This window comes from Papio anubis, chromosome 8, assembly GCF_008728515.1.
Source record: "Papio anubis isolate 15944 chromosome 8, Panubis1.0, whole genome shotgun sequence".
In the NCBI taxonomy this organism is placed as follows: Eukaryota; Metazoa; Chordata; class Mammalia; order Primates; family Cercopithecidae; genus Papio; species Papio anubis.
The window spans coordinates 133319811-133463989 of record NC_044983.1 but is presented as its reverse complement, the minus strand read 5'-3'; the positions used below and the strand labels follow the sequence as shown (position 1 = coordinate 133463989).

General features: G+C 43.0%; 2 protein-coding genes and 1 long non-coding RNA gene across 5 annotated transcripts in view; 1 reads left to right on the top strand and 2 right to left on the bottom strand.

Moving 5' to 3' along the window:
- LOC108587394 overlaps positions 1–10647 on the bottom strand; it is a 15848-nt gene extending 5201 nt beyond the window's left edge. The window contains exon 1 of the long non-coding RNA XR_001905965.2: positions 7851–10647. This is a non-coding gene — a long non-coding RNA (uncharacterized LOC108587394). The remainder of the gene's footprint in view (positions 1–7850) is intronic.
- Positions 1–27618, bottom strand: part of LOC116276313 (protein FAM135B-like) — a 77271-nt gene extending 49653 nt beyond the window's left edge. The window contains exons 1-2 of the mRNA XM_031669320.1: positions 27541–27618; positions 11610–11754 (exon numbers count right to left, since the gene is read on the bottom strand). Coding sequence (XP_031525180.1) covers positions 11610–11754; positions 27541–27618 — 223 coding nt within the window. The remainder of the gene's footprint in view (positions 1–11609; positions 11755–27540) is intronic.
- A 4196-nt stretch (positions 27619–31814) lies between these two features.
- Positions 31815–142751, top strand: FAM135B (family with sequence similarity 135 member B). Of its 3 annotated transcripts, XM_031669781.1 has the most exons (14): positions 31816–33237; positions 77669–77822; positions 80345–80394; positions 97741–97896; positions 99024–99097; positions 107768–107922; positions 121283–123308; positions 125463–125629; positions 128416–128507; positions 131635–131732; positions 133359–133510; positions 135619–135729; positions 137448–137561; positions 142230–142751. In XM_031669781.1, the coding sequence occupies exons 2-14, from the start codon at positions 77699–77701 to the stop codon at positions 142433–142435; spliced, it is 3525 nt and encodes a 1174-aa protein (XP_031525641.1). In that variant the 5' UTR covers positions 31816–33237; positions 77669–77698; the 3' UTR covers positions 142436–142751. The 3 variants fall into 3 exon arrangements, with proteins under 3 accessions (XP_031525642.1, XP_031525643.1, XP_031525641.1); XM_031669782.1 differs by lacking the exon at positions 137448–137561 and having other exon boundaries at positions 31815–33237; XM_031669783.1 differs by lacking the exon at positions 142230–142751 and having other exon boundaries at positions 31815–33237; positions 135619–135726; positions 137444–137555.
- Positions 142752–144179: the final 1428 nt, after the last annotated feature.

Genomic DNA, 144179 nt, shown 5'->3' with positions numbered 1-144179 from the left:
GATCCTAAATATTTTCCATGGGGATAACCCAAATGTCAGGCATCATACTTGAGTCTTAGTCTATCAGAGACCTTCTGACCAAAACAGAAAGCGGTTGTCTTGCCTCTTTTGGTTACTTTATTTTCTCCAAATAATCAGGATATTTTTTTCTTTCAGTAACAGTTTAATGACTATGAGAACTCCAAACGGCATAGTTTTCCACTGATATTCTTTCTTCCAAAACAGCCTATTTTGCCTAGCCTTCGAGAGCTCAATTTTCTTTTTTTTCTAATCGCATGAAATTCAGCTTTCCACTTCCTTTTGTTCTTTGTTCTGAGCTCTGTCTTCAGATGTGGCTTTTTATCCACTCATTCAACAAACACGCATGAGATGCCTACTCTGCCCCAGGCCCTCTGCTAGGCACCAGCCGGCCAGCATTGAAGAAAGCAACATGGTTCCAGCAACTTGGAGTGTGCATTTTAGCATCGCCTTCCTCATGAAAGATTAACTTATATCCCTAAGTATCAAAAGATAAGAAAAGCTTTCTCATGTTAAAAAGACCTGGATGACTCCAAACAGATGCACACAATTTTATAATGCCCTTTTCATTGTGCATGGCCTCATATCATGATGGACCCCCGCTTGAAACCTTCAGTACAAGAAAAGTTCCGTGCTGTGGAAGACAACATCGCAGCTGGGCATCTCAGGGTTCAGAGAGAGCTCTGGACCAGTGCCTGGCACACAGGAGGCCCTCAAGAAACTCTGAACAAGTAAAACTCCGTCAGGGCTAACTATTCTAGTCCGTGCAACTTCCCCCACTTTCTGTTATAAAACTAAAATAACCAAGGTTGATGAGGGTTCATCACATCGGACTCCTTTTTCAGTGCGACATTTTTAATTCTCACAAAAACCACATGAAGGAATTGTTATTATTATTATTATCATCATTATTATTCTTCCCATTTTACAGAGAAGAAAAATGAATTCCAGGGAGGTGAGTGAGGAGTCCGAGGTCATCCAGTGTGAGTGCGGGCCCAGGCTTCTGATTCTAGAATCTGTGTAAGTGGTACTCTAGAGACAGAGGTTGTCCTTTCTTCTACCCACAAGGTAAGCCACTCTGAAGCCTTGAGCTACATCTCTGGATGCATGCTTTCCGGCCCTCCACTTGTCCCTCATCCCTAGGTTTGTTTGCTTAAAACTCATTGTACTGGGTGAAATTTCCCAGGCAGCAGCTGTTAATGCCGCTGCCTGAGCAAGGAAAAGGTAGCTAAGCTAACCAGGGGACCCTGGAGCCTTACCCACTAGAGAACGAATGCAGGGCAGGGCTGCTGACTCCAAGTGAGCCGAAGTCATAAAGACCTGCTAGGGGGACCCTCCTCATTTCTGAGCAGATGAAGATTTGCCTTGATAACCTGCACCAGAAATCAGGACACCAGAAGTCAGGTGTGCCTCACAAAAGAGGGCAGCCTTGTCAAGGAGGCCCCCCTGAGCCCTGAGCCCCCAGGGCCAACCCTCCCAAGCCCACATCACTCACGTTGTGATTGCCAGACAATCTCTCTGTTCCACACCCTGGTCTTGGGGCCCCATGAGAATAGCGCCAGCCACCAAGCTCACTGTCAAGAGCGCCTCATACACAGCAAACTTTCAAAAGTAGAATTTTATGCTGGGTAAGTATCTTAACAGAAATCACAACACACACCAGTTAGAATGGCAATTATTAAAAAGTTAGGAAACAACAGATGCTGGAGAGGATGTGGAGAAATAGGAACGCTTTTACACTGTTGATACGAATGTAAATTAGTTCAACCATTGCGGAAGACAGTGTGGCAATTCCTCAAGGATCTCGAACCAGAAATACCATTTGACCCAGCAATCCCATTACTGGGTATATACCCAAAGGATTATAAATCATTCTACTATAAAGACACATGCACATGTATGTTTATCGCAGCACTATTTAGAATAGCAAAGACTTGGAACCAACCCAAATGCCCATCAATGATAGACTGGATAAAGAAAATGAGGCACATATACACCATGGAATATTATGCAGTCATAAAAAAGAATGAGTTCATGTCCTTTGCAGGGTCATGGATGAAGCTGGAAGTCATTATTCTCAGGAAACTGACACAGGAACAGAAAACCAAACACCGCATGTTCTCACTCATAAGTGGGAGTTGAACAATGAGAACACATGGACAGAGGGAGGGGAACATCACACACCGGGGCCTCTCTGGGGGCAGTGGGCAAGGGGAGGGAGAGCATTAGGATAAATACCTAATGCATGCAGGGCTTAAAACCTGACGATGAGTTGGTAGGTGCGGCAAACCACCATGGCACATGTATGCCTATATAACAAACCTGCACGTTCTGCACATGTATCCCAGAACTTAAAGTAAAATAAAAAAAAAATAAAGAGGCCGGGCGCGGTGGCTCACGCCTGTAATCCCAGCACTTTGGGAGGCCGAGGCGGGCGGATCACAAGGTCAGGAGATCGAGACCACAGTGAAACCCCGTCTCTACTAAAAATACAAAAAATTAGCCGGGCGCGGTGGTGGGCGCCTGTAGTCCTAGCTACTCAGGAGGCTGAGGCAGGAGAATGGCGTGAACCCGGGAGGCGGAGCTTGCAGTGAGCCGAGATCGCGCCACTGCACTCCAGCCTGGGCGACAGCGCGAGACTCCGTCTCAAAAAAAATAAATAAATAAAATAAAGAAGTAGCCGCCATGCTAATCCCAATTTAAAAAAAAATCACAACAAATGTGGGGTGGACTAAGAGATTATTCCCACCAGATGTGGCAAGGGGTGGTGCAAGGTTGTGGTGTCCTGGTGCGTGTGCCTGCGCATGAGAATCTATGCATATGTGTGCTCCCAACGGGACAGGAAATCTACCAAGTACCCACATATGTTACCTACACTGATCCTTCAAACCTCTCTACAGGGTCATTCCTATCGTTGCTATTCCCATTTATAGAGAGCTAAAGAGCGGCACAGAAGCTACTGGTTCAGGGTCACAAGAACCTGGGTGGACTCAGGTTTGGCCAACTTCAAACCCTACTTCCTAACTGCTATACAATTTCTAGCAGCTTCTGGACACAGATGCTAAAGCAGCAGACAACGATGTGTTGTCAAATAACTTATGACGGGTATGCCCTCAGTGAGACCCAGACAGGGAGTGGGGAACCAGGGTAGGGAAAGAGAGGAAGACAGGCCTGGGCACATTTCAGAGGTCCTGAGAAAGGCGCTTCAGCCTGATTGTCAGACAACTTGGGAGTGAGCCTTACTTTCCATCCTGAGACAAGGGAGCTGGGTTTCCATGACCCTGTGTTAGTAGCCATTTGTTCATAGCAAGGGTTGGGGTGAGGATGGGGGATGATGGAATTCAAACTCCCAGGAAAGTTTAATTATTGGACGAAATGCTTCCTGTTGTCTGGGAGTGGTCCTCCACAGGGAAGCCACAGGTTCTGGGGACTGGAAACACACTAAAATAGGGTAGAAGAAGCACAGAAATGCAGGTGGAGTGTGGAAGTGGCTACGTGCTGCATGCCTATAGCTTGAGCAAAGGACGTTCAGTTGCGTAACTATTAATAGTCGCATAACTATTAAGTCTCCTGGGGGCAGGAGACTGCCCTTAGACCACCTGGTTGTTGAAGGCTGCATGCATTCTTTCTGTAAGTCCACTGGGAGGAGAGGCGGGAAAGAAAGAAAAAGGGGTAGGCATTCGAAGTTGAAGGAACTACAAAAGCAGGAGCTGAGATGAGTCAAGGCACATGACTGCACAGAGATTGATGGAAGCTCCTGAAGGAGGGCCCTAGATGGCCAGCAGGTATCATGACACAACCTCAAGGACAAAGGATAGAGCAACAATGCTGGCTTGGCCCAAAGGAAGTGGGGTGGTCACCCACTCCCCTGGCTCGGAGTGCAAGGAAAGGGTCCCTGGGCTTGGCGTTTCTGAGTTGACTGGTGTGACCTGCCTGGAAGCTGAAAAGATGGAAGAGCCCCCTTTAAGTGCTTTGTTTAATCAGGAAGCCCACCCTGCTGCCCACCCTGCTGGCCCCAGGTAGGCTCTTCTGTGGCCCCAGGCTGGTACTTAGAGCCTGGGAGCTGCAGTGTTTTACCTGCTTAGAATTCTCCATGAAAAACAGACATATTTGATAGTTAGGTGCTTTAATGGACCCTGAAAAGAAATTAGATTGATTCATTTGAAGAATAAATGTCTGTCCCCCGCCCTCTACATGGTAAAACTCTTAAATGCTTCTACTTAATGGAAATGGAAATTACCTCTCAAAACATTACGAAAACTAATCATGGCAATTTTTATACATTTCCACAATTTACTGTGCTATCTTTTCTCTTGCTTTGATGAGCAGTGACTAGCAGATGCCTGTTTTGTGCCTAATCATTTAGCAGCCTCACTCGACTTGAACAGACCCCTCTCCCAAGTATGATTCAGCTGATCAGCCCCCTAAGGGAAAAAAATAACATCTCTAGGTAGAAAGAGACTGCAGAATCTATGAAACAGCAACATTTTGGTGGAAGAAAAGAGCCAAGGCTAAGTATATTTAACATCTGTTCACACAGACATGGACATACCAATTACTTTGTAACCCTGAACTCAAAAGAAAAAAACAAATCTGAGACCCGCAAAACATAAGCAAGCCTTTGAAGTAAGCATAATCACATTTTAAAATGTCTTACGTCTGTTTTATCCTCCTGGAATACCTGAACTCTCACATTCAATTCATTATCATTCATCTTTGTATTTCTCAGGGCATAGTACACATTCTGGCTTGTAGGAGGCATCTGAAAAATTTGTTGAACTCAGATAAATATCAATTTTGATCCAAATGTCATAGGCTTGACTGACAAGTATAATAAGTGAGTATGTTAGAAATAAGATAGACCAAATCAATTATACATACATATATATATATATATGCATATATTTATATGTATAGACATTTATATTTATAGGCGGACCACTTGAAATTAATTATATACACACATGCATATATATGTATACATATGCATGTATGTTCGTGTGTGTATATGTCTTATGATTACTACAAAGAATAGTGAAAGTAGCATTCAATTTGAGTACTGAGACACACAATGAAGTTTCTGAAAATCCCCATCACACTTTTACTAAGAAAAATCTATGTTCTGTTCTATTTGCATAACTAGCTGTTGGCAAGCCACATCCTATTGGCAGGCCTCCTCTTAGAAACTATTAGATGAGGCCAGGCGCAGTGGCTCATGCCTGTAATACTAGCACTTTGGGTGGCTGAGGTGGGCGACCACTTGAGGTCAGGAGTGCAAGACCAGCCTGGCCAACATGGTAAAACCCAATCTCTACTAAAAATACAAAAATTAGCCAGGCATGGTGGCGCACACCTGTAATCCCAGCCACTCGGGAGGCTGAGGCAGGAGAATTGTTTGAACCCGAAAGGTGGAGGTTGCGGTGAGCTGAGATCGCACCACTACACTCCAGGCTGGGAGACCGAGCAAGACTCCGTCTCAAAAAAAAAGAAACTATCAGATGAGACTGTACAACCTGGCTCGGCTCTCCCTTGAATGTTTAGACCTCATCTCGCTAAGGGTCCACAGGAATGCAACAATAATACAAAAATCCCGTTACAGTCTATCACCTTTTTTTTTTTTTGAGACAGAGTCTCACTCTGTCACCCAGGCTGGAGAGTAGTGGCACGATCTCTGCTCACTGAAACCTCCGCCTCCCACGCTCAAGCAATTCTCCTGTCTCAGTCCCCTGAGTAGCCGGGACTAAAGGTGCATGTCACCACGCCTTGCTAATTTTTTGTATTTTTAGTAGAGACGGGGTTTTTCCATGTTGGCCAGGCTGGTCCTAAACTCCTGAGTTCAGGTGATCTGCCTGCCTCGGCCTCCCAAAGTGCTGGGATTACAAGTGTGGGCCACCACACCCGGCCACAGGCTGTATCATTCTTTAAGGCCATTGTGAACACAGAGATTAGCAAATGCTGCTGGTTACAGTCTTGGTTCTGAGCTGGTTGTCCCAGCCATTCCTGTACCCCACTCTCTAAAGTCCATCAATGTCCATCTTCCCATCTTGCCTTCACACTGAATGTTCAGCAACATCCCTCCTGTTTAACCTTGGCACCTGATGTGGTTTTGCTATGTCCCCACCCAAATCCCATCTTGAATTCCTACATGTTGTGGGAGGGACCCAGTGGGAGGTAATTGAATCATGGTATTCGTTCTCGTGATAGTGAATAAGTCTCATGAGATTTGACAGTTTTAAAAAGAGGAGTTCTCCTATACAAACCCTGTCTCTCTTTGCCTGCTGCCATCCATGTAAGATGTGACTTGTTCCTCCTTGCCTTCCCTGGTGATTGTGAGGCTTCCCCACCCATGCAGAACTGTAAGTCCAATTAAACCTTTTTGTTATGCAAATTGCCCAGTCTTGGGTATGTCTTTATCAGTAGCATGAAAAGGGACTAATACACCCATGCTGTGAGGGCCCTCTGTCTCACTTACATCCAATCACCCTGTCACCTTCGCCTTAGGAACACTTCTGCTGACTCCATCTGCAAGCTTCCCTTGAATGCATGGTAAGACTTTTTATTAACTGATAATATTAATAATAACAGCTGCTTTTTATTTTTCCCATTTTGTATCAGGCACTGTGCTAGGGGCTTTGCCATCATGCTCTCAAACCCTCTCTGAAACCCTAGGCAAAAGGTATGACTATCCCCATTGTGGTAAAAATAAATAAATAAATAAATAAATAAATAAATAAATTGAAGGCTCAGTGGTTGAAAGGCTTCCCTTGGCACACATAGTTCTGAAGTGAGTGAGTGGGATGTTAACATGACTATCTGAGTTCAAGTCTTTTCTGCTGCAGGCCCTCCCTCCCTAATAAATAGATTCTTTTATCAAACAGTTTTCATGAAATCTTCCTAATTTTCAATGAATTTTCTTAATTTTCACTGAAGGTCAAGGAGAACAACAGGAAGATATTGCAATGATTTTTTTTTTCTTTTTTGTTCTTGAACAGTCAAGGGGTATCTTGGTCAGTGAATCATTAGTCACCTGTAATTTGCACTTTTCTATTTCTGGTAATGATAAAGACCTGCGTCCTTCATATTCATACCCAACACTAAGGCCAAACCCCCAATGTTCTCACATCTACAGAGAAGGGGCCCCAGGTCCACAAGCACATCTGACAGTATTACAGTTGCTGTCACCATTCGTGTGCCTGTCCCTTCTCAAATGCTAGGATCTTTCTCACATGTCCAATAAAACGATTATTCCTAACTGGTGTGAGCTCCATGCCTGTCATGTTCTATGGAATAAGACATGCAGCTAACTCAGAAAAGAGCAAACCTTCAGTTTTCCAGAGAAATCTTCCCCAAATCACCTCTTAAAAAAGAATTGAAAGGAAAAGGCAATGGCATGCAGGCTGTGCACATGGGGAATTACTATTATATTTTAACACACAGGATCTAATCATAAACATCTAGCTTGTACAAGTCAATGCAATATTTATTTCATATCAAGACGATCTGGACCTAAATCATCTACATAATGGAAACATGCTTCCATATAATGAGGCTATTAGAGAACTGACATATTTAAAAAGAGAATAAAAATGCAGAATCCTGTCCCTCGATTTATGAGAGAGCACCACGTGTTTGAACAGCACTGGGCTGGACAAGGTGCTTTCATTTCACCTGGCTGTGTCTCTGAAACAAAACCAGTCTCTTCCGTGTGGCACAAATGGGCTCCAAACCTGACCACAGCTTGTTTCTCTACTCATGTTGGTGCTGTTCTTATCAGCAGTCACATCTCTCCTCATCCTGTGAACACCTTTGCTCTGTACAGGTCATTGTATTACCTCGCCTGGATCAACCTTCCCTACTTTTGTCTGTGGAACCAACGTCTGCTTGTTCTTCAAGCCCAATCTGAGAGGTCCTTTCTCAGTCAAGCCACTGGCTCCTCGCATAGGCAGTCCTGCATGGCCCCACAGTCCGTCCGATGGTCACCGCACTCTCCACCCCTACTGTATCATCTGATCACTTCTGTCTCCCTGAGGTGACTTTGAGCATCTCTAGAGCTGGAAGGCAGCCTCTCGTTCCCCTGGATGAACAGCACAGGTCAGAAGGCTGCTAAATAAAAAGTGACTCTTGTACCTAATAGCAACACTTATTCTAAGTAACAGTTATTATGAGCTCACCATGTGCCAGGCAACAGTCTAATCACTTTACATACATGATTTATATGTAAACCATGTAATGTATGTAATCATTTTACATGCATGAATTTGCATAATTCATTCAATCTTTACCATAAACCTATAAGTACCAACTGCCATCCCTGTTTTATAGATGAGGAACCTGAGAAACAAATTGGTTAAAGAACTTTTCTAAAGTCAAGCAGCTTAGAAGTGGGAGAAGTAGAAATTATACCTGGAAAGCCCAAGCTTGTGGCCCTCATAACTGCTAAATTCTGCCTCCTTGGATATGGCAAGCTGTTTCTATTTCCATTTAGAGATACATGGAACTAAAAAGCCAAATGAAATCATTTATTCCAACAAGATCGTTTAAGTACTGAGTATCAAAGACATCATTAAAGTCCAAATGTTTTCACTCCTCCTGGTTCTCTTCCAATATGTTATATTTTGTTGCCTAAAGATACATTTTTCTCTTTTCTCCTCAGAAATGCATATAGGTAATGGAAAATATGTTTGGATAGTTGGCCAGATATAGGACTGCCAGAGCTTCCTCCCATCACTGTACATGCAGATGGTGCTTCCAATGAAAGGCGAAAGTCTATTTCCATTCCCCTGGGGCTGGCCTTGTCACCTGCCCTGACCAATGAACTGTGGAGGAAGCGACCCTGGGCCAGTCTCCATCTAGCCCTTAAGTGGCCTGGAATCTTCCTCATTTTCTCTCTGGGGAACTCAGCTTTCATGTAAGAAGTCTGACCACCCAACTGGAGACAGAAGCCCAGCTGTCCCTCTTCTGGTGCAGCCAGTCCAACCAAGGGGTCAGACACAGATGAGTGACGGCATCTTGGCTGCTCCATCCTCAGCCAAGATCTCAGCTGAAGGTAGTACATAAATGTCCCCAGCCTAGGCTGGCTAACTCAAAACATTACAAAAGAATAAGCCATTGTTAAAAGTCAGACGTTTTGGAGTGCTTCATAATGCAGCGGTCTCTAACCAAAAATAGTATAATTGGAAAATTCACCTTGAAGAAGAAATACAAATTCTGCACATCCCACACCTGGGGCACAATCTCATTGTAAATTATTGCTGACCACTGTGTTTGTATTCTGTTCTAAACAGTGTGCTACTGTAAAGCTCAAGGCATACCAACTTCATCATAATTATTCTTCTGTTAAACTCTACTAGAAAAGAAAATAGTTTTTTCATTTTTATTTTCTTTGTCTCTGTGCAGCACTATCTCAAGCCCTTCTCAACCCCCGTTACTCGCTAGGCTCTGCCAACCACTGAGCATCCTGCAGCCCTCTGGTCCTCACAGCTGGGGCCTGCCAGCTCCCAAAGATGGCTCATCCGGTGACAGGACCCAAGCTCCGGTCGTCCACAGTCACAAGAAAGAAGCAGAGTCCTTAACGGGGAGCCTGGGGATGGCTTTCATCAGGTCGGCTGCAGTGTTATTTCTGCTTCACTTTTAGGTCTCTCTCCAAGGCTTTTACCTTGACCCTGAGATCGGGTTCCTCAAATCCCTGATGATATGACCACAGGTAGGACTAACTGGTTACTTACCTTGTGCTAGTTCATAACCTCTATGAAATATAAAGTGTCCTTTTTAATTATAATTTCTAAGACAATATCTATGAAGAATGCATTTTATTCTCATATTTCAGGAAACTAAAGTTAAAACTGCTAGTAACATATCTGGGGTCACAGATATGTTATTATCCAATGTACACATACGGACACTGGTTCACGCAGGGTCAGGGTCCAAATCCCCTGCTCTCTCTGTGGACATCATGGACCTTCTTCTGTTGGAAGGTGGGGTGGGGAAGGGGTGAAGCACAGGATGATAGGAAAGGAGGGAACTGCTGGATTCTTAAATCACTCTGGATCTACACTGGACCTACGGGGATGGATAGCCTACTTATCAGATGCCTGATTCCTTCCCAGGAGAGAGGAGTGGAGAGAAATAGGAGGAACACCTTGGAAATATGGCAACTTGACTATTATTTAATGTTTTACTCTACTCAGAGGCAAGGGGGAAGCCTGTGGCCATCAGTGTCTTTCCTTCTGTAGATCACAGGCTTGAGTTATCCTATTGCTCTGAAACCACAGGTCTCTTCTCATGTTTTATCATGTGGCCTCAGGAACCAGGTCCCCCTCCAGACGTCTTCTAAGGTAAATTTAAACAGACCACCACATCTACATTCCTGACTTGTGGATATTCAATTGCATGTGATTCCACTCACCATAACATGTTGCAAATTCCAAATGAATTTTATCAAGTGTAGCTACGACCAGTACTCTTGGCTTTACTGGATTGGATTTCTACAACATTCTTGGCTACTTGTACTTTATAATTAATGTTAAACAGATTTTGCACAGCTCTGTCTTAATGTTCCCTACCCTCTACCCTACCCTTTAAGTATTTCTCCTTTTTCTTTTTCTTTTCTTTTCTTTTCTTTTTTTTTTTTTTTTTTTTTTTTTCCCCACTTTGTCACCCAGGCTGGAACGCAGCGGCACAATCCCGGCTCACTGCAACCTCCGCCTCCCAGGTTTAAGTGATTCTCCTGCCTCAGTCTCCTGGGTAGCTGGGATTACAGGCACCCACCACCACGCCTGGCTAATTCTTTTGTATTTTTAGTATAGGCAGGGTTTCACCTTGTTGACCAGGCTGGTCTCAAACCCCTGACCTCAGGTGATCTGCCCACCTTGGCCTCCCAAAGTGCTGGGATTACAGGTATGAGTCACCGTGCCTGGCCTCTCCTTCTTCTTAAGGTCTAGCTAGTCTATACAGTTCTCCCAAATTTACTAATGCAAACTCCTAATAGTTCTACTGGTTAATATTATGTCTGTCTTTATTTCTGGCACAGTAAGTTCTCTTTTTCTGACTCAATACTCTGTGGTAAACTACCTGCTCAGAGCCCTGGTTACCAACTTTGTACTCCAGCCTTCTCAAGATCAGGATCCGAGTTGTCCTTGGCAATCCTTCTCCTCAAGCTGGGACCACTGCTCTTTGTCCCCTCACTGTGTATGGAAAGTGCCAGCAACACCGCCTACTCACTCTGTCCTCTGTACCTAGTTGATTCCCAGGTTCCCTTTAACAGGTTTCTCTTTACCCACTTGCTGGATGTCATTTCCCACCGACGTCCTCCCTGACTTGACTTTAACCAACCTCCCACAGCCAGTTTATCTCTAAATACTGGCTGTTCCTGGGAAAGTATATTTGTCTTAAGCCAGGTTCCCCTTGCCACAATGTACACATATGGACACCTCCAACTGTTGGTTTCCATTTCCAAAATTTGCTCATCCAACATTCACCACAGATTGGCTGAGTGCGTCTACACGCCTTGCGCTCGGCTGTGCCCTGGCGAGCAGGGACAAAGGGAGGTTCGCCATTAGGGGCAAGCGCCCCATTGCCATTCTTCTGCTCACCTGTCTGCCCAGCGATGGAGGCACTCAGTCTGTGGGGGATCCTTGAGGACACCTTCAAGGTCACTCGGATCTGGTAATACCTAAGAAAAGAGAAGAGGAGAGGATGCTGAAGATCAGGCTTCTTAACGTTGACTTCTAAAAATACCTAGAATGAGTCCTGAAAGCCACAGGAAATCAGGGAAGTTTCTTGGCAGCATGCACAATCATCTGGCATCAAAGAGAAACGCATTTTATCAGCAGAGCTGGAGAGGGAAGCAACGGGGCAGTGTTGGAGACAGGAAGTTAAGTTCACTTGAGATCACACAAGACTGAACAAGGTTGGAGGTGATTGGAATAGAGAAAAGAAAGAGATGGGTCATGAGACACAGTTTCATTAAGGGGTGTGGGTTTTACGTAGTCAAGAAAGGTTATCGTTATAGGAAAGTAGGTTATTTATGCACGGTGGATAATCCATCTATAAACTGAGTTTCTATCATGTTGCAACACAAAAACCACTTCTTTTAGTAACACAGCCGCTGTGTTATTCTTCTTGGGGGTATTGCCAAATGCACTTTTCCCTGTGTATTTCATCTTCCTTAATTTTAACATAGCACTCCCATTTTCAAATTCCACCATTTCAGGACAATGTGCAGCTTCTCCTGCTATCCGTTAACTCTCTAATGTGCCCTCTTTCGCCCCAAGTACAGAAGCATCTTTTGAAGTTCTGTGCTTTGCAATTAATGACTTTTTGCTTGTAAGCACTTGAGGACATTCCTGGCATCATCACTGTTCTCTTCTTTTACTGATTTGAAACCCATTGTGAACTGAAATGTGAATAAACCAAAGCGAAATATAAGGAAAATGGACCATGAACCATCAGTCTCCCGTGGCTCATTGAGCTCATAGCTGGGCAAGCACCCTGCTATTGACGTCCTTGCACTGCACATACACTCATAGAATGTTTCCTTGGCAGTCTCCTGCTTGTTTTTAATGTATAAATGATGAGCAAAAATGAAGAGAAAAGGGCACTAGCACTGAATTCATAGCTGCAGCATGAGTGACACATTTCCAGCTGCATGACTTTAAGTACATCACATAACTTCTCTGAACTTGTTTCTGTATCTGTAAAATGAATATATATATATATATATTGAGATGGCGTCTTGCTGTGTAGCCCAGGCAGGTATACAGTGGTACAATCTCAGCTTACTACAACATCCACCTCCTGGGTTCAAGCAATTCTTCTGCCTCAGCCTCCCATGTAGCTGGGACTACAGGCGCGCACCACCATGCCTGGCTAATTTTTGTATTTTTAGTAGAGATGGGTTTCACCATGTTGGTCAGGCTGGTCTTGAACTTCTAACCTCATGATCCACCTGCCTCAGCCTCCCAAAGTGCTGGGATTACAGGCGTGAGCCACCATGCCCAGCCAAAATGAATATTTTTAAAAAGTACCTGCCATGACTTCTGTTTCCAGAAAGGTGAAGTAGAGAGACATACTTTACCCTATTTTTCGCACTAAGCACAACAAAAACTCTAACAGTATATAGAAAACAAGCAAATGCAGATTCTTCAAGGTGGAGAAGAAAGCAGACAGGTTGGGGACCTCAGGACCCAAGGAGAGACATGCTGGTGAGGCTTCTGCATTTTCTGTTGCCTCATATATCCAGACTGGATACTGGAGAAGCCAAGAAGCCAGAAAAGCTAATAGCCACGAACAAGAAAATTATCCAAAGAAAGTCCTCTCCCTCCAGCCGAAGGACCAGGAAGAGAACAGCCTAGCAAGACAGAAAACTTTCAGGCAACAGCTGTCTACTCCAGCCAAAAAACAGAAAATACTGTGGGCCCACCTCCACCCACACCAGCAAAGGCAAAGTGGGAAGTCTAGACACCCGCCATCCCCAGACTGCATGAAAACACTGCATCCCCACCCAACCTGCCAAGAGAAGGACTTCAGCAGGGAGCCAGGCTTCCATCCCTAACAGATGGTGAAGAGAACCCCACCTGTTCAGTTTAAGTGGAGACCATGTGGGGAGCCTGGACCTGCACCCAGCACCCCGCAGTAATGAGGGCATACGTATGCCCATGTGATTTTTCACAAAGGTGCAAAAGCAATTCAATGGAGCAGAGATCACCTTTTAAAATAAGTTGTCCTGAAGCAATTGGCTATCCATAGACAAGATAACAGCCACAACCAAACACACAAACCTCAACTTTAATTTCATATCTTATAAAGAAACTATTAATAATGTAGATTGTGGATGTAAATGAAAAATATGAAACTATAAAACTATTAGGAAACAGAGAAAAGTTTTAAAATTATTCCTTTTTTCTTTCTTTGAGGCAGAGTCTCACTTTGTTGCCCAGGCTGGAGTGCAATGGTGTGATCTCGACTCACTGCAACCTCCACCTCCCCGGTTCAAGTGATTCTCCTGCCTCAGCCTCCCAAGTAGCTGGGATCACAGGTACCCACCACCATGCCCAGCTAATTTTTTTATTTTTAGTAGAGACGGGGTTTCACCATGTTAGCCAGGCTGGTCTCGAACTCCTGACCTCAGGCAATCCACCTGCCTTGGCCTTCCAAAGTGCTGGAATTACAGGTGTGAGCCACCACATCTGGCCTAAAACATATTCTAAATATAGAATTAAGCAAAGAGTTTTTAGACTTGGTACAGAAAACATGAATCATAAAAGAAAAACATATATTTTGTTTGTTTGTTTGCTTGTTTATTTTGAGAGATGAGGTCTTGCTATGTTACCCAGGCTGGCATCAAACTCCTGGTCTCAAGTGATTCTCCCACCTCGGCCCCCCAAAGTACTGGGATTACAGGTGTGAGCCACTGAACCCCGCAGATAAATTTTAATTCATTAAAACTAAACAGTTTTGTGCTATAAAAGACCCTGTTAAGATACAAGCTACAATGTGGGAAAAAATAGTTGCAAATCACATGCAGTGGCCCTCAGTATCTGTGAATTCTGTATTTGGGAATTTGTTTACTTGATAAAATATGTTTTAGCCCCAAATGCAACACTCACAGCACCTTTGTGGTCATTCACAGACACGAACACAGTGGTAAAAAGTTGGAATCTTCTGACACTCAGGTGCCCAACTGAGGTTAAGCAATACTACAAACAAGGATCCCTTTTGCAATTTATTTAGTCCCACATATTTTTCTACTCTGTGCTTTTTGTTGGTGATTCCACTGTTTGAGATAGACCCCAGGCATAGTACTAAAGGGCTGTCTAGTGTTCCTAAGGGCAGGAATGCTGTGATGTGCCCCATGGAGAAAGGATGTGTGTTATTAGATGAGCTTTACTCAGCTATGAGTTCTAGTGCTGCTGACTGAGATCAATGGTAATGAATCAACAGTACATATTAACTGTGAGGTATCTTTAAACAGAAACACATAAAACAAGATTATGTATTGGTAAGTCTGGCAGAAATGTGACCAGAGGCTCACAGGAACCTAACCCTGTATTTCCCCCAGGAACAGCGGTTCAGCATTTGCTAATTCAGTATTCATGGTGACTTTACAGAACATACTACTGTAACTATTGAGAATTGACTATCTGACAAAGGACTATTGCCTAGGATATATAAAGGACTCTTGGAACTGAGTAGTAAAAACAAACACACCAATTAAAAAGTGGTCAAACACAAGAAAAATTTCACCAAAGGGAACACACAGAGGGCAAATAAGCTCATGAAAAGATGTTCAAATGTTCATACACCCGAAGCAAAACAGAGTATCAGTGCAGTCTCTATTAAAATGCCAGGTCAGGTGTGGTGGCTCATGCCTCTAATCCCAGCCCTTTCGGAGGCCAAGGCTGGAGGATTTCTTGAGCCCGGCCTAGGCAATATATGGAGATGCCATCCCTACAGAAAATAAATAAATAAATTAGCCGGGTGTGGTGGCATATACCTGTAGTCTGTAGTCTCAGTTACTGGAAGGGTTGAGGTAGGGAAAATCACTTGAGCACAGGAGGTTGAAGAGGAGGTGGGCTGAAATCACAACACTGTACTCCAGCCTGGGTGTCAGGTGGAGACCTCACCTCAAAAAAAAAAAAAAATCCCAAGGGCGTTTTTTATACAAATAGAGAAAATAGTTCTAAAATATGTATGGAACCACAAAAGATGTTAAACAGCTATAACACAATCTTGAGAAACAAGAAAAATGAACAAGGTAAAATGGCCACTTACAAAAGAACGAAAATATTTGCAAACAGTATGTCTGATAAGGGATTAGTGTTCAAAATGTGTAAGAAAATCATGCAACTCAATAGCAGTCATAATAATAATAATAATCCAATTTAAAGGACAAAGGACCTGAATACACATTTTTCCAAAGAAAACATTGAAATTACCAACACATTTGTGAAAAAGTACCCAATGTTACTAATCATCAGGGAAACACAAATCAAAACCACAACATATCACCTCATATATTTCAGGACAGTTACCATGAAAAAGACAAGAAATAACCAGTGTTGGTGAGAATGTGGAGAAAAGAAAACCCTTGTATTCTTTTCTGGTGGGAATGTAAATTGGTACAGCCATTATGAAAAATAACATGGAGGTTCCTCAAAAAACTAAAAATAAAACTTCCATATGACCCAGAAACCCCTCTGCTTGTGTACACCAACAAGACATCAAAGTCAGCACCTCGTGGAGAGATCTGCACCTCCACCTTCATTGCGGCATTTGTCACAATAGCCCGGATACAGAAACAACCTAAGCGCCCAGCAATGAATCAGTGGATAAACTGTGGAATACATATCAATGTACACACACACATACACACACACACAAACAATAGAATGTTATTCAGCCTCAAAAAAAAGAAGCTACTGCCATTTTCAATAACATGGATGAAACTGAAGAACATTATGCTTAAATGAAATAAGCCAGATACAGAAAATATATATATACAAGATCTCACTTACACGTAGAACTTTTTTAAAAAAAGGAAGTCAAACACATAGAAAGAGAGAATAGGATGATAGTTACCAAGAATGGAGAGGGGAAAGAAGAATTGGGGAAACGTAGGTCAAAGAGTATAAACTTGCAGTTCTATAGTATAAATAAGTTTAGAGATCTAATGTACAGCCAGAGGATTATAGTTAATAATATTGTATTATATACTGAAAATTTGCTAAGAGAACAGATTTTAGATGTACTTACTACGGAAAAGTTTAAAATAAAAAAAGAAGGCCACTTTGGAAGACAGTAGATGTGCTACTTTGCTCACATATAATGATCATTTCACTGCATATTTTTTATCAAAACATCATGTTGTATACTTCAAATATATACGATAAAATAAATGTTTAAAAAAGATATTCAACATCATCAGACAAAATACTAATTAAAACCGCAATTAGATGCTACAACGCACTCATCAAAATGACTAAAATAAAAAACATTGACAACACCAGATACTGGCAATTATGCAGGCAAATTGGATCACTCACACATTGCTGGTGGAAATGTAAAATGGAACAGCCACTCTGGAAAATGTTAGCTAGCTTCTTTAAAAATTAAACATACAACTGTCAAACAACCCAACAACTGCCCTCCTAGGCATTTCTCTTAGAGAAATGAAAACTTATTTATGTAAGAACTTGTTCAAAATGTTGAGAGAAGCTTTATCCACAATACTTAAAACTGAAACAACCCAGATGTCCTTTAGTAAATGAATAAACTGTGGAAACTACTCTGCAATAAATAAGAATGAACAATTCATCCACAGACAGTCTGGATGGAGCTCCAGACAGTTATGCTCAGCAAAAGAAGCTAATTTGAAAAAGGTGTATATTTCCATTTATATGGCATGTTTAAAGTTGCAAAATTATAAAAATAGAATACAGATTAGTGGCTCCAGGGGTTGGAGAGAGGATGGGAGTGGGAGACGAGTGGGTGTGGAGCAACATAAAATGTGAGATCCATGTGGTGATGAAAATAATTTGTACCCTGACTGTCCATATCAATATCCTGACTGTGAAATTGCACCACAGCATTACAAGATACTACCATTAAGGAAACTAGATAAACATTATATGAGATGTCTCTGTACTACTTCTTAAAACTGCATGTGATGCTACAACTAATTCAAAATAAAACATTTAACTGAAAAACATAAAAGGCATCTGTCCTGTTCAACAGGCAAATCACAGTGATGGATCTATTGGAAAGGATGAGGCTCCATACCAACTGGAGAAAACACAAATGCCTGCAGGGGCCAGGCAAACTACAAAAATGAAATTGTAAGAAAACCTTGGGTTCCACCTAATCTATCTTTTTATTTTCTGCTTTTGATGGATATACGGGTCCAAAAATAATCAACTACCATTAGAAAATCCCAGTGGAAGCACATTTACAAATGATCATGACACTTGCCTCTGTGTGAGGGCAGCGGTGGCCGCCTTGGCCACAGGAGCAGCTGCTACTTAGCAGTGGCTTATTACGACCCTGCAGAAATGTTGACTGCATGTTGGGAGATCTTTCAGTTTTTCAGGGGAAGACAGAAATTTAATTTTGTAATAAAACATCTTTAAAATGCTAAATATTGGTTCACAAATCAATGGCAATGACAACAGCAACATCAGCAACAGCAAAAACAATTAGCAGCGGTAGCCATGGCCACGTTAGCAATAAAGCACTGTGTCAACAAGATAAAACACATTTGCAGGCTCAATCCTCAAGGGCCAATAATTGGCAAACCCTGACTGACACAAATGCAAGATGTTACTTTTAGTGTTTCTTTAATAAAAGATCTATGTATTTCAGTAATTTCATGAAGAAGGAAAGGGACACAAATCCCATCAGCACGGCCACCAACTGTCACATTGTAACGGCGCCTTCTCTGAACATATTAATACGATGTGTCAGTCATTGCCAGGGGCTATGCATCCCTCTCCCATCCCACTGCACTTGCCGTGGTTACAGCTATGCTCAAGATTTATTGAGCATTTCTGTGGCAGGACCTGTACTAGCAACTTCCATGTATGCAATCTTGGTTGATCCCCCATGAATCCTTTGTGAAAGCAAGCAGCAGCTCAAGGGTAAACCAAGGAAGGCATTGAGCCATTGGAAAGATCTAACCAGTTATCCAAAGCCACAGAGCTAGCAAAGGGCAACCAGGATTCCAATTCCAGAGATGGGTGTCTCCTTTTCCCTGATACACCTCATAGGAGGCACATTTTGTTGTGCAGCTAAGTCCCTTTTATAGATGATTCCAAAGTGCTCTCGAATTGTTTCTTAAAAGCACTTGATGCTACTGAATCTTACTTCAATAAGTTAATTATGTTGAACTTCAGATGCTTTATAGGAATAGGGTGAACGTTTATGTTTCAATTAGGTTGACCCATTCAGGCTCTGTCCGGATTAAACAGAATGCTAAAACTGCTTTAGTAATTCCCTTTTATCTCATGGGAAATTTCTATCAGGTCATAAATCCATAAACCACATACTCATGTATGACATGCATGATACTGTTTGATCCCCATAGGATGTCTTTAATGTACTTACCATGATTTCTCTCTTAAAGATGGGAAAATTTACATTTAGTGATAAAGATTGGTGCAAGTTCACAGACTCAGTAAGTAAACCTACAAGTTTTTTGGTTTTTTTGTTTTTTTGGGTTTTTTTGGTTTTGTTTTGTTTGAGACAGAGTATTGCTCTGTCACTCAGGCTGGAGTGCAGTGGCGCAATCTTGGCTCACTGCAACCTCCACCTCCCAGGTTCAAGCAATTCTCCTGCTTCAGCCTCCCAAGTGACTAGGATAACAAGCATGTGTCACCACACCAGGCTAATTTTTGTATTTTTAGTAGAGATGGGGTTTCACCATGTTGGTCAGACTGGTCTTGAACTCCTGACCTCAGGTGATCTCCCCGTCTTGGCCTCCCAAAGTGCTAGGATTACAGACGTGAGCCACTACACCCGGCCTCCAAGTATCTTTTAACCATCTTAGAGCCATCTCCTTCCACCTGGGGTCAAAGAAGTTATCATAAAGAAGGGAGCAGTTCACTTAAATTGCTGCAGAATGATCAAATGGCAAAAGAAGATGGGCCATGAGTTTCCTCAGAATGGGGAAAGAAGCTAGGAGGTGGAAAACTTCAGACAGTATGCTGATGTGTTTCGGTAGCCTAGATTTGCACTGGACTCCTTCTGGGAAACAGTAACAAAAATAGTCACCCTTTATTGATTTCCATCTGTATGACTGGCACTAAACTATGCCCTTTGGATAATGTGGTAAGCATAATAATATGCCCCAACCCCTGACATATACCTCCTAATTTTCAGAACCTGTAAATATGTTGGGCAAAAGAGAATTAAGGTTGCAGATGAAATTAAGGCTGTTAATCAGCTGGCCTTGAAATCTGGATATTATTCTAAACTTCATGGGTATACTCAATGCAACACAAGAGTCTTTTCCTTATAAGAGAAAGAAGGAGGCAAGAGACAGAGAGAGAGGGACAGAGTAGTGCAATGTGAGAAAGACTTGACCAGCCATCGCTGATCACCAGCCAAGGGATGCAGGCAGCCTCTATAAACTGGAAAAGATAAAGAAACAGACTCTAGAGCCTCCATACAGTAATACAATCATGCAAGAATACTGACTTTAGCCCACATTTCAGAATTCTAACCTGCGGAATTCTAAGATAATAATGTTATGTTGTTTTAAGCCACTTAGGTTATGGCACTATGTCACAGCAGTAATTGTAAACTAATGAATACAGGTTTTCAAACTTCCTCCTCATGACAAAACCAATAGAGGAGAATAAATATTCTCATGTCAACAACACACACTTTGTGACTCAGAGAAGTTAGGCGATTTGCCCACAGTCACATAGCTAGGCAATGAATAGTTTAGGGATTAAAATGCAGGGCCATTTGGCTAGCACCCAGCTTATTTTAGGGAAGGCAAAGCCAGGTGCTTTAACGTTATAAGCTCACCTCAATTTCCTCATCACTGTTTTTACAGGAGCCTAAGTGGATTCTCGCTCTGATTACTAATTTTCTAGTAACACCTCTCGTTTCATGTATTTCATTCTGGTTTCTCAAAAGCAACTTGAGAATAGGAATGCTACTATTTACTTCTTTTGTATTCCTTAGAGGTCTCACAGCTGTGCCAAACAGAGAAAAGCACCTAATGAACATCTGTTCTCAGTTGATTAGAGAAATATCCATTACCACCAGCCACTGAAGGAGACCAGCCAGGCCCCATTCATCTCTGTATCCCCAGAAACTAACAGAGGCTGACATGGTTCGCATTCAATAAATGCCAGGTGAAGGAATGAATAAGTGAAAATTCTAAAAACAAAGATTCCCCCAAACAGTGGTTTTCTACAATCCAATCCTAATACACAATTCTGTGCGTGATAAAGAATCCACATGCAATTTTTGTAAAATGAGGGGTAATATTCTATAATGGGAATACAGAAATCTGTGACATTTTGTCGAAATCATTTTTCAGATCAGTATAGCACGAAACAACTGCTCTGACTCAGGGGCATCTGACATGACCTAAAATACACATCATTATCATGAAAAATCAAACACCAATACTCTGGAATCTGAACACCTAGGTTCCCAAAGCCAGGTTGGAAAACTTAAAGCTAGTAACTTTCCCTCCCTGAGCCTCTCTTTCCTCCTGGGCGAGGAAAGCCATGCTGGTGCCAGCCTTGCAGACTTATTGTGAGGCAGGAACGGGAGCATCCATGGCAAGCACAGCACGATGCTCAACCCCATATTCCATTAAAGGTACAATGTCTTCATTGCTATTCCCTAAGACATGTGTGAGACACAGCCTCCCACCTCCATGATCCCAGTCTACCCTCCGGCATCACAGTTGGGATGAAGCTGGGAGAAGGCATGATGCTTTTGGTGGGTCACATTTCAGGGATGCCTGCGGGATACAGTATATGATTACACCAAACAGTGCACTCAAGATGTAAATAGTCGGCTATGATATGGGTGTGCCTACACGGCTGGGCGAAAATTATCTTTGAGTCTTGTGAAGCAATATAACATTTTGATTAAGAGGGTAAGCTCTGAAAATCTGCCCGTTTCTGACTGTGTGACCTTGAATAAATCACTCTCACAGTGTCCCTGTGCTCAAGGTCCTCATGTATAAATGGGGATGGTAATGACAGTAATGTTCCTCATAGTGCCATTACGAGGATTAAATGATTTGTAATATGCAAAGTGCATATCATGCTTGGCAAGTATTGAGTCTAAATGAGTGCTTTTTAATAATAGGTATAATAAAAATGATGATGATGAAGATGGCTTTATGAAGGCACCTTAGGCCCCCAGCATCACACTTGTCACATGATAATGGAATGACTCCCCTCTGTCTGTCTGTTCACCCAGGTGTTGAGGTCCCTGTGAAGAGGAGTGAAGTGTCCTTGCTTGCACCTCAGGAATTACAAGAGAATCGCACATGCTGTGACTGCCAACAAAGGTCATTGGAAAGTGTGAGCATGACTCTCTCACAACCGGTCTTGTCTACATGAGCCTCAGGAGGGAACCACTGGAGACAGGCAGACATGGATTCAAATTCCCAAGGATTCAAAACTTGCAGAGGCTCAGTTCCCTTATGTTTAAAGTATACATTGTAATATGAACATGCAGGGGAACTTTGTTTTTAAAGGACAGTTAAAACATTGTATATGGCAGAGACTCTGTAAATGGTAGCCATGATCACAACTTCCCATAAAGCATGTACACATTTCTATCAGCAGTGTTAGTGGAAACTCAAAACAGCTCCTCTGCCCACACCTGAGAAGCGTGGTGCCTACTTAAGGGCAAGCTGGCAGAGGATTCAGGACATGAGCTAAGCTTCCTCTGGTCTGGCTAGGGGAGGAGACCCTCTCCTGTGCTATGTTGTTCCCCAAAAGGCTGAGTCAATTTAGAGTCAAAGCTAACTCCAGATTGCTTGATACTGTAGGGTTTTTTCCAGTGAGTTCTGAAAAGCCTGATTAAATACTGGCAATCCTGTCCTCGGTCTTGTCCTAACAGTGGGACACCATGACAGAATCAGCAATAATGCAGTCAGTGGATTTCTCTCCTTTAAAAAAGCTAATGCTCCACAATCTAATGATAGTCAGCTATGGGGAAACTGCATGAGGATTTATAAATAACTAGAGAGGTGAAATATTTTCTCGTATGGCCAGGTATAATAAACATAACCTGCCCTACCTCCATCTTTATAAAGAACTGCCATTTGCCTAGACCTCACCTAATGAGCTGTCACACTACTCTTCCCAGTCTCTTTGCCAGCAGGACACCTGGCGCCATCTGGAATCCCAGCCTCACATAGCTGGCCCCCACCTGACGGTGGAAGACACTGTGATGCGGAGGTGAAACTCTGCCCTGGCAGGAAGGTCTGCAAAGTCCTGCCAATAAAAGAGGCCTTGGTGTTCCAAAAGATAAGAAACAAAAAACCAATGAAATGACTAATATATTTTTACTATACAGTACACACTAACAGGTTGACAGTATGTACTCACCACTGTAGGACTACGAACCATTCTGTTGCATTTTATTGGCTTCAATGGCAATTATCGAAATACTTTTCCAAGGAAAGTCCACTCTAATATTTCAGCAGAACTCATCTGGATACTTTGATATAGTCACAATATAATAACTCATTCAGATTCCACCAATGTTTACTGTGATGATCCTCTGCAATTTCTCTACCCGCATTCTCCTTGCTGACCCGGAAGGTTCTATGTGGCTCAGGCTGTGAATTGCTGGCTGACTATCCATAAACTCCTCTTTCCTTACAAAGCAAAGCCAGGTTTTCTCAGGGGAATTACTATACCTACCTGAAAATATCCACCCTTTGCTGACTCCCTTGCAGCTAGGAGAAATCTCATGACCCCCACTTGGCTAATGAAATAAAAGTGCACATTGGCAGGTAAAGCAGACAGGAAAGCTTTTAAAGGAGAAACCTGTTTCATGACCCTTGGGCTGTTTGTCTCTTCTCTTAATTTGTTAATATATCCAAAAATATAATAGGGGTTGTAAAGGCAGTCTTTCTCCAGCTATGAGTATTAAAAAGCCTTTTGCTATGCATGGAAGAGCAGAAAGAGAAGTCTAAGTCCTTACTGTCCCTGGTGACATGGTTGTGCTGTCTACTTCTGTGTTTCTTGTGGTATCTTGTGCTAGTTAAGCCAGCGTAAGTTATATGCTTGATTATTTGAAGCCAAATACACCTCTTACTGTGGGATCTGATTGCAGGACTCTCCTGGGCCATACTTTGTGTAGGTGAAAATTCAGAAGAATTGACACAGACAGCCTGACTTCTCTCACTGCTTTTTTTTCCCTGAAAATGGAAAACTCTGCTTTGCCTTGCATAAGAGCCATTAAAATCTAAGAATCTAGGTTGGACTTTCGTGTAGACATAAAGCAGATATTTTTTATATACCGTAATTCAAGGTTATTTAATGGAAGACAAGGGCTGTCTTCATGTGACTGAACCTAACTCGTTGGCATTCTGCAACAGGGTTTGGGGCTAAAGCCACAGATGACAGGAAAACACTTCTTTCTTAATTCTCTGTGCTCATATCTGTCCAGGAAACTTGAGGGTAGTAAGTGGTCAAAAGCAGAAATTGCGAATCCCCGTGTCCCAGCCAACTATAAACTAATTGCATTTTCTGTCATGTTTCGATCCTTTTTGTCTAGCACTATGTGGCATCCACACTACCAGAGATCACATTTAATTCTCATGAAAATTCTATGAATTGTACATTGTCATACACGGGTAAGGAAGTAAAGTTTTTCAAATTCCTGCAGTCACATGACTCCTAAGTCAGGTAGGAGATCTATATAGTATTAGATAGCATTTATTCTTCAATTTCTTCTAAAAAGTAGTAATGACAAAGGGTAAAGCCATTTGCCATTTTTGCAGAATCTTAAAAGTCCAAACAAAATTCTTTCTTCTTGCCACAGAAAACGTTTAAAAATATCAAACCGGTGATTTCCCTGAATTACCAAAACCACAAAAATTCAGAATGGAAAGAATAATGAGCAATTATCACTTTGATACCTGACAATGTTCCAACCACTATGCTCACCACTCCTAGATCATCTCATGTAATCATCAAAAGCAGCCGTGTATGGTGGAAACAAATATTAATATCCATTCAGAAAAACGATGTAGGATTGAGAGAAGGTAAACTATTTTTCCAAGTTCCTGCAACTTGTAAATTGGAGAGCTGAGACTCAAGCCCAAGAAATCTGATTTGTGAGTGTGTGCTCGTAACCACTATACAATACAGCATATCCTGACCAGGGGAAGAACTAATTAAAAGTCCTGGTTTTATCTACAGGAAGCTGAAAAGCAACTTACATGTAATCACTTAGTTAATGCATACGAATTCTCTTTGCGTTAAGTACTGTTCAATCATTTTACATAAAAGAAAATTCAAGCAAAAATGAATTAGATAACTTTCCCAGGATAAGTAGCAGAGTCGGGATTCAAACAACACAGTCTGATTTCAAAGCCCATATTCTTATCTCTTTCTTATTTTTGACACTGTGTCTCCTCTGAGGGCTAGAGGATTCCCTAGAAATCATTAACTCCCTTAGATTAAAAAAAAATAAGAAAATTTAAGTTACATAACAAATATCAAAGCTATTAATGAGAATACTGAGTTGTAGGCACTTAACAAACATTTGTCCAATCAAATTGTGTTTAAATGGAGCCTCCGCAGAAGCCCGAAAATAGTTGCTGCATGCTGATTGTGCATGCCTTCAGCTCCTTTAACTTCACATTGGTATCTTGAAATTGGCCTTGGTGGAAGTATTCATAGCATGTAAATGGACAAATACCATAAATCTTTGTTTTGAAGTGCCAGTTTTTACACATCAGCACCACTGCTCCACCTCCTTCCATCACCACCACCGCTCTATCCTGTTAACCAAAGGAAGTCTGAAACCCAAACAGAGGAAATAAATGGGCGATCTGGAAAAATTTCAAGAAAATCACTGCTGGGTGGAACTCAAACTGTTGAGCCTTCAGGAAATAATACATATATTGCTCAGAGAATCCTCATTGAATAAAGCTAGCTCATTAAGCTCTTACAAGCTGCAGGGAAGAATGACCTCTGTAAAATGTACGCCTTTTGTACACAAACTTGGAAGTCTGAACGGAATGGCTATAACTTCTCCCACTGCCTCCTCTTCTCATTCATATTAAAACAAAACAAAGCAAATGAACAGCATTAGCAACACTACAATGGTGCTTTTTGTGTCAACTTAAAGCTACTAACTCTCTGAGCTTCACTTTTGTCATTTGCAAATGAAGATTTCAGTTACCTTCTGGAGTTGACGTAGAAATCAAAATCAATGTGTATAGCAAAACTGAGCTTCAATGAATGGTGGGTATCATTACTGCTATGGTTATCTTTGCATATCTACCCCAAATACATTCATCAGCAAATGTCTGTACTCCTAGAAGGAGGCCCCTTAAGGAACTCAAACCAGCAACACAAGTAGCTTAGTTGGAGTGACTGTATATAAAAAAATACGAGATTGCTGAGCTGCTGGGAAACTGAAAGGTGCTTCCCCATCCCTGCATCTCCCTTTGCTGCTTTTATTCATACGGGCTGATGGACCTGTTGTTCCTATCTGATGAGTCAACCCAGATGGAGTTCTAGTTTGCATGAGTGGCCATGTGTCAATGTTGTGCTCAGGGAAGTTGCTGCTGCTGGTCTGTCATCCAGGGAGTTACCACTTGCAGGTAAAATGAACGTTCCTGCTAGAGAGCCAATATGAAACATTATTACAAGATGCCAGACATACAGTGGATGCTCAACAGGAGTCAGTCCTCTTCCCTCTGGATTCAAGGCAGTATTTGATTTTCTTTGCATGTGTGTGGCTTGATTAAATGAGCTTGGTTGAGGCAGGCCTTCAAGCGACTTGCACAGCTTGAAATGTCACGAGTAATTTAAAAGCTCAGACCAGAAAATGTGTCGTGCAGTATCACACTGTGACAGGAGCTTCTGCAGAAAGAAGTTTTCTGATTGGCAAAACCAGAAACCCGCCACCAGTTCCAAGCAGTCAGGAGTTGGGAGCAGAGTTGAAAAGCAAAACAACTCACAAGTGTTTCATGCAGAAGGATCAAAGGCATGAAGTGAAAACACATGATAGAATCCAGGTGCTCAGAAAGACCAGGCTTTAAATGCCGGATTTGCAGTTTACTAATGGTGCGTTACCCTGAACAGTTCATTTTACCTCTCTGAGCATTTGGTTTCTCATGTTAACATTTTTTATGGGAAACAAATGAGATCACACACGCGCAACACCTGGGACCGTGTAGGAGACACAGTCAGCACCAACTCCTTCTAAAAGCCGTAATTTAATTATTATTATAATTATGACATTCATATGTTGCTAATGGAATGTAGACACAGAAATGGGGAAGAAGTCTTCCAAAGATTAGCAAAGTCTATGCTAGACCTCAGGACTGCTAATGTTGGCCCATCCTCCAATTCATTATACCCATATAATTGAACACGATTTAATTCTAGGATATACATTAATATTAAGTGATAAGAAAATACTTTCTATAAGTAGGCTGTTTACCTTATTGTTCCTGTTACCTTATTGTTCCTTTCAGGTACTCTATAAATATCAATAATAAGCAGAATACCAGAGTGAAAACAAAGGAAGCCACCAGCTCTTGCAAGTCAACCGTGTGCCAGGCAAAGACTCTTGGTGATTTACATTCATTGTCACATTCTACCTGGACGATATTCAAAACAGATCCTTCCAATATTCCTCCTCCAGTATTCCTATGAGGAACCTGAAGTTTGGAACAAAAAGTATCTTGCTTATAGACTGTAGCTCACAAGAAAACCTGGGATGCAAGGTCATGGCTATGAAACTCCAAAGACAAAAATATTCTCAAAATGTATCAAGTCATACCTAATGGCTACCCACGGAAATGTCACCAGGGTACAGGAATGACCCATAATAGCAGGAGGAGTGCAAACATTCACAAGTCGTGTCAGTAACCATGACGGAAACAGTCATTGCAAGCTTTGTGTCCACATCATTCAAGTTCTTGCTGCTCAGCTATGCTCATCTGAAAATTGAACATTGCTGAGAACAAGGCACCAGAACAGTGGCTGAGAACACAAGAAGGAAGGATGGAAGCTCCCCCTGACTTGGGGGAGCTTACAGTCTAACAGAGAACAAAACCAATTTCACAAATTATAATCACAATCACAGGAAACCCCTCAGGACTTCCAAGGGGGTAAGAAAAAGAGTGAGGTTAACTCAGAGTGGGAACAGATTGCCTTTAGTAGAAGACAGGAGTTGATTTAAGGAAGAAGTAAATTTAAAACTCAAAGTCCCTACGAGGTAGTAGAACATATGAGAGAGACTTCACATTGCAAGAAATAGCCAAGAGTACAAAGCCAATAAAAACAGCAAACTGGTTGGAGCAAAAATTGATATCTTTGATGTCAGTAATTTTCATCAGGGCCTTATTATCATTCTTGTCTTGGGGAACAAGCCTAAAACTGCATTCAGTGTTTCTGTATTCCCCGGAGAACCCCAGCATGCTTCTTCAGTTTTAGAATGTAGGCCACAACCCAGAATGATTGAGATGCTGGTAGACAGAGATGCCCTGTAAAGAAATTTTGTGCATGTTGCATATATCTACACATGAGCTCACCTGACTTATTCAGGTTTGACCCATTTTACAACTCTAATTGAATGCTGATGGAGCTTACGTGTCATTTTGGCTCACCCCCAAGAACAGGTAGGTCTTGATCAGGCTGGGGAAGATGGGACGGCATTTAACCTATTTATGCCTGAGGTTGCAATTTTTTGAAATTTTGTGATCAGACCTTGGCGATGACCTTGAGCAGTGGATATAAATAACTCCCACATGCTTAGCTTTCCAATAATGGAACATTAGGCATAAATGGCTAAGGTGGAGGAACAACTTGGAGAAATGCAGGAGGGTAAGTCCTAGAGAGCATTGTAGGAACCCTGAGGAGTTGACTTTGGCCAGAGTATGGGATGGGTAATGAGGAAGTGCAAATAGATATTTCCTTCCCAACCATTTATTCTAATAAGTGTTACTATAAAAATAGATGGCCCGAGCTACCTTCCACCAGAGGATATAAGTGTAGTGGTTAAGGTAATCAACTGTGAAATCAAACAGAGCTAGGTTTGAGTCATCGCCTCCCAGCTTAGGAAAGTTACTTAACCTCTGTGAGCTACTATTCCCTCCTTTGTAACATGCAGATGAACAAAGATCCAATTCATAAGGTTGAGTGAGGGAGACATAAGAAAGTTTGGCACAGCCCAGATAAAGTCTTCAATAGTTATGAGACTATTTGATGAAAGGTGCATGTATATACTGTACGTACTCAGAAAATGCATGATGCCTCACTTATCCTTTTGGATGATGTCATGTTCTCCTCTGTTTCCTTTGGAAACAAACAAAACACCCAAAAATAATACAGTACAAGCAACAGTTTATGCATGGGCTACAATGACAGGTAAAATAGGCCACCGCAAACTCCATAAACAAACAGCCACATAGATGATCGATTGAAAAGCAGACAGTGAGGGACAGAGGTAAGTAGATGTTGGGTAGATAAATAGATATAGATGGATGGATGGGCAGATGGAAAGATGGAGACGGAGAGAGAGAGATGATAGAGGAACAAACACACGCACCAACTGTTGTGTCACAGAAAAGATCTCTGACCAATTTCCAGCTCCTTCCACCAGCATGTGTCTCTTTTGAGAAGAAACCATCATAACCCTGAATCGTGACTCCCTCCCTTGGCTCCCTGTGTCTCTTAATTGCTTTTTGATATGAAAACTCCCAGGTGTCTGAAGTCATTCTGGAGATTTCAAGGGATTTCATTATGTGTGTAGGAATTTCCATTTCCTCATCCATCAAATCTTTATTTCTACAAAACTGTTCAGACAGAACAACAACAAAAAATCCCCTTGGCTCCATTTGACTAGGAGATGTATTCTGTAATTACAATGGGGGAGTGTGTTTTAACCAAAAGATCATACATGAGGCAAATTGTCTTTGCAGAACTCCTCACTGGCTGAAGTGAGGAGCAGGTAGAGTGAGGATTCTGGGGTCAGACAGACATGGAGAAGCTGTAAACTCACCTCAGAGCTTTGTCGTGAGGGTTCACGAGGCAGTAGGTGGGAGAACTCAGCCCCACGTCTGGTAAGCTACTGCAACTTTGGTCATCGTTGTTAATATTAATTTGAACATGATTATCGCTCCAGAAAAAGCCCTGGGTTCCATGTAAGAAGATCTAGGTCAGGAAGTTTGACAGATGTCACTATATAAATATTAATGAATTGAATAGAAGGAAGAAAGGGAGAGAGTCCCAATGTTTAAGACAAGAATGCAGAGACTGCTTGATAAAGTTATGTTGAACAGAACCTAAGAATGCTGGCTTGTATCCGGGCATGTTCTCAACCAGCTGGTTAGTGGCAAGCTGTCTGATGGGCTTGCTCCTGCCCAGTCTCTCCAGTCTCCTCTTCCCACCCCAACTCAATCCTCACTCATACCTTTTCCTAACAATAATGCCCAGGCAGCTGCTCTTATTTTTGCAGCAAAACACCGGTTGCTTATTTTTACCATCAGTTGCCTTTTCTTATATGTCTCCCTTAACCTGTAATCAAAGTGCCGTGAGTTCAAAGTGTGGCTGCTGCTTTATGTGGTTCAGGGCAATGTCAGTCTCTGGTGGACAGAAAGCCACCACTTCCCTGGGCTTTCTTTGTCTTTGAGTACCAGGAAAAGCAAACACCCAAGTTCTGCAAGAGCAGAGCCTAGAAAAGTCCAGACACCTCTGAATCCACAGGCACACGGCAGGCCCACAGAAAACACTCATCTCACAATAACAACCTTGCAGAAGCTTTTCTTGCTCAAAGGCACTGCCCCTTTCAAATAAAAATAGTACAACTGCTGGCTACCAAGCATGGAATCACTGCTCTGTGCTGTCACCCAGTCCAGGAGGACACCTTATCTCTAGACTTCAGCAAACCCCCTAAGCATGCTCATTCTCAGATTATTAATGAAGGAAGTTAACTCATAGAGGTTAAGTGGCTTTTCCCAAGGCTGTGATACTGATAATTAGCCAAGCAGGATCCAGGGCAGCTCCATCCACTCTTTTTTTTTTTTTTTTTCTTTTTTTAAATTTATTTATTATTATTATACTTTAAGTTGTAGGGTACATGTGCATAACATGCAGGTTTGTTACATATGTATACTTGTGCCATGTTAGTCTGCTGCACCCATCAACTCGTCATTTACATCAGGTATAACTCCCAATGCAATCCCTCCCCCCTCCCCCCTCCCCATGATAGGCCCCGGTGTGTGATGTTCCCCTTCCTGAGTCCAAGTGATCTCGTTGTTCAGTTCCCACCTATGAGTGAGAACATGTGGTGTTTGGTTTTCTGTTCTTGTGATAGTTTGCTAAGAATGATGGTTTCCAGCTGCATCCATGTCCCTACAAAGGACGCAAACTCATCCTTTTTTATGGCTGCATAGTATTCCATGGTGTATATGTGCCACATTTTCTTAATCCAATCTGTCACTGATGGACAATTGGGTTGATTCCAAGTCTTTGCTATTGTGAATAGTGCTGCAATAAACATACGTGTGCATGTGTCTTTATAGCAGCATAATTTATAATCCTTTGGGTATATCCCCAGTAATGGGATGGCTGGGTCATATGGTACATCTAGTTCTAGATCCTTGAGGAATCGCCATACTGTTTTCCATAATGGTTGAACTAGTTTACAATCCCACCAACAGTGTAAAAGTGTTCCTATTTCTCCACATCCTCTCCAGCACCTGTTGTTTCCTGACTTTTTAATGATCGCCATTCTAACTGGTGTGAGATGGTATCTCATTGTGGTTTTGATTTGCATTTCTCTGATGGCCAGTGATGATGAGCATTTTTTCATGTGTCTGTTGGCTGTATGAATGTCTTCTTTTGAGAAATGTCTGTTCATATCCTTTGCCCACTTTTTGATGGGGTTGTTTGTTTTTTTCTTGTAAATTTGTTTGAGTTCTTTGTAGGTTCTGGATATTAGCCCTTTGTCAGATGAGTAGATTGCAAAAATTTTCTTGCATTCTGTAGGTTGCCTGTTCACTCTGATGGTAGTTTCTTTTGCTGTGCAGAAGCTCTTTAGTTTAATTAGATCCCATTTGTCAATTTTGGCTTTTGTTGCCATTTTTAGACATGAAGTCCTTGCCCATGCCTATGTCCTGAATGGTATTCTTTTTACCTCGTTTGCCTCGGAAATTGCTCTCCTGCACACACTGGCCTGAATTTTCCTGCATTGTATTACATCTGTTGGTTTCCTTTGCTCTCTAGACAAATGTCTTAAGGTGAAGGCTGTGCCTTAATCATCTTATCATCCTAGTACCTAACCCACTGCCTGGCGTATGGTATGGGCCTAATACATATTTGAATAAATGAATTAAACAGAAATATAATTCTAAATTTATTTTCCTGTCAATATTTTAAGCAGGAACCTGGATCTCTTGGATTAAGCCCTTCCACAAATGTTTCTTAAGCACCCATAGTGAAGATGGTGAAGATGTCACCTGGGGCTATTTATTGTCAAGACTCTCTTTGCCATCAGAGACTTTAAATTTTACTGAGGAACTAAAACATGCCTAGAATATAGTATCCACAATATGACAAAACATCCATTGGAAAAGAAATTGAATAGAAGAGATCTAAAAAAGAATACGAGAATGAGTAAACATTACTGGTATATCAATTGATGAAAACCAAACAGGTAAAGATAGAGGAAGATGATCATAAACTCAAATATGATAAATTTGAATAATCACACATCTTTTCCTAATCTCCTTTGATCCTGACATTGATCATTGCCATCACATGTCCATTAATCTTTGGATTGCAGAGCTGGGCAGGAACTGCGCATTTGTGAGCTGAGTAGGTTATGGTCTTCCCAATTAGTGTTGACACAGCGAGTGCTTTCTGGCTTATGACAGTCTTTGACATCGTATTAGACTCTTGTGTGGATCATGGAGGAAGATGGTTTATGCTTTTCCACAGAAGAAAAGAGGTCCAGGGAGTGGGACGAGGGGGTGGAAGGAGCAGTGACAGGACTCAGACCTTGTCCAGTCAGAGTTGCCCCTGAAACTTCCGGAGCCCATGCCACCTTCCCCTCTAGTGATATAAGCTTGGAGCTCTGCTTCAGTGTTTCTTACAGGTATGTTGTTGGTATTCAGGGTGGGCATTTACATGCACACGTTGTAGGATGTGTATCATCTTTGACTTTCAAGCTTACATGCCAGTTATACCCTCTTTATTATCAAGACATCCACAAATGTCACATGCAAACACCTCCTGGGGGTGAACTACTCCTAAATGACTTATCCCAAAGGCTTCACAGGAACACCCCTCAAAGGGGCTGAGTTAATGGCACCATCACTTTCTTTACCTCCTTTTTCACCCTTTCAATTATCTTTCATTTAGTTTTACTCGTCCAGGAAGAGGCTCCTGGCTTGGTAAAGGTGGCCCAGACACCGGACAAGAACAGTCTATCATTTCTCTGGAAAACTTGGTCTTTGGAGCTGGATACTGCAAGCCGACTTCCTCAGAGGTAAGGCCTGCGTGGGGCAGTTGCTTCAAAACTTTCAAACTTTACTTTGCAGAGTGTATGTTCTATGAGATTCATGCTTCTTTGAAACATCCCCTTCAGAGATTTTTGCTAATTTAACCCTTCCTTTCACCATCTTCCCACCTCTTCTTTTTATCACTACAAGCTCTATCAGAAATATTTCTAAGGCCAAGCCCTGGGATAGATACAAGGAATATGGTCTTCATATGATACTTCTTATATGTGGTCTCTTGGAAGAATACGGTTCTTTGTAGGTCAGGAGGCTGTGCTGTGAGGGGGCCACTCAGACTGTGTGATAACATTGAAAGCCATGCCTGCTTTCAAAACCTGGCTCCCACTTTCATTTGTGCACTCTCTGAACATCAGTTTTCCCACCTGTAGAAATTCCCCAATAGCTAATAATCTCATGAAGTGTTATATGTACCCAAATGTTGTAATGAATGTAAAGTTCCTAGCCCGGTATCCAATACTCACTAGCTGCTGACTATACATAGCCTGTCCTTCTCCTTGTTCTTTTATCCCAAGAAACATCCCTTACTCTTCTGTGATGTGCAGGGCTTTAACTACACAGGGTATGATTCTGCTCATTTCTCCTGAGCCAGTGTGTGCTGTGTTTTTATTAGTGGTCTACTCATAAATAACCAGCCTGTATTGTTCAGGATTCTCCAGAGAAACAGGACCAATACAGCCAATAGGATACACACACACACACACACACACACACACACACACACACACACACAGATTTATCATAAGTAATTGATTCACATGATTTTGGAGGCTGAGAAGCCCCCAAATCTTCATCCAGCAAGCTGGAGACCCAAGAGTACAGATGGTATCATTCCAGTCCAAGGCTAAAGGCCTCAGAACCAGGAAAGCTAGTGTTATAAGGCCCATTCCAAGTCCAAGTCCAAAGGCAGGAGAAAACTGATGTCCTAGATCAAAGACAATAAATAAGAGACAGTTTTCTCTCACTCAGTCTTTTTGTCCTATTCAGGCCCTCAGTGGATTGGGTGAGGCCCATTCATGTTAGAGAGGGTTATCTGCTTTATTCAATTGACCAGTTCATCCAGACATACCCTCACAGGCTTACCCAGAATAATGTTTGACCAAACATCTGGGTGCCTTGTGGCCCAAGTAAATTGATACATAAAAGTAACCATCACACTAATAGTAACCATCACTACTAATTTCTGAGTAGCCCACATTATGTGTTAAACTGTCCATGCCCAGTCAGCCCCACAAAAGAGGTGCTCTATCCTCATGTACAGTCAGGCTCTGTGCACAAACTGTTCAGAATATTAGGTAATGCATTCAGCTGGCTCTCCCGTGATGTCATCTTTGCTAGCTCTGAGACCCAGCCAGGAGGTCTGGTGGCAAAAACTGCCCAAGTCGTGTCTTCATCTGGTCCAAGCTGCTGTGTCACGCGATTTTATGGTCCTGAGAAGCAAAGAAAAGAGTTGTCAAGAGCCTGCCGAGAGGACCTGAAGCCAGAAAGGGGCTCTATGTGATGGAAGGAGCAGATTTTAGAGCCAAATAAGACCAGTTCCAGGGTAGACTCCAATGACTTGTAGATGCAGACCTTCAGTCAACCACTGAGCTTCTCAGAACCTGACATCCTTAGCACTGATGTAGGGCCCAGAAGATAGGAACTGAATGAGTAAGAAAGCGAGTGGAAAGCAGTGAGCCCTGTAGCATGTCGTTGGACTATCCCTGCTGCGGGTCTTTTGCACCAGGACCATCACTGAGGCAGAGCTCCCCATGGTCAGCTGAAGCCTTTGCAGTGACTAAATCACAGTTCAGCTTCTCCCTGTGTCCAGCCTTCCTTCCTTCAGCCCCCATGTGGGCTGGCACCTAGAGTTTCAGTAGACCCCGTGTGGAGACTGAAGAGCCTCAGAACCAGGGCTGGCCCTCAGAACCTCAGTAATCTACTGCCTGAAAATCTTCTACTCAAACTCTGTTTTCCAGGGAATGTGGCCTGGGGCGTTAGGGGATGTCATTGGTCACAGATCAATTCAGAACACTTTCAACACTCATCTCCCAAGCCAAGGGCCTTTGCCGAGGCTGCCACAGGAGCTTATGAAGATGATTACAAGAAGGTTTCTGTCCTGAAGGACTCTGATGTGCAACTCCCCGCACACCCTCCAAGACCTTGTTAGATGCCACCGCTAATGTGAAAGTACTCTCTGATTTTTTAAAAAGAAATACTTCCTCTTCAATTCTCTAGGCATTTCTGTCCCTCCTCCACTGGACTCTGAGTGGCTGGGAATAGAAACCTCATTCAGCTCCCCATCCCTAGGGCCAACACCATGCCCGCCATACTCAGTGCTCAATAAAAGTATGGGGAATGAATGATACAAATGTGTGAATCATGTTCATGTAGGAAGCTGAGCAGCAAGACACTGAGGCCACACGGACCATCCGTTGCTTCACACGGCAGGAGCCAGCAACAGGCTGCAGGAGGCAGCTGTGGAACGAGGGGCATCTCCGCTGACGTGTGCGTGCCCAGCTCAGAACATTAGACCTGGTGTGGGGTGGGATGGAATGGGACACATGATAGACCATTTCAGTCCACCAGACTCTATTACAGATGACACATCTGAGCATGGCCCAGCCAAATTTCTATCTCTGAGACTGTCACGATGTGGTAGAAAGCAGACTCTGGTTACAAATGCCCGCTATGGTAAATGCTGTGTGACTTGGGGAAACTCATTCACTCTTGTGGAAACTTAGTTTTCTTAACTGTGAAATGGGATCACATCTACCTTCTAGGGAGGGTTTCAGAAGTTAATGTGTGTAAAAACACCACAGAAATAGACTTAGGCCCATGATACAGTATAGCATTTCTTTTTATTTCTCTTCTTGGCTATTTTTGGGGATGTGTGTCAAAGCAGACATCCCTGTCTTTTACCAGAGTCAGATAAAATGGTTTATTTGTGAGTGCTTAGCTTTGAACTTGCTCACGGAGTTGAGCTCAATGGGTTATTTTCAGGACTTGATTCTTTTCCTGTGCATTTTCTATTTGATTCGCATCCAATTATGCAGATTCAGTGCTGTGCACCCACCCTGTGCCTTCCCACCAGAGAAGTGCTGCCAAGCAAAGAATAAAATCCACTCCTTCCACCTCCCCTGGGAGCTATGTATCCAAATCCCTGAGAAGCCCAGCGCATTAACAAATAACACTGGAATCCGCACAGATTGCAGCATCAGCTGGAAGGATTAGAGAACAGGTGCTCCCTTCAAAATAAGCCTTTCCTTGCAGAGACATTTGCAAAACTGGAGTTTCATAGCAAAACGAGCTGATTGGCATAAAAAATCACAGGGAGGTGAGGGTTGCTGCGACAGGCCATGTCTTTTTCTCATTAGCCCCGGCCCCTCTCCCCTCGTGGCCTCTGTTCTTTCCTGCAGCACCTTTGACATCTAGACATTCCACATTTAGAGTTGGTGGAACAAGTACTTATATTCCCTCTGCATCTGAAACCAGCAGCTTCACGCTAGGGGAATTATTTACCCTCTTTGACTCATGGCTTATCTGTCAAAGGAGATACTAATGCCTGGCTCACAGGGTGCTGAGAAGATTAAATGAAATAAGCTTCTAAAGGCCTTGCGCATAGAGCCTGACACAAACATGCCCAATAAAAACCTCCTGCTGATATTATTTTTTCTGTTATTTATCCACATAATTAAATCAAATGTTACTCCACGAGCTCCAATGCAGCCTTGTGGTGAGACATTGAGTGAAGGGTCTGCCATGTGGTTTTCCTCAGTGCCAACCTGCTGTGTGACATTGAGCCAGGCACCTACCCTTTCTGGGTCTCAGTTTCTCAAGGTATAGAGAGACAATTGGATATGGTCATCCCGGAGGCCTCCTTTAGCCCTTTGTGTGCTGTTTTTAATTGTGATATCCCTGACACTGCCTGGTCCAGTTGGGGGCAGTTGGCACATGCGTGATGTGTTACTTTCTCCCAAGTAACAGAACCAATAAGTTGTACGTGTGTGTGTGAATGTGTTTGCACGTGTATATTTTAAGATTTTAAGAAATTGGGTCACGCACTTGTGGAGGCTGGCACGTCTAGTCTACAGGGTAGGCTGGCAGGCTGGAGACCCAGGGAAGAGTTGCCATCCAAGTCTGAATGCCGTCTGCTGGCAGAATTTCTTTTTCTTTGGGGAAAGTCAGTCTTTTTCTACTGAAAGGTCTTCAACTGACTGAACAGGGCCCACCCATACGACGGAGGGTTATCTGCTGTACTCAGAGTCTAATGATTTAAATATTAATTTCCTCTAAAAGATACCTTCACAGAAACATCTGTAATGTTGAACCAAATACCTGGGTTTTGTGACCTGACCAGGTTGAGACATAAATAGCCATCACACCTGATGAATACTCAGGCTCTGACAGACTGTCATTAAAGATCAAGGATTCAGGCTGGGTGTGGTGGCTCACGCCTGTAGTCCCAGCACTTTGGGAGGCCGAGGCAGGCAGATCACCTAAGGCCAGGAGTTCAAGACTAGCCTGGCCAACATGGAGAAACCCTGTCTCTACTAAAAATACAAAAATTAGCTGGGTGTGTTGGTGGGCACTTGTAATCCCAGCTATTCAGGAGGCTGAGGCAGGAGAATCACTTGAACCCTGGAGGCGGAGGTTGCAGTGAGCCGAGATCGTACCACTGAACTCCAGCCTGGGTGACAGAGTGAAACTCTGTCTCCAAAAAAAAATCAAGGATCCAGTTACTCAGAGTGAGGTGCAACCTGTTTTTCCCCAATAAAGTCTGCACACTCCTTTTCTTTTCGCTGACATAAGGAGGGCTGTTCCTTCATCCAGGGGAGGAATGGCAGCCTAGTGGGGAGACATGGACTTTAGGAAGATTTCTTTGTCTTCAGACCTCCATTTCCTTGGGCAGGAGCTTTAGTACACGCGCTCATTTATTCATCAGCCATTTATTTCGCGCCTACTGTGTGCTAGGATCTGTGAGCTGCAGGGGCTAAGACAATGTATAAAAACTCAGTGCCAACCCTTAATGGATCCTGTGAGTCATTCACCATGTTGTACATGAAACAATTGTTGTACATGAAATAATTGAAAATTACACATTTCACAACAGTGTGAAAAGTGTGTTACTGATCATTTCAAATCATATTTTTGAGCATCTACTTTACATCAAATATGCTGGTAAGCCACTTATGTGCACGGACTCCTTCAATTCACAGAATGGCCCTTTCATATTTTCTTTTACAAATGAAAACATTGAAACTGGGAGAGGTTAAGTATGTCACTGCAGCCACACAGCTGAGCAGGGACCAAGCTGGAGTTTTAAATCAGTGAGCCTGATGCCATCTCCTCATCCCCATCATTAACCATGATGTGAATGTTTAACCAAAGAAGGTTGTGATACCTTTTGTCCTTCTTTGGAAGGACGTGATAATATTCTAGTGTGTATGTGGGGTTGTGTGTGTGTGTGTGTGTGTTCTTTATCCATTTATTCATTGATGAGCATTTAAGTTGTTTGCGTATTTTGGCTTTTATGAATAATGTGCCAGTGAACATGGGAGTGCCGATTTCTCTTGGAAATCCTGATTTCGAATATTTTGGATGTATATCCAGAAGTGGGACTCTAGACTCTAAGCTCCACCAGAGCAGGGTGTGTTTCTAATTTATTTACCTATGTGTGCCTGGCACATGACAGATGGCCACGAAGCCTTTGTTGAGTAAATGAGTGTTGGATGCCTTGGAATCTGAGAACATCTGAACGCAGAAGAACAAAAGCACTTAGGGTGTCAGGCATTTGACTTTCCCAACAGGCCTGTTTCCAGCCTGCACGTTGAGCCTCCCAGTGCCTTGGCTCACCCGTGGAGATCATAAGTTCGGCCCTGCGGTGGGGAGGGTGTTCTGCTAGAGTACCTTTCTCTGAGATGAATGTGCTGGCCAACAAAGTGAAATCCGCCTTCCTTTGTTTTACTTTGAAGATGGTTTCCCAGACAGAGGAATGCATGTCATTGAGAAAACGTACAAGGTTGCCACTCTGAAGCTGTCTTTAAGTCGAATTGCAGAGAATTGTAGAACGATATCTTCCTCAAAGTGAGTAATGCTCACACTGGACAAGAGGATGTGCTTAGCTTTATAAGGCTCCTTCCATGCCGAGCCTTGTGCCGTGACAACCCCTTCTCCTCTGATGGGAGGTGTGTGTCTGGCAGGGCAGGGTGGGGAGGGGGAGCTGAGGCACAGAGCTGCCTCTCAGGCAGAAATCTTATTTCTCCTACATAGGCTCTTCTTTTTATTCTCTTATACCCATTTCTATTGGATTCTTTGCACTTTGCCCTTGCTTTGAATATGCCCTTGCTTGTTATTGTGAACACCCTCATATTCTTTTCATGAGGACGTAGAGTCACATATGTAAGACACAGATATGCATAATTCTCATTAAACATGTCATTATGTTGTCTCTGGACAGTGACATCTCTTTGAGCAGAGATGCTGCCATTGGTTTATTCACTAATCAAACATTAATCAAGCATTAACGCTGTCTCAGGCACCGTGTAAGGGGTTCGTGATGCAGCAATGGAAATGGCAGTCTTCATCCAAGCCTGGTGTAGCATATTCATTTCTAGAGCCCTCAGTGCCCATTAGTTTCCTACACATTGTGGGTGCTCAGTTAGTGCTGAATCAGTGAGGTGAGGAGATAGAGACTTATATCTTCTTATATCTACAATGAGTGGCCACAGTAGATGTAGCCATGTCTATAGTACTAGCTAGGGTCTACAGTACTTTTTAAGGACCAAAGGAATGTTTTAATTTCTTTTAAAATCAGAAAATAATAAGGAATGTGGTCCAGTCTGAATTATATTCACCTTTATACAAACAGGTGCAAAAATATAATTTTAAGTACTTGTTTTATGGATGAAGGAGGCCTATGAAGGCAAAGGTGCCTGGGGCCCACAAAAGTCATAATTCAGTTCTGAGAGCAATTATTATTATCCCTCATTATCGTCTCTTGATTATAGACATAGAAAAATTGAGCCCAGTGAGCCTAGAGGACTTCCCCAAGGCTTGAAGATGTGAACCTAGAACTCAGTCCTCTCTGGCCCCAGGCTTTGCTAACACTCATTGTGGCAGCATGTCTTCCTGCACACGGAGTGTGCCACAAGGACATTTGTACACCGATGAAGTAGCTGAATGCAAGAGGTGCCACTGTTTGACATCTGTGAATAATATGCTTTAAGGTTAATTACCTAGAGAAGGACCAAAGTTACCAGAAAAAAAAAATGTCTTTCAGGTTCATCCCTGTGGTTACATGTGGCAGGATTTCATTCTTTATTAAGACAGAATAATATTCCAGTGTGTATGTGTATACAGATATGTTTTTCTTCATCCATTCATTCATTCATAGACATGTAAGTTGTTTCTGTATCTTAGCTATTGTGAATGACGCTGCAATGAACAAATGAGTGCAGATTTCTCTTGGAGATTCTGATTTCAAATGTTTTGGATATATATTCAGAAATTGGATTTCTGGATCACATAATAATTATATTTTTAGCATTTTGAGAAGCCACCATATTGTTTTTCATAGTGGCTGCACTATTCTACATTTCTATCAATGTTGTACAATGATTCAAGTTCCTCCATGTTCTTGTCAACACTTATCTTTCATACTGTTGTCAACACTTATCTTTCTTTCACAAGATAACTGTTGACAAGTTTAATTCATTTGAGTCTTTTAATACAAAAGTCAACAGTATTGCTTACTTATACACCATCCTTTTTATTACTGAAAATTGCTTTGTTCCGTCTCATCAGCCTTCTGATGCCTTGCTCCTCACCAGTATTGGTGGACATGATGAGAGATGTCACGTGGTGACAATGAGGTGTGAAGTGATATCTCATTTTGTTTTTTATTTGCATTTTCTTATTAATTAGTGACGCTGACTATCATTTCATATGCCCATTTGCCACTTGTATGTCTTCTTTGGATAAATGACTATTCAAGTCCTTTGCCAATTTTAAAAATCAAGTTTATTTACTTACTTATTTATTTGTTGTTGTTATTGTTGTTGTTGAATTATAGGAGTTCCTTATGTTTTTTGGATATTAACCCCTTATTGGATATATGGTTTACAAATATTTTTCTTCTATTCTGCAGGTTGCATTTTCACTCTGTTGATTGTTTCCTTTGCAGTGCAGATACTTTTTAGTTCCGTGTAGTCCTGGTCATCTATTTTTGCCTTCCTTGCTGTTCATTTGGTGTCGTATCCAAGAAATCATTGCCAAGATTAATGTCATGAGGCATTCCCGTTATGTTTTCTTCTAGGAGTTTTACAGTTTGGGGTCTGATGTTTAAGTGTTTAATCCATTTGAGTTGATTTTTGTATATGGTGTAAGATATTGGTCCAATGTCATTCTTCTATGTGTGGCTATCCAGTTTTCCCATCATCATTTGTTACGAAGGCTGTCATTTCCCCATTGTGTGCTCTTAACACCTTATTCAAGATCAGTTGACTGTATATGAGTTGGTTCATTTCTTAGTTTTCTATTTATTATGTTAAAACCACTTTATTGAGGTATGAGTGACATAAAACCTGTACGTATTTAGCGTCTACAATTTGGTGAGTTTGGATGGGCTTGCAGTTTGATTCAGTTGGTCTATATATCTGCTTTTATGCCTTTACCATATGTTTTAATTACTATAGCTCTGCAATATATTTTGAAATCAGGAAGTGTGATGCCTGCAGCTTTGTACTTCTTTCTCAAGTTTACTTTGGCTATTTGAGATCATTTGTAGTTCCATATGAATTTTAGTACTATGCACAGTGACATCAACTAGTCACAGAACAACAAATACTACAGGATTCCATTCATATGAGGTATCTAATATAGTCAAGCTCATAGAAAAAGATAGTATAATAGTGGTTGACAGTGGTGAGGGGGAAAGTGGGAGGTTGCTGTTCAATGGGTATAAAATTTTAGTTATGTGAGATAGATAAATTCTAGATATCTGCTATACAATATTGTGCCTATATTAAAAATACTGTGTTGAACACTTACGATTTTGTTTAGAGGATAGATTTCAAATTAAAAGTTTTTACTAGAATTTTAAAAAATGAAATAAAAAATAATTTACCAAGAAAACATAAAAACACAAGTTAAAGAAAAAAACTTTTATAGTTAAAAAAGGTATTTCATAACTTCTACTATTTTAAGAATTAAGATGTCAAGCACTTTTGCATTTTCCCCCATTAAAATTATAAAATTTTAAAATTTATCTTTTAAATGATTGCTTGATTTAATAAAATCCTGCAAGATAAATACAAGTTGCTATACCGTACACACACTAAGGGGTGCTTTGAGTAAATGGTGCATTACATCAATCTGCATATGAACCCAGCATATTTCCACAGGTCATTTTCATGAATCATATAAATCAGTAAAAATGGGCCTTTAATGCAATGGTCTACAGTATTGCTAAGTTATACATCACCCTTTTCTATTACTGAAAATTGCCTTGTTCCACATTGTCTGCCTTCTGAATCCTTGCTCCACATCAGTATTTCTGGGCATGATGGAGATGTCACATGGTGACAATGAAGCACTGGAATTCCTTTCCAGGCAGTCCATGACTCCCCCACTGTGTCCTTGGAGCCCAGCATGGCTCACGGTGCATGACAGACATGAAGTAGATACATACTGAGTGAGTACAAGGTGACAGAGAAGCAGGGCATAGAGCAAGAATAGTGGCCTTGGAGTAAGGAAACCTGGTAGGGCTAAGCTTGGGTTTTCCCATGAATTAACTGTGAGAGCTTGAGTGAGCCATTTAACCATTCGGATCCTGTTTCTTCTTCTTTTCTTGACGGGAGGATGAAATCTTCTTAACCTGTAAGATTTGTGTGGGACTCAGGAAGGGTAAAGTATTTCTCCTTTGGGAAATCCCTTTCTCCCCACCCTGTTTTTTCTCCTTTCCCCATTCTCCCACCCCGGGATGCTGTGATGGTGCCACTACAAACCCATGGACCTTGTAACATAAGTATGTCAGGTAAATGTAGTGAGCATTTATTTATGTTTGGCTCTCTGCTGTATATTTTTAATATACCTCCTCACACCTGCCTGAATATACTCACATTATATAGTTGAAGAAACTAGAGCTCTAATAACTTAAGCAAATTGGCCAGGATCAGACAGTTGATTCCTGGCAGGGCTGGATGTGACTCCAGATCTGACTGTGTCCAATACTTGTTTTTTGTCCACTTGGAGTCACTTTTCACCTGCTCACCTCCTTTCATCTTCGTGGTAAGTTGGAAGCCATATCTGTCACATTCTGTACCTAGCACAGAGTCATCAGAAATAGGTGTCTCCTTAATAAAAAGTTATTTAGTATTTGCTCTTTTTTGCAGTTAGTGTAGCTGAGTCTAAGCCATTTATTGTGCACTCATGTGTTGTGGACAATGGTTATGTTAAACCTCTCAGGGCTAAGGATGAGTGCGATGGTGGTGAACAAGTCTGCCTGGTCCCTACTCTCATGGAGTTTACAAATTAGCCATTTTAAAAAATCTTGAGGCCAGCAGCGGTGGCTCACGCCTGTAATCCCAGCACTTTGGGAGGCTGAGGTGGGCAAATCACTTGAGTTCCGGAGTTTGAGACCAGCCCGACCAACATGACAAAACCCTGTCTCTACTAAAAATATTACAGTTAGCTGGGTGTGGCACCTGTAGTCCCAGCAGCACTGGGAGGCTGAGGCAGGAGAATTGCTTGAACCCGGTAGGCGGAGGTTGCAGTGAGCTGAGATTGCACCACTACGCTCCAGCCTGGGTGACAGAGCGAGACTCCGTCTCAAAATAAATAAAAACATATATAAATATAAAATAAAATAAAAATAAACAATAAAATAATAAAATAAATTAGAAATTATCGAAAAAGTAACTTCATGTAACCTGTATATGAAAAGCCAAGCAACAAAGCAGATTTTAAAACTTTGAATGTGTTTACTAGAAGAGACCAGAAACAAATAGATTGACAGCCTAATCAGTCTTTTGAAGAAAATTATATTGTCAAAGAAACTACCAACTTGGACTCCAAGAATGTTTGACTCTTTAAGACTGTTATCAACCCTTTGGCCTCTGGTGCTATAGGGCAAGAGGTAGGCATTAAAAAGCATATAGTCCCCAAAGTGTCATGTTCCCACTGTCTACCTCAGAACAGTCCAAGAAGAATAAGAATAATGGTGAACAGCCTCTTAGAAGGAGACTCAGTGGGCACAGCTTACATGAGTCCAGGGGCACGGACCAAGGAATTCCAATCAGTAGCAGAATTTGTGCCTAACCATGAGTCCGTTCCCAGCTCCAGCTAGAGGGCTTTCAATTTGCCTGCCCAGCAGCATTTGAGAACTATTGTAGACCCATGGCTGCTACAAGTGAGGCTTTTCTCCAGTCCTCCTAATGGGAGTAATTTTGTCAGTTATCCTCTTATTTTTCTAGTATTGTACATTCTGAAGGGTAGTGAATTTATATGTCCAGGTCTTAGGTTGTTGGACATAAAAGAGTCGCATCCAGACTTAATGCCAACACCGGCACCCATCACTCAGGGATTCTGCAGTTTCAGTATGAAGCTGGGACTTCATGAGCCTAGGGCTGTTTCCCTGGAATGTGGTTACTCTAGGTGTGGAAAGAAGAGTGAAATAGATTGTGGCTGATCAGAATGACCATGGTGGCAGAGATTGGCTGTATTCTCATTTGATCTTTACATGCACAATTGAAGACCGATTTTTGAGCCTTTCTTGTAGTTGGTTTGGGGCCATGTGTTTGGACTCTAGGCAGTGGATGCATATCTCATCCCTGAAAAATATTTTATGTGCTACTCTCCACCCCTTTCTGTGGTGCCTTTGTAAGGTGTTATGGTTTGGCTCTGTATCTGCATCCAGATCTCACTTTGAATTGTAATAATCCCAAAGTGTCAAGGACAGGTCCAGTTGGAGATAATTGACCCATGGGTGGGGTGGGGAGGAGGGGGCGGGGCGGCAGGAGGACAGGTCCAGGTGGAGATAATTGACCCACAGGGGCAGCTTCCTCCATGCTGTTCTTGTGATAGTGAGTGAGTGCTCGCAAGAGCTGATGGTTTTATAGGGGTCTTCCCCATTCTCTCAGCACTCATTCTCTCTCCTGTCGCCCTGTGGAGAGGTGCCTTTTGCCATGATTGTAAGTTTCTTGAGGCTTCCCCAGCCATGTGAAACTGGGAGTCAATTAAACCTCTTTCCTTTCTCAATTACTCAGTCTCGGGCAGTTCTTTATAGCAGCGTGAGAGCAGACTAATACAGAAGGTGTATGTTAAAATGGCAGCATCACAAAATGGAAAGGCTGAAACACTGACTCCCTGTTTCTTGTAAAACTGCCCACAAAGGCTGCCTTTTCCACAGTGATAACTCAGCTTTTGTGTTGTTACCCACTGAGAGTTTAGGGTTGTTTGTTACTTCAGCACTGTTTTACCTACTCTGACTATAACTATGGGTCTCTGGGGAAAGGCGCACTAGATGGAAGGACCATATTTATTGAAGGCTGGGAGTCTGATGTGCAAGACATCATTAACATCTGTGTTATGGTCTTGAGATTGTGTATGCTTTGTGAGCTTTAGTTGGAGATGGGTCAGATCATAGAAGGTGTCCAGTGCCAGGCCCAGACACCCTTGGAGATGATTCCTTCAGACTCAGTTTCTAGCGGACCCCATGAAAAAGGTGCCAAAGAGGAGGACATAGCAGGGGCAATGCATGGAAGGAAGATGCAATGGTGTGAACCCCATGAAACTCCTTAAATGACTTCCCCTAGTAATGAGGACAGCCAGAAACTGACCAACCAGCATTGTGCTGACAGCATTGCCGATTTCCGTGTGAGTGTGGTGTGCACATGCACACACGTGTGAGTGTTCATATAGGGAAACACGGGCACTTTGCAGGAGGGATAAAGCAGTCAACATAAAAGCAGCTGTGCTCTGTTTGAAACCCAATCAGCAGACTAACAGGACACTTTACACCTATTTACTGGATACCCCTGCTGCTCTGTCCTCAGTCTGAAATTGTAGCTGGCCCAGAAAGAACAGATGCTGCAGCTGGATGGCTGAAGAGAATCCTGGGAACCAGGGGGACATCAGGGCCTTGTGCTGTAATGCAGCCAGCACTTGCAAGCCTTGCTGTCCTCTTCCTGTCTTCCTCCTTTTCCTAAGTCCCATGCTGGCCTCATGGTACTGCTTGAGAGGCTTAAGAGGAAGAAAAGTCAATTCTGAAGAGCAGCCAGAAGCTGTGGGGGTATATGACATATGTTCCCAGTAAGCCGGCTCAGGGAAGTCTGTCATTCAGCTCAGCCTGTGAAACCTACCTTGTCAAACACAGATCCGCTCCCCGCCAACATATGTCCCTCAACTCCATAGCCTCAAATATCTCTGTGTATTCTTTAACATAAAAATAAACATCAGAAGTCCAACAAATGTGCACTTCTTAGCAGCTCATTAGTGATAAACAACCTTGAATATGGTACTGGGGAATAGGCAGAAAGCACCTGCTCCTGCAGCTGGGGGTGATGCCATAGTTATTAACCAGGAGTGCACATCAAAATCTTCTGGAGAGTATTTTTTTAAATTATGTATACCTCAGCTCTACACCTAAAGATTCCGATTCAGCCCAGCTAGAGTGAAGTTTGGATAGCAGTATAAAAAATCTTACCACATAATTCTGATGTCCACCCCCAAATGAGGTCTCTTGGAATGGTCCAAAAGATATAGACTTGAGAGTCAAACACATAGGTCCAAGTTTAGTCCTAGTCGCTCTAGTCCTTGATTTCATCATTTAACTTCTTTGAGCCAGAGACAATGCACACATAAAGTACCCAAGATAGGGTCAGAATGCAGTCACGTGCATGGCTCAGAAACGGATGCTTTTCTGTGTGTATGAAGAAGGCAGTAGAAGCTATAAGGTACAACCTTCTGTATATTCTATTAGGTTGCCTTGATAGCAGGATTAAAGATGTACTACAGAGACATATGACAATAGGCAGTTTTTTTTCATTGCAGTTCATCTTGCAATTATGCAAGATGAATAAGTTCTAGAAATCTGTTGTACAACATAATGCCTAGCGCTAACAATACTGTATTGTACACTTAAAAATTTGTTGAGAGAGCAGATCTCATATTAAGTGGTCTTACCAAAAAGCAACCACCACCGCTACCACCACCACAGAAAGAAAAAAAAAGGAGACAAAATTAAAACACACCAGAAAGCACAAGGAAACTTCTAGATGTGATGGATGTGACTGTTTCCTTGATTGGGGTGATGGTGTCATGAACATGCGCATATGCCCAGACTCACCAAACTGTACACTTTAAGTTTGTACAGTTTTTGTATGTCAGTTATACCCCTAATAAAGCTATCAATAATAAATTTAAGAAAACAACAGGACTCTCATAGCATGCCAAAGGTAGGAGCAGTTGTATGCCTAGAGTTTTGCTAATTGGAGTGAGAAATTCTGGATCCAAGGCAGGTCCCAGCAGGGCTGGATAGGATCCTATTCATGAATGTCCCTACTAATGTGCCATTGTCAGCTGCCTGGGCTGCCCTTGATTTGAGGATTCACTTTGTATTTAATTATTTCCCTCCCCTACTCTCAAATAGCTGACTCTGCTCTTATTTCCCAGAAAACACTTTTGAAGAGGATTATTGGTTTGACTAGGGCAAAGATGAGCACCTATATTTGAGCAGAGGTTTTAGCAACAGCCATGTCAAAGGTCACTGGACATCCTAGGGATTGGCTGCCCTTAGGTCACATGTCTGCCCTGATCTGATCAGTTGTGAACTTGGGAGCTGGGGCCACATGGAAGAGAGCATATCTTTCCTGCTGAAGGCAGGACAGTTTGTCATGGAGCATGCTCTGGAGAGGCCAGACTCTGTACAGAAAGCTCTGAGTTAGGGCCGGGTGTGGTGGCTCACACCTGCAATCCCAGCACTTTGGGAAGCCGAGGCGGGCAGATCACTTGAGGTCAGGAGTTTGAGATCAGCCTGGCCAACACGGTGAAACTCCATCCCTACTAAAAATATAAAAATTAGCTGGGCATGGTGGCGGGCGCCTGTAATCCCAGCTACTTGGGAGGCTGAGGCAGGAGAATTACTTGAACCCAGGAGGTGGCAGTTGCAGTGAGCTGAGATTGCACTACTGCACTCCAGCCTGGGTGACAGAGTGAGACTCCATCTCAAAAACAAAACAAACACACAGAAAAAGCCCTGAGTTACCCAGGTTCTGTGCAACCACAGGGCTTTTGCACATGCTGCACCCACTTCCTGGACAACCCCTACTCTTTGGCCTTATTCATCCTTCAGATCAGTTTAAAGGTGAATTCCTTGGGAGAACTTTTCCTGACTCCTAGATTTGTCAGGTTCCTTTGTCACACATTGTAACAGAATTCTGTTCCTTTCCTTTTGTGCATTTGTCTTAGTTTATAACAGTGACTTTATGCTCTATGAGGGCAGGTGTCATAGATGTTCTTGTTCATCACAGTGTCTCCATGACCTACCATAGTGTTCAACATAAACTAATGCTCGGTATTTGTTTGCAGAATCAATGAAAACAAAAAATGACATGTGTGCGCGCGCACACACACACACGCACACACACAGTGGGTTCCCAGAAAGTTGTATTTTTTTTAGAACTTCAAGGTACTTTATCTGCTAATTTTTCTTGATGACTTGTTACATAGGATAATAATAATGATAAGTTATCCGCCTCTAAAACGTGGCTCAAATACTATTTCCTTGCAAAATCTCATGAATTCCAGGTTCTGCTAGGCCCCTGTGGAATGAGCATACACCTTTAATATAACTGGAACTTCTTCCTGCCTCCTCTGTGCATAGTATACGGATCTCCTTTACCAGAACCATGCACCACCACCCTGCCAGTTGCTATGAGGGTTGGTGTTGAAAGCTCAGAGCTTCACCTGTCCCTGCTCACAACTCATGACTGCCTGGCACCTGGGTGTGGAAGACTGCCCACCCCTTGTCTCAAGTTTAACCCAATTACTAATGGAAAATACGTCCTTGCTTAGCATCTGCCCTGACCTATCTTGGTCCCTCAATCATTTTCTTCCGAGAGCAGTGCCTTATTAAACTATGTGCACCTGAATCTATGTCTCTGACTCTAAGACCATTTGACCTCCAATAGTGTAGGTGTCTATTCTCTGCCCAACCCCTGCACAACACACATACACATATAGCACCTGAGAATTGAAAAATGTTTTTCTTGAGGGCGCCTGTAGTCCCAGCTACTCGGGAGGCTGAGGCAGGAGAATGGCGTGAACCCGGGAGGCGGAGCTTGCAGTGAGCTGAGATCCGGCTGCGGCACTCCAGCCTGGGCGACAGAGCGAGACTCCATCTCAAAAAAAAAACTTTTTCTTTTCTTTTACTTTTTTCTTTTATTTTGGCTTAAACAGCAAACATTTATTTCTCACGGTTTTCTAGGCTGAAAAGCCCAAGATCAAGGCGCCCACAAACCCAGTGTCTAGTCAGGGCTCTCTTTCTGGCTTGCAGATGGCTAGCTTCTTGTACATGGCAGAGAGCAGAGAGAGATCCATATATTTTCCTCTTTTTTTGTTGTTCCATCTAATTTTCTTTCTATTTATTTTTTAATTGACAAATAATAATTGCATATATTTGTGGGATACAGTGTGATTCTTTTGATCTGTGTATACTTTGTACAGATTAAATCAAGCTAATTAACATATCTGATCTGTCACTCACCAACTTATCCTTTACTTTGTGGTAAGAATGTTTAAAATCTATGTTGTAGCAATTTTGAAATATACATTATCATTAACTGTGGTCACCATGCAGTGCAATAGATCACTAAAACTTATTCCTTCAGTCTAACTGAAACTTTGTACCCTTGAACCAATTTGTCCTTTTTTTCCATCCCTGCCTTTCCTGTTCTCCCCACCTCTGCCCAGCCAGTGTCTAATAACCACCTTTCTATTTTCTGTTTCTACGAGTTTGACTTTTTTTAGATTCCACATATAACTGGGATCATGCAGGATTTATATATTCTGTGTCTGGCCTATTTAATAATGTCCTTCAGGGCATTAACCTCATCATGAGGGTCCCATCCTCATGACCTAATCCAACTCTAATGACCTTCCAAAGGCCTTACCTCTGAATAAGACTTCAACATATTAGCTTTGGGGAGACACAAACATCAAGTCCATAACATATGCCAACCAGATAATAGTTATATTTTAACTGCTTAGGTGTAGCTACATTGTAGTACTGTTCTTCCATGCCAATTCTTACTCAATGATGTGGGACCTTTAGCCACATGTATCTTTAAAATTGTTTTGGTCTTGATTCTGTCTAGCCCCTCTTGCATTGCCTGTGTGTGTGTGTGCATGTGTGCATGCATGAATCCTGCTCTGTATTTGATGCTGGATGACTTCCTGCATTGCTCCATCTCAGCTGGACACCTACGCCTTCCTGAATATGTTAACTACAGAGCGCTGTCAATTCTTTGGTCTGCAATTATCAATGTTCTTCAACTGTGGTATTTCCCTAGCTTTAGCATTTTTATTTTTATTTTTTTCAACTTTTACTTTAGGTTCGGGGGGCACACGTGCAGCTTTGTTACATGGGTACATTGCATGATACTGAGGTCTGAGGTACAGTTGATCTTGTCACCCAAGCACTGAGCATAGTATGCAACAGTTAATTTTTCAACCCTTGCCCCCCACCCCACACCTCTAGTAGTCACCAGTTTCTATTCTTGCCATCTTTATATCCATGTGTACCTAATGTTTAGCTCCCACTTAAAAGTGAGAACATGTGACGTTTCTCTGTTCCTGTGTTAATTTGCTTAGCATAATGGCCTCCAGCTATATCCATGTTGCTGCAAAGAAAATAATTTCATTATTTTTTATGGCTGCATAGTATTCTATGTTATATTTGGACCACATGTTCTTTAATCCATCATTGGTGGCATTAGGTTGATTTCATGTCTTTGCTGTTGTGAATAGTACTACGATGAACATGTGAGTTTAGCATATTTCTACAATGCTAGTGCACAATGCTCTGAGTAAGATATGTGTCTGTGATTGTTTAATACTAAATGAACTTAGAGTCTTGGTCACCTCTACCCTTCAACCCATGCCAAAGGATCCTTAAAAACACATGATCTTTCTCAGTTTCCCACTTGTTTGTAGGCTGCTTCCTATGCCTGGGATTCCCTTCAGGATCCTCTTTACCTTATGAATTCTTATTGCTCCTATAATACTCTGCACAAGCATTCTTTCCTCCGAAGTCCTAACCTACTTCCCACCCTCTTGCCTGACTCCTGGGTGGTTTAGGAGGTCCTTCTCTGGGACCCAAATATCTTTTTGCTCACTCCTATCATTTCAACTGTTACATCTCATTGTCACTGCTTATTTTCTTGCCAGTCTCTGTAGTCAAGAGCTCCTGGACTACAGGTGTTGGAGGAAGCAGTTTATTCTTCACTGTGCATTTCCAGACTAGCAGGCTTCTCATAAATGGGCGCTAGTGGAATAGTCATTGCCACATGGATTTTGTTGTTCTCTCCTGTTTAACCCCTTGATAACCGTTAGAGGGAGAGATCACCCTTGACATTTCAGAACAAAAAAACGGAGATTCAGAAATAGAAACTGTCTGTTCCTGTGTGACACAAGTAGAGAAGCTACAGAAGACCAGTGTGGCAGATAACCCCTAACACCTGTCTACCTAATCTTGGAATCTGAACATGAAGAGGACCCAGTTCGCGGTTGGAGGAGGCTCATGTCCCCGACAGTAGCCTCCTACACAGCCAAGCCTTGTCCGTTCCATTGTCTCAGACCTACCTGCAGCTGCAGAAGGCAATGTGTCTTTCTCCTAAAGATAGGATAAAGACTCTCTGAGCTGTCTGTACTCACAGTTGTCCTACTTGAGAAAATATAATCCATAATTTAAGAATAATTATTCATTGAACAGTTAAAAGACTTCTCATGGGTTGCTTTTCAGAATGTTTTTTAAAAATTCATTTTGTTTTTCTGACTCTTAGGAATATCCTGGACTCAGAATTAAAAACAAAAAACAAACAAACAAAAAAACCAAAAACAGAAAACCTACAAACAAACAAACAAACAAAAAAACCAACAACCCACCACATCTAAATGTTATTATTCTACTTACTACCTTTTTTCTTTGAGCAAGTTAACGAACCTCTTCAGCCTGGTCAGTAAAATAATGGTTATATTTGTCCCCTTCTTCTTTAATATATTCAGTAACTTTGGGCCACCCTGCTATATTCAATGGGCTGTTTGAATCATTGGTAAAACTGCAGTGAATAAGACAGATGATATCCTGGCTTTGTGGACAGACAGGGCTTTGGTGGGGAAGTTTTTCTTTGGGGAGGGGGCACATATAGAATAAATAGATAATTGCACCAATTAGTTATGAGTTGCAATTGTGATAAGAGTTAAGAAGTAGTGGGCAGGCGATTGCTATTCGACCCCCTTTCTGTCATCCTGTTTTATCCCTTTTATCTGCCACTGCCTGCTCCTTCTCCTGTATCTGCCTTTTCTCTCCAGGCATCTCTCTCCTTACTCACATGGTTTCTCTGTTTATCCCCTTACCTCTCGGTTGTCCTTCTGTTTCTGCATCTTTGTCAGCTCCCCTTCTGTCTCTCTCTCCATCTCCTCTTTTCTGCCTTCCACATCTCTGCTTCCCACTCTGTACATCATCTTCTTTCTCTTTGCAACTGTCCTTGCTGAGAGCTCTATCATTGCTGCTGTTTCTGAACTAGTTTCTATTGATTGATTTTTCTCTTTATATATATTTCATTTTCCAGCTTATTTGTATGCCTAGTAGTTTTGTATTCAATGATAGGCATTGTGGTTTTATATTTTTCAGTGCTGGGTATGTGTGGGTGTGTGCGCATGTGCATGCCTGTGCACACTGATATATACTTATGCATTCTTTAGCCTTGTAATTGGATGTGGTTAAGTTACTTGGAATCTGATCTTTCCAAAGTTTGCTTTTTGAGATTTGTTTGGTGGGATCAGAGCAGCTTTTACTCTAGGGCTAATTTTACCCAATCACTGAGGTAATGCCCTTCTGAGTTTTCTCCTCAATATTCCATGAATTATGAGGTTTTTCATTCTGACACATCAGTTAATTCTCAGTCCTGCGTGAGCTCTGGGAATTGTTTCCTTGGCTCTCCTATTCAGCACTCTGTCCTGTGAACTCTAGCCTGCCTAAACTCACTGTAACTTGCATTCTATCTTCTCAAATCTGAGAGTAATATGGTTTGAATCTGTGTCCCCACCAAATCACATGTTGAATTATAATCCCCAGTGTTGGAGGTGGGGCCTGCTGAGAGGTAATTGGATCATGAGGGCAGAGTTCTCATGAATGGTTTGGCACCATCCCCCTTGGTGCTATATAGTGAGTGAGTTCTCAGGAGATCTGATTGTTTGAAAGTGTGTGACACTTCCCTGATCTCTCTCTTACTCCTACTCCTGCCATCTAAGAGGTGTCTGCTTCTCCTCCTTCTTCCATGATTGTACGTTTCCTGAGGCTTCCCCAGAAACAGAAGCCAGTATGCTTCCTGGACAGCCTGCAGAACCATGAGCCAATTAAACCTCTTTTCTTTCTAAATTACCCAGTCTCAGGCATTTCTTTCTAGCACTGCAAGAAAAGACTAATACAAAGAGTCAGCTAGAATTTGCCTGGGTTTCACCTTTCTGCATCATGGCCCGGAAACTCCCTTCAGGAAGTATATTAGAACAAACAATAGTAGGTCTCACTTCATTTTTACTCTATGCAGCCTGATACCCAAAGCCTGAAAAACATGCTCACCTATCTTATCTAGATTTTACTTATTCCAGATGAGTGAGTACATTTGTTTCTCCTTGTTGGCTGAGGCAGTGGTCCCTTGCTTCTTACTCTCCTTTTTATATGGGATTTTGAACATTTATATAGGTGCAGTTAGTTGTTGTTCTATTTCCTATTTTCTTATAAACCATGAGATGAAATGTACACTGGCAATACGAACAAAGGACTCGAAATAGCTGGGGTGAGTTCTTGTGTTTTAGAAGTGGTAGCTGTTTTCAATTTCATCATCACCACCACTAGCATCATCACCATCCCCCTCACCCTCTTCCTCATCAATACTTAGACCAAGCACTTACAATGCGTTAGATATGCTTCTAGGCTCTGTGCATTTATTTACTCATTTCAATGAAGTGACCACCTATAAGGCAGGTCATTAATCATCTCATTTTTAAGATGAAGAAACGGAAGCCCAGAAAGGGCAAGGAACCAGCTGGTAAACAGTTGTGCGGGGCACACACCTGAGCAGTGTGGCTTCAGAGGCTCCAGGCTCAACAATGATGCTTTTTGCCTCACACTAGCAGTTGGTGCAGCAAGAGCTTCCTAAGGTACCCCAGAGGAGAAGGTGGTACTTCAGCTGCTGATTATAGTGACATTTGAGTTCCACTTGCCTAGTGCTCGGAAAGAAACAGCAGGCCTATCCTAGACTCCTGGCTAGAAAGGTGACCCAACCGAGGGGGTACTTGTTGTAATATTGTCACCTTTGGGTAACCCAAGCATTTCAAATTATATACCTGCTTTAGTGTCCACCATGTACACCTTGGGCTCTGGACCCAGATTGCTTATGTTCTACTCTCTGCTTTGTTACATTCTACACATGAGCACACGTGCATGTGTGTATGTGTGTGTGTGCACGCGCGCACGCATGTGTCTGTGTGATTTTAGGCAAATCACCTTATTTGTATATGAGTTAAAGTCATTTGTAAAATAGAAATAATACTAACAAGAACAATCAGTGTGTTTGGGGTGAGAAGCAAATGAGTTAATATTTTAAATCCATGAGATCATCCAGGGCAGGAGGTCAGCCTATTAGCTGTTGTCCATGAATAGTTAATATGAACTGCTTATCACAAGCACATATGCATCTGTTTCTGTTTCTACCAGAACATGAGTTCCTAGAAGGAAAGAGCTGACTAGTAAAAACACATTTGTAGTATTCTGAGGGAGAACCTGATCCGTGCTAATGCAACAGGAAATGGGGGAGGGAGGCAGAGTTATTTAAGAGAGAGAATGAACAGGTCTGGGTAAGAAGGAAAGAACATTCAAGGATGACCCTGGTTTTCTGTTTTAACTAGTGGAGAAATAGGACGGCCTGGTCCATTGGTTTAGACCACGCTTCTTTGTTATTTTCTCAATCCCCATCTCAAATCCTTACCCAGATTGTGTGAACCTCACTGTGTGATTGCTGAGTGGCCTTCCTGAATTCACTAGGGTTGTGGGCATGCATTGGTGCCTGGTGGACTTCCGTGAAATGACTAAAGGCAGTAAATCAACCCCTTCGATGAAAGCTGCCAGGGACAGGTTCCAGGTTTAACAGTGTTAGAAATTACAGGAGATCTGGGAATTGCGATCCTTTCCTCTAAAATATCAACCTGTTCTCCCCATCAGTGTCATTTTCTTTTCTCCCTGAAAAATAAGCAAAACCAAAGGGTATTCGAAACTCCACACTTCCTATCTCCCATGTTATGCATAATTGAATATATTTTACAGTTTCTATCATCTTGAAAAATCACCTTTCAAATATTGAAATAATAAAAGATCCATCTAGGAACAGTGGTACAGATATTACCTTCTGTTCCCATGGAGACCAAATTACTAGTGTTCAGCTGTGTGGTTATTAATGGCAGTTACAGATACAGCTCACACTGGGTTAGCCAGGTAAATAGGCACACGATATTTATCATCACCTGCAAATGCGTTCAACTCATTTCAACTTATTTTTATTGTTGGAATTTTAGAAATGGTTTTATTTTCTATTTTGGTTCAATTTCATTTTCTTGAGGAGTATTTTACTGGTGCCTGGTAAGCAGTTTCTTGGCTGCATTGCCTTGTCTGATGGGACAACATTCTATTCATAAATCTCTGTGTGTGTGTGTGTGTGTGTGTGTGTGTGTGTGTAAGTTTGGAAGGAGCAGAGCATTGAACAGGATCTCTAGAGTGACCTGTAGCAAACCTTAGAAGGCAAGAAATCCAGTGCCCAGGTAAAAAGACAGGAGGAAGGATATTTATTGAGCAACTATGTGCTGTATATTCAGTTTTTGCAAACATCATCTTTTTAACTTTTCTAACACCCATGAACATTTCTAAGTATGAGTCTCACTTTGTAGAGGAGCAAACAGGGGATCTGAGACACCAGGCATCTTTTCTAAGGGAAATTATTAGAGCTCACATTGTAACCCACGTCTATAATTCTGAACTGTTCACTATTTTGTATATGGGTATTGCACGAAATTAATATGTGATTGTGAGCAGGACATATTGCTATCCCCATGTGACTTCTATGGTTGTCCTTATGGTTAATGTATGTAGAGTGATTGACATATGGTAAATATTGAATAAATGGTAGCTCTCATCTTTTTCCTTCTCCTGCTTTTATTTTTCTCATTATTTTTAGTATAGCTTTAATTAGAAGTAATAGAAGTAGAATTATTTCTATTTTTGCTTATATGCACATTTTTTAGTTAATTCAAGAACGGCATCTACATGGATTCCGTTTTTATTTTCCCCTGAAGTCTCATTGCTCACACATTTGGAAGTAATCTTAGTTATCATGTTTTCATAAATACTAAATTTTCACCCATTAAAGTCTACCAATTATACTTAGTGTGAAGAGGTGGGAGTTAAATATGACTTCCATTAATAGTTTCATTGTTTGGAAGAGAGAGGTAATTTTTTTTTTTTTTTTTTTTTTGTTTGTTTGTTTGTTTGTTTGAGACGGAGTCTTGCTGTGCTCCCAGGCTGGAGTGCAGTGGCGGGATCTCAGTTCACTGCAAGCTCCGCCTCCCAGGTTCACGCCATTCTCCCACCTCAGCCTCCTGAGTAGCTGAGACTACAGGCGCCCGCCACCACGCCCGGCTAGTTTTTTGTATTTTTAGTAGAGACGGGGTTTCACCATGTTAGCCAGGATAGTCTCGATCTCCTGACCTCGTGATCCACCCGCCTCGGCCTCCCAAAGTGCTGGGATTACAGGCTTGAGCCACCGCGCCCGGCCGAGAGAGGTAATTTTTGATACAGAAATAAGAATTCCTTACATTTAGGAGATAGCCTAAAAGAATCCCTCCAGTTTCTTGTCTTTATCCCATGGCTGTTTCATAGCAATATTCAGCTTTTTCTCTTCCTACTTTGTCTCCACTGCTACAAAAGCTACATGAAGGAAAGGACCAGGTAGTTCATGAACACTGATACATCCTCAGCACCTCACACATAGGAGGAAACTCACCGAATGCTGTTGTATAAAGAAATATATCGGCTGGACATGGTGGCTCACACCTGTAATCCCAGCACTTTAGGAAGCCGAGGCGAGCAGATCACAAGATCAGGAGATCAAGACCATCCTGGCTAACATGGTGAAACCCTGTCTATACTAAAAATATAAAAAAATTAGCCGGGCATGCTGGTTTGCGCCTGTAGTCCCAGCTACTCGGGAGACTGAGGCAGGAGAATGGCGTGAACCTTGGAGGCAGAGGTTGCAATGAGCTGAGATCATGCCACTGCACTCCAGCCTGGGCCACAGATGGAGACTCTGTCTCAAAAAAAAAAAAAAAAAAAAAAAAAGAAAGATATCAAAGAGAGAACAAATGAATAGCTTCACATGGAAGGCAAGAGGCAAGAGATATTTTTTTCCTATCTTACAGAGAACAATATTGGAATTCCAAATCACTTCTCCCCATCTTAAGCTAAGAGCTTTTTCAGTTACACCATTTTGTTGTCTAGATATGACTATCCAGAAGTATACTGATAATTCCAGCCATGAAGCACATTATTTCATGTAGTTACTATTTACATAAATAAAGATTCTGTACAAAATTTCCAGACTCTTGACCTAAGTGGGCATGTTTGTGAGGTATCAGATAATGGTGATGATGCTGTTGATGATGGTGGTGATGATGCTGGTCATTCTGGTGACAGGCAACACATAGATTATCTCACTTATCCCTCACAGCTTTGAGGTGACTATTATTATACTATCACGTGCATCAGGAAACCAAGACAACAAGGGTTTGTGTTATTTGACCAAAGTTACACAACCATACAGTGAAGAAGCTGGTAGACTCCATACCCCAAAGCCCTGGAAAGCTCTGCAGCCTACATGTTATGTGTCCTCATGCCTCAGTGTCCCCCTTTATAAGATGGTTAGGATTGTAGCTCTCTTCCAAGAACATGGGTTAAGCTATATGAATATGCTTATTGCAAAGGCTACCAAGCCAAAGATTCCTGTGGATTAATCAGAGTTTAGAGAGCAGATTTTCGCTCTCCAATGGGCAACCCATCACTAGCTGTTTAATGGGGCTTAGAAACAGTAATGCTTTCCAACCGCCATCTTGTTCATAAACACATCAGATGACTTTAGGTATTTATTGCCCAAATGAGTGAGAAAGAGAGTTCATCAGATAATTGACTTTTTGAAGCTTTCCCTTGGCCATTCTTTAGGATTCAGAATGAATGTTCCTGGCTCAGACAGGCGTTACCCAACACCCCTTACCTGCATCCTTTTCCTTTCTCCGTTAGTGCAATGTCAATCTCACTGCAGACAGTTATCTGTCTTCGCTATAGGCTGAAGGCCTGGTGAAGGCAGACATGTCTGCCTTCATGCTATAACCTTCAGCATCTGTGTAAGCACCTGGAACTCAATAAATATCATGAGTGTGAATGCTATTAAAAGATAGTCTGAAGAAAGCTTATCTCAGAATTGATCAGATGTGTCCTCTTTTATCTAGCCAACCCCCAATAGTTCTAAGTCTTACTGGTAGTATCTTCACAAAAATTGTTATTGTAGTTATTTAGATTTTAATTGGCAACCAGCAACTCACTGCCACCATTTCACTGCAGATCTTCTATTCCTGGAGTAGACATGACAAGGAAACCCTATTGGAACCATGTCTTCAGATTGTTCCATGTGCAGACAGGCTCCTTGTCTGTAGGTGTAGTAGCATGTACACTGTACTCTTTACTGTAAACATAGTCTGTTCTGGTATTTGTTATTGGAAATGAATATCGCTTTTCACTGACTTTTGCCATCCCCTCTGACTCATTAATTGCTTTCTCTGAGTAATACAGAGAATCTGTTTTATGCTGATCTCATTCTCATTCCCAAGAGAATGTCCAAAGAAACTGATGCTTGCTCATGGCTGCCAGAATGTCTGCTGGGGGCTTCTCTAATCTTCTCTAATCTTCGCTTTGCATCGCTTATAGGATCTGAGCCATTCATGTGTGGGAAGAGGGTGCTGAGAATGGAGTGCCCATGCAATCTTCCCAAGGTGCCTTAGTTGTACTTTCTGACAATTGTTATTGATGTATCAATTAATGCAACATGATTTTGGGGTTCTATAATGTTCTGTCTGTCCCAAAGCACTTCACCCTCTTGTTTCATTTAATATTTCTAATAACACCTTTGCAACCTGTTAACTTCTATCATAGAATGGAAGCCTGAGGCTCAGAGACTGAAAGTGACTTGCCTAGGATTGTCCATCTAGGAAATATTAGATGCTAGATTCAAGACTCCAAGTCTAATGTTCTCTTTGCTACATAATAGTTATTTCCATGGATCATGGTGGTGGGTTTCTAGATATAAGGGAAGTGACTCTATGGCCAACATTCAGATCAGAGTCCATACTTTCAATTAATTAATAGAATATTATTAGTTAAAATATTATTTTGAGCATTTACTATTTTCTGTCTCCCATATTAAGTTCTTGCACACATTATCTAATTTGCTCTTCACTAGCACCCTACCAGGAATCTATTAGTTTTCCCTCATTTTGTAGATAAGGTAACTTAGGCATAGAGAGATAAGTAACTGGCCCAAGATTAGGTAGATTGTGAATGGTGGTTCTAGGGTTTGAGCCCAGACTGTTAGACTCTAGATATTAGATCATGTGATATTTAATCATGTCCATCTTCATAGGATCTAAAACTTTTTGAAAAATCTCTGTTGTTTATTTGAGTCACTGGAAACCTCAGAATTATCCCCGATCCCCTCTTCTCTCTTACATCTACATTAGTGACTGATTTCTACAAACTGTGTCTTTGCGTTTTTTGCCTCTTCCCCTTCTTCCACTGCCTGCAAATATGTCCTAATTGTTTCTTATCTAGAGAGAGCACAGACTTCCAACTTTCTTAATTTTTTCTGATCCTCTTCCCTCTGCTCCATCTTCACCTAAGGCTAATTTGAGGTGCTGAATCTTAAAATTATCATCATGACAAACAAGAGAGACCTTCATACTGCTTTATGACTCTGAGTCTAAGCTCAGCTTCAACTCTGTACTTTCTGCTAGAATCATATCAGTTTTATTTTTCCCTTCCACAATAGGTTTTTCCTTATCTAGGTGCCTGGAATTTTCACCTATGTGTCTATGTGGCTAACTATATATTTTAAACAATAGGATTAACTTTTACATGGTGTTTTTCTTAACTGACCCCCGAATGATGCAGGCATCTTTCTTTGTGCTGCAATAGCATTTATGTGTAAATTTATCATAGCACTTATCAGACTCCTAAAATCATTAGTCTGTGCGCTGCCTCACATGCTAAACTACAAGGATCTTTAACCTAAAGTCATATACAAATAATATTTTCATTTCCTAGTAGAGTTCTGCTTGGTACCTAGTCCAGAAACAATGCCCAATAAGTGATTCTTGAATAAATGCATACATGCACCATGTTAAGCATGCTGTGTGCACGTATTATACTCAATTTTAAAATATGGCTATTCATAATAACACGAATCATAATTATTCTTGATAGAATTGTTTATTACCTTTGTATAGAAATAGTAATAGCATTTGCGTCGGGGAAATGGCAGAGCAGTTCCCAAGAGGAGATGGACTGTCATTTCCTGGGATCTCTGTTGAGAAAAAACCAGGGGCAATCACCTGGCTGTCTGCACAATGGATTTGGTAAGGTGAAGGCATAGAATATAGATGCAGTTGTATTGGGATGGGAGACTGGTGTCAGGGACAGAACAGGCTGGATTTGGAGAAATTAGGTGAACGTGAAACCACAGGAGGATGATCAGGCTTTGGTCCCTGGGTTAGAAAGGCTCCCACAACAAAGCCATCCCGAACACCATCAGAAGTTATGTTGAGTCCAGTTGGGTTGGGAGCAGACTTCCAGCCACAAGTCTTCAAAGCTATAGAAGCTCTCCTGTCCATCAAGCTCTCCTGTTCATTGTGGGTGCCTCCTTGATAGTGTCCTCTACGTGGGTTCCAGCCTACTAGAGCTTGCTGCTTCCTCCCTACTCCTGAGTTTGTTGGACTTTCCCTCCTTTGTACAACCTCCCAGTCCATTTTCATTTATTTTTACTTCTTGCATCATTCTAGTGCTTAAATTCATCCTTCTCTTTCTTAAATCTATAAACAGCAATTTGCAAGGGAGATAAACTTTCTCCACATCTGATCCTTAACAAGCTAAGATTCTATCTCCAAAAGCTATTTCTGCCAGATCTGAGAGCCAAGTCTTAAAGCAGTCAAAGACATCAAGTTAAAAAAATAAAAAAAGAAATTACATAAAATTGAAAACAACACACAGAATTTAGCCATCCTCTCCCATTCCTCCATCTGTTTGTCTCCTGTAACTCCGGACTGTGGTCTAATTATGAGGGAAAATGAGATGACAAGCTGTTGGCATTATAATGATATTAATAGAAAGAATTAACACTACTAATGACAATAAGACTTATTACTTAATTCACATGGCTACTATTTATGTAGTGATCATGCAGTATGCTTAATACGTATCAGACATTTAATTTATTTTATAATTTGGTCTTTTCAACAATCATATCCAGGAGGTGGTATCTCATTCCAATATCGTTTTTGTAGTTCTATTCAGCGTTTTCACATGAAGGCGGGAACTCTCAGGAGTCACTTCTTAGCCACGATCTCAGAGTTTACAATTTACAAAGCCAGTATCTGAATCTAGGGTGACCCTGATGGTGGAGCTCATGCTCATTTCACTTAACAGACAATGTCTCACGTTGTAAAAAACATCACACGTAGTGATTCTTTAGTAATTTTTAAGAAACATGTGCACACATTAAATTGGAGACTGGTATTTTTTTTTTAAACCGGACCTTCAAGCCACACTATAAAAATAAAGACATTCATCAAAAAGGTGTTTATGGTTTTATAATGATCTGACAACTAAATTGCTTGTTCAGTTTGAGTTGTGTAATGTTGTTCCCAATTAGATTAAATATTAAGAATCCAATTTGCCAACTGCTAACAAAATTGCTGAACATTGCACACAGTCAGGGGAATTGCTTTTAATGAAGAACAAATGGAAGTAAAGTGCTAGAAAATGAAAGTGCCATCTATAAATGTTTTAATAGATAGATTTAGCATTTTCAAATGTGGATTGTTAAGTATTCTCCACACTGGAATGATGTGTGGACTTCAGTTGCCTTAATTAAAGAACTACTGTTTGCAGAGTCATTGTGAGCAAATCCAGTTGTGAAATGGCCTATGCATATCATCTGTCTATAATCCTGAAAAGCAAAAGGCAGAGGGGCGGCTGTGTTTGTGAGACTCCAGGGAAATGGGGCTTTAGTTTCCTCTTGTTTCCTTTCTGTGCCTCAGTCTCTTCAGAGCAGGGAAAAGCAGGGCACGATTTGTATAGTGCAGTTGCCAGTGTGATGGGCAGCAACATCACTCTACCGGCTGAGTCCTCTAAAACATCCCTCTTTCTACTTTAGAGTTCTTCCTGAGGGCTATCACTCCCCCTACACCTGCAGTGAGGGCTGCACACCTTTCTTCTGTGTACTCATAGTACAAATACCTGTTTTGTGCCAGATGTCCATCCTTTGTCAGGCTCTCCCGTAAGCACTTGCTTACACTATCTGCCCTAGTTGCTCCTCACCACGTTGCTAATAGGTAATTGCTATTATTATTGCTATTTTATTGTATTTATTTCTTTGAGACAGTCTCTCTCTGTCACCCAGGGTGGAGTGCAGTGGCTGCATCTCAGCTCACTGCAACCTCCACCTCCCAGGTTCAGGCGATTCCCCTTCCTCAGCCTCCTGAGTAGCTGAGATTACAGGTGTGCACCACCACGCCTGGCTAATTTTTGTATTTTTAGTAGAGATGAGGTTTTACCATCTTGGCTAGGCTGGTCTTGAACTCCTGACCTCAGGTGATCTACCTGTCTCTGCCTCCCAAAGTGCTGAGATTACAGGTGTGAGCCACCATGCCTGGACTTATAATTGCTATTTTATAGTGGAGGCAATAAATGATTACAGATGTGCTGCATATATATCCATGGTATATGCCATATAGAAGGTGTTCACAGCGTTCAGCAGCATACTAGCAAATAACAAACAGTCAATAAGTGCAGAGCAGCATTAAATAGAAGTCAAGTGCCCTAGTCTCAATTTTAAAATGTTGCAATGCAGTATAAAAACTGTCACTACAGCATGGCCATATGTTTAACAACTTGATCTTAAACCCTATGCAAATGCAGCTACCAAAACCATGCAATGATATTTGAATGTAACATGGTTGTTGACATGATCCAAATTTTACTTAAAACATGCTCAGATTATTTGTGGGCTATTAATTTTGATAAATGATTTTGTAGGAAACTGTTGATTCTTGACACTGTCTGAGAGATCCACCCCTCTCTCTCTGCATCTGTAGAATGGGACTAATAGTAATACATACCCTATAGAGTTGATCTTAAAGTCCCAGGTAAGCTATAATTTATTATGCAAATATTATTATTTTGGTTTCTATGATTGCTACAGTTATTTGAATAAAAGCCAGACCTATTTTGAGCTGCTTTCCTATAGAATTAAATATTCTGATATGATGGGGTTCCCTAAGTGGCCTCCCATGTGGTTTAGTGATCCCTCAGGAAGCCTGATATGTTTTCTGCAGGAGCCAAGACAGAGCTAACATTAACACTGAGCATCTTTTATAGAATGGCAAAAAATGGTGGTGATTAGGAGCATGGCCCTGGGATCAGGTACACCTCATTCAAATCACAGCCATACCTCATACTGATGGTCCAATTTTGAGACAGAAAAGTCACTTCTGCTCCCCCACCCCACACTAAATATGATTCTGAATGAATGCCCTGTGAGGCTCAGGTAAGGAAGTTCATGAGGGGCTAAATGGGTGTGTGTATGCTTGGTATCAGAACATAGAATATGTTTCCCATGCTGGTCTGTTCTGATCTACTTTCCAGATTCCCTACAGACTGCACCATGTGTAGAAAGCCTATTGATATGGTTTGGCTCTGTGTCTGCACCCAAAGTCGAATTATAATTCCCAATGTTAGCGGGAGGGACCTGGTGGGAAGTGATTGGATCATAGCGATGGATTTCTTTCATGCTATTCTCGTGATAGTGAATTCTCACAAGATTTGATGGTTTAGAAGTGTGTGGCGCTTGCCTCCCTTACTCTGTCTCTTCTGCCACTATGTGAAGAAGGTGCTTGCTTCCCCTTCACCTTCCACCATGATTGTAAGTTTCCTGAGGCCTCCCAGTCATGCTTCCTGTTAAGCCTGCCAAACTTTGAGTCAATTAAACCTCTCTTCTTAATAAATTACCCAGTCTCAGGGAGTTTGTTATAGCAATGCAAGAATGAACTAATACACCCATCAAGCATAGTAGGGGGAGAGACAAAGACCAAATTCATACAAGAGATCTTAGAACTCACAATAAGAGAGTCATAGCTGCTGACTCTGTGCCTGCCCCAGTGTCAGCTGAAGGAATTTAATGCCTTGTATAATTAAAATTAGAAAAGCATGAAAGTTGAAATCTCTAAGGCACCATAGTGAACCGCTGCAACTTTCAAATTAGAAACAGACACAATGGTCACAACGTCCAGAGGCACCGAGACTGATAGCTTACTTATTCTGCAGACATGTCTGATTTGATGATCTTGGACTAGCCTCTCAGAGATGGGAGTAATCATTGCTTAACCCTTCACACTCTACATAATTAATCCTATTTATCTGATGGCTGTTTCTTCTTACTCTTGCTGTTTTCATTATCTCTTTTCTCATTGTCTTGCCCTCAGTTGAGAAGCCACCTTTCTATTTGGGGACTTTAATTCTGGTGAATTCAGAATAGTCCCATGTAGGATAAAGAGCTTGGCTTTTGAGTCAGGCTGTGCTGTTTTGGAATGCCAAATTTGTATCTTAGCAATTGTGGGACTGGGGGCCATTGACTTAACTTCTCTTGGCCCATTCCGCTTATATAAAATTTATACCATGATTACAACTTTCCTAAGGGTTTGAGGGACCAGAAACCAGAGCCAGTGAGAAGCCAGAGTCACAGAGAAAGGCCTCCCTGTATCTCCCTGAAGGGCACAAAATCACATGGTTTGGACATAGCTAATATGACGCTAGTTTCCTAGGAATTGATTCTTGATCAACATGGTATGCCCAACTCTCCATGACCTGACCTGATTCAGTCTGTCCATTGAGCTTCATCTCCTGCTTCTCCCCTGGACTCTGGCAGCCCACATCTGATTCTATCTGCCTGCACTTTGTTATTTTACTTACTCTATGCCCATGTTTATGATGGCTTCTGTGCTTCTCACACCCTCCTCTTATCCCTTATGTATCTACCTATGCCTTCAAGAGCCAACTGCAGCAGCATCTCTCCAGGAAGCCTTTTTCTAGCCCTACCTGTTAAATGGCTCTGTGTGCCCCATCACACACTCTCTACATCCTATGGTTTCCTTTGGTATCATATTTACCACATTGTGCTGCAATGATGTGTTTGTGACCCTGATTTCTTCAATTTGGGTATATTCTCCTCCAGGTGAGGACAGTATTCATTAACCTCTGGAGCTCAAGTGTTCACCACAGTGATGGGCACACAGGAAGCACCAAAAAAAACCCAGCAGTTAGGATCATGAGGATAAATGGTACTGACCCCATTGATTGCTGAGGAATATTCAGAAACCCAACCACAATACTTCTAATATGAAAATATAGTTCTCTAAAGTCAAACAGATTAATAACACCAATTTATGTATTCATGCAACATGCATCATAAGTATTAAGGTGATTTATAAGATGGTTATGAATTATTCATAGTCAATATATCAACTTATCTAACTAATAATGAGTTATTTTTTAAAAGTTCTGAATAGGTCAGAATCTCTTGGCAATATAAGAATTGACTAATTGACTAGTTTACTAAATAAAGTATCACTTAAGTACACCAGTGAAAGGATTAATATGGAATTCCTACCAATAATAATCATAATCAGAAGACTAATGTTTGTCATGCTTTATGATGGCAAAGAACTGTTTCCCCTTTGTCCTCACTCTTGCCTTCTGAGGGCAGCAAAGTCTCTGTCCAAAGGGAGTAGCAAAGCCTGGACTTGACCCTGGGTCTTTCCTCTAATTCTAAATCTGCTGATATTTTTGTGGGACTCTGTTTCTTTGCCTCACAAAATATATTTTTAAAAATCACCTTGCCATCATTTTGAAACAAACTGGATCAGAAAGAATAGTTTTTAAAAATGTTGTATAAAACAAGACTTAGAGAGGAAAGAAAACAATATTTAGGAATCAGAAATGAAAACCATGAGCCAAAAAGATTGTGGAGTTCTGATTTTCAGCCACATAGTTTGTACCTGCCTTTTGGATCACAATGGAAGAGCTAAGACTTCCAGAGGTATTCATTTAGTCTAATGATTTTCAAACTTTTTCTTTTTTTATTTTTAGAATCCAGCATATAAAAGTGCTATAAACAAAACAGATTTGTTGAAATGGGAACACCACCCACTGACCTATTCGAACCGTCTACCCAACACTGACTAACTCTCCTGTGTGCCACCCCCCAACCCCAATTCCTGAGCACCCTGGGTGACAGGAGGCTTCTGAGGCCATCTGTCCACAGTGGAGTGGTGATAACCTCAGTGGCCTCATCATCCAAGGAGATCCAATCTGAAGTTGGGTGTGAAGCAGCACTGAAAAACAATACCTTCTTTTCCCTAAGTGAGTGCTGAACCAATTGGATAGGACAAATTGCAGATTTTTGTTTATGTCTTTGGGCAAAAAGATACATGAGTAGTGAGCCCTGGATTTAACTACTTACCCACCCTGTTATGGCAGTACTATCAGCTACCAGCCTCCATTGCAGAATGCCTCCTTCACCAGGCTACTCCAGGGTGAGAGTGATGGAGATTGACACCTTTGAGGGAGAACAAAGCAGACCTGTTTCTTATTCAAAACTCAACATTTGCCCAATAAATGGGCAGAGAAAGCCCAGGATTATTATGCTAATGGCTGTCCCTCCATGTTGAAAAGACATTAAGAGTGGAAAATTCGCCTTCTCACCCACAGTATGTGCCTGCATGTAATGCCCATCCACTGGCTCTAGCTCCACTCTGTGGTATCTTATGCAATGAGCGAGATCTCCCTCAGGAGCCTTCAGAAAGCTGAAGGCATCTCTCAAGCTTCACAGAGCCCCTCATCTTCTTTAAGTATTGTTTCAGGCAGGATGCGGTGACTCATGCTTGTAATCCCAGCATTTTGGGAGGCCGAGGCAGGCAGATAATTTGAGGTTGGGAGTTCAAGACCAGCCTGACCAACATGATGAAACTCCATCTCTACTAAAAAACACAAAAATTAGTCTGGCATGGTGACGGGAGCCTGTAATCCCAGCTACTTGGGAGGCTGAGGCACTTGAACCTAGGAGGCAGAGGTTGCAGTGAGCCAAAATTGCACCACTGAACTCCAGCCTGGACAACAAAGCGAGACAAGTCTCAAAAAAAAAAAAGGAAAAAAGAAAAGAAACCAACCAACCAAACAAAAAGAACACACACACACACACACACACACACCCATACCCACACCATACACACAAAGTATTGTTTCAGTCAACCACACAGAGTTATTGCCAACTATGTTAAAGTAGCTGAGAATAGAAGATGATCAATATTTTCTCCCTGATTTCCACGAGGGACACAGTAGTACAACAGATTTCTAGAGGGAGAAGAACACAAAACTGAGTTTATTTCTCATGTGGACAGAGCCATATAGATGTCTCTGTGATCACTCAACAGTCACTTTTAGGATCCTTTGATGCTGGAGCCATGCGTAGGTGGAGATGATGCTGGAGTCGTGTGTAGGTGGAGGGGATGATAGGGTTCTGGGTAGGTGGAGGGATGCTGGAGTTGTGTGTAGGTGGAGGGGATGCTGGAGTTGTGTGTAGGTGGAGGGATGCTGGGTTAATAATATGATAGAAGGAATGTCGGGATTCTAAAATTAAGTGGAAGAGATCACTAGAGTTATGTATAGAGTGGAGAGATGGGGTGTAAGTGGAAGGGATACAGAGTTAATGTAAGTGGAAGGATAAATAGGGTGTAAAACAGAGGATAAAGTTAATGAGTGGAAAGGATAAATAGAGATTGTGTAGAGTGGAGAATGTCGAAGTTAAGTCGAAGGATAAAGTAAAGTTAATGTAAGTGAAAGGATAATCGCGGGATTCGTGAAGATCTAAAGTTATGCTCTCGTCGGAAGGATAAAGTTAATAATGGTCGAGATCGTCGGGTCGGTGGAAGGATGCTGGAGTTGTGTGTGGGTGGAGGATGATGGGATTGATAGTGGAGGGATGATAGGAGTTGTGTGTAGGTGGAGGGATGCTGGAGTTGTGTGTAGGTGGAGGGGATGATAGAGTTGTGTGTAGGTGGAGGGGATGCTGGAGTTGTGTGTAGGTGGAGGGGATGGTAGAGTTGTGGGTAGGCGGAGGGGATGCTGGAGTTGTGTGTAGGTGGAGGGGATGATAGAGCTGTGGGTAGTGAAGGGGATGCTGGAGCCTTGCATAGGTGGAGGTGATACTGAACTGTGTGTTGGCGGAGGTGCTGCTGGAGTCCTGGGTATGTGGAGGGGATGCTGAACTATGCATAGATGGCGGGGATGCTGGAGCTGTGTGTAGGTGAAGGGGATGCTGGAGTCTTGCATAGGTGGAGAGGGGATGCTGAGCTGTGTGTAGGTGGAGGTGCTGCTGGAGCTGTGTGAAGTGGGAGGGCAGCAAGACCATATATGCATAATGGAGCAGTTACCTGGGTCAGAACATGACCTTGACCCAGGTTTCTCAATTGCCTTCCCACTCCTACGCCCACCCCTCGGTTCTAGTCCAGCAGCTCCTGCTCCCTTTTTCTCAGACTCGGATACACTCCCTGGAATGTCAATGAGGAGACAACATGGGTACCTTTGACTCCAGTGGTATTAATAGAAAAAGCCATTTTTGAATTTCATATTTTAAATTTTTGATGAGAAATACTTGCCGTTCAACTCAAAGCTGGTCGCCACAATGCAGAGTACAGGGACACATAATTTAGGTATTGCTGACTAAAAGCTCAGCAATTTGTGGCTGACAGAGAAGGTATTAAAGAGCCAGAAAGGTAAGCGATTTTCCCAGATCGCAGCTAGTTAGCAGCAAAGCTGCAGCTGGCGGAAGAGGCTTTGCTTCTCTTTGTAATTGATGAAGCTGGTTTCCTTTTTAAACCTGGGCCCTGACCTGAGTTAGAAGTTCAACTCGACTGTTTCCTAGATGTGTGAACACAGGCAAACTATCTAAACTGCCTGAAGCTCAGTTCAGAGAGGAAGTTCAGCATCGAGATGAAAAAGTAGGGGGTCTTCCAGCAGCACATCATGTCTGGATTCTTGAGCTGCCGCTTTCTTGCCATGAGACCTGCAAACATTGTTTACCCTTTTAAGGTTCACTTTTCCACTCTCCAAAAGGGGTGTAAGTACTCAGGCTTATTGCATAGGATTGGCAAGAGAATTAAATGCTTAATACACATAAAGCACTTAATTCCTGACATTTAAGAGTCAAATAGTAAAGTGTTAGCTGTTTTTTATGATGACACTGTTTTGTTATCAGTGAAAATGGGATAATAATGTAAAACTCACTGAATCACCAAGAAGAGGAATCCAGGAACTAAGAATAGTACCAGACACACAGCAGACACAGAATGAACACTAGACTGTTAATAGCATTATAGATTTTGAGGTCTGATAAACCTTAAATTTCTTTTTTTCAATAAACCTCTGGAATATTAGAAGCCAATTCCATTTATGAGTTCCTCCATAATTGTAACACAAACAATGTATTGATATTTCTCGGTTAAAAATATGTCTTGCTTTTATGGGTCTGTTTGAATCCTGTTGAAAAGCTATCAGTATTTATCCCAGGCTGAGTTAAAATCAGGTTACATACATATTCCATATAAAGTATAAACAAGTACATTTCTATAGGACATACATTTCTATAGCATCATTATTATTGTAATCTAGGAAATCCTAATCCAAATCCCAGAATTGTGTGAATGTTCCACGATTCTAAAGTAGGAGGCGGTGAGGGTAAGCTGGACCTTGAGGCCAGGCCTGTATACATCAGGTCTACACTGTCATGCCATTGGGGTGCCCTGTAGAGGATGCTATGACTCACTCATTCGTTCATTCTTTCTCTGTGTATTCAGTGAAATCTAGGTGCCAATTGTTTCAGTTTCAAAGACAACCTGAAAAATAAAACTAAAAAGTAAAAAAGTCTTTTTACTCCTAAAGTGTTCAGGGAGTATTGGAATGAGAGATACAGGAAGAATTGGTCTATTGAAGTATGCATGAGGAGGGGATGATTGGAGAATGTCACTGAGGAGGTGACATTTGACCTGCGTCTTGGTGACGAGTAGGGTTAATTCAGAAAGAAATTTCCAACAGCAAGAGCACAGGCCCTGTAGAGAAGTGCCACAAAAGTCCCGGAGGAAAACAAGAGATAGCAGGTGAACCTGGGAATGTGATGCATTAAGGCAACAGTCCCCAAACCTGGGACACAGACTGGTACTGGCCTGTGGCCTGTTAGGAACCGGGCTGCATAGTAGGAGGTGAGTGACAGGTGAACCAGTGAAGCTTCATCTGTATTTACAGCTGCTCCCTGTCACTCACATTACCACCTGAGCTCTACATCCTGTCAGGTCAGTGGTGGCATTAGATTCCCAAGCATGAACCCTATTGTGAACTGTACATGGGAGGGATCTAGGTTGCTCTCTTCTTTTGATAATCTAACACCTGATGGTCTGTCCCTGTCTCCCATCACCGCCAGATGGGACCGTCTAGTTCCGGGAAGCTTAGGACTATCACTGACTCTACATTATGGTGAATTGTATAATTATTTAATTGTATATTACAATGTAATAATGATAGAAATAAAGTGCACAGTAAGTGTAATGCTCTTGAATCATCCCAAAACCATCCCCCACAACTTCAGTCCATGGAAAAAATCGTCTTCCATGAAACCAGTCCTTGGTGCCAAAAAGGAGGGGGACTACTGCTTTAAGGTGTAAAGTCCTTGAATGGCAAACAAAAGAATTCGAATTTTTTCTTACAAACGGTGGATAATGATATGACCCGCTTGCACAGACAGGCGCTGCGGTGGAAGGTAAGATCAGAACAGCAAGACATGTTAGATGGATGTGTTTAATAATTCAATAAGCAATAGAGACTGCTCAACCTGGGGCAGAAGTAAGAGAATTTTAGAGGTAGAACTATCAAGACGTTCTGACAGATGCTCAAAGTGAGAACAAAGTCTGGAATCTGGAAGAACTTGTGTTCTTGGGTGTTGGGAAAAGTGGGGTCCGTTAAGGAAGACCAGAGGGAAAAGAAGGATCTGGTGAGCTCCATGTAAGATGGCTTTGTGACAGCTTGGCAAGCCATCCAATCGGAAGTTTAGACAATAGAGATCTAGAGTCCAGTGCAGGAATTAGATGTAGAGATGTAGATTTGAGGGACATTTGCAAAAAGGAAAGAGTTGATAACAAGCTTAGCTATGTCTGATTTGTATATACTCTGTTAGGAAATAAATGAAGTAGAAAGTAAAACATCTTAGCTAACAGTTATCAAGTACTAAACTGTATGTAAACCAAGCACTCCATAAGCATTTTAACTAACTTTATCCTGACTTTCCTTGTTAGGAAACTAGCACTTCCTGTGTTAAAGGTCTAGCTCAGGCAGCTTGCTAGTGAGGGTGCCACTGTGAGCGAGGTACAGGCCTGTTTGACTCCAGATTCTGCCTTCAAAACCAAATTGTGTCCCTGTGGAGCTCCCCACTAAGTTAAAATTCGTTCTTAGGCTTCTAAGTGGATCACTGTTGAATCTTAAGCTGCAGCATCCATAGACATGTTCACCGAGGCCGTCAATGAGCGTGTCCTAAGTAAGCAAAATTTCCTCTTAATGTGCACTGACTTTATACTTGAGCATTACGTAAGTCTGCATTTTGCTGGAATAATCTCATTTAATCCTTAACAGCAACCCTCTGATGCTGATTTCAGGACTGTGCCCTCTTTTCAGGTGATGAACCTGCTGTGTGGGGAGGGGAAGAAACCTCCCCAAGGTGACATTGGTAGTAAGTGGGAAAGCAAAAACGAAGACTAATTGGGCATAGCTCATGCCTGGAATCCCACTACTTCTGAGAGGCGCAGGAGAGAGGATCACTTAAACCCAGAAGTTCAAAACCAGCCTGGGCAACATCGTGAGACCTCATCTCTACAAAAAAGTTAAAACATTAGCCAAGTGTGATGGCACATGCCTGTAGTCCCAGCTACTCAGGAGACTGAGGTGGAAGGATCACTTGCTCCCAGGAGGTCGAGGCTGCAATGAGCCATGATTGCGCCACTGCACTCCAACCTGGGCAACAAAGCAAGGCCTTATCTCAAGCAAAACAAAAGAAACAGACTGTTTGCCCTGTATCTCATGCTGCAGACTCCATATTTAACCATACAAATATTTTCCCATTTGCAGTGGACTTACTTCGGTCTCAGAAGGGGAGAGGTGCCTTTTTTTTTTTTTTTTTTTTTTTTTTTGAGACAGAGTTTCGTTCTTGTTGCCCAGGCTGGAGTGCAATGGCATGATCTTGGCTCACCGCAACCACCTCCACCTCTCAATTTCAAGCGATTCTCCTGCCTCAGCCTCCTGAGTAGCTGGGATTACAGGCATGCACCACCGCTCCCGGCTAATTTTGCGTTTTCAGTAGAGACGGGGTTTCTCCACGTTGGTAAGGCTGGTCTCGAACTCCCGACCTGCTGTGATCCGCCCGCCTCAGCCTCCCAAAGTGCTGGGATTACAGGCGTGAGTCACTGTGCTCAGCTGAAAGGTGCCTATTTTTTGTCCTGCTTCTGTTGTGGGACAGGCCCAGGCCAGGGACCTTCTATTTGCGAGTTCATTCACAATGTAATGATCTGCCTGCCTGCTTCATTCTTGTTTTATTATTTAAGGTTTTCATTTCAGATTGCTGGGAAGACTGTTGCTAAAATGTTACTGCTTTGTGCTAGGGAAATGGCGCAAGGTTTTTCAATGCTCTTCGTGCAATTCTAATGGAGGCACACCGGCCCGTCCACTCTGACACTGACTCTGCAGGTCTGTAGGACTGACGAATGGGGTTTTCTGCAGTATATCGCACACTTTCAATAAGTCGTGCTGCTGAGCAATTTATGAAGAATGGAAGGTTTATTTTTGTTTTGTTTTGTTTTGTTTATAATACTCTCTAGCCACAAATATTTTTTTTTCAGGATTTCTCTTTGGATTAGCATTTTGACTTATTATTATTTTAATAATCATACTGAATCAGCCTCGTGAAGATTCCCCAAAGTTTTCTTTAAGTGTCTCTTGAAAAATCTCTATGACATTGGTGTCTAGTTTTAAAAGTCAAACTTGATAAGAGACTTCATAGATTCCTTGCCTTCTTTAATATGTCCTGAAGCTTTGCAGAATGAGACCAGGGTGATGGGACAGTGGAGCTGTGGCAGGTAGCGGGACCTGAAGATGGGATTCTCAGGACTGCTTAAAGCCAACTGGGGATTCATGACTACTGTATTTGGTGCCTTTGTTAATCCCCTTTCTGCTTTCATTTCTGCTTAGTCACAGCTGTCAGAGACACTGCAGGACTTGAATGCCTCAGTCAAAGCAAGCGGAGCTTTGTCCAGCATGTGTTCTCTGCCAGGCCTGGTTTCAGAGGCAGGTGTGGCATGCCAAGAAAGGACAACCTCGCTTCAGCCCTGAATCCTGAGAAGCATTTCTTCTGCTGGCAAGCAGAGTGACCTTGCACATGTCACTCAGTTCTTTGAGCCATAGTCTTTTGATCTATGAAATGGAAATAAGAGTTTCTATTATTATTGTTTGATCTGATCAGAACGAATTCCAATGTTTGGTGATAAAAGCAAAGCAACAGAGAAATGTCCAGAGCATTCTCCAACTTATAAGTGTGTCTGTGCATGTTTTCAAGACATACACACACGTAGTATGTATACATATACAAGAGCACAGATGGGCAGTATTCCAGAATAATCCACAAGAAAAAAAATTATTAGACTATGGGGAATGGGACACTTCATGTTGTGTTTACTTTGATGATATTGGTAGGGTTTTGTTTCACCATATTTATATTCTACTTTGAAAATCAAAATGAGAGTGTCTGCCTTTCATGGTGCTTGCTGAAGATCAAAGGAGATAAAGTACAATAGGACTATCTAGATGCTTCATAAGCAGTGACTTCTTTCCTGCTCCACAGATCTGGCTGGTCTGATGTGCTCCATGCTGCATACAAGCTCTCCTCGACTTTCTACAGCCCTACTGGCTTCTCCGTGTTAAACCTTAATATAATAGGAAAGTTGAGAAATGTGAATACATGGGTTACCCTGAACGCAGACAGGGCAGTTGGTTGAGTTTTCTGGTTCTAAAATGGACAAGTCTTCTGATTCCAAAACTTGCTGAATGTCTTAAGTTCAAATCAGAAAGAATTTAACAAGCTTTTAATGCAAGACCAGGTTTCAGAGCTGAGAAATGCGAGCCATGGAAGGTAAAGTTCTGCAGAGGGTCTCTCTCCTGTACTCTGTGGTGTGATGTCCAGCCCTACCTTCAGACCTGAGCCATTCGCTCTTCACACTGCTGGGAATGTTGGTGGCCAACAGCAATTGGCTAAGTATGGAGACTGCCCTCTCCGGAGAGAGCTGCTCCTCCAAGGTCACACTTCCCTGCTAGGGTGATATGGTTTGACTCTGTGTCCCAACCCACATCTGATCTCGAACTGTAATTCCCATGTGTCAGGGGAAGAACCTGTAATCCCCACATGTTGAGCGAGGAGGTGAGTGGATCATTGGGGCAGTTTTCCCGCTGCTGTTCTCATGATAGTGAGTAAGTTCTCATGAGATCTTATGGTTTCATAAGTGTTTGGAAGTTCCTCCTTTGCATTTCTCTCTCCTCATGCCTTGTAAGATGTGCCTGCTTCCTCTTCCTTCATGACTGTAAGTTTCCTGAGGCCTCCCCAGCCATGGGGAACTGTGAGTCAATTAAACGCCTTTCCTTTATAAATTACCCAGTCTCAGGTATTTCTTTATAGCACTGTGAAAGCGAACTAATACATAGGGTAACCCACACCAAGTACTGATCAGTGAACGGGTACAAAGACCTGGTCCTTGCCCCAAGGCCGGGTAACTCTGCAGGCCCAGCATTCCCCACGGCATCAGCTGAGGTCTCTGTTGCACCCGCAGGACAACGCAGTGCAGTTCCTCCACCTGTCCTGCTTTACAGCTGCACAGATGTTGCTCCTGAGAGCACAACCCAGTGACCCTCTCCTGGTTTCTCATAGTCTCTCACCTAAGACAGTATCAGAGGTAGATGGCGGCAGGCCTGAGACTTCTATCCGTTTCCTAATTTGTAGCACCTTGCATCACACATGACAATCATTGTGGTATGGTGGTTAGAGAGGGTATAATAGTGCCCGTCATTATCTGCCTATACAACACCCTTGGGAGTGCAGATGATGTGCAGATATGTGTCGACTCCAGGAGACTTGCTCAGCCCACATTGGATCAACTCAGCCCTCTTGGATGGCAGCTAGGAGAAAGGAGACCAAGCAAGGCAGGAGGCTCTCCGGTCGTTGACTGTGCAGACTCACTCACAAAAGCCAAGGTGAAATGCCACCAATTCCTCACCTGGCATTTCTTCCAGCAGGCGGGCAAGGCAGCCTGGGAACATGAAGAGCCACTGCCTTCTCCCATCACAGCCATGTGAGCAGTAGATGGGCACCAGCACACTACTCAAGACTCCCACCTACGTGCCCAGGCCTTTTCCCACACGATTCCTTTCTCTGCTCTAAGAACAAATCTCTCTTGAAATTCACCTCAGGACATCCTTCTCTGTTGAGTTGGCAAGAAAGAACCATCCTGTTCATTCCTTTTTGTCATGCCTAGGTCTCCAAGTGCACTGTAGACTTAGGTGTCTTTTCCTCATTGGACAAACTACTTTGTAATTCTACCAGTTTAATCCATTCTATTTCTACAAGCAAAATATAGTGTTACAGTGTTGTGACACTGCATGCTCACATGCAGAGCTGTTTACAGGTGTGTGCAGAGCTGTTTACAGGTGTGCTTTCGGCATTGGTTACTTAACCTCACAACTTCATTCTATATTACAACGACACTTTCTTTTCCTCCTTTTCAGCATGACCTACTGCTCACTCACCTGCTGCAAAGGACTTTCTAAATTTCTTCTCTCTCTCTGAAAAGGAGCCCACAGCCACCTGTCCCATGGCCTCTATAGTGTACCCTGCAGTGGTGGGGAAAGGAGGTTTGTGTATTAGTCCGTTCTCAGGCTGCTAATAAAGACATACCCAAGGCTGGGTCATTTATAAAGGAAAGAGGTTTAATGGACTCACAGTTCCACATGGCTGGGGAGGCTTCACAATTACGGCAGAAGGTGAAGGAGGAGCAAAGTCATGTCTTACATGACGACAGGCAAGAGAGCATTTTCAGGGGAACTGCCCTTTATAAAACCATCAGATCTCATGAGACTTATTCACTGTCATAAGAACAGCATGGGAAAAACCCGCCCCCATGACTCAATTACCTCCCACTGGGTCCCTCCCATGACACGTGGGGATTATTACAATTCAAGATGAGACTTGAGTGGGGACACAGAGCCAAACCATATCAGCTTGTAAGTGGGGCCACTCAGTTGTCTCAAACCTGTGAGGCCAGTGTCCTCATCACCTTCATGATCATTTATTATTATTGCGATTATTGTTGCTATTTTATTATTTCAATCTGAATATAAGACAAAGGTGTGGCGGATTTCAGTGTTTTCTTACCTGGAGGGATAAAGAAGCGATTCCAGCTCAGGACTCTCTTTTTCTTGGAATCTTCAACCATGTTCCAGTTTTACTCAAGATGGGGTCTGCTTCCTTCCCTGAACCTCCAAACATTTTGTGATGTGGGTGCGGGCAGATGGAGCATCAGGGCCCTGTGCTACCTGGGCCAGGTGCAACATGCCTCAACCTCTGTTTCTGTTTCACTCCGTAGGGAAGCTTCTACATCACCTCCGAGAACTGCATGCAGCACGCACACAAGTGGCACCGAGACCTGTGCCTGTTGCTCCTCCACGCTTACCGGGGACTCCGTCTCCACTTCCTGGTGATCATGCGGGACATCCCAGAGCTGCCACACACGGAGCTGGGTAAGGGCCCAGGACAGGGGCAAGCCCATCCCAGCAGCTCATGTGCCTCCTCCAGACAAGGGATGGGGAAAAGCTGGCATGCTTTTGTAAATGTCACAGGAATAACACTGGTCCAGGTAGGTTTAGGCTGTGATTTTCATTGTTCTAGCAGGAGAGGATCTGGGAAATGCAAATACAGTAAAAGAAGACACATGCTCTTTAAGGCACATTCATGCACTCACGCATTCATCTGCTAGACATCTATTACCTATTACACACCTGCCACCCCACTGCTTAATTTTAGGTTGCTTTCTAGAGGAAAATGCTAGTTTATAGCCTTTTCTTAATTAAGCTGTAATTATGGAATTGTAACTTACAAGAGTGTAAAACAATCCTCATAAAGAACTATATATATACACATACACACACACACACACACACACACACATGCATCTATATATGCTTGATCTGGATGATTATAGAAACTTCTTAGTATCCATGACATTTGGTTATCTTGGGATCAGCTGACTTTTGCACGTGGATTTTCCAAAGATGAGACATCATGGAAATCAGTGAGCTTGAATCTCTGTTGATTGACAGACGGTGGTCCTGAAACTCAGAGAGGTAAAAGGGTTGCTCAGCATCACACAGTGATGTGTGGCAGATCCATGACAGGAACTCAGGGATCCTGTGCTGATCCCTTGGGGCAGGGTCCTCTGTATCATGTCACACTCAGTAACAACAGGTGATACGTCCTGGTTCTGCTCAAAGTTCTCCAATAAGGCCTCATTGCCTCTAGAACAGAGGCCAAGTCCTCAGCCTACTTTTGTTCTTTTGTTTTTTTGCTTTTTGAGATGGGGTCTCGCTCCGTCGCCCAGGCTGGAGTGCAGTGGCCAGATCTCAGCTCACTGCAAGCTCCGCCTCCCGGGTTTATGCCATTCTCCTGCCTCAGCCTCCGGAGTAGCTGGGACTACAGGCGCCCACCACCTCGCCGGGCTAGTTTTTTGTATTTGTTTTTTAGTAGAGATGGGGTTTCACCGTGTTAGCCAGGATGGTCTCCATCTCCTGACCTCGTGATCCGCCCGTCTCGGCCTCCCAAAGTGCTGGGATTACAGGCTTGACTCAGCCTGCTTTTCAACGATAACACCCATTTCAACATCAGAACCCTGCTGGGTACCTTGACTTCCCTATCTTTACCCCAGACCCCAACTGCTGAGATAACTGTGGTTTTGGCTGGGTCGATGGCCTTGTTCATTGTTTGTTGCTGCACTGAAATCATCACGTAAAAAAGATGTATTTGCATATTTTGCTTCCCAGCAAGACTGAGGTCTTTGAGAGCTGATTCCCCTCAGATCCCTGCTGCACTCTCTCCGGTATGTAGAGTAAAGGAGTAGGTACAAGGTTACAGTTGTTGAACTGAATCCGGAGCCTTCTTACCATAAGCTTTATCAGCTCTCACATCTTAGACAAATCCTGTACTCAGGCACTACTCTTTGAATCATGCAATCATCGAATTTTTTTCAAGTTCAAATCTTATGCGTGCAGGAAAGACATGTACAGAATCACAGGGACTTTATATAGCTCAAATGAAAAAATGGAGATTTTTCAGTAGCTGTTGGATTCCTGATATAACTTTTAATATTATATTTCATTCAAAGGAGCTGAATTTATTTGTTCGTTCACACCCTCATCATATTTTACTGGACGTGTACTCTGTGTCAGATTCTGTGCTAGACACTGAGAATACATAGCCATGAATAGTGTATCAGAAGTTCATTTTGCCTTGTGGAGTTCAGGGACCTGAGTTCAGTGGTGAAGTAGAGAGGTAGCTACTAATTAGGTCATCAGCAAGACCGTAAGTTGCTAAGAGATGGTTTCCACTCACCTAGGCAAGCATGCTTTAATTAAAATCCATGCCAGAGCCGTGTACAAATGACTGACCACAGCATCATGGAACCAGAGGAGAGTTCAAACCCGGTCACAACTGTGACCATGAAAACAAATGGCCAGAGGCCACCTGGTTTCTGTTAATAAGATGGCCACGTTCTTCAGTATCAGAGCCGGTAGGGTTGAGCAGGAGGTTCTCAGGGCTTCTGATATTTTATCTTTAAGATAGAGATTCAAATCCATGTTCCATATATGATGCACAGATGTCTCTCTCTCTCTCTCTCTCTCTCTCTCTCTCTCTCTCTGTGTGTGTGTGTGTGTGTGTGTGTCTGTGTGGACCTGCAAAAATAGAAATAAATGTGGAATCTCTCCGGGCTACACAAGTGTTGTATGAATTTGGGACATGCTGCTTCTCATAACTGTGTGCATGGGGTGATATTGGCTTTTATCTAGTACTCAGTTCATGGCTCCAATCAGGTTTATTCTCCTGATAAGCACAATTCCATTAGGCAGTTAGAATAGACAGAAGGTCCTCAGCAATGTGTTGGTCTCTGTGACTTTAATGCCAATGTGAAACTTTTGCTTTTTCATTTAATAGCAACTGCTGCGTTTCACTATGTGTTCATTGAATCATACAGTTTATTTTTTCTTTCTAGAGGCCCTTGCTGTTGAAGAAACACTTTCTCAGCTGTGCTCAGAGCTGCAGGTAATTGGAGAGCTGGCGCTGGGGTCTGAATGAATGGCAGTCGTTTTGCAAGACAAATGCAGTTGCTCGCTTGCTATATAAAACAGAAGTGAAAAGACACCACTTGTGACTTCACTCTAGATACCAAGCTGGAGAAATATTCTTACATTCTGTTACCCTACATCACTGTGTTCTATAAGTATGTGCCTTGTTAGATATTTTGGAAAAACTAAACATGTTCACAGATTTTTGTTTCCCTGAAGCTTAGACTACACATATGTATTTGTCCATTACCCATCCATTGAACAAACATTTGTTGACTAGTAACTCAGTGCTTCTCACTGTGGATGACAGAATCTTGTACCTGTGCACAGATGGCCTCAGACATGGCAGGGATGCTAGATGACATGAAAACAGTGATGACAATGAAAACAGTCACGTGCATTTGCCAAAAAAAAACCTCATCAAGCGTGCATTAAGAGTAAAGGCTGAATAAATATTTGACAAATGCATGCTGCTGCTATTTACTGTCTCTGGAACACTTTTACATCCCCCTTGTGTTGGATATCTGGGTGAGTACTCTTATTTCTATATGAAGAACAGGCAAATTAAGGTTGGAAAGAAGTCTATACCAGGGTGACTAACACAGCTAATTAGTACTAGAAGTAGGACTCAAACTCTCATCCCCAAACCGGCATCTCTGTCTGTTAAACCAGTGTTTTTCAACCCTGGCTATACATTAGAATCATCCTTGGAACTTTAACGATGCATCTTTGCCTGAGCCTGGATGCCCAAACTGGCTGAAACAGAAGATCTGGGATTGGAGTTCGATACTGTGTTTTTATTCAAAGCTCCCCAGATGAATATTATGTGCAGCCAGGGTTGAGAACCCCTGCTTTAGAGCATGTTAGAAAGTTCGTAAAATCCATTCTCACAGTGGATGCAGAGGAGATCCCTGGAGAGGGCAGAATGCGGAGGCAGAGACCGAAGAGGGTGTTGGGAGCTTAGAGCTGGAGGGTCTTCGGGGAGGGGCCATTGGACGGCAGCCTGGGAGAAGGGGTGGGGCTTGGCTTGTAGCAATAACAGGGAAACACATGCCAAGCACTGATTATCCTAAATACAGCATCAGCAGACTGTAGGAAGGCAACACAGGAGTCCATTTGGAGAGTGTGTAAGAGCCACTGAGATGAGTCAAAGACCTAATGTCCACACTTGGGGGCTCATATGCTCCGACTCTGATGCAGTATTGATGATGTGTGTCTGAGTGGGCAGCTGGGTAGACAGGAGGCCCTGGGCTCCAGATGGCTACAGCTCTCATCCTTCCCCGAGTGAGCCTCAATGCACCCACTGCGTTAGGCAGGGACCAGAAGCTTCAAAGCCATGCTGGCCTGGGTTTAAATCCAGGCTCTGAGCTTCTCCTTGGAGCAGCTGTGGGACCTGAGAAAATGGGTTCACCCTTTGGGGCCTGGGATTCCTCATCTACATAGTAGGTTTGTTCCGAGAGGACCACTAGAGAGCTCAAGCAAGGACCCTCCTAAGGGGTCTGCTCTTCTCTGGTGAGATGGCCTCTCCTTCCAGGGCTGGCTCGGGCTGCCTCAGGCTACATCCCCTGAGGGCCTGGCCAGAGCCACGTACCTGTGGAGGTGCAACTCAGCATCCCAAGGGGATGCTTTACTCTGTAAATTATCAGAAATTTAGTTTTAGCAATTGAAACAACAAGGAACACAGGAACAGGCAGCTCTCCAATTCAGCTTTTCCATTTCCCATCATGAGATCAGGCTGAAGAGCTGATTCGTGACTATTTGACTATTTGTCAATACGCCCACTCTCTTTCCTTCTGGGTGTGGCCTGCAGGTTCTCTGTGTTGGTCTCTGTGCCTGTTATGTTCAGGTTTCCAGGAGCTTCTCTTCCCTAGTCCGGGATCACCATAGCACCAGCATCACCGACTTATATTTAATCAGCAGGGATTCTCAGCCTGGCACAGTTCTAAGTGCTTGTCAATAAAATCCCCTTTAATCTTTCTATAGCCCCTGAGATTTCACCATTACCAAAGCACTTGTCCAAAGTCACCTGGTAAGTGGTGGGAGGAATCAGTGCTCACACGCAGCAGGCCTTCTGCCTCCGGAGTCCCAGCTAGGTCACCGGACAGGGCTTGCTGCTGCACTGCGGTTGTGAGAGCAGGCAGGGACCACTGCCTGCTTTCTCCTTATATGTCACATGATGGTGCGTGGTGGCTAGTGGGTGGTAGTGGTGGGGAATCCTGTATTGCAAAGATTATGCACATCAGAGCCAGGGGGACATGGCTTTGAATTCTCTACCTACTCACTTGTGACTTTAGGCAAGTTGCTTAATCTTCATGAACCTTGATGTTCTTATCCGTAATATGGGGATAAAAATCAATCTGTTTTCACTGATGCAACCACCCAATGGGTTCACTTTACCCACTGCCTAGACAGAGCTCCGTTATCAAGACAGGGGAATAGCAATAGAGAAAGAGTAATTCACACAGAGCCAGCTATACAGAAGACCTGAGTTTTATTATTACTCATATCAGTCTCCCCAGGCATTTGGGGATCTGAGTTTTTAAGAATAATTTGCTGAGTAGGGGCCAGTGAGTCAGGAGTGCTGACTGGTTGGGTTGGGGATGAGTCCAACTGTCCTCTTGCACTGAGTTAGTTCCTGGGTGGGGACCACAAGACCAGATGAGCAAGTTTATCAGTCTGGGTGATGCCAACTGATCCATCAAGTGCAGGGTCTGCAAAATATCTTAGGTTTTACAATAGTGATATTATTCCATAGAAGCAATTTGAAGAGGGTCAGAATCTTGTAGCCTCAAGTTGCATGACTCCTAAACCATAATTTCTAGGTTTTTGCCTTATTTGTTAGTCTTACAAAAGCAGTCTAGTTCACCAGGCAAGAAGGGGGTTTGTTTTGGGAAAGGGCTGCTATCTTTGTTTCAAACTATACGCTAAGTTCCTCCCAAAGTGTGTTTGGCCTATGCCCAGGAATGAACAAGGACAGCTTAGAGGTTAGAATCAAGAAGGAAGTGGTTAGTTCAGGTCTCTTTCACCATCTCAGTTATAATTTTGCAATGGTGGTTTCATTGATGTCTTTTTCTCTTAGCCAATAAGCCTGGCACACTGGCTGGTTGCCTGGCTACATTGTGTGAATTTTCTCATGCAATTGATAAAATAATTCTATAAGATAAGCCATCACATTCTTTTCAGTGGGCGAAGAAACAGGGCTGACTCACACACTGACCAGAGTCACAGTGCTGGCAGAACAGGGTTAGGCTGCTGGTCCCTGTGACGCTGAGCCCTCCCCAGTGTGATGCAAGCCCAGGAGGCAGCATCGGTGCAGGGAATAGAGATAGTGTCCACGAGGTCTGGCCCTGTGCAGTAAATGCAGAAAATGAAAACCATCAGGTCTAGTGCAAGTATTTATCAAATGATGGGAGCTTTGGCTTGTCATTTTTTGTGGTCATAAAGTAGAGTTTGGTGATACTCATGCCTTTGGCAGGGAATATGGTTAAATGTCCAGGTTCCTTTTGTCTTCATGGCAAAAAGGACCAACGTTTTCCTGGGAACAACTGCCATCCATCTTTTGGCCCATGAGAGTTTTAAATTTCACAAACATTTCCCCAACCCCCAGTGCTTCTCAGATCCAGTGCTCTTCAGGTCTCAGCCATGGGGACTCAGTGGTGACCCATTGCTCATGCAGCACATAGCCTAGGGAGGTGATCTTTTTACTCTGGAACTTATACTGCTTAGAAGGGCTCCTGGCACCTAGAAGCTCTGAATAAATGCTAGAATGAGTGGATGAACGGTAGCAAAGGTGAGGAAGTGACTGACCCTGGAGCCACTAATGTCACACCCCTGAGGCTATTGGCCTATCTGCAAAAGGAGCTTGGACTCAGTATGTTCATTTACTGAGCCAATGGACCTGTGTGTGCCATTGTCCTGTGTCATGCATCACCTCAAAAGTAGTGGGTAAAGGCTTCTGCCCAGACTGCAGGGCACAGTCCTGAATCAGCCAGCTGGCTGTCCAGCATTGGGCAGGCCATAGGAGAATGAAGTGGGGTCACAGGTACACAATGCTCAGAACAGAGCTTGGGGCAAAATGCCGCCATGAATGTCACTGCTGTCCTTGTCATTGTTCATCCTATTCCATGGGCCTGGTGTTGACGAAAAGAGTCAAACTCCATGAAATATTTGAGATTTATTCTGAGCCAAATATGAGTGACCATGGCTCATGACACAGCCCCAGAAGATCCTGAGAACATGTGCCCAGGGTGGACAGGCTATAGCTTGGTTTTATGCATTTTAGGGAGGCTTAAGACATCAGTCAATAAATGTAAGATCTGCATTGGTTTGGTCCAAAAAGGTGGGGCAACTGAAGGCTGGGGGCGGTGAGGCTTCCAGATCATAGGTAGATTCAAAGATTTTCTGATTGACAATTGGTTGAAAGAGGTTATCTAAAGACCTGGAATCAATACAAGGGAGTCTGGGTTAAGATAAGGGTTTGATGAGACCAAGTTCTTATTATGCAGATGAAGGCCTTTGGATAGCAGACTTCAGAGAGAATAGATGGTAAATGTTTCTTATCAGACTTAAAAAGGTGCCAGCCGGTGGGAATTAAACAATGAGATCACTTGGACACAGGAAGGGGAACATCACACACAGGGCCTATTGTGGGGAGGGGTGAGGGTGGGGGATAGCATTAGGAGACATACCTAATGTAAATGGCGAGTTAATGGGTGCAGCACACCAACATGGCACATGTATATATATGTAACAAACCTACACGTTGTGCACATGTACCCTAGAACTTAAAAGTATAATAATAATTTAAAAACAAGGTGCCAGACTCTTAGTTAATTCTCTCCCACATCAGAACAACAACAACAACAACAACAAAAACATAAAGGGAAGGAGATTCTCTAACAATGTAGATTTTCTCTTAGAGAGGCAGCTTTGCAGGGTCATTCCAAAATATGTTAAATAACTATATTTTAGAGTAAAATACTTCAGTTTCTTTCAGGGCTGCTGTCTGTTGTGTCGGTATTTTCTTGCTACAAGTAGTCTGTTTTGTCAGTCTTAAGTCCTCTATTTTAACATTATAATTTGCTGGTCAGCTGTGCCAGAATTCCAAAGGGAGAAAGGTATAATGAGGCATGCCCAGCCAACCATTTCTATCACAGCCTGACTAGTGCTTCAGGTTTGCATTTGAATGCCCCTGACCAAGAGGTGGGGTCCATTCAGTTAGTTTGGGGGCTCAGAATTTTATTTTTGATTTATAGTGGTGAGGGTTGTGGATGTGGCCATCGCGGTTGTAATTGGCTGGAGCTGGCATTGCAGGTGCTAAGAGAATTTACCAAGACAGTCATAGGTAAAGAAAGGCAGATTTATTGAAGTACGAAGGTACGAAGATAAGTTGCAAGGGTACCACAGGCAGCAGAGCAGACAAGGGGCTGTCTGCAAAGAGTCAGAGACTGGAGGGAAGTTTTAAAGGGTCCTGCTGGAAGGGCTCCTTGCAGATAAGGTTGTGCTACTGGGGCCATGTGCAGAACAAGGTATTTGGGAAAAGGATGTTGTGCCAGCAGGTTGTCTGTGATCAGCCATGTCTCAAAAAAATTGTTCTCCCGCATCTGGGACCCCTTCCTTGTTGTTGCTTACTTATGTTACCTTATGAGGACTCCACAATGGATACAGATACTGTATTGAAGCAGGACATTTTCCCTGACCCCTTTGTAGGCAGGAACTGGAGGTAGGCACTGGAGCTAGCTGGCTGCTTCGGCACCAGCAGGGGCAAACTCCACTCACTCAAACCCATTGAGCTGAACCCCTCACAGGAGGTGAGCAGGTACAGGAGCCAGGGCAAGTGCTTTGGGATGCTCATAGGGGCAAAAGTCCATGTGGGCCTCACAGCAGCATCTAGAGGGGAGTACCCATGACCCCCAAAGTCCCAGAAGGAGTGTTACAGTCAGCGCTCTTTTAGCTTTGCCATGTGCGGATGGCTTAAGTGTGTTAACAGCTCAGTTAACACTTTTTTTTTTTTTTTTTTTTTTGAGACGGAGTCTCACTCTGTCGCCCAGGCTGGAGTGCAGTGGCGCGATCTCGGCTCGCTGCAAGCTCCACCTCCCAGGTTCACGCCATTCTCCTGCCTCAGCCTCCTGAGTAGCTGGGACTACAGGTGCCCACCACCACGCCCAGCTAATTTTTTGTATTTTTAGTAGAGATGGGGTTTCACCGTGTTAGCCAGGATGGTCTTGATTTCCTGACCTTGTGATCCACCTGCCTCAGCCTCCCAAAGTGCTGGGATTACAGAAGCGAGCCGCCCTGCCCGGCCCAGCTCAGTTAACACTTTTTCGCTTTTTCGCATGAGGTGGCTGCTTTCCGCCAATGAGGGCAGACAGTCAGTGTGACAGCCCTTTGCATCCACACCTGTGGTACGCGAGCTCTTGTTTGGCATCCGGGAAAACTCAGGTTGAAGTGATTGAAGGATGGTGAATGAATTGAAGGGTGGTGAATGTGGAGGCTTGTATTGCTGATGAAAGTGGCTCTCAGTGGGAAGGGGAGCTGGAAAGGGTGTGGAGCGGGAAGATAATCTTCCCTCAGAGTTTGGCCATCCCCAGCCAGATGCCTTTGTGAAGCAACGCTGTCAAGCCATCCTTCTGAAGTCAAGCTGCTTCTCTCCAGTGTGCAGCCGTAGTCTCTGGGGAGGCACCCAGCTGCTTCTCCTCTTCTCCTCTGTTGGCATAGCCTGTGGCTTTTATGGGCACAGGATGGGGGGTGGGGTTGGCCATGGATGTTTTGAAAAGGCAACATTTGAGCAGGAAAATAGAAATGCATGTTCTTACTTTGGGCCACAGTTCCAGGCCTGAGGGTGGGGCCCTTGCCAGGACCTTCCCTCTTCTGTCCAGAATTTTCCTGTCTTCTGTCCCTATCAATATGTGGTAGAGGGATCCCAGGTTGATGTGTCACTAATTCTACCCAGGACAAGGCTGACTCCAGTGGACCTGAGAGAGGAGGCTAAGTTGGAGCCAAGTCTGGAGAGAATACGGAGCCTCTTTTCTGTTTGCACAAAGGCAGTAGATGGAACCTGGAAGCAGCAAGGCATGAGGTGCAAGGCTGTGCTTGTGAACAGTGGGCAGGGCTGCAGGAAGGCAGAGGGCATGGGGTGACTGAGGTTCTGGGGAGAGATCCCAGGCTAATAGTGAACAGGCCTGTGTGCCCCAGGCACCATGGAGCTGAAACACATTCCCAAGTCACAGAGAGCTATGAGGAAGGAGTCTGACAAGTTGTGTAGAGAAAGGAACTACTAGGATTTGTCTGTATCCACAGACACTTTGACACCAAATGCATGGAGGTTTTCCTCACACCAACAACCTTGCCAGCTCTCTGACATAAGCAGGATGTCTAGTGATCCAATTCAAACCCAATCCTGTCTACCTGGGTTCAGCATCAGATCCCACAGGTTAGGGGTGCAGCCCCACAAGACAGGCCTCACTTGAGGTGCAAGTTGTGAGTCCTGGGCCTGCAGTACTTCTGACCAATCAGCTTTACATCAGGGGTTCCCATGATGCCCTCCTCTAGGTTAATAACTTGTTGAATGACTCAGAGAACTCAGGAAGCACTTTTCTTACTGTACCTGTTCTATGATAAAGAATATTGCAAAGAGTGCAGATGCACAGCCAGATGAAGAGTTTCACGGAGTGAGGTTTGCAAGGAACCCAAGTGCAGGGACCTCTCACCTGTAGAGTTCCTCCTAGCAGGTGAAGGCATCCTCACCTGTATACCATCCTCCTGGCAGGTGAAGGCGTCCTCACCTGTACACCATCCTCCTGGCATGTGAAGGCGTCCTCACCTGTACACCATCCTCCTGGCAGGTGAAGGCGTCCTCACCTGTACACCATCCTCCTAGCAAGTGAAAGCGTCCTCTCCTGTACACCATCCTCCTAGCAGGTGAAGGTGTCCTCACCTGTACCCCATCCTTCTAGCAGGTGAAGATGTTCACTAACCTAGAACGTCTCTAAGACCCATCCCTTAAAGGTTTTCATGGAGGTTCCCTGACATTAGACACTATTGATTAAATCATTGGCCATTGTTGATTAGCTCAGTCCCCAGCCCCTCTCCTTTCTCCAGAGGTCAGGGGCAGGGCTCAAACTCCCAACTCTCCAATCATGGATTGGTCTTGCTGGCAAACAGTCTCTACCCTAAAGCGATCTAAAGGTCTGTCAAGAGTCACCTCATGAGTACAGGCTCAATTAGCATATGTTCGAAAGGAATTTATGAATAACAAAAGATGTTCCTGTGGCTTCAGAAATGTCAAGGGTTTTATTAATAGAAGCTCTGTGACAGAAACTGTGGAGAGAGATATATATGTATGTGTATTTATGTGGGCTGTAGGCTCTTGGCCCCCTAAAGACCCAGTTTCCCAGTGAGTTACAGAAACTTACACAACACCTTAAGGTTACAGAAAGATGGAGGCTTAGATTCTGGCAAAGCAGGTTATGGGAGGGAGAGAAGAGGCTTGGCCAGCCAAGGTGGCCTTGTTGTGTAGATGAAGTCTCCCTCACAGAGAATAGGTGGTACGTGTTCCTTTTCAGACTTTTAAAGGTGTGGAACTCTCCATCCCTCCTGGATCTTGGGAAAGGCATGGAAAAGGGAGGGGACCTGGCTTCATTAATGGAGATTCTCTGCAGATACGAATTTTCCCCACTTAAGGCAGTTTTGTTAGGTCACTTCTGCCTGGTGGCCAAGCAGCAGCTTTTTCAAAATATGTCAAAGAAATATGTTTGGGGATAAGAAATTTTAATTTCCTTCTATCACAATACCATACAAGGAAAGGCCGTGAATCTTGAGGCAGGAAATGGTGATTAAGGTTAATTGCAGTCACTACAACAATGACAATACCAACATACCCGGCCTAGGGAATGCTGGCTCCCTACCTGTGGTTCACCAGGCTCTATCCTTGCTGCAGCCCTGGGAGTACAAGGAGGGAGGTACTCAAGTATCCCCAATCATTTTACTTTAAGTGGACACAGAGAAATGTGGCTTCCTTAAAGTCCACAAATCACTAAGGGATGGGCCCAGGGCCTGAATGCAAGGCCACCTGCATTCCATTGCAATGCTATCTTATCTGTTTCCCACAGTGGTTCTGGTGGGAGATTCAGGGGTTAGGATGCAGGCTGCCAATGACTTGATCAAGTATATTTTATGAAAGGTCAACTAGTTGCCTTCCTTTTCTAGGGCAGTGCCCCAAGCTGCAGGGCTACCAGCTCTTGGTTTTGAGTGACTGTGTTGCCACAGGCTTTATTTTATACAAAGCAACTAAATTAGCCAACCACTGCAGGGATGTGGCTGCATGAAGAGGGTGGAAAGGGTGAATGGGTGTGTGTTTCTGCCTACTCCTTGGTTTGCTAAAGATCTGGCCCGGCTGTGGGAGTGGAAGAAACAGCACCCGCTTCCCAAAAATCCCTGCAGAGCAAGCTGAGTCAGCAGCACTGTTTAGAGGTAGAACATCGCCACCTCCTGGTCTCCCCATTCCTGCCAGTGGTGGGGCTGGGAAGGCTGGAAAGTGTTTTGGGTGATTTAAAGCAATTTGAAGACACAGAGTTCTGCAGTAGTGGAGTGATATGGATGACTCTTTATGCGATTCTTATAAACGTTTACTTAGCATCTACTGTGTGCTGACTACTCGATTATTCACTGGGTATACAAAGGTGGAAGACACCAGGCAGGACTCGCTTGCAGCTCAATGAGAGATAGTGTTCACAGATAAGGTGGACACTGCTGATGTGGTCAGTACTGGAACCAGGGAGCGAGAGGTGAGGGGCTGCGGGAGCAAGGAGGACCGGGCACCTTATCTTGCCTGGGGAGGCAGGGATGGAGCCTGGGACGTTGCCCTGAAAGAGTGGGAGGGTGTCAGACACCAGTCAGGGAAGGACCCTCAGGGCAGAGGGAACAGCCATGCAAAGCCCAGGGTAAGGGCCCACCAGCCTGAAGCAGCATGGTCACTTGGGGCCCACCTAGGTGGAGCTCAGGTGAGGATGCAGGGCAGGCTGGAGAGGATGCAGGCTGGAGAAGGGAGTTGGAGCAGTTACTGAGGACCCCTGCTGTGAAGCCTGATTAGGAAGTGGGGTGTGCTCCCCGCAGAGGACCTGCAGGTTCTAATGAAACTCAGACATGTGCTTTGGTACAAACAAGTTTAACACATGCTGAGTATCAACTGGAGAGCAGTGTTGCTGTTGTGGTTTAATTTTTTATAACACAGTAATGTAGGGTTTTCTATAACACAAGAGAATTCCCTGGTTGCCCCCCAGTAAACTTCTGGGAGATCCCAAATTGTCATGTACTCTTTCCCAGAGCTGTACCCTCCTAGCAGGAACTGTTAATGATAAGTACAGTTACAAAGCATCAGTGAGCAGGCTGTGGGCAGCCTGTTTTGTTGGTTTTGGTGAGTGGCGGAGATTGTGTATTTGGGGTTTGTTTCTTTCATTTGTTTGTTTGCTTTGACCAGTCCTCTTGTCAGAGGGTTTTTGAATGCATTGTTTCATTTAACATCTTTTTGAAGTCAGGGATTCTAGAGGACACTCAGGTCCCGTGAGGCCCAGTGACTTCTCAAGGTTCTGCTGTGAAGGAGCTGACCTCAAATTCAAGGGCGTAAAGAGCATAAGAGGCCCTCTGGCACACCATCTACCTTCCAACAATGAGTGAAAGAAAGCTGTTCCTTGAAACTGAGCACCTAGTCTGCACTGGTCCCATTGATTAGTATGTTACACGTGTGCTCAGTAGGTCCTCATTTGATGCTGTGATGTAGGTTTTATTAGGCCTGATTCCTAGTGGGGACACTAAAGCTTTGGGGACTGGCCGTCCGCTGTGGTCACCTTTACCTCTCCCTGTCCTGCATGTCAGGGAATTCCTGGTGCTGTGGCTTCACAGCACTAACTCTAGAGGGCGACTCTGAGCTTATTGAGAGCCTGCCCAGGGCAGCCGGGAACACTAAGCTCAGCTGGAGGCAGCTGGTTTGAGAAAAAACAATTTCTCTCTCCGATTTTAGGACTTCTCACACTTTAATGTGCATGTGAATTACCTGGGGATCTTGTTAAAATGTGCTTTCTGATTCTTTTGAGCTGAGGTGAGGCAAGAGATTCTGCAATTCCAACTAGTTCCCTGGAGATGATGGTGCAGCTGGGATATGGTGTACCATGGTTTGAATGGTACAAACCATGTGTCTGAACTCTAAAACTTCAGTGAGTGTCTGAACTCTAAAACTTCACTGGGGGTCGCCCTTTAGGTGGACATCCAGCAGGCACATAGCCGTCTCCTGGTCCTCCTCTGCCATACCATGAAGCTGGGCACAGGGTTCAACTCTTCTCTGCCCGGCCTTTTCTGCAGCAGTACACTGGTTCCAGGGGCCTTGGAGGTTCCAGGGGCCTTGGCAGCAATACCCAGCCTGGCTTCCTGTGGCCCGTCCCATGGAATGGGAAAGCCTCTGGCCCCAGTGAGACCTCACCACATGTCAGGATCACCCTTCACAGGAACTTCTTCTGTAACCACAAGGCACCGTATGGTGGAGACCTTGTCTGACCCATCTTTTGCTTCGCACAGCCTCCCATACAGAGTGTGCTGCAGGAAGCATGGCAACCAACGTAGGGGCAACTCTTGCTGTCCTGGTTAAAAGCTCCTGGTCGTTGCTCTTCACCTGCAGGGTGAAGGCCTGATTGCTTAGGATGGAAGTCAAAGCCATGGGCATGTGATACTCCTCTCATCTGTCCCTGAGGTGCCCCAGCCCTCCTGCACACCTCGTATTTCAGACCTTCAGGGGGCAAAACTAGGGTTCTTACCCCAGTGTCTTTCTGCCAGCTATGGCCTCTGCCTGGACTATCCCATCTCACCTTGTTTTTATTCCTGACACAATCCCCATCGGCCTGCAAAGCCCAAACCAAAGGCTGCCTTCTCGGGAGACCATCTGAGATCCTGGGATCTGAGAGCTCCTGGTGAGCTCCTGTGTTTCATGGTGCCGTGCTCCATCCCAGCCATGGCTCAGTTTAGTTTAATGATTTGTGTTACTTTGTTCCTGCTCCACGAAGCCATGAACTCCTGCATAGAAGGGACTGAGTTCTATTTATATTTGAGGCCTGTTACGAAAATATACTAAGTGTGATAAATATTTGCTGAAGCAAAAATGCAAAAGGAGTCTCCAAATAGCACCAGGTAGAGAACAGATCCCGAAGCAATTATCAAACTGAACTCAACAAGATGTTGGATTTCATTTTTCATCGATAAAAAGTCTCCCGGAACAACCTGAATTTTCTTTCATCCACATCACCCTTGGTCCAAAGTCATGTAAGTGGAGGCACATGCAGAACTATTGCTATGTTGTTGTTATGAGAATCCTCGAACATCTGAAGGAAAAATAAATTCCCAATGAAGGGGGTATGAAGTGAATCCCATGCCAGAAGTCTCCAGGTATATCCTGTGAGTTTAAGGAGTTTCATGCATGCGAAGTTTGCAGGAGATTCCTCCTGTCGTCTGCAAATATATATCGAAGTGAGTTGAGCAGACATGTGAGCATGCTGTTGTAATACAGGCAGTGGGACAGGAGCCAGCATGCAGGTCTACACAGCATGTAGAGGGGTTAATGAGAGGCTGCATTGCATGACAACTAAACAGAGCTTTGGAGCCGGACTTCCTGGGTCCAGACATTGCCTCCCACTTACTATCTGTAGTCTTGGGCATGTCGCTCAACCTTCGAGTGCCTTAGTTACTCCATCGATAAATTAAGAGTGATAATATTAGATTTATGGGTAGGATTACTATAAGGATTAAGTGATTAAGTAGATTAAAATTTCTGTAAAGCTCTTGGTGCACAGTGCCTTGTAACTTGCAATTGTCAGTGTCGCCATTGTTATTCTTAGACCCCCCGTCTTGTATATGTAGGAGAGGGCGCCGGGATGGATAGCACTGAACTGAGATCTGAAACAGGAGTGGACACCGCAGGTGTGTGTATGCCTGAGTGTCTATGCACACAAGGTGTTGGGGAGGGATTCTGGATAAAGATGAGGACATGCACGAAGGCAGGGGTGGTGACCAAGAAGGGGTTTGCAACCCTGGCTGCCCATTACAATCACCTGTGAAAAATTTACAAAGGTTTAATGTTTGGGCCACACCCTCAGAGAATCTGAGACGGACCCAGATATTTGTGGACTTATAGCCTCCTAGTGATTCTGATGGGTAACCATAACTGAGGACCAACGAGAGAGCACAGTTTGTTCCTGGAATGTGAAGCAGGCTTCTCTTGACTTATTGTCTATTCACCTTGAAGATGCAATGTAAGTATCACCTCCTCCAGGAAGCCTTCCATGACCCTTCTACAGTACTCAGTATATATCTCTTGCACAGTACTTTACAGGTATATTATAATTATCTAATTAAATAACTATAACACGATCATACGCTTGTCCCTGGACTGTATGCATTTATGTTGGGCTCCCCAGAGCTTGGCATGCCCCTGGGACAGAACTGGCACTCAGTTGGCAGAGCAAGGGAGTGAGGAGGTGAACAAAGGTGCTTGGTTAGTGCCCAGGTGACGAGGGTGAACGTGTGGCAGATGTGGATGGCACGGCCTTTTTTCAGGGAGTTTCAGCTACGACAGTCTCTGGGCTGCAGCTGCCTCCTTGTTAGTGTAAAGGGCATCCTCGGTCTCTGGAACAAACCCTTCCAAGCCCGCCATCTGTGACTGCACAGGCTCGGGCATCTGTGGAGAAGAAAAGTCCTCTTGTGGCTTAATTAGAAGCTTCTTTAACCTTATCTAAAGCCATTTCTATAATCAACTTGAGGAAACATAATCCTCCCAAAGACACATTTAATGAATAGCTTTTCTTTTTTCTCTTTTCCACTCTGGTGGCAGAGCTCAGGCTTCATGCTGTGTTTGCCGGTGCCACTGTGGTGGTGGTGTGGTGGTGGTGCTGTGAGTGAGGGCACAAGGAGCCTGGGAGAGGCAGTCTGAGTTCCGGAGGCCTGGGACACCTCCCACGGACACCGAGCCACCTATTCATTTTGTAAAGAGTCACTGACCCCCATTCTCTGTCAGCTGTTGTGCTAGGGGCTGGGAATACTCAGAAGGCTAAAGCTCAAAATGCAGGCAAATGGCAAACAGGGACGTAGGAAGTGAAGCCAGCAACTTGTGGGTGGAGGTGCTATGAGAGGTGCCTGTGCGGGTCAAGTCGACGTCAAGAAGGATCTTAGACTTACACGCGGAGCATTGGAGAAGGTTCAGAAGAGTCGTCAGAAGCAATATGGACTGTGTGTGGACTCTCTGAATTTAAAATAAATGTTGACATTATTTAGGAAAACAAAAAACAAAAAACAAAGAGTCACAAAATTGGTTTCTGAAATAGTTACCTGGTAGAGGACAGACAAGGCCAAAGTGATGAAGAGAAGAAGAAAGGAACTGGAAGGTGACGGGGGAAGGTGGGCAGGGAGACCAGCAGCCTGAACAAGGGCCTGGGGTTGGAGAGGGCCAGGTGTGTGTGCAGCCCACTGCCAGCAGGTTAGTGTGGCTGGGAACGGGAGTGCATTGGGCTAGGACGGGAGGTGGGCAGAGGTGAGGTGGGGGGCATTTTCAGGGGCAGTCGTGCCACATGCTGATGCAGAAGGTTGGGTCTTATTATGAGAGGCACTGGTTCAATAATCTGTACAGAAGTCACTTACAGTTCATCCAAAAGCCTCACTGTCTAGCTAGGTTTTGTAATGACTGACCCTGCCCGCCATATTCACCATTCAACTTTTACTTTTCTTTTCTTCTTTATTTTTTTGAGACAGAGTCACTCTGTCGTCAGGCTGGAGTATAGTGGCACGATCTCGGCTCACGCAACCTCCGCGTCCCAGGTTCAAGCAATTCTCCTGCCTCAGTCTCCAGATTAGCTGTGACTATAGGTGCCTGCCACCACCCCTGGCTAACTTTTTTGTATTTTTAGTAGAGACAGGGTTTCACCATGTCGGCCAGGATGGTCTCGATCTCTTGGCCTCATGATCTGTCCGCCTCAGCCCCCCAAAGTGCTGGGATTACAGGTGTGAGCCACCGTGCCCGACCCTAATTTTTACTTAACACTTTTGACCATGATGTATGGGAATGGGCCAAGAGTGGCCATTCCCTGTTTGACCGCTGCCTGCCCCAGAGCCAGTGCTGGAAATAAAGCTTCCATCAGAAGAAATTGCAGGCCATTCCCTCATTTTGGGGTTTCATAGCTTGTGTCATCATCACAGACTTATCTTACCTTTTGGAAGAAGTAGCTCAGAGATGATGCTGTGGCTGAATGATGTTCCATATCTGGAAGCAAGTCATCCACGATAAAGCAGAAATATGCAACATTTAGAGAAGCTTACTGTGTGCCAAACTCCTCCTTCCCTCTTTTTCATACTCTTGGATGCCTCACTTTACCCAATCGATCTCCATCTAGCACCAGTCTTCAGTCTAACAACAGCTGAAGAAACTTCCAGCATTTCAAACTAGGCATTAGACTTAGATCTCCTCATATGTTGTTACATCCAAAAGCAGTAATTTGCTTTACATACTCACTTTACAGATGGGGAAACTGAGGCACAGGGCAACGAAGGGAAAGAAATGGGATTGGATGTGGCTGTGGCTGTGTGTCCCTGGTCTATTGTGCATGGTAGAGAGCTCCGTGGCACTTTTAATTGTTAACTCACGTTCCTGTTTCCACCACTGAACAAGGCTCCCTACAGACAGAGACCCTCTCTTGTTCATCTCTGAGTTCTCTCTTATTCCAAACATGTGCCTGGGATTAAAGGCTTGAATAAGTGATGAAGCTTAGAGGTCAGTGACAGGCCTTGGCAACTGGCTCCCTGCCATCCTCAGAGGTGTGACCTCTCTTCTCACCTCTCCAGAATTCAAGTTACTCCCCCAAAACGTGGTTCTCCTGGTTCTAAACTGCAGCTATCTAAAGAGTTTCTGTCCAAAGGGTCTTCTCCCAAAGCCTCTAGGCCCTTTCTAGTCTAACTCCTCTACATTTTAGTTAATGTAACCAGGAATCCCCCATAAGATGTGTGGAGTGAAGCCAGGTGTGATGGCTCATGCCTGTAATCCCAACACTCTGAGGCAGGTGGATCACTTGAGCCCAGGAGTTCAAGACCAGCCTGGGCAGCATAGCGAGACCCCGTCTCTACAAAAAGTTGTCTGGGTGCAGTGGCATGCACCTGTAGTCCCAGCCAGAGGCTGAGATGGAAGGATTGCCAGAGCCCAGGAGTTCAAGGCTGCAGTGAGCCATGATCACACCACTGCACTCCAGCCTGGGTGACAGAGCGAGACCCTGCCACTAAAAGAAAAACAAAAACAAATGTGGAGTAATGTGAGGAGGATGGTGGAGAAAAGCTATGGAGCATTGACCGTGCATGAATCGCCGCAGTCCTCAGCTGCTGTGAGCTTATAGAGATGCTCTCTGCTCTCAGGAGGTGTTTTTAACACTTACTATGTGAAGGTGACATGGTGATGTGGCTTCATAGTCATAAATCCCTTCCATTGAATCCCTGCTCTGTGTGAGGGTGGGCATTCTTTTACTGACTCTCATTTCACTTTCTGTAATTGGATGGCCACAGTAACTCTACCAAAGGGTAGCTGGTATCCTCTGGATTAGATGGGGAGCACCATCAAATGCCGAGTGTTCAACGTTCCACATAGGAGATAGTGACAATTGGAAGTTATAACTGCTGTGAAGTACTGCATCCAAAATTTGATGGAATACAGAGTAGAGTTCAGTATATGGATCTGGGGTACCTTGAGGAGTTTGGGGAGAAGATGAGTAAAAGCTTTCCAGCTGATGGCAATTGTGAAGATGTCATAAAGCAAGTGTTGTTGGCTCTGGGCTTTGAAAAGTAGGGTGAATTGAGCTTTGTGGCGATGGGATTAGAAGATTTGATAGAAAAGTTGAAAGGGGATATCCAGGATAAACGAAGAGAGGCAGAAAATATTAAAGTTGCAAGATGTTTATAGAAATCTAAGAGTAAGCTGTACTCAGAACATACATGAAATCAAAATGAAATGGAAAAGATATACTGGGACTAGGTAGTGGGCAATCTTGCCTGCCAGACTAAGGGCTTTGGATGTTTTTCTGTAGACCGGAACTACCTCAATAATTTATTGTTGCCATTGCTGTTTTAGCTTCCAGGTCAAAAGTGATAACATGATCCTGTAGTACTATGAGGTGTAATATAATACTACAGAGGTACAGAGAAAGGAGAGTGATTTATTGAAAACAGAAAAGTCAGTAAAGACTTCAGAAGAAGACTGCTCCTGACTTCATGGAGTCAGGAGCCTTGACTACCACCTGTTTTGCCTCTCCAGATGTTGAACAATCCAGAGAAGATCGCTGAGCAGATAAGCAAGGATCTGGCCTGGCTCACGTCCCACATGATGGCTCTGTGGACCCAGTTCCTGGACACAGTCACGCTGCACTCCCAAGTGACCACTTATCTCACCCAGGAACACCACACCCTGAGGGTGAGTGGCCGACTGCTGTGCATTCTCTGATCACACGCATTTGATTTCTTTGGAGGAACCTTTATGAGAATTAGATCAGGCATTGGGATTGGCCTCCAGATCTTCGTTCGTGCTTTCCTGTCTCTACCATGATCATGCAGGGTGGTCTTGTGAACATGCTCAGCCTCTCAGGCCTTTGCTGTGTCATTCATAGAATACTTGCCTTGGCAATCTCAGAGGATGTCAGAGCCTATCGCAAGAAATATTAGAAGTATTTTGGAAACAGTGCTTTTTTTTTTTCTTTTTTCTTTTCCTTTGAGATGGAGTCTCACTCTGTCACGTAGACTGGATCACACAGTGGGGTGATCTCGGCTCACTACAACCTCCACCTCCCTGGTTCAAGCAATTCCCCTGCCTCAGCCTCCCGAGTAGCTGGGATTACAGGTTCACGCCACCATGCCCGGCTAAGTTTTTTGTATTTTTAGTAGAGACGGGGTTTCACCATGTTGGCTAGACTGGTCTCGAACTCCTGACCTCAGGCTATCTGCCCACCTCGGCCTCCTGAAGTGCTGGGATTACAGGCACGAGCCACTGCACCCAGCTCAAAAAGTGCTTTTTAATGTAAGACATTGCTCTCTGTGTATTTCTCTGCCACCAGCTTAGGTGCATATGGGTAGGTGTTGATGAATAACTAAATATGTTGGTATTTAGACCAACATCTCGTTAGAACAAGGTGACAAAACACATGAAGATCAGAGTCCACAAAATGTTCAGAGAACATACATGACTGGGTTTGGGAAATCTGTTTCATCTGCATTTATTTACGGACCCTGTTACCAGAGGTCTTACATTCTAGTAGAACAAATAAGACCTCAAGTTAAAATTAATAGCACAAACAATGCAAGGACAGATTCATAGACTGCATTCACCTGTGTTCATAGACCAAGTGTGGGCTAAGAGCTAGGAAGGAGAGAGATCAGTTTGGAGGAATGTGAAGACTGTTGTTTCAGGACCTTCAGGTCATGGGCATGGCTCTCCTCCTATGAGGAAATGCCATTCATCTATTTGAGCCTCAATTTAAAAAAAAAAGAAAGTGCTGGTAATACCTACCTAAAGAATTGAACTGTTCACGTTGTTTTATTCTGCAGGTCCGAAGGTTTTCTGAGGCCTTCTTTTACATGGAGCACCAAAAGCTTGCAGTCCTGACGTTTCAGGAGAATCTGTAAGTATCCATTGCATGCCCGCTTTACCCCTAAAAGCAGCCACCCAAGACATGCAGTTCAAAGTTACTCTTCACTTCCTCACTGGATGTGAAGGAGAGAAATCTGCCCACCTCTGCACTTTCTGTCTGCATTTCCTCTGCAGGCAAAAGAGTCAGACAGATTGCAGAGTGGGGAGCTGGCAGGTGGCAGAGAAGGTCACCAGCCAAAATTTTCTTTCATTGAGTGTCATGGTTTTGTAGACAGATTCAAGGCACCCTAGGTCCCCGAAGACATCTGTGCTGAGTCCTCTGCAAAATGAATTCGAAGCAGGTGGTATGGCCACAAACTATGTCAGAAAAAAACACGGAATTCGCCTGAGACTCTGTGGTAGCTATGAAATGCATTTAGCAGAAGAATTAAGTCTGAACTACGTAATTAGGAGGGCTGTTGAATTTCTAAGTTTGCCTTCTTCTAGAAAAAAACTGAAAAGTACTCAAGGAAGTGAGGGGGTTGATGGAGGATGAGGTCACTGTCTCATAGATTCCCGGGTGAGTGGGAGCAGAGACTCCTCTAATAGGTTTTGTCCTCCGGTCCACGATCCAAGGGTTTCTTTTTGCTTCCAAATGACATGTTCACGTCAAAAATTCAATGTGGAGGGAGAGATGTTTGAGATGCCATAGCAAAAATAGAAGGAGAAACAGGTGAGACCCATCCATCACTCAAGACGGACGTGGAGACCTTTTCACCTTTCTCATTGGAATCCTATTTTCCTCCCCACAATTCATTCTGTTTGGAAAGTACAGTGACATTCACGGCTTGTCTCATGGATTCTGCAAGTAAGGGGGTGGCACCAAGGAAAGCACAGCTGCGTGTTGAAATGACAAGTCTAGGAATTTCTGCGGTCGTTCACTCACTCATTAATTCTTGTATCCCAGTGGCCAGCTAGAACTGGGAGAATATATTTTCTAGAATTAAAATCAGAGAAGAGCTCATCTGACAAATATAAACAGAACTGTGAGGGTCACTGAGAAAAGTATTGCATATCAAGATCCCTGCAGGAAATCTTCTTTCCAGAGTTACTGCAACAATAGGGAAGCCTTAGATTGTGGAGCCATGGTTGCATTCTCAAGGAGTGTGAGCACAGACACAGGAGACGGACTCAGAGACAACTGCTCCCCTAGAAATGCTTTAGAACACTGACCACCGGTACAAACTGCAGATGACCCAGCACTCAGATTACATGGGTTCAAGACCCAGTTTCTGCATTTAGTAGCAATTGGTCCTTGAGAGAGTTATGTTTCTGTCCTTCTTGTTTTTTTCTCACCCCCATCCAGTCTCAGCTTCCTTATCCACACAGTAGGTAAGATAGCAATTGTGAGGACGTAACAGGCATGTCCATGCATATGGAACACATGGAGCTAGCCACATACTCTCCTCAGAGAGGGTTAGACGGTGACTGATGAAGTAGGCAAATGTGTATTGTCCATGTAGAAGTGGAAATACAGCAATAATATAGTAAAGGTGCTGTATACATGGGTCAGTCATCCTATTCAGGAAACAGGCAAGACATAAATTATGTAATTTCAAGTTCTGACAAGTGGAAGAAAAAAAGCAAGATAAGAACATAGAAAATGAAGAGAAATGGGGTATGCCTAGCAATCTCATAAATGTTTAACCACCAGCTTTCAGAAGAGCAAAAATAGACAAAGGACGAACTGCCTTTTGTAGTGTTTGCTGATTTCTCCTGTGCAAATGTTTTCACAAGGGTCACTTTCAAGCTACCAATGTGCTATCACTGAATATGGAATTGGGAAGAGATGTGCACAGTCAGCTCTTGCAAACCAGCGTCAATGGGCCCCAGTGCAACACTGAGTAGAAGAGAAAGTCTGTTTTAGCCAACGCGATAAGAAAAGGTCTTTTTGAAGATGTGACATTTGAACAGTGTCTGGGGTTACAGCAAGCCATGCCATGACATACGAGAATATTGTTTAGGCAGACAGAATAGTTGTCGTAAAGGTTCTGATATGGGAACACAATGTGTTTAAAGATCAGCAAGAAGGCAAGTGTAGCCAGAATACAGTGAGAAAGTAGGAGAGGGGAGGGAGGGAGGACCAGAGGGCAATAGGGACCAGTCCATGTGGGGCCTTGTCGGCCAGGAAAAGACTTTGGATCGTGTACTATGAACATTATGGTTAATGCTTTTGTTTTTCCTTTACCAGCAAATGAGTATGGGCCTTGGCATTTCAAATCTTATATACATGGTTTGAAATCTTGATTCTGTAACTTATAATGCTTGTGACATCAAACTAGGTACTGAATCTCTTATATCTAATTTTTTTAGATGTAAAGGGAAGAGTCCGTCATTCAATTACTAATGTATTTAGTGTTGACTGTGTTAGTTAGCTCTTCACTATTTTGAGCGCTGGGTATTCAACAGCGAATAAAACAGACAAATCCAATATCTCATTGAGCTTATGTTTTGGTGATGGAAGGCCTACAAGTACACAGATATGATATGCTAAGTGGTAGTAAGTGCTATGGGGAAACATGCATCGCTGTGAGAGGAACAGAGAGTCCTAGTTCATGAATTGTCACAGAAGGTCTGCTGGAGAAAGTGATGGTTGAGTGAAGATCTGAATCAGGTGAGAGATGGAGCTCTCCAAATCCCCAGGGGATTGTAATGCCTATCCTCTGAGTGACGTTAGAGATTACAGAATGTTGTAAGCATTCAGGGAATAGTAGACATTAACAGAAAACATAAATCATAGACTAAGATATGCGGGATACTACTCAGAAGAAAGTAAACTTTTTGCCAGGTCATCAAGAATAAGAGGGAGAATTTTATTTCAGACTGAGAAAATTGCTAGAGAAAATGTATGAAGTGCGGTGAAGAGACGTAAGGCTTACCGTGAGATAGTGAAGAGGGGCTATGCAGGGCTGGCACCTGTGCGTGAATGTGGTTCTGCATACCTGCAGGTCAGAGCTGGAGAGAGGTAGTTGCCCCAGGGAGGTCATGCCGCTTACACAAGGCAGCAGTGGACTCCCAAATTAGGATGGACATGGGGCAATGTAGATGGCACAGGTGAAACTCAGCTGTCAAGACCCATCTTGTTCAAGCTCAGATTAAATTGTGTTTCTCAAACGATGGGTCACAATCATTTAGTGGACAGTGAAATCAACTTAGTGTGTTTGGAACAGTGCTTCTTAAATGAAACAGGATAGGATAGGAGGGAGTAGGAAAGGACAGGGCAAGGCAAGGCGGAATAGATGGTATGAGGAAGGAGTGTTTGCTGAAACTGTTCCTTCAGTGTGTGTGCTTCTGGGAGTATGTGATAGCACAGGGTTGCCATGGAAATGAAGACCATCGTTTGCCATGGGTCATAATAAAAAGTGTTAACAAATCATCTAGAATTGACTGGCAGCAAGGGTGTGTTTTATTGTCCCTCTTCTCTGTTTTACTAATGTCTAGCTCGTGCTTTTCACACAGCAAGGAGGTGTTGGGTGAAAGTTTGCTGAGGAATGAATGTGGAAGTGGTGATGGAACCTATATTGATGTATTCATTTTCATAACAATCGTAATGAGATATCACTCTTTCTTTTACATAATTGTAAGTTTTAACTTTTGAAAAGGAATTCATTCTAAGAGATGCTATGTCCATAGGGTTGACCACAATAGGCATTTTACTTGGTGCGAACAAATAGACATTTATTCATGGTGCTTAGTCTATTGAAACTACTCTGATCAGAAATGAGTGCTTTACATACTTTGGCTCATTTAATATTCACATGAACTCTATGAGGTAGGTACTATTATTCTCCCCACTTTAAAGAAGAAGAAACTGGGGAAACCTGGGCTTAGAGAAGTTAAGTAACTTACCTTAGACCACACAGCCAGCAAGTGACACAAACAAGATGTATTGGAGCCCAGTGACCACACTCGTAACCTCCTTGCTTTGGCTTCTCTGTGCATTGTTGAGCCATCATCCTAAAGAACAAATGAGGAGGAATAAAGTGAAATGCAGATTTGCGAATTTCTAAAACAGAAGTGTCCTTATGCATTCGCTCTGTATTCCTGGAGTCAGGATTCCTGTCTGACAGCATAAGCCCGGACTCAGGTAAACTTGATGTTGAAACAAAAAAAAAAAAAAGATGAACCAGGTCCTGTATGTTTCAGGAGACTCTTTCCCTACATGCCATACAGAATAGCCCAACTAAAATCAAGGATTCTACCTGAATGCTCAGAATGGAAGTGTCTCTGCCTACTGTGCAAACAACTGGCTTCCAAGCAAACCCTGCTCCCTCAGAGTGTCATTTAGGTAGATAAGGAGGTGACCATGTGCTGAACAGGGGCCATGAATGGAGCATGCTCGCTCAGACACAGGTGTGCAAGGCTGACCTATGCAGGGTGCATTCCAGGCTAGTCTCTCTCCACTTATGCGGCTTCTGCCGTGGGTGGGGTGGGGGAGGAGTAGGTAGGGAGTGGAATTGGAGGTGAAAGTTTGAAAAGGCAAAGGCAGAGTTCAGATTCCTGTTTGGATCCTCTTGATGATAAGGAATGAGGATTTCTTATTTAATTAATGCTACTCTTAGTTGCTAATGTATTTATTTACTCAACTCCCTTTCTCCTTCCCTTCCTCCCTCCCTCTGCATAATTATTCATCATCCTTTATATCCAGGAACTGATCTGGGGACTTTCCATACAGTGAATTAAAAAGCAACCAAGGTAGACAAGGTCTCTGCCCTCACTGGACAGAGAAGACAATAAATAAATTTGCAAATAAGCAAGAAAATTTAAGATGGGGCTAAAGAACCTGGTAATAGAAAGTTCCTGATTTGACCGAATAGGACCAGTGGCTCTCTAAAGTAGGGTGTTAAAGGAGAACAGTTCAGAGAAGGTGACATTTACACTAAGGTCTGAGGGTGGGAAGGAGTCCAGGAGGACAGTGCCTTCCAGGCGGAGGTAACAGCCAGTGCAAAGGCCCTGAGGCCAGACACAGCCTGAATGCTGCACCAAAGATCTAGGAGAACGTCAGTGGGGCTAGAGGGCAGTGTGTGAAGAGGAAGGTGGAGGAGTTACAGTGATGGCAGGGGTGGGGGTCATTCAGAGCCTTGGAGAGTCAGAAATTAAGATTCACTCCCAGTTTTGCTAATAATAAACTCAACTCCAACTCCAACTCCACATTCTCCCTGCAGTTTGCTTAACTCAGAGAGAAAGTAGTTTTTCCCTTTAATTATTGTTCAAATAAAAATGTGCTCAGGACCTTCCTGCTGCAGCCCCAGCCGTCAGAACCACGCTTGCAGAGCTCCCTCGTTCCCTGCATACGCCGTGTTGATTAATTTTATTGATTTAATAAGTATAGTCAAAATGCTGTTTGCTGCATGGGAGGCATTGTCTAAGGCACTTGGGATATACATCAGTGAGCAAAACAGCATGTATTGGAAGACAGGTGCTAAACAATAAGCATTATGAATCAATCAGTTACGCAGCATAATAGAAGTGATAGGCATTGTAAAAACACAGAGCAGGGAGTGGACATCACAACTGCCTTTGGTTGGGCTGAGTGGGGTGGATTGCGGTGTTTCCTAACTGTGATCTTTGCCGTGGAGGAGAGAGCATCCCTGCCTGGAACACTTCTCCCCCAACTTGCTTCAGTCCATTCGCACCTGGTAATTTCTGTTACCAGGATCTGTTTTCATCAGTGTTCTCCAGAGAGACAGAACCCATAGGATATACATGGAGAGAGAGAGATGACAAGAAATATATTAGGACAATTGGCTCACTTTATTGCGGAGACCAGGAAGTCCCGCGATGGACCTTCTACAAGCTGGAGGACCAAGGCAGCTGGAGGACCAAGGCAACTGCGAGCGTGGCTCAAGCCAGGTTGAAATTCCTCAGAACCAAGGAAGCTGGTGGTGGCCAAAGGCCTGGGAGCGCCTGGGGTGCAGAGAGTGCTGTTGAGAGTCCCAGAGTCCAAGAGCTGGAGAACCTGGAGTTCTGACATCTAAGGGCAGGGGAAGAGCATTCCAGACCCAAGGGAGAGTGAGAGACGAATTTGCCTTTCCTCTGCTTTTTGTTCCATCCAGGACCCAGCTAATTGGATGGTGCCATCCACATTCAGGGTAGATCTTCCCCACTCGGTCCCACAATTTGCACGCCAGTCTCCTCTGGAGACACCCTCACAGGGATCCTGGGGCAGCCCAGTCATTCTAATCCACGCTAAACCACCTAGGTTTCCCTTTCAGCAGAATCACTGAGAATAATCCATGCAATGTTTGACAATGTATTGTGCTTTACCAGCTATATGGGGATCATATAATCCAATCAAGGTGACATCCAAAATCAACCAACATGAATCCACCCCTTGTCAACTTGGCACCCATTCGCATTTCTTAAAACATATTTAATCTTCAAAAAAAGATAGTGGGCCAGGTGCAGTGGCTCATGCCTGTAATCCCAGTTCTTTGGGAGGCCGAGGCAGGTGGATCACCTGAGGTCGGGGTTCGAGACCAGCCTGACCGACATGGAGAAACTAAAAATGCAAAATTAACCAGGCATGGTAGTTCCTGCCTGTAATCTCAGCTACTTGGGAACCTAAGGCAGGAGAATCTCTTGAACCCGGGAGGTGGAGGTTGCAGTAAGCCAGGATTGTGCCATTGCACTCCAGCCTGGGCAACAAGAGCAAAACTCTGTCTCATTAAAAAAAAAAAAAAAGATAGTAACAGTGTCATAGTTACATCTAGCATGACACAACTATTCTGCAACTTCCTCCAGACGGCCACATTGCACTGGCTGTGCATCAAGTTTAAGGATGGCAGGGAAGCTTCTCCTGTGAGGCCTGCTTAGCAAAACCTTGCTGTTGCCTATGGTTGGGCTTGAGAGGTCATGCCCAGGATTTTGGCCTAGAACCAGACTCCTCAGATTCCTGCAATCGGAGATAGGCACTGATTCCTGTGTACCCTTTAGCATTTTCAGTCAGCTTTTTAACACTTGCTAGGCCTTGTTTTAGGTACTTGGTCACATTCTCGAAAGCACTATGCTCAAGAAGCTGCGTTTCCCTAGATCACAGCCTGCATAACATAACTTAGACCTGACTCTCCCACACCTGTCCTGCTATATTTTAATTATTTGCTTAATCACTTGTTTTTTTCATGACTGTTAGCTTGTTCGACCTAAAATCAAGCTGCAATCCTCTAGGTATACTTCCTAGCCCGTGCACACCATCCTAAGTCCACTGGTATTCAACATATTTTCTAATAAAACCAAAACTGGGCCAGAAATTCCAGATTCAGAGGGTGGTAAAAAGTGCAGAATTGACTGTGATAAAATTCCATTTAAACACTCAAATAAGAATATTTAAAGAGTTAAATATGCCGAGAAGAATATGTAAAGAGTTACATATTCAGAGAAGAACATTTAAAGAGTTAAATATTCTGAGAATTCAGAGTTATGAAGTTGTAGCAGCCTTCAGGGCTTTGAGGAAGAGAAAATAACCCTTCCTCTCTATTGTGGTGGGTTAACATCCAATTAAAAATGGAAGGAAACAAAATATACATATTTAATATGTATAGTAAATAGATATGTATATGAAATCATACTTAATATGTAAATTCAATATGTATATTGTATGAACTATACATACATAAATATTATATATGTCTATACATTTATCTTCATTGCACCTGTTCCTGAGAATGCTGAGTTTGAGAAGTTGCTTTGAGTCTGTGCAGTTTCACAGCTATGAAGCTCTTCTACAGGCAGCTGGTCTACAAGGCTGGGGAGTAAGAAGGGAGCTTCCAGAGGCCGAGCTGCTCCACAGGAGTGATAGACAAACACACAGAAACTAGCTCTGCAAGCTCAAGTCTTCCCAAAACTCATAGACTCTGTAAGGCTCCTTCTTCCCTTGGGTGAAGAGTGATTGAGTTGGCATGGAAAATAATGATGAAATGTTCATGCTTTTTTCCTTTATAGAGTAAAATACACTCTCCCCCTTCTGTAGAAACTTGATGAGAAGGGAATGCACACTTTCTACCACCCCAGCCTTTGAATTAGGAATGGTGATTATTCCAAACTCTGGAATTGAATTCCTGTTGGTGGAAGGATATACATGTCAGAAAGAAAGAATATGGAACATATTTTTTTTCATCTTACAGGGGAAACCAAAATATATGGCTCTTGATCTAGGGAAATGTATGCCTTCATCCAGGATGCCACTGTCCATGTAATAATCAATAAAAATGGTATTTTAGATAGGTTTTAATTCAAATATGCCAAAATATGACCAGATCCTAAGTCGTCTAAGAAGTGAGAAAAGAGCAAAAGATACATAGATTTATATTTTTTTCAAAATGCTAATTTAAAATTTCTAAATTTCTAGTCATTTAAAAACTCAGTTTGCTTTCCACTAATGTGGTATTTATTATATTTCACTAAAATGGTCTATGATAAATACCCCTGTGTTTCTGCTAATCCTATAATCCATGGCCTCTAACTTCAACACCTCAGTCAGTTCCAAAACAAAGCAGACTGTGGCTCTGGGGGCTGAGTAGGTGGGTGGAAGAAAAGGATGATGGGCGGACAATTGCCAGAGTCGGCTGAGAACCGAGTATTTTCCTGGGATGAGGAAGAGGGGGTAACAGTTTGGAAACCTTTCACTCTTCCCTGGGTGCTTACCCTGCCTTGTGCTCCCCAGGATACAGACGCACAGCCAGCTATCCCTGGACATCCGGAACTCAGAGTACCTCACCAGCATGCCTCCGCTGCCTGCAGAGTGCCTGGACATCGACGGCGATTGGAACACCCTGCCGGTGATCTTCGAGGACAGATACGTGGACTGCCCTGCGACAGGTTTGTCTGTTTTGTTTTGGAAAGACTCAGGAATAAGGCTTTCCAGTGAGATTCCGACAGTGGCCCAGTTTGTTTATGTCCCAGCGAAAGTGACACCAAATTAATGAACGATTGTGTCAGTTCGTAGAGAGGAAACAAGCTAATGGTTTGAAATGACTTTGTTTCTGTGAAATGGACAAACCGATCTAACAAAATAACAATGAAACGCTTCTTCCCTGACTCCTTCTGGAGGGGAATTATATGTAGTGCGTTTTCACCTGCAAAATAGGAACCACAGCCTGCCCATCCCCACACCAGAGTGACATGAAAGTCAGATGAAGATTCTTATCTCAAATGTGCCATTCAAATAAATACGATTTCCAGGTGAACTTTAAAGACATTGGGCCAAAGACTGGGCTCAGTGGCTTGTGCCTATTTGTAATCCCAGCACTTTGGGAGGCTGAGGTGGGCAGATCAGCTGAGGTCAGGAGTTCAAACAGCCTGGCCAAAATGGCAAAACCCCATCTCTACTAAAAATACAAAAATTAGCTAGGTGTGGTGGCAGACGCCTGTAATCCCAGCTACTTGGGAGGCTGAGGCAGGAGAATTGCTTGAACCCAAGAGGCAGAGGTTGCAGTGAGCCGAGATCACACCACTACATTCCAGCCAGGGTGACAGAGCAAGACTCCGTCCCCCAAAAATAAAAAAATAAAAAAATAAAAAAATAAAATAAAGGCATTGGCCATTTGGGCCACTGTCTGCACATTATCACCTTGTCTGCCTGGGTGTTTTTTCGCCAGGTATTTTGATTTCCCCGCATAGTCTACAGCTGTGCCCATTAGGTGAACTGGTGTGTATACATCATCCTGGTCAGAGTGAGTGTAGGTATGTGTGAGTGCACCCTGAGATGGGATGGTGTCTTGTCCAGGGTTGAGTCCTGCAATGGGATGCTATCTTGTCCAAGCTGATTTGTTTTCCTGAGCCACCAGGAAAGGGTAAAGTATGGAAGCACTCAGCGAGCTACCATATTTCTGACTGATCGTGAACTACAGGTTGGCAGGAGGTGCTCCTTACAATTTCACTTTGCAGACATTTATTCTTTGATCGAACCCACCACCACTGCAACTCCTGTCACTCATCGAGTTACCAAATACTGGGCAAATCATTATTTGTTTTTATTAATTGTTCTTAAATGTATGTATAGCTCAGATTTACTTCAGGGTTTAATATTAGAAGTGTTTTAGGTCTTTAAGTTTAATGATGGTTTTGGGATCAGAAATATGCCATAGGAACTTAACTCTTGTTTATATCAATTAGCCTACGGTAAAACTGCTTCAGTTACACATCCCTTTAATTGTGTTATAGGTCAGTGTTTCTAGCAACCTACTGATGATGTTAAATGAGGACTTACTGTATATGGTTTAATAGATGAATGATTCATTTCAGGGAGAAAAGATCACCTGTTTGTGTGTATTGTTTCTGTATATGTATCCGGAGTGCAATCTGTTTTGCTGCTGTCACACAGAGTTTGTTAATGGACTTAGAGGTCAAGAGGGAAGTGCCCTGGGCAAGAGGTCAAGGTTCGTTTCTTGTCCTGACCCACATGGCCCTGCTCCTGGAAACCCAAAAGCTAAATCGTCCTGTGCTCCCTTTGAGGATCAGAAAAACATCAGGCTCTATGCTGGAGGTTGTAGATGCTTTCCCTCTTTAATCCCATAAACAAACTCACAAGCTCAATGCCACAGAGAGAATCTGAGGCACTAAGTATAATAATTGATTAAAGATCACAAGGCTTATTAAAGCCAATGTTCAAAGCCAACTCGCTCCGATTCCAAAGTCCGTGCTCTGCCTCGCTGTCTGTGCAAGGAGTTTTAAATCATCGTGTTTAAGTGCCCATCATTTAAAGGATGCTTTAAAATGGCTAAATTTCAAAGATTCTGCTACCTGAGACTTGTAGGATATTTTAAAAATCCAAGAGACTTCCAAGGGCAGGGCAACCTTGCAAACATACGGTTATTTGGTTCTCAGTTATACCCTGACATCTAGTGTCAGCACAGTGTATGGCAGTTATAAAGTGTACACGCCAGAGAGCCTCCAAACCAACTAGTCAAAACAAGTTTAAAACATGACACTGAGACGGTTTCTTCTGTGGGGGGTGTGTGTGTGTGCATGTATGTATGTGTGTTTGCATATATATGTATGTGTATGTATGCATATGTAGGTATGCATGTATACTAATATGTAAGTGCATCTTCATCAGAGTTATATGATTTAACTACAGAGAATCTGAACTGTTGGAGAAGAAATTTAAATTAATCGCCCACTATCAGAACCTCTAGTATTATCATTATTAGGTTTTGTTGCAGATTGTCTTCCAGTCTTTTTTCTGCACATATTAACATACATTCTTGTGAATATGAATCTCAGTCCCTCAACTCACAGGTGCAGTTATATCACATACCTCTATTTTTTAAATAAATGCATTCCCTTGGCTGGTCACGGTGACTCACACCTGTAATCCCAGCGCTTTGGGAGGCCGAGGCGGGTGGATCACCTGAGGTCGGGAGTTCGAGACCAGGCTGACTAACACGAAGAAACTCCATCTCTACTAAAAATACAAAATTAGCTGGGTGTGGTGGCACATGCCTGTAATCCCAGCTACTCGGGAGGCTGAGGCAGGAGAATTGCTTGAACCTGGGAGGCAGAGGTTGTGGTGAGCCAAGATCGCGCCATTGCACTCCAGCCTGGGCAATAAGAGTGAAACTCCGCCTCAAAAAAAAAAAAAAAAAATCAATTAAGTAAATAAATAAATTCATTCCCTCTCTGTGCCTCCATCCTGCAACATCAGCTGGAAAATCAACCGCAGTCTTTCTGGGGCTTCTCTGCCCACTCCTTTCTCACTACCTCTCACGTCAGTGCCCTGGAGTCAAACAGCAACAAGACATGGTTGGGGGAAGTCTTTCTAGGATTGTCCAAACCTGCAAGTTGCTCTAACCCATTGGTTATCCATATTTATGTTGTGAATCCCAAAAACCTGAGATAGGTCTCAGTTAATTTAGAAAGTTTATTTTGACAAGGTTGAGGACACAGGCCCATAACACAGCCTCAGGAGGTCCTGATGACATGTAACCAAGGTGGTCAGAGCACAGCTTGGTTTTATGCATTTTAGGGAGACATGGGACATCATTCAAGATATGTAAGATGAACACTGGTTCGGTCTTGAAAGGCGGGACAATTCGAAGCTGGGAGGGGGCTTTCAGGTCATAGGTAGATAAGAGACAGATGGTTGGATTCGTCAGAGTTTCTGATTAGCCTTTCTAAAGGAGGTAATCAGATATGCATTTATCTCAGTGAGCAAAGGGATAGCTTTGAATAGAATGGGAGGCAGGTTTGCCTTAAGCAGTTCCTAGTTTGGCTTTTCTCTTTAGCTTAGTGATTTTGGGGGCCTCAAGATATTTTCCTTGCAAAATGTCATATTTTAGGATCAGCCTCTCCTTGCAGCTTCTGTGTTGAGCTTGAGGCTGGGACTCCTGCACAGTGCAGGTGCACTCATCTTCCTGGAAGAACAAAGGCAGTCACTCTCAGAGGCGGATCTCTCTCCTCCAGTCTTCTCGCCACGGACCTCTGACCTGAGCCTTCTGTATCCCCCATACTACTTTTACAGAAATAACTGTACCCCTACTCCAAACTGAAAGCTTCTCTTGAACTCCTTGGTCTCTCACAAAGTATTCTGATGATTCTTTAACCCCAGATCAAAAGCATGAGTGATAAAGAACTATTTTCTCTTCCCTCAAGAACCCAGTGACCTTAATATTTATACCCTGCCGTGACGTTATCAGATACAATTATATTCCATTCGTCCAGTGTAAGGGAAAAAGGGAAATAAAAGATTTCCATTTCTATGTGAAAATAATAGCATTTGCTGGGCACGGCAGCTCACACCTGTAGTCCAAACTTCTCGAGAGACTGAGGAGGGAGGTTTGCTTAAGCCCAGGAGTTAGAGGCTACAGTGAGCTATGACTGTGCCTCCTGTCACTGCACTCCAGCCTGGGTGACAGGTGAGACCCTATCTCTAAAAAGAAAAAACAACTAAGGAAAGCCATAATAGCATTTCTTCATGGTCTGTGACAGTACCATGGTGTATTAGTATGTTCTCACACTGCTGATAAAGACATACCCGAGACTGGGTAACTTACAAAGAAACAGAGGTTTAATGGACTCACAGTTCCATGTGGCTAGGGAGGCATCACATGGTGGAAGGTGAAAGGCACGTCTTACGTGGCAGCAGGCAAAGAGAGAATGAGAGCCAAGTGAAAGGGTTTTCCCCTCATGAAACCATCAGATCTTGTGAGATATATTCACTAGCACGAGAACAGATGGGGGAAGCTGCCCCCATGATTCAATTATGTCCCACCAGGTCCCTCCCACAACATCGGGGAATTACGGGAGCTACAATTCAACGTAAGATTTGGGTAGGGACACAGCCAAACCATATCACATGGCCTAAACATATGCCATGTGCCAGACACTCTGCAAAATCTGTCTTTGTCTCTGCTCCCCCAACACCCACACCATGCCTCTCTATTCTAAGACAATTGGGAGGTTCGCCTAAAACCTGAAGAGTTGGCCAGATTGTCAGATTGTCTGGTTTTGAGTCTTTCCCCCTAACGATTATTAACTGTGTGAAATTAGGCAAAAGGGGTTAGAGTTTCTCCTCTCCAGGATTGCTGTGACTAGTGGATTGATCAGTCCATAACACACTTAAAAGAGCAACTGGCATAAAGGCATTCTGAATGCATGTTAACTAACACTATTCATTAGTATTTGACTCTAAATCCATTCTCTTTCAATTAGATCCTTTGCTACTTTCATTTTTCTGTAATTACAATAGTGAAACTAATTATTTGCTATTTTGGCAACTGACTTACTTCATGCACTTTCTGTTTCCTGTCTTGGCTGTCCGTGATGAATTTGGTAAATGTTTTGTTTGTTTTCTTAATTCCAAGAATCTATGACCTGTGGTATAAAGACCAGATGACTCATTTATACAAGGCATTCAAGTTCATCTATGGCATGGGTTCTCTCTCTCTGTCTGACTCCATACCCCCAACACCTCACTCTTGTTCCATCCACATGGGAATGAACCAAACCTGGAGCAGAGTGTGCCCAGCCTTCTGGGCCTTTGCCCATGCTGTTCCCTGTGCTTAGTGTGGCTCACTCCCTCCTTTTCTGAAGAAGTTCATTTCATATTCCCCAGCAGTCCCATTCTTTTTTTATTTTTTAAAGACTTTTTAAAAGAGCATTTCAGGTTCCCAGTAAAGGAAAATAAAGAGGAAGATACAGAGATTTCCTACGTACCTCCTGCGCCCTCACATGCACAGCCTTCTTCATTATCAACATCTCCCACCTGAGAGGTGCCTTTGTTACAGCAGATGAAACTCTATTGACACGTCATTATCACCCAAAGTTCCTAGTTTGCACGAGGGTTCCTTCTTCATGTTGCACATTCTATGGGTTTGGACAGACGTATAATGAGTGATGTGCATCCATTCTTATAGCACAATACACAGTAGTTCCATTGCTCAAAAAAATCCTCAGTGCTTAGCCTATTTATCTTGCCTTCTCCCCAGTGCCTGGCAACCACTAGTCTTTTTACTATCTTCATTGTTTTGCCATAGTGCACATTATTTTGGCAGAAGAGATAGCTGTATCTGTGTATATTTCCCAACATTTTGCAAATTCCTTAAAGGCAGAGCTTGGTTCACTGTTATAACTAGTACTCACTTTCCCTCCTCCTAAGCCACTGCCTAGGAGAGGGACTTTTCACATAGAATATGTCAAAGTACTGTTTGTGGGACTAAATGATATTGAAGCAACATTTTTTCAAGCCAATGCAAACAATAATGAGCATATTATTATTTGTTTTGTTGGATTTCTGTTCTATTCTCAATTCATCACCTATGTACTAGCCATGATGCTAGCCTTGGGGCTATAGAAATTCACAAAACACCAACTCTTCTCTCTAGACTTGACAACAGATGCACAAACAGATCATAGTATGGCAATAGGATATATCACACTGCATCACTGCATGTATCTAGAAAGGAGGCTCAGAATTTGTTAGAGAATGTCTAACTTGTGGTAGGTTGTGGGCAGGATATCATAGAGAGAGGGGAATTTGTTCACAGTTGCTCAAGATGCAAAGAATGTGCCCTGGTAAGGAAGAGATCCATTATTTCCTTGCTGCAATCATAAACTTCATTCCAAGGCATCATGTCTTAATGCTGCCTGCAGTCTGTAAGTAGTGTCTCAGTGGTTTACTTCATGATCACATTCAATAGTGATTGCATTGATTTAACTTCTACTAAGACCATGTGGAGGATTTAAACTTTTTAAAGAAAATAAAAATCCAGTCCTTTTTTTGTTTGCTGTATATGTAAATTGAATAACATGTCACACGACTATTTCATGAGAGCCATGATACAGACAGACATGAGAGGTTATTGTTTTTGTACAGTTACGAATTCTTAGAAGGGAGGGAGGCAGAGAGTAAGGGGGAGAGAAGAAAGGAAAGAAGAGACAAAAGCTTGAGAGAGAGAATGACTTACCTAAATAAAAATAGGAAAAGATCATCTTTGGCTCCCCACTATCTGATTATGAAGATCACAATGATTCCGGGAGCTTTCCTGTGGTCTGAATGCCTCAAAGGAGAGTTTCTCTTAACAAAATTGAAGCTTGGCAGTATTTTTCTGAGAAAGTAGAAATCTGTCTTCCCCAGGTGTAACATCATCTTGTATCATAACTCTACTTTGACTTATGACTATAGAGCATGAAGTTTACTTTGAATCTTCCCATTGTAGAGTTGAGGACAGTGACCTCTAATAGGATAAGAGCTTATTTGAGTTCCATAATTGTCCAAGGTCTTGTCGCTGGGTAAATGGCAATGTCAGAATTGAAAAGCAGGCTTTTCTGGCTCTAAAGCTGTCTTTTACTCTGTAAATATTGTGCATAAGATGGAGAAATGCTTTAATATTTACAAGTGGGGATTATTACACATACTTTGATAAGTTAAAAGTAAAAGGATGACAGGTTTTGACAGCTTTTTGTTTGTGCAGTACCATTCTGACACTACCCAGAGGTCAAACTTCACCATCTAAGGGCAGAATCCTCGATGAACTTTACCTTTAAATACCAGACACCAGGCTGGTCACGGTGGCTCACGCCTGTAATCCCAGCACTTTGGGAGGCCGAGACGGGTGGATTGCCTGAGCTCAGGAGTTTGAGGCCAGCCTGGGCAACATGGTGAAACCCCATCTCCACTAAAATAAAAAAATAAAAAAATAAAATTAGCCAGGCATAGTGACATGTGCTTGTAATCCCAGCTACTTGGGAGGCTGAGACAGGAGAATCACTTGAACCTGGGAGTGAAGATTGCAGTGAGCTGAAATGGAGACGCTGCACTCCAGCCTGGGCCACAGAGCGAGAGTCTATCTCAAAAGAAAAAGTAAATAAATAAATAAATAAATAAATAAAACCAGACATCAGCTCAGGGGTTCCCAGGCCACCCATATTCTGAACAACTGGCTGCAAATTGTGGGTTTCCATAACCCCTCAGGTTCAATAATTTGTTAGAATGACTCCCAGAACTCAGGAAAGCATCGTACATATAATTGCATTTTTATTATAAAAGATACAACATCCGGTTAAAAAGGAGATCCATAGGATGAGGTCTGAGGGCCCTCAGACATAAACATTCTGTGCCCTCAGGACTTACCACCCTCCAGGCACACCGGTCTGTGTCATCACCAGAGACACTCACCTAAGCCTCAGAATTCAGAGTTTTTATCGGGGGTTCATTGTGACCAAAATCAATCTCCAGGTCACTCTTTCCCAGAAATCAGGCTGATATTACTTGACTGAATGTCTTAACTGTCTAGTCACATTATTGGTCTTTCCAGCATGGCCAACCTCTATCCTGATCTAACTTATTAGCATAAAGTGTTTAGGGATTCACCATGAGTCCCTGGTTAGCAAACATTGTCAAGACCCCGTAAATAACAAAGAGACTATTATCATTTGAGAAATTCTAAGAATCTAGAGACTATCTCTTAGGAATTAGGAATGAAAAAATGTCAAATTCTTTTTTTTTTTAATTATACTTTAAGTTCTAGGGTACATGTGCACAACGTGCAGGTTTGTTACATATGTATACATGTGCCATGTTAGTGTGCCGTACCCATTAACTTGTCGTTTATGTTAGACGTATCTCCTAATGCTATCCCTCCCCCCTCCCCCCACCCTACAACAGGCCCTGGTGTGTGATGTTCCCCACCCTGTGTCCAAGTGTTCTCATTGTTCATTTCACACCTATGAGTGAGAACATGTGGTGTTTGGTTTTCTGTCCTTGTGATAGTTTGCTCAGAATGATAGTTTCCAGCTTCATCCATGTCCCTACAAAGGACATGAACTCATCCTCTTTTATGGCTGCATAGTATTCCATGGTGTATATGTGTCACATTTTCTTAATCCAGTCTATCACTGATGGACATTTGGGTTGGTTCCAAGTCTTTGCTATTGTGAATAGTGCCGCAATAAACATACATGTGCATGTGTCTTTATAGCAGCATGATTTATAATCCTTTGGGTATATACCCAGTAATGGGATGGCTGGGTCAAATGGTATTTCTAGTTCTAGATCCTTGAGGAATCGCCACACTGTCTTCCACAAGGGTTGAACTAGTTTACAGTCCCACCAACATTGTAAAAGTGTTCCTATGTCTCCACATCCTCTCCAGCACCTGTTGTTTCCTGATTTTTTAATGATTGCCATTCTAACTGGTGTGAGATGTATCTTATTGTGGTTTTGATTTGCATTTCTCTGATGGCCAGGGATGATAAGCATTTTTTCGTGTGTCTGTTGGCTACATAAATGTCTTCTTTAAAAAGTGTCTGTTCATATCCTTTGCCCACTTTTTGATGGAGTTGTTTGATTTTTTCTTGCAAATTTGTTTAAGTTCTTTGTAGATTCTGGATATTAGCCCTTTGTCAGATGGGTAGATTGTAAAAATTTTCTCCCATTCTGTAGGTTGCCTGTTCACTCTGATGATAGTTTCTTTTGCTTGCAGAAGCTCTTTAGTTTAGTTAGATCCCATTTGTCTATTTTGGCTTTTGTTTCCATTGCTTTTGGTGTTTTAGTCATGAAGTCCTTGCCCATGCCTATGTCCTGAATGGTATTGCCTAGGTTTTCTTCCAGGGTTTTTATGGTTTTTGGTATAACATTTAAGTCTTTAATCCATCTTGAACTAATTTTTGTATAAGGTGTAAGGAAAGGATCGAGTTTCAGCTTTCTACACATGGCTAGCCAATTTTCCCAGCACCATTTATTAAATAGGGAATCCTTTCCCCATTTATTGGTTCTGTTTATATGATGGATTACATTTATTGATTTGCGAATGTTGAACCAGCCTTGCATCCCAGGGATGATGCCAACTTGATCATGGTGGATAAACTTTTTGATGTGCTGCTGGATTTGGTTTGCCAGTATTTTATTGAGGATGTTTGCATCGATGTTCATCAGGGATATTGGTCTAAAATTCTCTTTTTTTGTTGTGTCTCTGCCAGGCTGTGGTATCAGGATGATGCTGGTCTCATGAAATGAGTTAGGAAGGATTCCCTCTTTTTCTATTGATTGGAATAGTTTCAGAAGGAATGGTACCAGTTCCTCTTTGTACCTTTGGCGGAATTTGGCTGTGAATCCGTCTGGTCCTGGACTTTTTTTGGTTGGTAGGCTATTAATCATTGCCTCAATTTCAGAACCTGTTACTGGTCTATTCAGGGATTCAAGTTCTTCCTGGTTTAGTCTTGGGAGGGTGTATGTGTCCAAGAATTTATTCATTTCTTCTAGATTTTCTAGTTTATTTGTATAGAGGTGTTTATAGTATTCTCTGATGGTAGTTTGTATTTCTGTGGGATCGGTGGCGATATCCCATTTATCATTTTTTATTGCATCTATTTGATTCTTCTCTCTTTTCTTCTTTATTAGTCTTGCTAGTGGTCTATCAATTTTGTTGATCTTTTCAAAAAACCAATTCCTGGATTCATTGATTTTTTGAAGGGTTTTTTGTGTCTCTATCTTCTTCAGTTCTGCTCTGATCTTGGTTATTTCTTGGCTTCTGCTAGCTTTTGAATATGTTTGCTCTTGCTTCTCTAGTTCTTTTAATTGTGATGTTAGAGTGTCAATTTTAGATCTTCCCAGCTTTCTCTTGTGGGCATTTAGTGCTATAAATTTCCCTCTACATACTGCTTTAAATGTGTCCCAGAGATTCTGATATGTTGTGTCTTTGTTCTCATTGGTTTCAAAGAACATCTTTATTTCTGCCTTCATTTCGTTATGTACTCAGTAGTCATTCAGGAGCAGGTTGTTCAGTTTCCATGTAGTTGGGTGGTTTTCAGTGAGTTTCTTAATCCTGAGTTCTAATTTGATTGCACTATGGTCTGAGAGACAGTTTGTGGTAATTTCTGGTCTTTTATATTTACTAGGAGTGCTTTACTTCCAACTATGTGGTCAATTTTGGAATAAGTGTGATGTGGTGCTGAGAAGAATGTATATTCTGTTGCTTTTGGGTGGAGAGTTCTGTAGATGTCTATTAGTTCTGCTTGGTGCAGAACTGAGTTCAATTCCTGGATATCCTTGTTAACTTTGTGTCTCATTGATCTGTCTAATGTTGACAGTGGGGTGTTAAAATCTCCCATTACTATTGTGTGGGAGTCTATTTGTCTTTGTAAGTCTCTAAGGACTTGCTGTATGAATCTGGGTGCTCCTATATTGGGTGCATATATATTTAGGATAGTTAGCTCCTCTTGTTGAATTGATCCCTTTACCGTTATGTAATGGCCTTCTTTGTCTCTTTTGATCTTTGTTGGTTTAAAGTCTGTTTTATCAGAGACTAGGATTGCAACCCCTGCTTTTTTTTTGTTTTCCATTTGCTTGGTAGATCTTCCTCCATCCCTTTATTTTGAGCCTATGTGTCTTCTCTGCACATGAGATGGGTCTCCTGAATGCAGCACACTGATGGGTCTTGACTCGTTATCCAATTTGCCAGTCTGTGTCTTTTAATTGGAGCATTTAGCCTGTTTACAGTTAAGGTTACTATTGTTATGTGTGAATTCGATCCTGTCATTATGATGTTAGCTGGTTATCTTGCTCATTAGTTGATGCAGTTTCTTCCTAGCATGGATGGTCTTTACAATTTGGCATGTTTTTGCAGTGGCTAGTACCAGTTGTTCCTTTCCATGTTTAGTGCTTCCTTCAGGAGCTCTTGCAAGGCAGGCCTGGTGGTGACAGAATGTCTCAGCATTTGCTTGTCTGTAAAGGATTTTATTTCTTCTTCACTTATGAAGCTTAGTTTGGCTGGATATGAAATTCTGGGTTGAAAATACTTTTCTTTAAGAATGCTGAATATTGGCCCCCCACTCTCTTCTGGCTTATAGAGTTTCTGCCGAGAGATCCGCTGTTAGTCTGATGGGCTTCCCTTTGTGGGTAACCTGACCTCCATCCTGGCTGCCCTTAACATTTTTTCCTTCATTTCAACTTTGGTGAATCTGACAATTTTGTGTCTTGGAGTTGCTCTTCTCGAGGAGTATCTTTGTGGAGTTCTCCATATTTCCTGAATTTGAATATTGGCCTGCTTTACTAGGTTGAGGAAGTTCTCCTGGATAGTATCCTGAAGAGTGTTTTCCAACTTGGTTCAATTCTCCCTGTCGCTTTCAGGTACACCAATCAGATGTAGATTTGGTCTTTTCACATAGTCCCATATTTCTTGGAGGCTTTGTTCATTTCTTTTTACTCTTTTTTCTCTAAACTTCTCTTCTCACTTCATTTCATTCATTTGATCTTCAGTCACTGATACCCTTTCTTCCACTTGATTGAATCGGCTACTGAAGCTTGTGCATGCATCATGTAGTTCTCATGCCATGGTTTTCAGCTCCATCACGTCATTTAAGGTCTTCTCTCTGCTGTTTATTCTAGTTAGCCATTCATCTAATCTTTTTTCAAGGTTTTTAGCTTCTTTGCGATGGGTTCGAACATCCTCCTTTAGCTTGGAGAAGTTTGTTATTACCGATCATCTGAAGCGTACTTCCATCAACTCTTCAAAGTCATTCTCCGTCCAACTTTGTTCCATTGCTGGCAAGGAGCTGCATTCCTTTGGAGGAGAAGAGGTGCTCTGATTTTTAGAATTTTCAGCTCTTCTGCTCTGGTTTCTCCCTGTCTTTGTGGTTTTATCTACCTTTGGTCTTTGATGATTGTGATGTATAGATGGGGTTTTGGTGTGAATATCCTTTCTGTTTGTTAGTTTTCCTTCTAACAGTCAGGACCCTCAGCTGCAGGTCTGTTGGAGTTTGTTGGAGGTCCACTCCAGACCCTGTTTGCCTGGGTATCACCAGCGCAGGCTGCAGAACAGCATATATTGCAGAACAGCAAATGTTGCTGACTGAGCCTTCCTCTGGAAGCTTCGTCTCAGAGGGGCACCTGGCTGTATGAGGTGTCAGTCAGCCCCTACTGGGAGGTGCCTCCCACTTATGCTACTCAGGGGTCAGGGACCCACTTGAGAAGGCAGTCTGTCCATTCTCAGATCTCAAACTCCATGTTGGGAGAACCACTACTCTCTTCAAAGCTGTCAGACAGGGTGTTTAGGTCTGCAGAAGTTTCTGCTGCCTTTTGTTCAGCTATGCCCTGCCCCCAGAAGGTGAGTCTACAGAGGCAGCCAGGCCTCCTTGAGCTGCATTGGGCTCCACCCAGTTCGAGCTTCCTGGTTGCTTTGTTTATCTACTCAAGCCTCAGCAATGGTAGACGCCCCTCCTCCAGCCTTGCTGCTACCTTGAAGTTTGATCTCAAACTGCTGTGCAAGCAGTGAGCGAGGCTCCATGGGTGTAGGACCCTCCGAACCAGGCACAGGATATAATCTCTGGTGTGCTGTTTACTAAGATGATTAGAAAGGCACAGTATTAGGGTGCAAGTGTCCTGATTTTCCAGGTACCATCTGTCTTGGCTTCCCTTGGCTAGGAAAGGGAATTCCCTGACCCCTTGTGCTTCCCGGGTGAGGTGATGCCCCACCCTGCTTCAGCTCACACTCCGTTGGCTGCACCCACTGTCCAACAAGTGCCAGTGAGATGAATTCAGTACTTCAGTTGGAAATGCAGAAATCACCCATCTTCTGCATCACTCATGCTGGGAGCTGTAGATTGGAACTGTTCTATTCAGCCATCTTGGAACCAAGTCCTCAAAGCCAAATTTTTTATTATACAGTTAGACATTTGGATAACTTGTAAACATAGATTCTTATGCTATAATATAATTTTCTTTCTTTTTTTTTTTCCATAGGGCATAACTTGAGTGTTTATCCTAATTTTGATGTTCCAGTGACAAGTCCTACAATAATGAATCTAAAAGAGAAAGAAGATAACTGTATGGTAAATGGCAATTTATCTTTTAGGGAAGACCTTGTCTTGTCTACCATAAAACCATCCCAAATGGATTCTGATGAAGAAGTTATAAAGTGTCCAGAGCTGGCTGAGAATGTGACCACACAAAAGCATATGGATGTGTGCTCTGAATCTCAGGTGTATATAACAATTGGTGAATTTCAAAACAAAACAGGTGTGCCTGAGGATGAATGTTGGACTGGCCAAACATCTGATGCTGGGACACATCCAATGGCAGATGTGGATACTTCTAGAAGGAGTCCAGGCCCAGAGGATGGACAGGCCCCAGTGCTGACCTACATTGATGTAAAATCTAGCAATAAGAACCCCTCCAGAGCTGAACCCCTGGTGGCCTTCAATGCTCAGCATGAGAATAGGAGCTCTAGAGATAAATATGGATTAGACAGGACTGGGCCAAGCAAAGTGGTAGTAGGTGGAAGTCACCAAAATGCCATCTCTTCAGACAAAACAACTCTCCATGAATTAAGTACTCTAGGAAAGGGAATAGATCAAGAGGGGAAGATGGTGCTGCTAAGCTTGAAACTCACCCCCTCTGAGCCCTGTGATACACTAAATTCTACTGTGAGGGAGCCCTTAGATATTAGGTCTTCCCTAAAGGACTCTCACACAGAAGAGCAGGAGGAACTCTCAGTGCTATCCGGGGTCATCAAGAGATCTTCATCCATCATATCGGATTCAGGCATTGAGAGTGAGCCAAGCTCCGTTGCCTGGTCGGAGGCCCGAAGCAGGGCTCTGGAGTTGCCCAGTGATCGGGAAGTCTTGCACCCATTTGTTCGAAGACATGCCCTCCACCGGAACTCCCTAGAGGGTGGGCACACAGAAAGTAACACGAGTTTGCCAAGTGGCATCCAGGCTTCTCTCACCTCCATTAGCTCTTTACCTTTTGAGGAGGATGAGCGGGAGGTGGCACTCACTAAGTTAACCAAGTCTGTATCTGCTCCGCATATCAGTAGCCCAGAGGAGGCTGCTGAAGATGCAGACACCAAGCAGCAAGGTGGAAGTTTTGCTGAACCTTCAGATATGCACAGCAAGAGCCAAGGTTCCCCAGGACCTCGCTCTCAACTTTCTGGTGACTCTGGAACACAGGATGCTGGAGAGGACCATCCCCTGGTAGAGATAGTTTTAGATGCTGACAACCAGCAGGGCCCTGGATACATAGACATTCCCAAAGGGAAAGGGAAGCAGTTTGATGATCAAGGACACTGCCTTCCTGATGGCAGGACTGAGAACACTCCAGGTGTTGAAACCAAAGGTCTTAATTTAAAAATACCACGTGTCATAGCACTTGAAAACCCCAGGACCAGATCTCTTCCTAGAGCACTTGTGGAAACCCCAAAGGGCATACCTAAAGACTTGAATGTGGGTCAGCCAGCTCTTTCCAACAGTGGCATCTCAGAGGTTGAGGGTCTCTCTCAACATCAGGTGCCTGAATTGAGCTATACATCAGCTGCTGATGCCATCAACATGAACTCAACAGGCCAGCAAAGCCAAAGCGGTTCACCTTGCATTATGGATGACACAGCATTTAATAGAGGAGTGAATGCCTTCCCGGAGGCTAAACATAAAGCAGGCACTGTGTGCCCCACTGTGACCCATTCCATTCATTCCCAGGTTTTGAAAAACCAAGAGCTGAAGGCAGGCACTTCCATCATGGGGTCCCATCTGACCTCTGCAGAGACCTTCACTCTGGACAGTCTGAAGGCTGTGGAGGTTGTGAACTTATCTGTGTCTTGCACTGCCACCTGTCTCCCTTTCTCATCTGTGCCCAAGGAGACCCCTGCCAGGGCTGGATTCTCTTCCAAACAGACCCTGTTTCCCATCACCCATCAGCCTTTGGGATCCTTTGGAGTTGTTTCTACCCATTCCAGCACGTTGGATGAGGAAGTCAGTGAAAGGATGTTTAGGTAAGCTGGCTGATGGGCTTACCTTTCCCACAACAGTCTTTTAAATTTTTCCACATATTTCTCCATTTCATGCATACTATTTCAAAATTTAGATATCTGTGATTTTCTGATTTAAATAAGGTAATATATCATATTATAGATAACATCATATATTTAATTCATATTATATGAATTAAAAATGCAGAATGCTGTAAGGAAGTAAAAATGGTCAATAAGTCTACCTCCAAATGTAACCACGGTGTATATTCTTCTGCATTTTTTCTATGTGAATCTATATCTATTTATGCTTTTTATACAAAAATGAGACCATTCTGTATAAATGGCAATTGTAAATGTTTAATTTAATAATATATTAGAAATATCTATGTTTGCATCATCATTTTAATAATTACATAACATTCTGTTGCATGAATATACCATGATTTGTTAACCAAATTCTTTACAAATGAACCTTTAAATTTTAGCTATTGATTGATTGATTGATTGATTGATTGAGACAGAGTCTTGCTCTGTCACCAGGCTGGAGTGCAGTGGCTCAATCTTGGCTCACTACAACCTCCACCTCCTGGGTTCAAGTAATTCTCCTGCCTCAGCCTCCCAAGTAGCTGGGACTACAGGCACCCACCACCACGCCCAGCTAATTTTTGTACTTTTCGTAGAGATGGGGTTTTACCATGTTGGTCAGGATGGTCTCGACCTCTTGACCTCTTGATCTGCCCGCCTGGGCCTCTCAAAGAGCTGGGATTACAGGCATGAGCCACCGCACCCCGCCAATTTTGTTCAATTTTTATTATGAATATTATAACTCTCTTATGAATATCATTGTACCTCTACCTTTTCATATTTTGAAAGGGGAGTTCCTTAAGAGCCTTTGAGGAATACAATTCTTCATCAGATTTGACTCCCAAACACCCTTTAACATTGTGGGGCTTTTAAGTTTACCTTTGTAATGCCAGAATTCATTTCTTCATCCTTGTATTGGGCTTGTATTCACAATGTTCTCCCATCTGTAAACTGTATATCTGATTATGTAGATAATAGAATCACTTTATCAAAACATCCCATCTTCTTTACCCTTCTGCAAAATGCTAAAGAGTTACATATTAATGGTGTCTCCAAAAGAAATTGCCACAGGCAGGTAAACATTGGTTTTTTTGTTTTATAAAGAATATTAAATACCTATCATATGGTACTTGTCATTAATTCAGTGAGTACACAGCAGACATAGCAGATGCTGTCCAGTACCTGCCTGGCCAGGGGTTCCCTTGCTTTTATTGTATCTGCAGTCTAACGGAGAGACAGACACATGAGAAAAGTAGGTGAGGGCAGTGACTGGGTAAATATGATGTTTCATGTGTGCGTGGTGAAGCCAGAAGGAAAAGCACCTAATTTGGCTTGGGGAAATGAGTGTGAATAGGGATAGTGGCCAGGCAAAGCTTCCTGAAGAAGATGGCATCTACTCTGAGAAGAAAGTCTAAGAGACGATGATGATGATGATGATGATGAGGCTAATAACAGATAATAACAAGAAATAGTAAGTGTCAAATTTGAGATTCTGACCTTGGCAGTCTGACTCCAGGGTCCAGTCCCTTAACCATTGTCTTGCCAGGTAACCAAAGAGCATCATAACCAAGTGAGACAGGCATTTCAGGCACACAGGCCCTCGTGCACCAAGGCATCTAAGTAAAGCCAAGACATGTAGTTCATGCAGAAAATGATAAGAAATGTGTTATTTATGGAGGCTGGGAGTGGTGAGGAGTGATGCTGGAGAAGCAGGGGAAGGCCAAGCCATGGTGGGCCTGGGTGTCAATCAAGTCAAGAAGCTTTCACTTTTTAAAGATTGCATGGGGCCTTGGAGCTGGGTAGAATCTTTGATATCCTGTCATTCTGTCTCCTGTTCAATGCAGGAATCACATAAGCATCTGCAGAACCAAAACCCATAGAGGCTTTGGTTTTCATAGAGTGCTTTCCTGCCTCCTTGTTCAGAACAAAGCTTCACTCACTAATATGTCCCCTGGGGGCTCAAGTCAGCGATTGCCACTCAGCAGGCACTTTGCCTGTGGGTGCTCAGCCCTCCTACATACCAGCCCAGCTCATTTCCTGTTCAACATGAAACACACAGCTTGGCTTGTGATTAATTAGTGTATTCTCCAGTTTTTATCAGGCCAAAGAAAAATTTAAAAAAGAACTGAAGATTGAAGGATTTCTGTACAGTGACTTAACTGTACTAGCTTCTGATATACCATATTTCCCACCAGAGGAAGAGGAAGAAAATTTGGAAGATGGAATTCACCTGGTTGTCTGTGTCCATGGCCTGGATGGTGAGTTCTAAAACAAGTTTTCTTCCCAAATTCTGTCATATATACAACTTATAATATTTATGCATTAATTTAGATGAGACATTCATTCAACAGAATGTTCTATTAGCAACTATGGAATGATAGTAATTACGATGAATCTAAGGAAGTGATATGGCCTTGCTCTTAAAGAAAATATCTCTCTGTCCCAAAAAATCTGTTAACTAAATAAAATACATGAATGAATGAATAAATGTAGTGAAGGAGTGAATGGGATAAATCAATACATACATAAATGGAATAAATGATTCATAGAATAAGTGTACAAAGTAAAAGAATGAATGGAGTGAATGAATTAATGAAATTAATATATTATGGGAATGAATATGTTAATGAAATGCATGAACACAGTAATTTGAACCCATGAATTCATGGAATTCATGAGTTAATACAATGGTCTGAATAAAGGAAGAAATGGAGAGGAATGAATACATGTATTCATTTTGAGGAGCTCAGGTTAGTGGCCCAAACATTTTGCTACCTACTTTTATTTGCCTCCCACTTATAGAAAACTTTTTCTATACCAGGGACTTTGCTAGGTTCTGGGATCTGCAGGAACAAAACAAACTTTCTCACTCATCAACTCAATGTCATGCATGACCAGTCTGTACCTCTCGTGTGTATGACACTAAAGTAAAATGAGATAAGACTTTCAATATATTTGTTAAAATAAGACATCTGATCAGGCTATAGGCAATTTTTTCCATCATGCACATGAAAGATGAGGAATGTTATAAAGATAGAGAGGCTTCACCCATTTTGTACTGTCAGAAAATGGAGCCGTGGATCACATTATCAACTGGGCAGCAAGTCATGAAAACCACAACCGATACCAAGCACAGGGTGCTTCGGAAGATGAGTTCTCTACTTCAAGGTGCATCTGCCTAAACTCTGCAGAATTTTCAGGATCCACTTGTTCAAATTCAATTTCCAAGGGCTTATGTGTATTAACAGAGAGCTGAGTACATTGATAACAGTTATGAATATTGACACAACTCTTCATGTTGTACAAAAAACTCAAGATTTGTATTCTTATAAATGTTCTCAGTTTATTAAGAACACCATATTAAATCATATTTTCTGAGACAGTTGTAAGTTGCAGAAAGTTCTCTTTCCCTCAGTAGCTGAAGGAGAGGGGGCCATTTCCACCCCTTGCTTAACACTTTATGCTGAATATAAACACTTGCAGCTTTTGTTTTCCTAAGGCAGGCCCTGGCATATCATTAGGGAGCTTCAAACAATAGCAACAGTGGAACCAAAGAGCCTAATTTTACTGACAAAAATGGAAGAGGGAATGAACAATAATTAACATCATAACACAAAATGCAGAGATTTCCTTAAAAAAATGACCATTTTATGACTGTGACCCTGCAAGTTTGGGCATGTACTCTGACAGGACACCAACATGGGTGGTGTTTGGGCATATCTGAGTCATCCTTAAGCATCAGGGACAACCCCGAACACCTGGACTTCCCCCAATTCCACGTGGCACGTTCACCCTCCTTTGAATCATTGGGTAGTTTCGTAAAGAATGATATTTTCACTCACAGTTTACAGACTATTTTGGAAATATGACCTGTGGGGCATATTTACATGGTAAAGTAAGTGATTTATACATCTAAATAACCAGCTTCTAGCTTTCAACTCTACAGGGAACTTATTTATTTATTTATTTATTTATTTATATTTTTTTGAGGTGGAGTCTTGCTCTGTCCCCCAGGCTGTAGTGCAGTGGCACGATCTCGGCTCCCTGAAAGCTCCGCCTCCCGGGTTCACGCTACTTTCCTGCCTCAGCCTCCCAAGTAGCTGGGACTACAGGCTCCCGCCACCACACCCAGCTATTTTTTTGTATTTTTAGTAGAGACGAGATTTCACCATGTTAGCCAGGATGGTTTTGATCTGACCTGGTGATCCACCTGCCTTGGCCTCCCAAAGTGCTGGGATTACAGGTGTGAGCCAGCACTGCTGGCCTCTATAGGGAACTTTCAAGAAATAGGACAAACATTTATTAAGACATAATTGAACCCGTACGACCAACATTAAATGTATGCGTCACTATACTTGCATATAAACCTTATTCTGTTGTATTAAATCCATTTTTTTCACATGACTTTTATTTTGGGAATGCATTTCCTGTATTCTTCGTGCCTTGATAGCCTTGCATTCTTAACCTTTCATCCCTCTGCCCCGATGCTCACTGCTGTGCCTCCATAGAGCTTGCTTTGCTGTGACTTTTGTTCCCAAGAGACAGTCCTAGTCTATTTAGATCACTGTGCCATGATTGGCCAATTGGAAGGTAGGGGGAGGCTTGCAGATTACCTGTAAATGGCAGTACTAGATAGTCTTCTATTAAGCAAGTAACTGAAGACGGGGCTGGTAGGGGTCCCACTGTGCCCCATCAGCCATGCGAAAGAACCACTTGCAAAATGGGATTTGTTGTGGAAGAAGGGGAGGCGGTGTACCTCCCACCATTCCTGCATGCAGAGTGTTCACAAGTCACATGCTCACAGATCAGGGATAACTCTATCGAGGTGGGACTGCTAGAAAGGACCAGACTCTGAGTGTGGGGGCCCGAGGGGTGGCAGGAGAGCTGGGATTGTAGCTGTTTTAGTTGTTTATATTAACCACTTAACCAAAACTGAGAAAACCCAGTAGAAATGGGGGAAGAGGGAGAGAAAGAAATTCCTCGTATGTCAATATTTTATATAACTAACTACGGGACTGGGGTGGGGGTTATCTGTCATTTTTAGGGAACAGTGCAGACCTTCGACTGGTAAAGACTTTCATAGAACTGGGGCTCCCTGGAGGAAAACTGGACTTCCTGATGTCTGAAAAGAATCAGGTATGATGATAAAAACATCAGAACTGGAAGAACCCTGGATGCATGCTTATATGAGCCTCCTCAACACACCATGATAATTTATGGACACACACAGATAGGAGGAGACCATGAAAAGAAATGCTGGCCAGGCATTTGGATGAGTTGGAAAGAAAAGATGTGCTGTTTTATTTTGGGAGGGAGAGGAAAGGGTAAGAAATGAGAACATGTGAATCAGTTGACTGGAGCCTTTGCCTTCACAGGGCATTAGGGCGGGTGGCAAGTGAGAGCGTAAGTTATTTGGGTAATGACTCACTTCCCAACTGTTGGCACTCAGTTCTGCTGCCTTTACTTGGGCACCTGCTCTATGCAAAGTTGTGCACCATGCAGTACACAGAGGTATAGATGTTGAGGGAGAGAGAAGAAAATGATTTTTTGGAGCATCTGCGTACTCTGTACCTGATTCCTCATTTAACTTCATGGCAGTTCTATCACACGTTGATATCACCATCTCCTCACAGGAGAGGGGACGGAGCTTCTGGGAGTTAGGCAGGGTCCATGTCAGGCTGTCCTGGAGAGGAGGATACTATATGTGATCTCCAGGAAGATAATTCCTGTGTGCACCCAACTTTAATACATGAACAAATCTGACCCAGTGCTAAGAGAGAATGGCCAGGCGCGGTGGCTCGCACCTATAATCCCAGCACTTTGGGAAGCCGAGGCAGGCAGATCGCTTGAGCCTAGGAGTTCAGAAACAGCCTGGGCAACAAAGTGAGACCCTTTCTCTACAAAAAATACAAAAATTAGCTTGGTGTGATGGTGGGCGCCTATATTCCCAGCTACTTAGGAGGCTGAGGTGGGAGGATCACGTGAGCCCAAGGAGGTCGAGGTTGCAGTGAACTGTGATCACACCACTGCACTCCAGCATGGGTGAAAGAGCAAGGCGCTGTTTCAAAAAAAAAAAAAAAGAAAAGAAAAATCAAAAAAGAAAAGTAAAGAAAAGAGGATAACCAGGCCAGTCAGAGGAGGGAGCAGGGAAATGAGTGAGCAGCACTTGCTCACTTTGTGTTTGTGATTTGTGCTAGTGAGGTTTTCTTTTCAGGGAAGATAAGAATTGTTAGCAAGAGAGAGCCAGTCAGGAAATAATCCTTCCGGGTGTACACATCCAGCAACTCTCTGATGCAGCTTCATGGCTGCTGGGTTCAACCTGGAAACCTCAGATCTTTAGAGCTGGACCTTTACACAATTCACTTAATTGCAGGAGTTGGCCATTCAGTACTGATTATGCACACATTGTTACTTTTTGAAAGTTGTCTTGGCCGGGCACAGTGTAATCCCAGCACTTTGGGAGGCCAAGGTGGGCGGATCACGAGGTCAGGAGATCGAGACCATCCTGGCTGACATGCTGAAACCCCATCTCTACAAAAACACAAAAACTTAGGCAGGCACCTGTAGTCCCAGCTACTCGACAGGAGAATGGAGTGAACCCAGGAGGCGGAGGTTGCAGTGAGTCGAGATCGCACCACTGCACTCCAGCCTTTGCGACAGATCGAGACTCCGTCTCAAAAAAAAAAAAAAAAGAAAGTTGTCTCATCAGCAGGTCCACTTTCAGTATGTATTAATATACTTGGGGAGTTCCTGGTATTACTTTTAAACCTACTGTGATTTCCAAAGCATAGCTCATCATGGTCAACTCAGGCATCATAATTATAGACATTTGTTTAAATAATGTATATGTTGAATTAATATTTTATAGATGAGGAAATAGGCTCTGAAAAGTTAGAGAAAAAAAAGCAGCATCTCTCTTAGGTTACCTAATTTTTGTTTTTTTTTTTTTTTTTTTTGAGACGGAGTCTCACTCTGTCGCCAAGGCTGGAGTGCAGTGGCCGGATCTCAGCTCACTGCAGCCTCCACCTCCTGGGTTCAAGCATTTCTCCTGCCTCAGCCTCCTGAACTACAGGCATGCGCCACCACACCCAACTAATTTTTTGTAGTTTTAGTAGAGATGGGGCTTCACCATGTAAGACAGGATGGTCTTCATCTCCTGACCTCGTAATCCACCTGCCTCGACCTCCCAAAGTGCTGTGATTACAGGCATGAGCCACCGCACCTGTCCTATTTTATCTAATTTTTAACATGGCACTAAGGAGGTAGCGACGCTATCCCCCTTTAATAAATAAGGAGACTGAGGTTTAGGTGGGAAGCAACAGGTCCAAGGCGCAGATCCCATAAGCAGAAGAGCTTATGGTTCTTTCTTATTCCAGGAAGTCTAGAGACTTAGCAGTATGCTTTATTCTCTTGCGCCTCAAAGCTCATTGGATGGCAGGTGACAGAAACTCATAAAGGTCTTCTCTTCACCACTCCTATCCCCCAACACGTACTCCTTTCTTCACTGGATGGACATTTGTGAGACATCCTGCTCACTTTTCCTAGCTCTTGGCAGCCCATGATGTTATAGGACAGCTCCACATATGAGGGACTTTTCAAACATTTTTGGATATTGGCCCCAAATCTATTTCCCTTTGACTCTAAATCATGTTTCTAAAAGTTAGCCCTTGAGGTTATATAAACCAATCTAATATATCTTCCTTGTTGCTGCCCTTCAAACATTCAAGGACCTGTGTGGCGTTCCTCCTCTTCCTTTCATCTCCTGGATCCTTCCACTATCCATCCTAAGACGTGGGTGACTTTACGATCCTTCCCAAAGCTGACTGCATACTCTAAAGGCTATGCCACAGAAAGGGGAGGGCCTTTGGAGTCAGGCCTGTCTTGGTGTGAACCCTGGGTCATGTGAGGTGAACAGGCGGCCTCCCCTCCCAGAGCCTATTTCCTCCTCTGTGAAGCGGGGGCGGCAATCCCAGCGGCACGCTGACACTCCAGGCACATGGTGCGGCAGTCGGCACCACAAGCTTGCTACTTCACTGTCAGCCGCCCTCCCAGCTGAGTGTTCCTGAGCATCTCCACGTTTCTTCCTTAGAGCCCCAGCCTGTGGGTCTTTCGTCCTGAGGTCATATCCATCCTGTAGCCCTAACATCAGAGGTAGGCACACCCCCGTAGACACCACGGTGTTTAGTGGAAGAAGACAGGCTGTGCACAGAGCCCAGCCCCCACCACAACCATACCCAACACCTGTTCCTCTCTCTTCTTCCAGATGGACACATTTGCAGATTTTGATACCATGACGGATCGGTTGTTGGATGAAATCATTCAACACATTCAGTTGTACAACCTCTCCATATCCCGAATTAGGTAAAAGGAAACCACAGGTAGTGAATGCTGGGGGAAGAGGGGGGACATTTTTGAGTGTTTGCTGTATAAAAGAAATATTATGATGCCTTCTGTATACCACTGAGCTAAGCTAACTTGTGACTTTTAATAAATTATTTTTAAAGCAGAAGTAAGTACCAGGTCTGTTGTACACATTCATATCTGCCATAGTTTATGTCAGGGAGAATAAAAATTTTTGTAGTTCTGTAGAAAGAGTATTGGACTTAAAACAAAAATTCCTAGGTTTGAATTCTTGTTCTAACACTCACAAGTTGAAATCTTGTTTCTTACCATGTACCAGATATAGAACCTTTTGCAAGGTTTCTAAATCTCTAAACCTCTGTTTTCTTATCTATTAAGGGGAACTAGTACTGAGATGATGTGTGAAAAAGGCCAGGCGTGGTGGCTCACGCCTGTAATCCCAGCATTTTGGGAGGCCGAGGCAGGCAGATCACGAGGTCAGGAGATAGAGACCATCCTGGCTAACATGGTGTAACCTCGTCTCTACTAAAAACACAAAAAAATTAGCCAGGCTTGGTGGTGGGTGCCTGTAGTCCCAGCTACTTGGGAGACTGAGGCAGGAGAATGGTGTGAACCCGGGAGGCAGAGCTTGCGGTGAGCCGAAATTGCACCACTGCACTCCAGCCTTGGTGACAGAGTGAGACTGCATCTCAAAAAAAAAAAAAAAAAGAAAAGAAAAAGCAGAATGAGTTGCCCACCCCAAAGAGAGGGTTCCAATCAGCACTGCTTTTATTCTTACACTGTACCAACTGTTTCAGTGATGACAGTGCTAGTAAGCAGCTTGCATTTTTCATGCATTCGAATATGTAGATGTAGTGCTAATCCCTTGATATGCACTATCCCATTTAGTCTTCAGATATAAAATATTACTTCTTTATTCCACAAATGAAGCCTATAGAGGTTAGATTAAAAAAAAAAAAAGAATAAAAGAAAAGCTACGTAAGGCAGCTTCATAGGCTGACACTGACTTCTTTTCTTGGCTGGTTGTATGCTCATCATGAGTAGAAGTGGGGAGGTACAGCCTCTCATATAATAGACTCTCAATAAATAAGTATTTAACTTGAGAGTAATGATGCATTGAACACGTGGGCCTGTGAGTAGGAGTATGGCTGGAGCAGAGCCTGCAGGAGGGGGTCTAACAGCATGGGCTGTGAGCAGGTGGTTCAGTATATACACAGCAGGTGAAGGAGAGGATGAATGGCCTGCCAAGCAGGATAAGGACTTGGGACCTGATCCTATGAATGACCAGGAGATTTCAATGTTCAGAGGTGCATTTCAGGAAGGACCTTCCTTTCCCCTAGGTGGAATAAAAGCAGGCTGCTCTAACAGCATGAAGCTGGCTGAAATGCCCACACTTCTCCCCTGACTGGGCACAAAGCTCCCGTTCACAAAGACCCCATCTCAGGCTTCTCATGGTCAGGGTTTGGAAACCTGATGAGGATGAGTTGGCAGTCCCCATGCTCTTTGCCAGTGCCCCTACATTCAGTGGGAGGTGGAGGACGCTGGCCCCTGATGCTTCCAGCACTGCGCTCTTGGGCACCAGTGTTCACCGTCACACTCATGGGTACCCTTTCCGTCTCTCGACAGCTTCATTGGCCATTCTCTTGGCAACATCATCATCCGATCGGTCCTCACGCGGCCCCGGTTCCGGTATTACCTCAACAAACTCCACACGTTCCTGTCACTCTCTGGGCCTCACCTGGGAACCCTGTACAACAACAGCACCCTGGTTAGTACAGGTAAGACTCTTCTAGGACTCGTCATTCCTCAGAATTAATCTGGGGCCTCTGGGACCTGAAACTGGGGACAGGGGTTCTTCCAGATGAAACCCTGTGACTGTTGAGTCTTTTCCAAGCATGGCGTGGAGGGAGAGTCCTGGCCTTAGAGGTGCAGCCCTTGTGTCTGGGGGCTGAGTGAGGTGACACTAGATGTTTTCCAGGATCCTTTCTGCCTTCAAATTTCTGTGAAAAAAAGGCAGTGTCCCTGGAGTCGTGGTTGGAAAAGATTGACAAGGCACGGCATTGTGATGAAGAGAACAGGGACTCTGAATCAGGCCACCTGCATGACAAACCTGTGGTTAAGTCCTGACCAGGACACTCGAGGAAGACTCTGGCCTAGACATTTAATCTCTGTGCTCCTCAGTCTCCCTGTCTGTAAAATGGTGGTTATGTGTGTGTGTATCTGTGTTTGTGTATATGTGTGTATACATATATGTATGTGTACAAGCATGTATACCATATATGTATGTATACACATATGTGTTATGTAGGTACATATGTGCATGTGTGTATCATAGAATTGTTGACGAATTTCTGTGTTGAATTACACAGGGGAAGGAAATGAGGTTAACTCACATCTATGGGAGGTCAAATGTATCAGCAAGAGCCAGACAAAGAAGGACCTCGAATGACTCGCAAAGATGTTAGACTTAACCTGTAGACCTTGTAGATACTACCCACGAGATTTTAGCTGAGGAGGTGACATGGTTTGGCGTATGGAAGCCCAAGGAGGGCACTGAGTTTTACATGTAATAACAAATCATTTATTAGATCATGTTCTTAACAAATATCTCAGTAGTCCCTGATTGTTCAAACCCATTATGTGGCATTAGGGTCACCCCTGAGAAGCTTCCTTGTCCCTGTAATCCTCTAGGCCTCTGCCACTGTCCCCTGTCCTCTCCCAACACTCACATTATTTCCTCATGACCTGGTCAGTTTAGTTAGTTTGCTTTTAAGTTGTTTTAGGGCATACATGTGAACATGAGTTATCCGACACATTGGCACATAACAAATGGAAGTCCTTTCCTCTGCATTCTTTTCCTCCCAAACCAAGGAAGCCATTATTTGAACAGAAACAAATTTATTAAACTATATTTCCTGTCCCCCGCCCACAGTTATAATCTTGCAACATTATATTTTTTAAAAAGAGAGACTTTACTAATAATTTCTCCAATCTAGCATATCCAGAGTAATTTTATATATTTCGTTCTATTTATCTTTGCACACACACATTGACATAGCAGTCAGTGTAATATATGTACATACCATAGCTTGCTTATTTCCTTGTACTTCTATCAGATTAATTTGCTTGTTGTGGTTACATAATCCTTACACTCATCAATGTTAGTGTTTGCTTAAGCATAGCTAAACAGATGAGTTTTGTTTTGTTTTGCTTTTTGAGAGGGAGTCTTGCTCTTATCCCCCAGGCTGGAGTGCAATGGCACAATCTTGACTCACTGCAACCTCGGCCTCCCAGGTTCAAGTGATTCTTCTGCCTCAGCCTCCGGAGTAGCTGGGATTACAGGTGCCTGCCGCCACACCTGGCTAATTTTTTAATAGAGATGGGGTTTCACCATTTTGGCCAGCCTGGTCTCGAACTCCTGACCTCAGGTGATCCACCCACCTTGGCCTCCCAAAGTGCTGAGATTACAGGCATAAGCCACCATGTCCGGCCAACAGATGACTTGTGAAGTGAGACATTTATTCTAGCTTTACAGTATCCTAAATGTATCTGTAAGGATCATTTTTATATTCTTTTCGCATTGAAAATTATTACCCTAGGCTTCTTTTTCAGAAGGAGATTGACTGGATCGAAGAGTGTGGGTAGTTCGTTACTCCCAAGCCTATTGTCCTCTCATTTTTGCAGGATGATTTAAGTCCTTGCCACCAGTACATGAGAGGACAAATTTACCTCTAACTTCCCAATTATTTGCTAATATGCCTACTTCTCTCTTATTTTCAAGTTAACTAAAATTCGCAGTTTAACATTCATCTCACCAAAATTCCATCCCAATTATTTTTTGTTTTGTTTTATGTTTTTGATTTTTGTTTTGTTTTTGTCTTCCTAGGCTTATGGCTCATGCAGAAACTGAAGAAATCCGGGTCTCTACTGCAGCTGACCTTCAGGGATAATGCTGATTTGCGCAAATGTTTCCTCTACCAACTAAGCCAAAAAACAGGTCAGTGGTTTCCCCCACCGCTGCAGTTATGAGTTTGAGCTTGGAATTCAACTCCTGAGACACAAATGAGATATAATGCTACACTGATTCACTCACAGAAGGGCCTAGTCAGGAGGCCCAGCGCTCAAAGCCTCTTTGGCTCATTGGGAGGCCAACAGCTACCAGGAACTCAGCTCCTCTTGCCCATTGCCCATATGGCATGTGAGAGATTGAGCCAAGGTGCGTGTAAGATCATTTCAATAACCAGAAGCTGTAGATTCCGCTTTGTGCCAGTTTTTCAATGTTCTCATTGCGTAGGCCCAAGATCTGTGTGCCAGCTTCACCCAGGTTCAGGCCCATCTACACAAAAGGCAGATGCAACATTTTCCACTGGTGTTGACTGTGCAGTGGGAGATGGGGGCATTGTCAGGCAGGCCTGCTATTGTACCTGCACCCTCTCTCTGTCACATGGAACTGCATAGAGGTGTTGAAGACTCTGCCTGCTACATGGGAATGACCACAGCGGACAGCAGTAATGGTGGTCATTGCCGAGTGGTCCCCATGTCCAGTCGGGGAGTGGAGCAGCTGACTGATTGCCCTGCTCAGTCCCACCACTCAAGCTGGCCTGGTCCAGGGTCTGTTCTTGGTCACAGTCTTCCACCGTCCTGTAAACACTGACTCTGCTGATCCCTCTGTGCCTGTGAGTCTGGTGTAGCCACAGGCTGATCTGTGAGCCCGGCTGAGTTCCTCTCCTACTTCGTGCCTCTGTGTGTTGAGTTGAGCTCTTAGAGCTATCTTCTGTGGAGGAGGAGGAGGGAGGCAGGACTTGACAGAAGAAGGTGGGACTGCAGCATGATCACCGTAGAGTCCATCAGGGGTGTAGGAAGTGGCCCTGGAGAGCGATCCTGAAGGAAGGGGAGGGGCTGGCCATTACACCTTTGTTCTCCTTGCCCGTGTATTGGCCAGCTATTGAAGTAGGCTGCCCCCAGTGTGTGATGTCTGATGAGGGGAACCACTTCAGTAAGGGACACATGGCTAAGAGCTGACAGCCACCCACCCAGCAGGATGTGGGGAATGAAAAGGATGGCCTCAGTCCAGACGGAGTGTCCGGGTGGTCTGCAGTGATCTGGAGGTTCACGATGGGCTTTGAGGCCTGGAGGGATACACTGTGATATTGAATTTGAAGGGTTCTTCTGTCTACATTGTGGGGACAGATTGCAGGAAGGCAAGCATGGCTGCAGAGAGGTGAGTTCTGAGGCTGTTTTCCTAAAGCATGGGACGTGGTGAAGGCTGGAATTAGAGGAGGTGCTGGGGTTGAGGAGGAAGAAAAGGATACTCAGACTGACATCCTTATGAACTCCTTAATATTTCTATCCCCAAAAGGCTTTTACGATCTCATCCTTGTTGCTTATTTCTCTGTGTCCAGAGTAGCTTTCTGTGTGTCTCCTTAGCTTTCATGGCTGATGAGAACAGGCTTCATCTCCCCTCACAAATGCAAAGCCCCTGTGTAGTGACTTCTTTTTTCAGCCTCCCACAGGCCCCCACGATACCTCTGTGCCATCTGCTGTGCCTTGTTAAACCTCAGGACAGAATGTCCTTGTGCAGTGATACAACTAGTGTGTGGTGTGTCATCATTTTTTCTCTTTCTGGGACAAGTCTAGAAATTTGTGCGAATTTCCAGAGGGTGTTGAAGTCGAAACTAGCTGGGTAAAAAGTACTCATCTGGCTAATTGTTACAGGGCTGCAGTATTTTAAAAATGTCGTGCTGGTTGCTTCTCCCCAAGACCGTTATGTGCCATTTCATTCAGCCAGGATCGAAATGTGTAGAACTGCCCTCAAAGACAGACACACAGGTAAGCTACGTTTAGTTTTTGCTCAGGGACTTTCTGATTGGAAAAGCAAAAGTAAATTTGTGAAATTGACTATGCCTATTGGGAACACCTGGGCTGTAGGTTTAGTGCTGCATTTATCTTAGCTTCGTGATAGGATAAACTTAGCTCATCTTGATGTTATTGTGCCAGATCCTTCCTTTGTGTAATAAACAGTTGCCTGTTTATTAGATTATGAAACTTTTGTTCAGTCTTATTGTGTGCCAGTCACTGAAATTGATGGCTAGGATGTATAATTCAATGAGACAGGCCCTGCCCTCAAGGGGCACATTGTCTAGTTGGAGCCTCCACAAGTAATAGCAATGATAGTAAAATGTGATGTCAAAAAATAAAATAATGCCTAAGACATTAAGGCAACCCAGAAGTGGAACAGGGTGTAGGACAGAGTCAGACGAGGGTCCCTGGAGGTGACAGTGAGTTAGGTTTTAAAGGATAGGTAGGAATTTTCCAGACAATCAAGATGGATGTAGGCTGGCATTCCTGGTTTCCTTTGGTTAATTTGTTTAATTCTTGTTTTGGTTTTTTTTTAAACATGTTTGTAGCTTTTAATTTTGAAATAATTTTATACTCAAAAAGTGTTGCAACAACAGTGCAAAAAAATTCCTGTATACATTTCACTCCGATGCCCAATATTAGCATCTTACATAAGCATTGTACAATTATCAAAATCACAAAATTAATACTGATACAATATTATTATCTAATTTACAGACCTTACCCAAATTATGTCAGTGTCCACTAATGTCCCCTTTCTCTTCTAGAATCCAATCTAGTTTGTTTATTTCTATGTCAAGTATATTGATTATTTTTTAAGTAAATAGTATTTTTGTTATATATATATATATATATATTTTTTTTTTTTTTTTTTTGAGACGGAGTCTCGCTCTGTCGCCCAGGCTGGAGTGCAGTGGCGCGATCTCGGCTCACTGCAAGCTCCGCCTCCCGGGTTCACGCCATTCTCCTGCCTCAGCCTCCCGAGTAGCTGGGACTACAGGCGCCCACAACCGCGCCCGGCTAATTTTCTGTATTTTTAGTAGAGACGGGGTTTCGCCGTGGTCTCGATCTCCTGACCTTGTGATCCGCCCGCCTGGGCCTCCCAAAGTGCTGGGATTACAGGCGTAAGCCACCGCGCCCGGCCTATTTTTGTTATATTTTAAGGTACTATAAAAAAATAGTGTACCAAAGGTCCAAAGATTTGGTGCTAATATATAATTGGGTCTATTCCAAATTTTCATTGGTATCTAGAAAATCCAACAGGAATTTTGATGAAAAAATATTTAAAAATTACTTTTAATACATAAAATAGCATTGTGTTTTATACCATCTGGTACATGTAATGAAAAGTAACACAGGGAATATTCTAAAATGATTCTTTGTCTGATTAAAACGTTATAGAATATTTGAAAAAGTCAAACTCATTACATAATTCATGATCCTTTCTAACTCCACCTCTATTACTACCTACTTTCCATGTTCTTCTTCTAGTCTCTTCATGTGTGTTCATGATAAAAGTTATAATTCTGTGTCATGATTTGATTTAGACTAATATATTTATTTGTCCATGTTAATAAAATATCATAAATGCAAACACATTTTAATAATTATAGACTATATTTATGCATATACCATAATTTAATCAATAACTTGTTAATTACTACACGTATAGCTTGCTTCTGGAAGGCTTCCTTTTTAGTTATCATGTGATGAAAGACTTTGCATGCGTAAATTTTTAATACATCTACGGTATTTCATTGAAATAGATTTCTAGTAGTGGTATTATTGGAGGAAAATGTTAACGAAGTTGCTACTCTTAACGTTTTTTGCCAAATTCTCTTCTAAAATATTGATACCAGCAACACCTGTACTGTTAGAGTATATGGGTGCCTGCCTATCTCACTCTACTGTCTCTCAGATTAAATATTAATTTAAAGATATTTGCTTATAATTTTTCAGCCTTAATTTTTAAATATTGATGCTTTTTATGTATATTTTAATCAATTTTTAAATATTTTCTAATTACCCATGGGTCATCATTATATGCTAAGACTTGTGACAATAAACAAAGAGTTAATGAACTGGTTTTGAGTTCAGACTTGACTAAATTAAACAGCTGTTGTCAAGAGACAGCCAAACTGTTTCTTTGTGCAGGGATTTGTTAATTTTCCTTACCTAATTTCTTATCTCCCTGACATAGAGAAGTATTTTTGTTGACATTTCAACCTTGGTAAAGGCTTAAGAACAGAGTTCAACAACTGTGGTCCACAAGCCAAATTCAACCCCCCTCTCATTTTGTAAATAAAGTTTTATTGAAACATAGCCACGCCCATCATTTACATATTGTATATGACTGCTTTCATGCTAGAATTCAGAATTATGTTGCGTAGTTACACTGGAATGTCCTGGAAAGCCCTAAATATTTACAGAGAAAGCCTGACAACTCCTGCTCTAGCATAGCAAATTGTGATTGTTATGTGCTGGGCACAGTTCATGCACTTTGCTTATCTTATTTAATATTCCCAATGGCCTTTAAGGAAAAGGGAGTGTATCTTCAAAGGATATTAATATATGACTTAAATTGATTAATGATCCTGTTAGTCATCTTAAGAAAAAATCACCCTCTCTTTTGTTAAATTTATATTTTCTGTTACATTTTTACATGGGCATTAAAGAAATGTGGCTTAAGTGGTCAATTAAACAGATTGGAAGACTTGATGTGAAGTTTAGTTCATATGTGATTATCATTTTTTTTTCTGGAAGAAGTGCCAGTATTTTTATTTTTCAAAAATTCTGAAATAAAATACCTCTCAACCTGTCTGACTTCACGTAACCTTCCAATTTATTCTCTACATTGTCATGTAGATAATTTGCTCCTATCCCAAAAGTCCATCAATTTAAAAATAGTGCTGTATTTGAGAAAAAATATGAGTCTGCTATACATGTTAAAAAATATACCAGTGATGGCTTCCAGGACTTATGAAACCAATCAAGGTCTCAGCAGAAAATGATCTGGTTGAGTAATCACTACATTTTGAGTGACTTTTTTCTTTAAATAAATGACCTTCTGACCTTTATTGCATATACAATTTAAACAAATTATGGTATTTGTGTAATAATAATATGCTTCTATTTCCATTTATTGGCAATATTCATTTTTCTTGTTATTACATAATATTCACATACATCATTTAAAAAATATTATTACATAATGTTCATAAACATCATTTTAAAGGAGCACAGAATTGTTTAGCCCACAAAGCATGGTTTACTTAACTATTCCTTTGATGCTGAATTTTGGCTGACTTGCATTTTCCCTCGGAAAGACTATTTCATGCATAAAATTTCTGTGGCGTAACCTCACATCATATTATTGCCTATTGTAATGACCACTACTCTGAAACATTAATGGGCTCTTGGGAACGGCCATACCATTTGTTTTAACCCCAAATTCTTTTTAGCTGAATTGACATGGCTACAACCAAATCCCTAATTATTTCAATTTCATGTTTCAATTCCCTTTACCTCAAAGCTCCTACCAAGACCCTAAGAAGAGGGGGAAAAGAAACACCCCCAAATACATACCCCCGGCATAATGGGGAGTCTAGTTGTCCATCCCAGTCTCGGAAAGCAGACCTCTGAGTACTCTCCCCTGCTGATAACTGGAGGGAAAAGGAAAACGGTGTGAGTCCCTTCACGTGACATGGGGGAGTGTCCAGAGTGAGGCTGTGGACTGTTAAACTCAGAATAAGCTCTCTTTCATCTTCCAAAGTGACTGCTCTGCTGGCTTTGTAAAACAGACCCGGTTGTTTGGAATGGGTACCCAGAGGCTTATCTGACTTCCAACTTCCAATTACTGTCTCCAAGTTGGTCAAAAGTAAAATATCCCAGCTGTCAGGATCATTGCAGAAGGTGTCTGTCAATGATATAAAAGTTGTCATCAACAGTTTTTCAGAAAAGAAGAACACAGGGCTAAGAGGGATGAATCGTAGATCCAGGTGTGAGAATCTATCTAGTATTCAGCAATTCAATTGCACTGCATGGCTCCAAGACCCCTATGGCCTGATGCAAAATTGCAACTGTGTCACTTTCAGGTGGAAAGAGTCAATTCAGACTAACAATTGTAAAAACAAAACAAATCAACATAAAGAAAACTGCATTCTCCTTCTTTGGAATCAGAGGAGTCAGGTGAAATGCCACGTGGCTTGCATTATGCATGACAGCAGAAAATGTCTGCTTCTAACTCTCTATTGAGCTGTTTTTCCAACCCCAACGTCCCCTGAAATAGAACTTGAAACTCTGAGGGTCCTTTCTGCTGTATGCCTCCTTCTCTGCTCCCCTGCTGGGAGGCACAGCTATTATTGAGAAACACGAACACCGTTATCATAGCTTCTGGTGCATGGGTTCGCAAAGACGCTGTTCGGAATCCTCTTCTGACTTCTGGCTATTGTAATCTGACTAGACAAAGAGAACTTTGATTTTATTTCATATTTATTTCACTAACATTAGGAGGAGGTTGGAAACTGCTATATAACAGGTCTGCCCGGAAATAGAATTTCAACACACATCCGGTGATGTTCTCTAGATTCCACTGCTAACTTCTGCACTAGCTTTATATCCTTCTTCCCTACTTTACAGGGCCAGTTTATGCAGAAATGATCAACAACCTCCTGGGCCCTCTGGTTGAAGCCAAGGACTGCACTTTAATCCGACACAACGTGTTCCACGCCCTGCCCAACACTGCCAACACCCTGATCGGCCGAGCCGCTCACATCGCTGTGCTGGATTCGGAACTTTTCCTGGAGAAGTTTTTCTTGGTGGCAGGACTCAACTACTTCAAGTAGTGGCTTTGAGGGAGCGGGTCTTTGGTAATGCTTAAGATTGGTGGAGAGCTTTAGCTGAGACCTGCTTTTACAGACCTCACCATTTCAGAATGAAACTCCAAGGGAACAGCGCTGGGGGATGGAGGCTGGGGTGGAACCTGATATGAGAGGTGCTTTTGTTTTGGAGATTTGAGAAAGCTGAGCAAATAGACTACATGACAACAAACTTTGGTTGAATTTGTGTAGTTACCTGGAGTGTCATTCAAGATGTTTTCTAGGAAAAATATGAGAGAATAAACAGAAGACTTGGGAGTCGGTGAGCTCCCCTTGCTAGCCACGAATGGCTCACTGAGCGATTACTCCAATTTAACTAGACTTACCCAATATGTTACTAGCTTATAGCTTTATCATTTCTGACTAAGTGCACACAAGCATTTCAGAACTCAGGTTAATCTCTGTGCAGAAGTGGAACATATTTGTGTAAATAGAATCCTCAATAGATTCAAATGTGCCACTTGTTCAAGATGCCCATATTCATTTTCTCTCTTCATGTTTTCTAAACAAGGGAGCAAGGAATGCGTTACAAATCCCAGTTTTATTTCATAACAGCAGTGAGCAGGGTGACTTAAGGTAACGAGGGATAAAGGTGACACTATTGGTAAATAAAAGTTTGTTACAAAGAAGCACGACTCTAGGAATATACTGAATTATGAACAGTTGCTCCACCTACTTCCCCAGACTTCTTCTATGCAGAGCCCTGATCCACTAATTATTGTAGTGATTGCTTACATCTTTGTCTGTAGTAGGGAACATTGGGTGAGACTAACCTAGCAGAAGGGGGCACTGAGATGAATGCACACACGTGTGAAGCTCCTGCTGATACACTTCCAAAGACATGCTATGTTAGCATTTGATGCAATTGCAAAAAATTAAAACCATTAACGTGGCCAGCTGCTTCTCTCCATGAAAGGAGAAACACATCTAAATGGAGGAGTGCTGGATTAAAACCTCAGGGGAGCTCTAAGAAGGGTGCTGGTTATCTTTCAATAGAAATGTCTTCTTGCCTTAGGAAAATAAAGGGCTAGGAAAGGTCACTGCGTTGATAAAAACCAGTAGACGACAGGGACAAAAGTGAGATCAGATAGGAGGAGACCAACCAGACTGAAGACTCAGCATTAACTGTTATGGGTAAGTGACTCAAAGAGGAGTTTGGAAAATCACCAGGATGCTTAATGGTCAGGTCTCAAAGACTGAGTATGTTGTATGGGCTAAAGGAAATCTAAAGGATCATTTCGTTGTATGGAAGAGATGAATGAACCTGGACAGTAGGGATAAATAAGACAGGAGCCTCATCTTTGGGAGATCAAAACTCCTGCTTCTGCAAAAATCCCTTCTGAAGTGTGGAAACACATCTAGGACTAGGGTTTTCAGCACCTGGACCGTGACTGTAGGTCACTGATGCCATGGTAACAAAACCAAGTAAATCTAAGCTCATCTGAGAATTTTGGATCCTCTTATATTAACAACGTGACTTTGAAAAGTAAAAGCAGACCATGAGAATGAGTCCAGATGGGTAACTTTGCAGGAGTATAGACATGTTGGATTCTGTTTAAGAAAGAGAGAGTTGTTGAGGGAGAGTTGAATGTCTTGCAAAGGCAGAGTTCCACACAATGGATTTAGGGTTTCTCAGTGGGTCCTTTCTAAATGCTTATTATATCCTGGTCATAATGCGTATGGGTTCACTGAGTCCTCTGGTCTCTTTCCA

What these genes read in the sequence shown, in the direction of transcription:
- FAM135B (XM_031669781.1), top strand. Translation starts at nt 77,699, where the DNA reads ATGCAGCACGCACACAAGTGGCACCGAGACCTGTGCCTGTTGCTCCTC. An exon ending in GCTGCCACACACGGAGCTGG is followed by an intron (nt 77,823 to 80,344) that starts GTAAGGGCCCAG and finishes TTTTCTTTCTAG; the next exon opens with AGGCCCTTGCTGTTGAAGAA. An exon ending in GTCAGTGAAAGGATGTTTAG is followed by an intron (nt 123,309 to 125,462) that starts GTAAGCTGGCTG and finishes TGTATTCTCCAG; the next exon opens with TTTTTATCAGGCCAAAGAAA.